The sequence below is a fragment of the Podarcis raffonei genome, chromosome 8 (genome assembly GCF_027172205.1).
Source record: "Podarcis raffonei isolate rPodRaf1 chromosome 8, rPodRaf1.pri, whole genome shotgun sequence".
Taxonomy (NCBI): Eukaryota; Metazoa; Chordata; class Lepidosauria; order Squamata; family Lacertidae; genus Podarcis; species Podarcis raffonei.
This window is the reverse complement of record NC_070609.1, coordinates 56580527-56724705: the sequence shown is the minus strand read 5'-3', so window position 1 is coordinate 56724705 and position 144179 is coordinate 56580527. Positions and strand designations below refer to the sequence as shown.

General features: G+C 42.0%; 1 protein-coding gene across 3 annotated transcripts; it reads left to right on the top strand.

The window, feature by feature from the left end:
- The first annotated feature begins 37695 nt into the window (after window positions 1–37695).
- Window positions 37696–136028, top strand: TOX3 (TOX high mobility group box family member 3). Of its 3 annotated transcripts, none has more exons than XM_053400153.1 (7): window positions 37698–38578; window positions 106206–106271; window positions 112965–113222; window positions 127766–128035; window positions 130088–130315; window positions 131506–131586; window positions 134195–136028. In XM_053400153.1, the coding sequence occupies exons 1-7, from the start codon at window positions 38477–38479 to the stop codon at window positions 134948–134950; spliced, it is 1761 nt and encodes a 586-aa protein (XP_053256128.1). In that variant the 5' UTR covers window positions 37698–38476; the 3' UTR covers window positions 134951–136028. The 3 variants fall into 3 exon arrangements, with proteins under 3 accessions (XP_053256129.1, XP_053256128.1, XP_053256130.1); XM_053400155.1 differs by lacking the exon at window positions 37698–38578 and adding an exon at window positions 106351–106388 and having other exon boundaries at window positions 106222–106271; XM_053400154.1 differs by lacking the exon at window positions 112965–113222 and having other exon boundaries at window positions 37696–38578.
- The last annotated feature ends 8151 nt before the right edge of the window (window positions 136029–144179 follow it).

Here is a 144179-nt window from a genome sequence, read left to right as displayed (position 1 = left end):
TTCATGTCCACTAGCATATTAATATGCCATCATGGAATCAAAACCCTTACCCTAAACACTTTTTTGCTTGCCAAATGTAAAATCATGTTCAGGAGGATAAGGCTCTTTACACCTTTAGCAAAAAGGAGTTAAGATCAGGGATGGGAAAGAAATTTGTTCAGTCCATATTCTATTGCAAACTGGCCTCATCTGTACTTCCCAAATCAGTGTGGAAACTCAAAACACAGTGACCCTTCAAAATCCACACTTTGCAATGTTGTTCTCCAACAGAAAATAATGTGTACCAAAAAAAAGAGTGTGTCCTAGAGGAGCATGTGCAGAAGTGAAAACATTGTACACAATTCAACTGCATCAAGGGAAATTGCCTGCAAGAAATGTTTGCAAATTGACGCAGAAATGCAAGAGATTGAACTAAAGGGTGGAAAAACGAGAAACCAAAAATGGACAGATTTGTCCAGTCCTAGCTGAGAATGAAAGATAAGAGATGAGATGCCCTGGTTTTTGCATGGTTGGTTGAGAATTAAAAGGGGCTTGAATGTATCTCATCTATTTAGCTATTCCAGTGTGAACATATTAGAGATTTGCATTCTTCTTCTTGTCCCCTTGCCAATTGAGGTATGGCTGGCAGGGACAAGTGAGAGGGCTTTCTAGTGGTGGCACCTAAGCCATGAACGGTCCTGCAGGAAAGCTTCACCAGGCTCCACTCTTCATTGACTTTTAAACAGGTTCTTGATGCTGTAATCCTCTTTCCACTTAACTCGGAAGCAAAGCCACTGAATTCAATGGGCCTTACTTCTGAGTAGATGTGCACAGGCTTGTGCTAGAGGACTATATTTTTGTTTTGCTTTTAGCTGACCATTTTGTATGTCTTTAGTTTGCCGCTATTGATACGTGTTTTTTATGATGACGTTTAATTTGACTGCATTAGTTTATTGTTAGGTTTGCTTTTAATTGTGTGGATTTTTATTTTATATTTATAATATTTCTTACCCACTCATCACCAAATGGGCCCAGAACAGATTATAAAGACAAACAAACAAAGCAGCTGTAATAATAAAAGGTAAGGAAAAGCATTCAAACCAGAACAGCATCCATTCAGCAAAAGTGGTGGGTCCCTCAAAGCAGAATAACGTCACTGTTGAAAACCAGGGGAAGGAGGTATGTACATCTTCAGCATATGGTGTGGCATGTTGGAGTCTGGGATATATGTTTTAGCAATGTGCAGAAAGAAAACAGTCTGGCAAGTGCTCACCAATGGTTCCTTGTTATTCTGAGGGTGGGGAATGTCCAGTGGGGTGCTGCGGGGTTTTGTCCTGGGTCTGATGTTGTTCAACATCTTTATGGATGACTTGGATGAAGAAATTGGGGAATGCACATCGACTTTGCTGATGACACCAAACAGTTGATAAATTTCTAAAATGAATAAATAAGATCTGACCCCGCCCCATAAGAAGAACCCCAAAGAATATCCCTGAGAGGGGCAAGCCCCCACAGCAGTAGTGGGTGGATGGGTGAGGCACCTCTGTCCTTCAGCTGGTTGCATCCCTGCTGCTTACTGGGAGGAAAAGGGGGAGGGGCAGAACAAGGGGGGTTGGTCCACTACAGATGCACCAGAAGGAGCACAGGATTTGCTCCGCCAGTATGCTCACACTGTACCACACTTCCCCCTTACCTCCTGGTAAGCAGCAGTGGTGCAGCACTGGTGGTCAGGTGGGCAGAACCAACCAACTACGTCATCTGCTGTCCTATCACCATGTTTTCCCCTCTGTTCCTCAGGTTCCTAACTCAAAGCCATAAGGAGCTGGGCACATAGATTCCTATTTATCCTTCACTCTTAACTACAACCAGCCAATAAATTTGGCTGGGCTTTGCTTTGGAGTCACAATGAAGTATAAAACCAGCTTCCACTGCGGGCTCGGAGAATCTGTCCATTAAAGATTAATTTCAATATTATTTGGGGGGGTGGAATTATACACAATCTCCATCACAGCTAGAAAATGAATTAGATCACCTTCGCTTGTGGCTTAGAGCCGTTCTCTTTGAAATACTGAAATCTAATTCAAGAATGCCATGCTCTGGTATCATAATGATTTATATTCACCTCGGTAAGCTCTCCTTTTCACAAGGAATTAAATTCCCAAGCCATCTTCTGGATTAAAACAATATCATGAGGACTAGGCCATCCTGATACCTTAATTGCTATTATAACCTCAAATAGCAACCTGTAATTATACAACTCTCTAGCTGACATTTTGGGAAGGAGATGCTTTGGCACGGTGGGTGTGTTGCAAGGGTGTGTGTCTGTGTTTTTGAAGACTATAGGAAGCCCAAACGATATTTTACCATGGATTAAAACCAAAACAGAGCGGACTGCCAGAGTGAAAACAAAAGAATTTATCTCCACTGATGTAGCTTGACATATGAACAAGACTGAAGTGTTGCCATGGCAATAAATGTGTTGGACTTATGCATGCATTTTCTGCTATAGGATTTTGATTAATGGCATTGCCTAAGTAGCCAGAGGAGGAAGAAACAGGACAGAATAGAGATGGCCTATAATGAATGCATTCACTCCACTTGGTACTATGTTAAGGTCCCATATACATGGCCTGGATTTTCCTGGTGAGGAAATGGCATAAGTGGTGTGGATTGTATTCACTAGCACAAGGTTGCAATCCAGTGCATGCTCACCGAAAGGGCTTAATAATGAATAACCTCTGAATAACCATTCAAAGGATTGCACAGTGCGAGGATGAGCATATATTTTGGAATACAGTGTAATCTTATTTTATCCAGGGGTTATTTCCAAGGGTTCTGCATATACACATAAACAGTGTATACCCCAACCATTAGAGCAACCTGTAGATAGTGGGTGAAGAGGAGAAACAGAACCCTCTATACTCCCAGAGCCTGTGCATCAAGTGAGTTAGGGATGCTTGTACAAGATATTGTGGGAACTTGGATGGCCCTGCAAGATCTTGCGAGAGCATCCCAGAACTGATATGCTTCCCAAGCAAAGAGGGTAGCTTAAAAACCTTTTTGTGTGTGTGTGTGTGTGCGCGCCAGGTAACCTTGAGTGGACTGGGTGCAAGAAGAGCTTGTAAATTCTCTGCCTTCCTTGGATTTAACTTGCTCAATTTCAACATGCCTGCCTTCAACTGCATATGGTTGAAACTGTGCAAGTTAAATGAACGTAAGATGTGATTGTATGGAACTGAGCTAGATGGACCAGGGACTGAGCCTGGCCTTGGACCTCCAGCTGCGTTGGGATGAGGATCTTCAGCTAGTGTTGTTCCTGCTTAGTTCAGCCTCAGTCAGACACCCACCTATTCCAAACTCTACTCATCCCTGCAGATCTTTGGCTTGGATTGCTCCCTCAGACAACCTTTCCATGTTGAACGGTCTACTGAGGAATTGTTGCTGTTGTTGTTGGTGGTGGTGGTGATAGTAGTAATATTAATCATAATTTATTTATACCCCACCTTTTTTCCTGACAAGCCTCAAGGTGGCTTACAGATAAAACCAAGAACTGCTAAAAACATAGAAAACTCCATTATTAAAATACAATTAAATATTAAAACTAGATACACATGTAACATCTATTTACAACGTACCAATAATTACAATAAAAAGGGAACCAACCCGTTAACTCAAAGCAGTCAATTCCCAAAAGCTTTTTGGAACAAGAAAGTCCTCATCTGCCTGCCAGTGGAAGGACAGCAAGGTGGGAGCCAGTCTAGTTTCTCTTGGGAGTGAGGGAGTTTCAAAGTCTGGGAGCAGCCACTGAGGAGGCCCTTCCTGTGTCCCCACCAAGTGTGCCTGTGAGGGTGGCAGGACTGGGTGAAGGGCCTTGCAAAGTTCTCAAAACCCAGGCAGGTTCATATGAGGGAATATGGTCTTTCAGATTGCTTGGATCTAAGCCATGTAGGGCTTAATAAGAATACCTTCCATTTGACCTCAGTACATTACAGAGTATTCTGGGGCAGCAATAGGAGACTAAGGATGCTTGAGAATTTTGTTTGGTTCACATTTTTAACTGAGCTGATTCACCCTGCCCAGACTAACATGTGGAGCAGATCAAATTATCCTTTTAATCTTCTCTGAATTTTGTAATATAGTTCTTCAATAATAGATGCATATTCTCCAAATGTTGGGATGCTCTTCTCCAGCCAAGTAGTGTGCATAACTAGGGCAAAATGTATGTATAAATGCATATATCAATGAAAACAGCATACAGAAATGCACTGTAGTAGGGAAAACATCTTTGCAGAAATGTGTATATTAGGCAGAATATTGCATACAAAAATATGTTTATTAGGACAAATTTGCACTACCATGCTGATGAATTTTTATGAAGACTCTTTGAGAAAAATTCATCAAGTGATGTGGAAATGTGAAGAGCTGAACTTGAGCAGGGGGAAATGAGACACTGAGAGAAACTGAACTTGACAGCGTGGGGTGGTAGCTAGAGCATGGCATCAGTCACCCTGTGGCTGCCCATTTCAGAGGAAGATGCATAGTAGTGGGCAAGTTTACCCACCACTACTAATTTTTAATGGGTAAAAATACTCCCTGGAACACACTCGAGAAACCGCTGGCCAGCAAAAACTAACAAGCTTAATGTACTGATTAAATGTTTTGCAGGTGCAACTCCTTTCCCAGCAACTAGAGAAGGCATAGGCAAACTTGGCCCTGCAGATGTTTTGGGACCACAACTCCCATCATCCCTAGCTAACAGGACCAGTGGTCAGGGATGATGGGAGTTGTAGTCCCCAAACATCTGGAGGGCCGAGTTTGCCTATGCCTGAACTAGAGGCTCCTTCGTCTTGTCTCCCTTTGCTCTGCCCTCTTCATTCTTCTTCATGTTCTTGGAGACCAAGCAGGAGGGGAGCTGGTCACAGCAGGAGGGGGAGATTCCCAGGCTTCTTCAACAGCCTGCCTCATCTCTGTCTCCTGCCCCCCCTTCTCTCCTGCCTCCGTTTCTTGAATGATCTCTGCCCCAGTCTCTTCCTGCTCACTAAACCATGCTACCTCTTCAGCTTCTGACACCTCCTCCTCCAGTCTGCTCCCTCTTCTCCCTCTCATCATTGCTCCCCCTGGCTCTGAGCCTTCTTCCCTTGGGAGGTTCCCCAGCTGGTGCCTCCCACCATTCCTCTCCATCTAGCCAGTCCATGACAGGCGGGGATTTGAACCCTGATCTCCTGGGTCTTAGTCCAACACTCTAACTGCTACACCCCACTGGCTCTTGGTTGGGTTATGGAATCAGCCCTCCTGCCTCCATAGGTTCCCTTTATGCTAGGCACACAAGCTGCTTTCTCTGAATGAGTAAGTTGCTGGTACACACCATTGTTGTTAGGGTGGATGAGCTGAATGTATTTCAGCCGATTAAGCACACGGAGAGAAGGTTGGACACTGCAGAATGTAGGGTCCATGAACAAGTGTGTGTGTGTGTGTGTGTGTGTGTGTGTGTGTTTCAGAGTGAAGAGCAAGAAATAATGTGGGTCTCTTTCAGGTAAAGTAGTAATCCATCTCTTTACTGTTGGTTTGAATTATATTTTTAAATGCACTGGATCAGGTGGGTCCATTTGAAAATACACACTAGTTTTATAAATGCATTACTTCTTTAAGGAAGCCCCTTTTGTTCCTGTCTCTCTAAACAAAATGGTTTGCCTTTTCCTTTTTTTCTCATTTTTTTTATAAAAAAACAAAACAAACCCCTGTTTCATCTTATATTGGAAAAATACAATGTGACATCTGGAGAATAAATTGTTCAGTCAGCCAGAAATACGCCTTGTAAAAATTGCTTAGGTTTCTGTAACAAGATTATTTACTGCAACTGTTCACCTATAATACAGCACACTTTTGAAATGGACCTTTTATGAAACACATCAAGCTCAGTGGAAATGTATTCAGTGCATTAATCTACAATGCAGCACACTTTACAACACTTGGAATGGATTTTGAAACTCAAAACCTTCTAATGAGACACAGGAATTACACACACACACACACACACACACACACACACACACACACACACACATTCATTGCAAATATGTTTCATGCTAATTCTGCTACATATTATTTGGAATAATGCAGTAGGATTTAAATAATAATAATGATACTTTCTTCTGATGACTATTGTACTCAACCAAGGTTTACTGTGAGTCTAGTCTAAGCACAACTTAGCTGAATACCACCAAACATTTGGTGAGTTATCATTCCCTTTGCCAAAGTAGAAAGCAATGATGATATGTATGCATATCATTTTTATTTTCCATTTTGATCAGGGATGGGGAACCTGTGGCCCTCCAGATGTTGCTGGACTGCAACTCCCATCATCCCTAACCATTAGCCATGCTGGCTGCACCAGATGGGAGTTGGAGTCCAACAGCATATGGAAGGCTGCATATGTTGCATCACTTACAACCTTCTGCATGTCAAGTGTGTACTCTACCAGTGAGCTGTGGCCCCACTCCTTGATAACTCAACTATTGGCAATCCTAGTGTGAAAACTTTAAGGATAAGATCTCCCACGTGGCTCAGGACCCCAATACCTCAAGGGCCACCACTCCTTGTATGAACCAACCCAGACTCTGAGTTCATCAACTGTGGTCCTTCTCCATGTGCCCTCTCTGAGGGAGGTCCAGAGGGTAGCAAAATGAGAACAGGCCTCTTTGGTGGTGGCTCCCTGCCTGTGAAATGCTCTCCTCAAGGTGGCATGCCTGGTGCCATCACTGAATGTTTTTATTCAGTCAGGCTTGCTTTTGGCCTTTAACTTGGAGAGCTTTTTTATATATATATTGTGGCCTCCTTTGGTGGGTGGGATGTGTTAGGCCACCTTTTAAATAAATGAATGTGGTTAACTTTTGTTTTTATTTCATATACAGTGGTACCTCGCAAGACGAATGCCTCGTAAGACGAAAAACTCGCAAGACGAAAGAGTTTTTCGTTTTTTGAGTTGCTTCGCAAGACAAATTTCCCTATGGGCTTGCTTCGCAAGACGAAAACGTCTTGCAAGTTTGTTTCCTTTTTCTTAAAACCGTTAATACCCAGGGTGCATTGCTTGAAGAGGTGCAGTTCCGTGCTTCACAAGACGAAAAATTCGCAAGACGAAAAAACTCGCAGAACGAATTAATTTCGTCTTGCGAGGTACCACTGTATTGCTGTTGCTTTGAGTGACCTTTTGTAGAAAAAGAAGCAGCAACTAATAAGCAATAATAATAATAATAATGCTGGAGAAAAAAACAGATAGCAAAGGATGTTTCAGCAGCAGCCACCAAACAGTACCTTTTTTTTTGCATCTTTTTTCCCTGGGTTATTTAAAAAGCTGCAGCTGACCTGCAGGTGCCAGTCCGTTTCGGATTTGCTGCCTATACCAGCTGGAAAATTTTAACAAGAGAAGGGCCTAGATACTACTGTATTCCAAAATGGTCCTAATAAACTTTAATAGATTCCAGCTAACAATTGGGTATATAAATTAGATGCGGTGCTGGTGCAAAAGTAATAACTCCTGGCACTAAATAATAGCAGAATCAGACTCTGTGCTGTGTTTCAAAAGCACTTTCATCAAGGTACCGAGATTCAAGCAGATATCACTATTGATTACCACTTACTCTTCCCTGAGTATTAAAGAAAGCAGCAAACTGCTCCAGCATGAAGCAAAAAAGAAAGGGGGGGGGACAAAAAAGAGAGAAAGGAACACAGCAATTTTCTCTCTCAGATCTTTAGCTGGGAATAGAGTCCTTTCTCGGTGTTTGTGTAGCTTGCTGCAACTCACACAAAAGCAAAGGAGTTGCAGAGCAATTGCAGGCGAGATCAGGGAAGCCAGAGTGCACAAGGGCTGGATATTTGGTTATGGCTGAACTCACTGGTAGATGTAGAAAATGGAATAAGGCAAGAATAGGGAACTTCAGTCCTAGGGGCCAAACAGGATCAGTCAGAGGCAAAATCAGGAGAGCTGTTTGGTCCAAGGCATCAAGGTTCCAGTGGGCCTTGATTTTAAACACTTGTTCATTTTGTTGGCATTTGATAAATTTCACAAGCATTATTCAAAATTTGCACTTCTCTGAATGTTGTGATAAAACTCTCAAGCCAAGTATCTGTATTTACATGAATGTTACTGGTGCAAGTCACATACAGAAACATGTTAAGGAAGTATGTTTTTAATTGCAAATGCTCTTAGAATGTATTTAGCTGGACCTACTTACAGGTGTCTTTATGTGTGACTTCTTTTAGACTTTTTTAGAATTGTTTTTAGAATTTTTTGATCTGTTTTAGAATGCTTTTGCTTTGCTTTTAAATTGTACATCTGTTTGCTCTCCTATGCGCCATGGGGAGGAAGCGGGGTTATCAATTCAATAAATGTCTGAATACATAAATGACTTTGCAAAAATGTGTATGTTAGGAAAAACTGTGTATAGAAATGTGGATATTAGGGGAAATTTGCACTACAATTGTCATGAATTTTCATGAAGACTTTTAAAAGAAAATTCAGGAACTGATGTGGAATTGCGGTGAACTGAACTTAAGACTGAGGTAAAAAAATGAGACTCTGGGAGAAACTAAAACAGACAAACTTGCACATGCGGGTGGAGGTAGCAGGCAGCAGCTATGGCATCAGTGATCAGATTTTCCCCAAGAGAAATTGTTTCAAATTCAACCCTAGCTCCTTGTAGGTGAGCTCGATATTGAAAGTGCAATGTGACATTGCTTCATTTAATGGGGTCTGCCAATATGGCTCAGTCACGTTGAAGGAAAGACATGCATCAAACTGCCAAATACAAATGGTTAACATCAGTTATAAAATATTTATCATGCCAGGAACTTGGCGTCTCATTCCATGGTATAGCAAGCAACCAATATCTGCCCTTTGTTGTTGTTGTTGAACATGGCATGTCTTTGCCAGTGTAACATTTCACAACATTTCCTAGCTGCCAGTGTCAATCCCTCTGAGGAGCATTGCAACTTTGGGACCTTTTTAAGTTTAGAGAAAAGGTGAGTAAGAGGAGACACGATAGAGGTGGGGTGGGGGATATGCATAGTGTAGAGAAAGTGGGCAGAGAAAAGTTTTTCTCCTTCTCCCATGACGTTGGAATTCAGGAACAATAAGGCAAGAGAAAGTACTTCTCTACAGGGTGCATAAAACATGGAATTTGCTCCCATAAGTAGAAGTGATGGGCATCAACCTGGATGGCTTTGATTAGACAAATTCAGTGACTACTAGCCATGATGGCTATGTTCTGCCTCCACAGTCAGAGGCACTACCTATATCCTGAATATCTGCTGCTGGGAATCACCAGTGATGCGAGTGCAGTTGTGTTTAGGTCCTGCTTAGCGCCTTCCCAAAGGCATCCTGTTGGCTAATGTGAGAATAAGATGCTGGACAAGATGGGTTCTTCTTATGTTCCATTGGAATTCTGCCAGCCTCATCCTATATATGAAGATACAACACCCCATAATCATTTCTCATTAAACAGATATTGAACATAACCAAGGCAGTAATTTGGTTTGTTTGCAAAAATAAATAAATCCTATACTTCCTACATATCTATAATGATTTTAAATTTGATCTTGAACCTACTTAGCATGCTAACAGTCTTATTTGTTAGATTCCCCCACTTTCTTTAATTTAATTTAATTTTTTTTAGGTTCTTCTCTTTTAAAAACCCAAGCTGCAGAAAGATTGACATTGTATCAGGCTGAATTTATTGACAGCATTTTGCTGACTTGGAGTGTTTCGTATACATTATTTTTATTTTAAATAAATAAAAGAATTAAACAGCAAAAGCAAAGCATTTTCATGCTCCTGACTGTGAAACATGCTAGTTGCTTCACCACTTCTTGTTGAGCTTGAGAGTTGTTGATTTTATTGTATTCTGTTATTGAAATTTGATTTTTTTAAATATTTTTTTTTGCCTGGGTAAGATCAGTAGTTTTTAAAATGCTGCTTCCCATTATTTTTCTCTCTCATAAATCACTTTGAGAATGGTGTGACTGATAGAAATTTAAATATAAATAAAACAACACACATCCTCAATGCTCACAGGCCATTAGGTTTTGGCTTCCTACCCATAAGCCATCTGTCAATATGGCGCCACGCCTGGTCATGAGATGGTCTTCCAGGGAGAACAATGGCACTCATCAGAAGACTTGCTTACAGGTATCTCCTCTGCTACAAGCTGTGGGAAATAAGTGGTTTTCCTCACTGGATTTGACATTTGCAGAAAAGTGGGGAATGAAGGGATCACACCACACAATGTGTATTCATTTCAATATCAAATACTGAACATTCACTCTAACTCAACAGAGGCTGGGAGTGGCCAGCTCACTGCAGAGAGTTTGGGACAGGCAAATCCATCCATTTCAGTATCTCTCAGTTTCTCACTTTTCCCAGTCCTTACAGTCAGTTTCCCACCTTTCCATATAAATTTGCATTTTTAATAAGTCTATTTATGATTTTCATTTTTAACAAATAAACATTTCAACAAAAAAATTAAAACAATTTTCACCTATCGAACTTCGACTTCCCTCTCCCTTTTTCAGCATTCTGTTAATTTCCCCCCTTTTTTCTTCTTCTGCATATCCCAGTTAACTATTTATTTTTCCCTCAACTGTTTCATATATATTTTAGAAACTGCAAGTTTTTACAATAATCCTGCTAATGTCTTAATTTGTTTACAATTTGTTTGTAAATATTCAATAAACAATTTCCTTTCCTTAATAAAAAGCTTGTTGTCTTGGTTTCTTATTCTTCCAGTAAGTTTGCATTTTTTAAAAGAAAAAAAAGTCATTGTGATCATTCATGAGCATTTTAGTGCAAATGGCTTCTAATATACACATTTCTATTCAATTTTACCGATCATATACAATTTTTGGAAAGTATTCTTTTCTTAATATAATGCATTTTGGTGTGTTGTTTTCAGCAATATGGGCAGTTAGATGCACATTTTACCCTAGTATATGCATTTTTGTCCATGTGACTTGGCATTACAAAATTCAGAGATGTAAGGATTTCAAAAGACAGCTGTATTTCATTTCACATACCCCTGACCCTCTGACCCTGACGCCCCCCCCCCAGTCAAAGGCTTTTCCATTCATTTCACTGCAGGCTCCAGAGGTGTCGTGGTCTGGTGTTGTGGGGGTGTGTCAAAAACTTGCTAATATTTATGCAGCAGGTTCCCTGTCTCCAGCCTGCTAAAGCCACCCAAAAGTGTGAAAGGGATTGGGGGCTTTCCAACCACTGCAAAGTCTTCTGACCCGTTGTGTTGATTGGAGCCAATCAGAATGAAAGGAGGTGAGTCGGCCACTGAGGATGGGCTCCTAGGGTCACTCTGGAGGAGGCACGTGGGAAAAATACCAAATTGTTCTGTATGCTCTAAAGCAGCCTTTCTCAACCTGTGGGTCCCCAGATGTTCTTGTGCTGGCCTGGGAATCCGATTCAGAGGCTGAACCGGAGGAATCCCGGCCTGCACAGGAGTCCCTGCCTCCAGGGCCAGCTGAGCTGGGGCAGGGCCTTGCATCTGAAGTGCCTGCACCTGTGCCGGATCCTCAGGAGCAGGCACCAGGTGAATCCACTCTGGCTCCGGAAGTGATTGAGGACACATTGCCTACAGGTGCGCCTCTCCCAGCCCTGTCAGGGGAAGGTGAGTCTCCCCCTGGGTCCAGTAACCCTCCAGCCTCTCCTGAGCTGCAGAGGCTCAGGGCAGAGAGGCGGAGGGAACTGGTTTCTCCCAGGAGGAGTGATTGCCTTAAGGCCAGAAGAGGTGGGTCACCTGGGGGCCAGGACCGCCCCTGGCCTCAGAGAAGATAAAGGCCAGTCAGCCCGGTCCCAGGTTGTGGGAGCAATGTCGCTGGAAACCTGCTACTGCCAGCACCCAGTCCTGTTCTTCCAGAGTTCCCGACCACGCCTGGCTTCTTGCTTCGGATCCCGCTTCGCCCTGTGTGGACTGTCTCTAGACCTGTGACCCAGGACCGGACTCTGACCACGCCTCACGGTAACCTCCCCCCGGGACCAGCACAGTTCTTGAGCTACAGCTCCCATCACCCTAGCTAGCAAGGCTCAGGGATGATGGGAGTTGTAGTCCAACAACATCTGGGGACCCACAGGTTGAGAACCGCTGCTCTAAAAGGAAGCTTTTAGGAATGCTGAAAAGACAAGGTGCTTCATTTTCAAGAGAGTGGTGTGCAAGTTCTGTTATGTATGGTGAAACCTCAAGGAAAAAGGAACTTAAACCACTCCCAAAGAATATTGGAGCACTCCACATCATTTGCCCATCTACATGCACAGGAAATAGTTGACTGAGCTGAAAGGCACTACATGGAGATGTACCCTGGTCATTTCAATGCCCCCTAATGATTATTATTGTATATTTACAAGATCGGGGGTGTGGCTGTCAGAGGGAGTGCCTGTGTCTATCATGAAAGGACTCTGAACTTCTGAATTTGCTACTACGCTACTGGAAGAGTCCAGCTTCCTGTGTGTGTAAGAGGGATATATGCAGAGCCTTCCCTTCAGCTGAAGTGAAGTGTCCTTGAATGGGAGGACAGAAGTCATATACACTAGATCTACACAACGGCTGGGGTCTTTCAAATGCCTCTTGGTCAGCTTTATTATTCATTTCACATTAAGAGGGCTTCTTTCTTCTAAGCAAGGGAATGAGCCCATTTCATACAGGCTCCATTTGGGACACGGGATCAACGCTGTGCAAACAAGTTTTATCTTATCAGAATCCATACAGGGGAACTAACTTGTACTACTGTAAATTTGTCACGGAGCATATTCCTTAAGTCATCTTGCATTAGAGTGTGGTTTTTTGTTTTAAAAAATCTGCTGCTGCCAGTCATGGCTGTAGATTATGAAAGGTTTTGGGGTTCGGGAAAAAGGCAGTGTTTTGAATTTTCAAGGCTGATATTGCTTGTCTGAGAGGAATATAAAACGCAGCAGTTCACTGGAAGTGTTAGGCATCGTATTATGAGGTGTAGAACTTGAAAGTCGGTTTTATCCCTGTCTTTCAGTCTCATTATGGGATAATGCCAAGCGAAAGCAGCAGGCAGGGGAAATAATCAGGCATTTACTTTAAAAGAAGTTATGCATTGTATTTCCTCCAAGGTACTCAAGATTCTCCACTCCATCCCCATTTAATGTGTACCACAACCCTGTAAGGTAGGTTAGTCAGCGGTTGAAAGGCAACAAACTTTAGGGATCAGCTGAGCCCTCAATCTTAACCACCCTTTCTTCATGGTGAGTTCCAGTAAAATCAGCTGGGCTTACTTCCAAGTAATTGTATTTCAGGACATGAGAATCTATGAATATGATTCATTCTGTTCTGCTAATTTTACAAATGATTGGAGTGAACAACTATGTTCCTTGTCTGAATATATCTTAGGCTATCATAGTGCAGAAGTGAATCATTTCCATGGCATAATATGTTTCAAGCACTATGATACCACTTTAAACAGTCATGGCTTCTGCCAAAGAATTCTGGGAGCTGCAGTTTGTTAAGAAAAACCCAGTGCTTTTTTCTGGGGGTACTCAAGGGTACACAGTACTGGTACCTTTCTCCCACTCCCAAATGTTAAAAATGTGGCACTTACTGAAACATCTTCATGGTGAGTACCAGGACCTACCTACCTTCCTTCCTTCCTTCCTTCCTTCCTTCCTTCCTTCCTTCCTTCCTTCCTTCCTCTTTCTTTCTCTTTCTTTCTTTCTTTCTTTCTTTCTTTCTTTCTTTCTTTCCTTCTTTCCTTCTTTCCTTCTTTCCTTCTTTCCCCCAGAATTCTTTGGGGGAAGTTACGACTATTTAAGGGACGTGGGTGGCACTGTGAGTTAAACCACAGAGCCTAGGACTTGCTGATCAGAAGGTCGGTGGTTTAAATCTCTGTGACGGGGTGAGCTCCTGTTGTTCTGTCCCAGCTCCTGCCAACCTAGCAGTTCGAAAGCACGACAAAAGTGCAAGTAGATAAATAGGTACCGCTCCAGCAGGAAGGTAAACGGTGTTTCCGTGCGCTGCTCTGGTTCACCAGAAGCAGCTTAGTCATGCTGGCCACATGACCCAGAAGCTGTACGCCGGCTCCCTCAGCCACTAAAGCGAGATGAGCACTGCAACCCCAGAGTCGGCCACGACTGGACCTAATGGTCAGGGGTCCCTATTTAAAGAACTACCAAAGTCCTTAAATGTGGCCCATGTCCTGCTTGTAGGTTTCCCACAAATATCTGTTTGGTCTCTGTGAGAACAGGATGCTGGACTAGATGGGCCATTGACCTGATCCAGCAAGCTTGCCTTAGGTTCTAATGTTTTCACAGATGCCTGGACAGAAATAGAAATCTTTGCAAGATGTGTAAAGCAACTGATGGCTGCTGCTTCACCTATGGCAGGTGGGAAATTATTACAGAGTACAGGGACCACAGGAGAAAATTTCAGGGGCCCTGCCCTATGACATTCTGTAGGATGTGGTGCCACTTCCATATTGTCAGTTGCACAGAAGAAACAGTAATAAAAAGACCAAAAATGTGTAAATGACTCCCCCCCCCCCAGTCCATGTTTAACCGGGAGCCAAACAGCCAAACAAATGAGCAGCTGGCTCTTCAGCATGTCAATCATCAAAGAGAGCGGCATGCCAATCAGGCACTGGAAAGAGCATCAACGCAAACGAGATTCTTGTTTTGTTGATCTGCCTTCTGTTACTTTAGTGCTGTGAAGGACTGCTCTGGTTATTTCCTAACCTCCCCCCTTACTTGGTATTGCTAATTAGGTGTCCGCATTCAGCAAGGATGCAGGAAGAAGACATCGCACAGCATGGCAGGCCCAGCTCAGAACAGTGAGCAAGCTGGAGCTGAGTGCTTCTGCAGGGGGCTATAGAGGCTTATTGCTCCATGGTAGAGCACACACTTTACAAACAAATGGTCCCAGGTTCAATCCTCAGCATCTCCAGAAGATTCAGCCCATTTGCGTTGGAAATATTGAGCTAGATGGATGTATCATCCGAATTAGGTACATAGGGAGCTGCCATATATTATGGGCACATTCAGACAGATGGGGAAAATACTGCGTTAGTTTTCCTGATTATAATGCCATCCCATTTTCTAATGCTCCTGTCACACAGCGGAATTTGTTGTGTTATACAACTGTGGCTTTTTGACTGATACACCGGCAAGCCGTGCTGAATTTCGCTCATACCAGTGGGCATGATGGGACACAACAACAAATGTATTTGGACAACGTGGCCCCTCCCCCACCCTTTCTGCACATGTGTGTTTCTGTCCCCCCACTGAACAGCACAAAAGAAGTGTATATGCTGGTATGCCACCCCACATTTTGTCACTTTCCTCCCATAATTTTCAGGGTTAATGGGGCTGCGAATGGATTCAATTTTCCTAGAAGCAAGTAACATGGAAATGAGTGCTAAACAGGCACTGTGTTCTGTTCCTTTTCCATAAGTAGCTTTTAGGTAGTGCGAAAGCTCAGATAGAATGCGGAAACTAACAGGTAGGGAAACATTGGAGCAATGAAATAAACTGTTGTGTGAGTGCTGCCTGTGTCAGACCATTGGTTCATGGAGCTCAATATTGCCAGCACTGACTGGCAGTGGTTCTCCAGGGTCTTTCTGCCCCCTATCTGGAGACAACAGGGATTGAGCCTAGGGTCTTTCATTTGAAAAGCAGTTGCTCTGCTGCTCAGCTCTGCCCCCACCCCCAGTATAAAATAGCTCCCTATCTTCTTCCATTGCCACCTGACTTGATATTGAAGAGGCTTCCTGGCTAGTGCTTGCTGATCGTTCACAGGCTACCCTCTGCCTTGCACCCCCTAAAGTCCAGCCAGTTTATACATGAAGTATAAAGGGATGGAGTTTCTGATTTCTGATGCTCTGCTTATCTAGAAGCTATGTGATCAGTTCTGAAAAAGCTAGACCAAATCTGCACTGAGGATCTCAGGGCAGAGGGAGGAATGTGGATGTGCCTGCAGTTAGATTGAGAGACAACCCCAATTTGCCTCCCCATTATAAATACATACCATGTCAAAAAGATTCTCTCCTCCCCGCCCCCAATGTTTTCTTTACTAGTTCTGCATCTTTGGAGCTAGTGCCAAATAATAAATCTGCTTGTTGTTTTGGTTTTGGGAATTTTCTTTAAATAAACATATTGGCTATGTATGTAAATCTGCTTATTGTTGCTTAAGAAATACTCCCCGGGTGTGAAACATCTGGGACTCACGATCAAGTGACAAACTAATTTGCAAATGCAGTACATTTCACCCCGACTTTTGTATAATTCTTGCATTTGCTTAATTCAGCGGTTATCTATATGGCAATTAGTTATGTATTTTGCTTTTTTGAGTTTCAAGGCATGCAAAATCCATGGCCTGTGTTCTGCTAAGGCCATCAGACTAACCCCCCTGGTCTCCTCTGGGGATTGATTTTGCAAATTAATGGTTAACACTTCAGATAAAGACTGGCATAGTTCTGGTTAATTTATCTGAACTGGTCGCCATGTAATGCAAGGGAAAGATTATATGACCTGTAACGGATAAGCACATAAAAAGAGATGTTAATGCTCTCTCATTTTTATGGACCTTCCCTCTCCAAGATCAGAGATTATTCCTGATCTGCTTCAACTCTTAAATATACAGTGAGTCATTTACATAGTCTCCTGCTTACTGTACAGACTATGGCATTAAGGATACGCGAATCTGTCAATTTCTTACTCTCGGCTTTTCAGTCTTTATTCCGTTTCTCCACATGTCCACATCAGTTCGCGATTTATTTGTTTTACAAAAAGGTACTGATGGACATTCATCAGAATTTTGGGGCAGATTTCTCCCAATATTCATACATTACTATGCGATTCTGCCTAACATACATATTTCTGCAGAGCAATTTCCTCTGACAGGATGCAACGCCCTTTTCACTACCATATGCGTTCTTATACACACTTCACCATGGTATGTGTGCATTTTTGTACACATTGCTTGGCTGGAGAACTACACCGTAAAATCTGGAGAAGTGCGGATTCCAAAGGAAGGCCGTGTTTTGGAAAATGTGAACTAGACGCAGGAAAGGCACTGCCACAGCATCCCTGGTAAGGGGCAATACAGCTTCTGCTTAAAAACCTCTAATGAAGAAAATTCCACCACCTTCTGGACTACTGTGTTCCACCATCAAAATCTTTCCCCTCTTGACTCTTATACCTTAAGCCACACATATTATGCCTTCTCTCGCTTCAGTGCACCATCCTTTCCTTTCCCCCAAAGTGGTTTAACAACCCATCTCTCTTCCAAGAGAACTTTGGGACTTGTAGGCCTGTGAGGGGAGTCTCATCAAAACTATCAGCTCTGTTAATGAACTACAGTTCCCAGAAGTCCTTGGGGAAAGCCATAGCTGCTTAAACTTGTATGGTACTTGTCAGAGGCTCAGGAGCAGAAGAGCAGGGGAGAGAGCAAATAGAGAGCGGAGGAGAGGAATCAGAGGGGAGCGTAGGGGAATATGACAGTGACCCGAGAGATTCCATGAGCTTCTCCAGCGAATCAGAAGATTCCCAGAAGGGGGCGCCTATGGTAAGGGCGAGGGGGGTCCCAGGGGGGACGCTCCATAAACAAGGGACCAGAGGGGACTCCCAAGGGAGCAGCGGAGGATCAGGACCAGTTCCCCCACCAGAGCACAGTGGGGGGGAAGAGTCACATGAGTCAGGACCAGCTTCTCCTCCAGCGGGGAGAGAAGATGAGTCAGGGGTAACCACGCCCCCATCGGGAAGTGGGGAAACGGAGGGAAGGCCAGGTCCAGCTAGCCTCCCCGAAAGAGGGAGCAGTGACACAAGTGTAACGGTCAGAAGGAAAGTGGGAGGCTGCGCGCGCGCGCCAAGTTCAAATGTGGAGGAGCGCGGGACAGCAGAAAACCCGGATTGGGAGCCAGGTCCTAAAGCCCGAAGGAGGGGGGGGAGAGTCAGGGGACTCAGCGTCAGAGGAATCTAGGAGGGCTGAGACTCCGACTAGCAGGAGGACCCAGAGAAAGAAGGAACAGAGGAAGAGGTGGAGTAAGGCTAGAATCTTAAGCTGGTGTCAGGGGGGAGGAGATTCAGATGGAACTTCTACGGTCTAAGGCATAGACGTAGCGTTGCGCGCTGCGCGTCTGGAAATGAAACTGAACTTCAATAAAGACTTTTTTACTTGAGGAAGAAGCAGCGTTGGTCTTGTGTGAGCTGGGACCTTGGGCGGCGCTGACAGTACTGTTTTAAATGTATAGTGCAGATGATGCCAAAGTTATATTAGAATAGCACAACAATTTACTTCAACATAAATAACTTCGTTGTTGTTGTTTAGTCGTGTCCGACTCTTCATGACTCCATGGACCAGAGCAGGCCAGGCACTCCTGTCTTCCACTGCCTCCCGCAGTTTGGTCAAACTCATGTTGGTAGCTTCGAGAACACTGTCCAACCATCTCATCCTCTGTCGTCCCCTTCTCCTTGTGCCCTCAATTTTTCCCAACATCAGGGTCTTTTCCAGGGAGTCTTTTCTTTTCATGAGGTAGCCAAAGTACTGGAGCCTCAGCTTCAGGATCTGTCCTTCCAGTGAGCACTCAGGGCTGATTTCCTTAAGAATGGAGAGGTTTGATCTTCTTGCAGTCCATGGGACTCTCAAGAGTCTTCTCCAGCACCATAATTCAAAAGCATCAATTCTTCGGCAATCAGCCTTCTTTATGGTCCAGCTCTCACTTCCTTACATCACTACTGGGAAAACCATAGCTTTAACTATACGGACCTTTGTTGGCAAGGTGATGTCTCTGCTTTTTAAGATGCTGTCTAGGTTTGTCATCGCTTTTCTCCCAAGTAGCAGGCGTCTTTTAATTTTAATTTTAATAACTTTAAACCCTTTCAAATAAAAATTAAAGAGTTTTCTGGATTTGCTGGACTCCCTAGAGCCTATGGGCCCTTATGGCTACCACTTATTAACCACAGAAATATAGGAATCTGCCTTATGCTATGAGTTCATCTAGCTCAGTTTGGTCAACACTGCCTGGCAGTGGCACCCAGGTTTTCAGACAGGAGACATTCCTAGCCCTACCAGGTCATGTCAAGGCTTGAACCTGGGACCTTCTTCATGCAAAGCAGCTGCCTTACCGCTGAGCTATGTCCCATCCCCTGTGAGCCATACAGACTCTCAGGTGTGTTATCTCCACCTCCAGACTCCCCGCATAAGGTGAACCTCACCATGCTCTGTGGATGGCTGCATGTGACAGATACATCACATATGTTACTGTACGATTGATCTGACCTTGTCCCTTTGCATTTGTGTTGTCACAGCTCCATGAGAAGGGATACAATGAAATGAATGACGACAGCAAAAGCATCTGGAAACGCTAAGTGCCACACAGCAATCAACGTATCACTTATGGCAATTATGCTGGGATGGTCTACGGCAAGGTCAGGTGATATAATTCGCAGATGCTGATGTCTCAGAGTGGTGATGGGAACGGCCGCCTCATCCCCTTAGGCTGCCATGGAGATATCTGTGCAGATGTCTGCCCTAGAAATGGCACACACTCATGCGAGGGGAAGTTGTCAAAGCCCAGGGGGGTACCAGCCATTTACAGAACAGAGAGAGGGCATATGTCCTGTGGTGGTGCCATCTCTTTGAGCAATGTTGTAAGTGACACCACAGAGAGAGTGGAATGTGAAGGCAGACAACTGTTCAATCAGCTGTTCTTGACAGCCTAAGCTAGCCCAGCCTTGCCATCTCAGCTGTGAAGACCAGGGCTGATTTAACCATTCTTTGTCTTGTTATGTGATTTTCAATTACAACAATGGGTATTATAAGCTTGTTCTTGCACTACTAAGGCAACCAACCCTGCTTCACACCCAACAGCAGTTCTCACACCATCAGACATCTGCTCCCAACACCACTCTCCATTGAACTGAACTAGCTAGCCTCTGTCTTGCTCCCAACATTTTAACTCCCAAAGCCAGTGTGGTGTAGTGGTTAAGAGCGGTAGATTTGTAATCTGGTGAACCGGGTTCGCGTCCCCGCTCCTCCACATGCAGCTGCTGGGTGACCTTGGGCCTCAGTCTCACAGTCTCTCAGCCTCACTCACCTCACAGAGTGTTTGTTGTGGGGGAGGAAGGGAAAGGAGATTGTTAGCTGCTTTGAGACTCCTTAGGGTAGTGATCAAGCCGGATATCAAATCCAAACTCTTCTTCTTCTTCTTTCAAATGCTCATCTAATCAGTACTCACTGCCAACATTCCAGGCTCCCCACCTCTTCATGTTACCTGAATTCTTCTAATATAAATACCTACACATTTACCTTTATTACACACACACACACACACACACACACACACACACACACCAGAGCCTCATTGGGTGACTTTGGGCCAGGGACTCTCTCTTACGTTTCTCTTCTTTACAGTGGGGTGGTTGTTGTGAAGATTTTTGTGAAGAAATGACATCATTCAGTACTTTGCTACAGCCAAAGGGGGGGGGCACACACAAATACAACTGAAGAAATAACTATAGCAAACAATTAGGTTTGAATGCCTTTTTAAATTTTAGACAATTTATTTGATTGCTATGTGCGTGTTTGTTAAAAGAACTTAATGGGGCAACACAACAACACTAGAAACAGCCCATTAGGGATTGATCCATCTTCACCACGTATTATTATTTTTAAAGATAAGTTTATCACAAGCAGCAATTGGACAGCTCCCTCTGAAGGCAGCAGTAGCAAATTCTGACTGCAGTTTAACTGTTGGGGGTAGCACTCCCCTCTGCATCACCACACAGAATCCTGGGGGTTGTAGTTCTCAGCATTTCCTGGTCTCTAGATAGATAGATAGATAGATAGATAGATAGATAGATAGATAGACAGACAGACAGACAGACAGACAGACAGACAGACAGAAAGTTTCTGCATCATGCTTGTATTGTTCCAGTTACACAGGACCTAATATCTGGTCACTATTACCTCTACCTAGATATTGCTATTGCTAGATCTTGCTTGTGGGTTAATCAGGCAGTTAGTTAAGTGGAACATATTGCATTTGTATATCAGGTTCTCTCTCTCTCTCTCAAACACACACACACACACACACAAAATTATGCACTTTTACAACACTTCCCCCTAATGTATATAAATTTATACATACTACTTGTCTAGAGAACTGCAATGCAACATTAGGATAAGGGCAAATTTCAGAGGCTGGCTGCATTTTGGTTTGTGTATTGTTTCAGAAAGTGTGAATTAGGGCAATTTAATCTATAATTGTGAACTGAATCAAATTTCTCCCCAATTCCTACTCTAGGCTCACTGTAAGGAGCTGTTTTAGATCCTGATCATTCTTCGTTCTCTAGCTCAACTGTTTAGTATGAACCAGGAGTTGAGCTAACTCAGATCCAAAACTCGCTAGTAACCAAAAATATCATATTCCTTATGGCAGGAACATGATCTCTGAAAGCTCACTGAAACGCTAACAGAAGGAAGACCTCCTACCATAGAATGAATATTTACCAACAATAATAATCACCACCAACTTTATGTCTGGTGGCTTGCCTCAGTTCTGATTAGCAGGTGGGCAGAGGGCACCATACTCCTGCCGTTTCTGGGGTCTGACCCAATTGGTTGGGCTTCGTTGGAATGATGTAGCGTTAGCCCTGCACAAAGAGTGAAATGCTGCAATAGCAGTAACTGAGCAGTAAGTGTGAAGGAAGAGAGGGAGAATGCAAAAGGCATACAAAAGAGGTGATTGACTGGGGGCCACTAAGAAAAAGGGCTGCAGTTACATTCCCTGATAACGCTGCTCTCAGCAACAGATTGTTAAACCAGAAAGAAACTTGCTTGGGAGCAAGAGTTTACTGCTAGGTGTGAAGCAGTGGCACACTTCTCCCCACATATGAGCAACCAACCTGCACTTTGGGAGAGAGAGAGAGAGAGAGATGGGATGGTAATAATAGTGATGGTGGTGGTCCTCTTTCAGAGAATCTGTTATTTCTTATTTTTTCTTTCTTTCTTTCCTTTAAACCATGAAATCACTTTTGCAAACACAGAATCACTTTGTTTCATATACATAGAATGTTATGTACTAACTATAAACCATTGGCTTTCTGGCATGCTCATAAATATTTTTTATTTTGTCAGGCATTTGACGTTGACTGGCTCTTTCCTTGGCTCTGGTTCATGATGTATTTTTTTATAATTATTTGATTTTCATTGCAATTAATGGTAACTTAATCTCTAAGCTGCTTTGAAGGTAAACAGGCAGAAAAGCAGCCTAGGAATTTTAAAATAAAAGGGGGTTGTGTCTGGCAAAGTCATATTAAGAGCAGACCCATTGAAAATAATGGGCTTCCATTAGTTGTTTCCACTGGTTTCAGTGGATCTATTTTAGGTATGATTTAGTCAGCTATGAATCCATAGGCTACTTTTCTGTCCACTGGCCTTCAGAGCAATGTAGAGATTTAGAAACTGTTCAGTACTAATACATGATACAAAGAAAAACTTGGAAGCAGAGAACAATGGAAAGGAAACAAAGGGCCAACTCTCACTAAGGAGAGCAAGCCCACTGGAATTAATGGCCATGATTAATGCAAGGACTAATGAGTATAATGTGTCTACTATTAGTATGACTTTAAGCACATTTAAAGCATGTGGCTTCCCCCAAAGAATCCTGGGAGCTGTAGTTCATTAAGGGTGCTGGAACTGTAGCTCTGTGAGGGGTCAACTACAGGCCCCAGTATTCTTTGGGAGATCTCCTGTATTTTAAATATATAGTGTGGATTTGACCTTATAGCACAATTCTTGCTTAGAAGTAAAGATGAGGGGGAGATTTGATTCACTACAGACTTAAAAGTGAACCTGCCAGATCCAACATTCTCTGAAACAATGCACAAACTGAAATGCAGCCATCCTTCAAAATCCACACTCCTCCAAATTTTGCAATGAGGTTCTCCAGCCAAGTAACATGGACAGAAATGCATATACTAGCGGGAAAATGCATATACATGGGGAAGCATGCATAGAAGCATATATATGTGCATTATATTAGGGGGAAGTGCTTGCAAAAATGTATTAGTCAAAATATGTTTATTTTGAGAAATTTGTTCTAATATGCTGACAAGTTTTCATGCGGATTAAAAAGAATGGCAGTGGTTGCAGAAATGTGGAGAAATGAATTTAAGATTAGGATAGGCATAGGCAAACTTGGCCCTCCAGGTGTTTTGGGACTACAGCTCCCATCATCCCTAGCTAACAGGACCAGTGGTCAGGGATGATGGGAGTTGTAGTCCCAAAACATCTGGAGGGCCGAGTTTGCCTATGCATGGATTAGGAGAATTAGAAATGAGCAGATTTCTTTCATCCCTACTCAGAAGTAAGTCTTATTGTTTTCAGTGGAGGTTTACTCTCAGGTAAGTGGGGTTAGCATTGCCGGGTTAGTTGTATACCACACAAAGTATTTTAGGATAGAATTTCATGCACAAACATTTCCCCCCTTTTTATAAGTTAACTTCAGATCCATTTTACTGTATTGCTGCCTTTGTTTTCATTTTAAATGAAAGGTAAATACGGGGGGCGGGAAGAGATGAAGCTTGAGAAATGCTCCCAACATATGCTTCCTTCTTACACAGAGGTCAATACCCAAGTTTAATTGCTGTAGTTGCCCAAATATGAGATGAGTTCCACTGTATATGCCAGTCTATTTAGATAGTACCTTAAACCATTTTCACATGTGTGGCTTAAATTGCCTTTGAGCCTATCTGGTGCTATTTATGTTCATACCTGATGACTGCTAATGCAGAAAAGAAAAAATGGAGATGAGATATCCGTAATACGACTGGGGGATTGTGGGCAGTGCAGGTTTAGTACAGCAATCATATTGTGAGAAGTATTGGGACTACTCTGCTTTGGTCAGACCTGAGCACTTAGTCTAGTTTTTGGCACTGTACCTGAAGCCCAGAATCTGTCCTTGTCCTTCTCACCTGGATGGTCGGCAGAAAGGCCAAGTTCAACGAGTTACTGTATGTGTAAAAAGCCCTTATCGGCTTGAGACCACTTTACCTGCAGGATTGCCTTACCCTTAATATGCCCACTCAGCCACTTCACCATTACATGTGCCACATGATGCTCATTTCATGCTTGTAAGAAACCAATCTTTTAGCAGTGCAGCATTTACACTTTGGAACTCCTTATGTCTTGACACCAGGTAGGGCCTTTCCCTGTACGTTTTTCAGAGCCTCCTAAAAATATCTTATTTAGGGAAGCCTGTCCTGACATGCAGAATTCCATATTTTAATCTCTTTTTGCTTCCTGTTGATTTTAATTATCTTTTGAATGCTTTTAAAATGCCTGTTGTTTTTACCTGTCTTTTCTTTGTAATGTTAATGTTTTACTTTTTTTGTAATCTGCTTAGAGGTTTTATTGCAATCAAGAAGCATGTAAATGTTGTGAAATAATGAATAAGGCCCCAAACTTATTTATTATTACATTTATATTCAACCATTTATCCAAATAAACCAAGGTGGTGTTTTACCCTCAAAACAACCCTGTAAGGTAGTTAGGCTAAGAGACAGTGACTGGTTTCATGGCTGAGCAGGGATTTGAACCCTGGTCTCCCAGGTCCTAATCCAGCACTTGAGCCACTATGCCACCCCAGCTCAACACTGCAACACTGGAAACCTCTATATCTGACCCATAGGACTTTCCCCACCCCACACTCCTCCCCAGCCATGCCCATTCTCCCCAGGCCATGACCCTAAGTGGCTCTGCTCTGCACTTCCCTTGAGTGTTTTTGCCCAGCTGGAAGGTGTTGTCAAACTCTGATCATGCCTTTTCCTAGCTGGATGAAGGAATAGAGAGGAGTTTGTGAGCATGTGCAGAAACTAACATACTTTAAAGGGACCCCTGACCATTAGGTCCAGTCATGACCGACTCTGGGGTTGCGGTGCTCATCTCGCTTTATTGACCGAGGTAGCCAGCGTACAGCTTCCGGGTCATGCGGCTAGCATGACTAAGCTGCTTCTGGCGAACCAGAGCAGTGCACTGAAACGCCGTTTACCTTCCCACCAGAGCAGTACCTATTTATCTACTTGCACTTTGATGTGCTTTCGAACTGCTAGGTTGGCAGGAGCAGGGACCGAGCAACGGGAGCTCACCCCGTCCCGGGGGTTCGAACCACCGACCTTCTGATCGGCAAGTCCTAGGCTCTGTGGTTTAACCCACAGCGCCACCCGCGTCCCTCAGCGTACTGTACAAAGGTAACATTTACATGTGTTGTTCCACCCACTTCTGCCTCTGGCCTTGCCCATCACCTCACCCATGTGGCTCCTGGAAGGTTGCTGCCTTTGCAGCAGGGCTCATTTTACGTTCTTAAGTGCAAAACTTGGTTCCATCTCTGGTCCATCTTTTTTCCTCTCTCTCTCCTGCAGCTGACTGCAGGGACTTTGGTTTAGCACACAACTGCCCTCCTCCTCTGCCCCCAACCTGGTCCGTCTCCCTGTCTCCCAAGTATGACCACCCACAGCCTGGTTCAAAAGTGAAACTGATTCACTAGATACCAACAGAAAACAGAAGCAAAACAAACAAAAAATTGTGCCTATTGACAAATGGAAGATGCTGTAGAAATGCCATTTTCTGTGCTTTGCCCTTCTCAAAAATTAAAACCTGCTTCTTTTATTTCCCACCTGCACCCTGGCTCTGAACAGAAATCAAGCAATTCCAAGGAACTTGCTCTGAGAATCTTAAACAGCCTACTTGAGAAAGATGGTGTTTTGTTGTCATCCCCCTTCAGTTTAGAAAGATTAGAAAGTGATAGCTGTGTCAAGTCCTCTTAAAAATAATATGCTTTCATCCTATGTCTTAATGTAACACTATCTTACATAGCAGATGTTTGGGGAATGCTTTCTCCACTTATGCAACGACTGAGGCATACCAATGCTGGGAATGCAGTTTACCTTTTGGAACTGACAAGTGTCAGGCAGAGACCAAGAAGAAGAAAAAGAAAACAATGAAAAAGTGGGGGGAGGACTCAGCGAGCAGGTCTGTAATCGACATCACAGAGATATGTTGGAAACAGGTTGAAAATGCACCTCCTAAAGGGAGAAGGGTGAGGAAGAGAGGGGAGAATAAGACAAGACACGAAAAGCAAATGTATATAAATAGTAAGCATGGAGTTGAACGATGATCTTTAGTGCAGGCAGATCCCAGGAGCGGTGGGAAAGCCTGCAATTTCTTATGGGATGCAGTGATAAAGAAATTACATACTTATTTGAGAGGAACATAAATAAAGATTAATAGGTTAATGAGTTATTTTCCTTTCATTACTACACCATTGTACTTTATTATAATTGCTTTGCACTCATTTAATTAAATTTGAACTGAGGCCAACACAAGATAATTTGTTTTCCCTGTACTAAACAATGAGTATGCAGATTGAAAGTACCGGAGCCATAATCAGCCCTCTGTTTCGCAACACTTTTCTACTCGGAGTAGACATTATAATTGATAATTTGATTGTTGCGGCACTCTGCACAATATATTTTAAAGCAACATTAACATAATGGAAATTATGTCGTGTGCCTAATCTGTGCTGTTCATTGTGCAACTGTATGAATGAATCCCCTGTTGGAATGAAGGAGGGCTGGAACCAACACAGGTGCACCTACCTGTATCAGGGTACAGGTACATTTGTTTAAAACGTTTTGATCCCACTGTTCCAATGCTTGACTGGCTTCCTGCAAAGATAATGTGGGACAATAAATAAATAACCTGTACGAAACCGGAAAAAGAACCTCACCACATTCAACACAGCAGGAGCAAGGTTTCATTAAAACTCAAACACCCATTGAACTAGGTTCTTTTTGCACCCTCTGTTGAAGGCTGGACAGAACAATTCAGACTACCATTGGGGAGGTTGCAGTAATGTAAAACCCTTGCTGCTAGAAGTGGCTCACCAGGTAAGGCAGAGCCACTACCCTACCTTCTCAGCAGGTGGGCCTCTGCTGCCGTGGAGGCTGGTCTTTAAGGGCAAATGGAGCACAGCCCCACCAGCCTCAGACCTCACTACTATGCAAAGCCTTGCTGAAAGAAAGCCGTCCGTTGGCACATAAATGTGGAGCAGGCACCAATGGAAGCTTGTTGGCAAATATGGGTTGCCACTGCCGTTTTGTTTTCATAGCAAACTGTGTTTAAGGCCCGTCAACTAATAGACAGGGTCCCAGTCCAAGAAAAAATAAAATAATATGTGATCCTTGCAGCTTTAGCTAGATGCTTTTTAGTGGAATGGTTTAAGCAGGGTTCAAATCTATGTCCAGGCATGAAGCTCAATAGATGACCTTGGCTGAGACACCAGCTCTCACTTCTCTTTCTGTGAAATGCACAGTTAAACTACGGAACTGGCTCCCACAGAAAGCAGTGATGGCCACCAACTTGGATGGCTGTAAAAGAGGATTGGAGAAATTCACAGAGGAGGAAGTTGTCAACAGCTACTAGCCCTGATGGCTGTTGTTCTGCCTCCACTGTCAGAGACAGTAATAATTTTGAATACTAGTTGCTGGAAGCCCCTGGCAGGGAACAGAGAGTTCCCTTGTGTTTGGGTCCTGCTAGTTTAGTTTCCCACAGGCATCAGGTTGGCTGTGAGATGAGGATGCTGGACTAGGTGGGCCTTTGAGCTGACCAGCAGGACTCTTCTTATGTTCTACCTCACAGAGTTGTTGTTGTAAGGATAACATGGGAAGGGTAAGAGCTATGTATGCAAACCACGAGTTCCTTGGAGGAAAATATGTGATGAGATGAAGAAAAGATGAGATGTAACAACAACAACAACAACAACAGGACAAATAAGGTTTTGAAATAGGGGGTTCTAGCACCGGGATCCATATATTTGATGTGCTGGACAACTAATCTATTGACCAAGCATTCATGCATTCATTCATTCATTCATCAATCAACAAATTATAACCTGCTTTCCCCCTCCACAAAGGAGTTGACCAAAGCAGCTTGCAAGTATAAAAACAAGCAGCGACCCCCACATTAAAACACACACTTAAAATGCAAATTTTCTGATGCCCTAGAGAAATATCTAATTTAGCATACTTATTTTGTTTTTGTTCAGTTAACAAACTTTGAAACAGCCAAGTTTGCCTAAATACTGTATTTGCAATTAACAACAATTAATAACAATTGTTTAATTGTTAAACAATTGTTAAACAACAACAATTAATTAACAATTAATTGTTACTAATTCATTTATGAAACGTGTGTGGGGGAGGGGATTCTGTGGAAAAATACAGCTCTGGAAAGTTGTCGAGCTGCTGAGTCCATCCTGGCTCCTCAGCCTGTGAACCTGCATTCCAGGTCTGGGTTAAGGTGTGGCGCACATGAATTGAAATGGTCCTGATGCTAGCTGGGAAAATGGGGGTGTTTCCTACCAGCAAGCAAATCTTGAGGCAGCTGTGAACACCATATTAGATTGTGTAGCTCAGTGGCAGAGCATGTCCCTTATAGCTCAGTGGCAAATCACCTGCCTTTCATGCAGAAGGTGTCAGGTTTGATTCCTAGTATCTCCAGGCAGAACTTGGAAAGAATCGTATCTGAAGCCCTGAATAACTGCTGTCAATAATGAGCCAGGTGGACCAATGACTTGACTCAGTGTAAGGCAACATACTACGTTCCTATGCTGGGGGAAATTCAGAGACCTCTGTTGGCTTCAGCACTCCCAATTGTATCTGCATCACACTGGTACTGACTTAGGTGCCTAAAAGACAATGTGTTCTGCACCAACCTTGCTGTTAGTATAAAATGGGGATGGCGGAATCCAGATATTCTTTTCTTTACCCAGGAGATGAATGTTTAGGACATTTTTGTTTTTGTTTTAAAAATAATATTTTATTAAGTTTAACAATAGAAAAATAGAACAATAAAAGCACAAAGGAGATATAAAACACAACAATACAAACTTTCACAATACATAAAATACAAACATTTAACAAGTGAAAAAAAAGAACAATCAACACACAAAAAATAAAATAAGAAAAACACACATCACTCTTTTCTAGTTATTCATCTTCAATTAACTTATTTTCCTGACTTCCTCACGCCTCCCTTTTTTATATCCCTTTTTAACAATTAGTTCAGCAAATTCATATCCTACTACTTTATCCTTATATATTTTACCTCCCAAATTTATAATTTCAAATTTTTATCTCTTATTGCTAGAACCCCTTCATTTTATTTCAATGTCATCAGCATTCATACATTTTACAATACTTCTGTAAATAAATTTTAAATTTCCTCCAATCTTCTTCCACCAACTCTTCTCCCTGGTCTCGGATTCTGCCAGTCATCTCAGCCATTTCCATGTAGTCGATTACTTGCATCTGCCATTCTTCCAAGGTGGGTAATTCTTATGTCTTCCAATACTTTGCAATAAGTATTCTTGCTGCTGCTCTAGCGTACATAAAGAAAGTTCTGTCCTTCTTTAACACCAATTGGCTGACTATGCCCAGAAGAAAGGCCTCTGGTTTCTTCACAAAAGTGTATCTAAGTACCTTTTTTATTTCATTATAAATCGTCTCCCAGAAAGCCTTAATCCTCGGGCACGTCCACCAAAGGTGAAAGAATGTACCTTCAATTTCTTTGCATTTCCAACATTTATTATCGGGCAAATGGTATATTTTTGCAAGCTTGACTGGGGTCATGTACCACCTATACATCATTTTCATAATATTCTCTCTTAAGGCATTACATGCCGTAAATTTAATCCCAGTGGTCCACAACTGCTCCCAGTCGGCAAACAAAATATTGTGACCAATGTCTTGTGCTCATTTAATCATAGCAGATTTTACTGTTTCTTCCTCAGTACTCCATTTCAACAGCAAATTATACATTCTTGATAATATCTTAGCATTGGGTTCTAACAATTCTGTTTCCAACTTTGATTTTTCCACCTGAAAACCAATTTTTTTATCTTGATTGTAAACCTCTCTTATTTGAAAATAATGTAACCAGTCTCGCACCTTCCCTTTGAGCTTCTCATAACTCTGCAATTTCAGCTTGTCACCTTCCTGTTCCAAAATTTCACAATACTTTGGCCATTTTGCCTCCATATTAAGTTTTTTCATAGCTTTCGCTTCCATAGGTGATAACCACCTTGGGGTTTTGTTCTCCAGAAAGTCTTTATATCTTGTCCAGACATTAAATAGTGCTTTCCTGACAATATGGTTTTTGAATGCTTTATGCGCTTTAACCTTGCCATACCACAAATATGCATGCCACCCAAATACATTATCATAACCTTCAAGATCTAAGATGTCAGTGTTCTCAAGAAGTAGCCATTCCTTCAACCAGCAAAAAGCTGCTGATTCATAATAAAGTTTAAAGTCCGGCAGGGCAAACCCCCCTCTGTCTTTAGCATCAGTAAGTATCTTAAATTTTATTCTGGGCTTTTTGCCCTGCCAGACAAATCTAGAAATATCTCTTTGCCACCTCTTGAAACAGTCCATCTTGTCAATGATTTGTAATGATTGAAACAAAAACAACATTCTCGGCAATACATTCATCTTAATGACAGCAATCCGACCCAGCAAGGAAAGCTTCAGATTCGACCAAATCTCTAAATCCTTCTTCACTTCTGACCAGCATTTCTCATAATTATCTTTAAATAAATTTGCATTCTTAGCAGTCATATTCACCCCCAAGTATTTTACCTTCTTTACTAATGTCAAATCTGTCTCTTTCTGAAACCTCTCTCTCTCCATTGGCGTCAAGTTTTTCTCCAAAACCTTAGTTTTTAACTTGTTTAACTTAAAGCCTGCCACATGACCAAACTCCTGGATTAATTCTAAAGCCCTTTTGGTACTAGGTACTGGCTCTTGTAATGTCAATACAAGATCATCTGCAAAGGCTTTAAGTTTATATTGTTTTGCTCCGACCTGAACACCATGAATCAGCTGGTCCCTTCTTGAATGTTTAGGACATTTTTGGTAGACTGCAGATGTCCTACTTAATATCTAGTATTAATAGCTTTTTAGCATTCAATATGGATTCTGATATGATAGCTGTACTTAACCCCCTCTGCAAAGAACAATCATATGGCTGCATTGGCAATAGCCTCTATTTAAGAATAGACAGGAGGCATATTTGAAACACTGTAGGCCTGTAATCTTGACTTCAGCAATGGAGAAGCTACAGTAAACATTAATCACAGAGAAAATTGAGCAACAGCAGGAAAGTCCTGCTTAGAGCTAAATCAAAGAAAAATAAAACAGGTCCTTCAAAGCTAAACAACCAGTGGTGGTTAAAGCAAAGAGATGAGGGGAGGCTGGGGATGGCTGAGGGTAAAACCATTAGTGTTGCTCTTAATGAGATAATAAACCAAACACTCCTGAGCACAGAAGCACCAAATAGGAAGGTTTCAGCACAACATGACTTTATTCTGTCAGTGCACACAAGACCGTCATGAGGTTTTGGTTACCTTATTATGGAGAAGATCTAGTACAAACAGGAAAGGTGCAATGAAAGGTCCAGCTAGCGGTGGCTGGGGCAAAAAGATCTTGCTTATTTATGAAGGTTACAGAAACCAGGTCTGTGTTCTTTAGAAAAGGGGAAATTAAGAGGGGGCGTCTCGGGGTTGGAGAGAACACTGAAGGGAATTGAGAAGATAAATGTTACAAGGCTGGTTGAGCTACTCTGCAATAAAGAGCAAAGGATCATGACCTAAAGGGGACCTGAGAAATATATAGAAGAGGAGGAAATATGGAGCAACGCCATGGAAGGTAACGCAATGGAGTCCGGAAAACTTAAGTGCTTCACTTGAGAAATGGAACATTCACACATTCTGAAAATAATGGGAAACAAAACATTCACATGCATAATTATGGATTAGACTGTTATCCTGCTTTTTAAAAAATAGATTAGATTGTTATCCTCCATATATTAAAATATACAGTATGACCCAATAAAATGCACATTCAGATACATACCAAGAAATGTACTAAGTCTAACTGCCATAAATTAATAAAGAGAACTGCATGTATGTACAGGGGTTACCTTCGTTTCCTAGGTCTCAAAATCACCTTCATCACAGCTCACTTGACTTTGCTTAGACATGCCTTTTTCATGCAAATTCTCCAATCTTGCTCGTCAAACATTTAATATTTTGAATATACTCCTCCAATATCCATCATAAAGAGGCAGAACTACTCAATAATGCTTTGCGGCTGGAGTATTGTGAGGTCGCCACAAAGGAATGGGTTGGTTTTCCCCCTCTTTCATTCAGGTCGTAAGGTCAAGCTTTGCTGGATTAATTTTGCAGAGCCCCTTTGTTATAAATAACAAACAAGGTCATTTATTTTCATTTCCTTGTTTCTAATTGCATAGATCTCCTTTGGAGTATGAACTCACTAAACAGGTGGCTGAAATGCTGGGAAGCAGGAGAGGGAAGACTTGAAACGGTTCCAGAAAAGAAGCCCCGTCCCACTCTAGTCAAGCAGCAGTGATGAGTTTGAGGTTTAACTCCTAAGCAGGCTATGCACCTGCTTACAAAGCAAGGAGTATTCACACTCAAGGCAAACACAGATCCATGTAAATGGGGAGCAGAAAGGACGAAGCTTCTCCCCCCACCCCCATTGTTGAATACTTTGCTGGTGTTTTGTAAAATTTAGCATTGTTACATCGTAAAGGGAGGGTAACGCATTAGTGAGGGCAACCAATATCTTCTTTGTTTGGAGTATTATTTTACAGCCAATTCCTAAATGAGCTTTCTCAGAAGCAGGACAATAATTTATCTCTGTAGCATTAAGTAAGAAAAAAGCTGCTTTCTTTTCTTTTTTAAAAAGGGAGAATTACGTACACTGGAATTCTAAAGCTGGAGCAAGACACCGTGGCAAGGGTGTAGAACTCACATCTAAGGATGGATGTACGTGTCAATTTCAGTTTTATTCAACTTATTCAATTCCTCATTTTCCCAATTTTAAATTCAATTTCTTCACATTTCTGCAGCAACTTTTAAAAGAAATCTTCATGAAATTTAGTGTGAATTTCTCCGGATATACACATTTTTATTCAATTTTTACTAATATGACATTTTTACAAGCAATTTTCCATGATAAAATGCACCATCTTTACTAATTTATGCATTTGTATGCAAACTATCCGCTAATATATGCTGGTTAGTACATCTTGATTGATGGGAGATCTTTACCACAAAATTCAGAGAAGTGCAGATTTAAAAGGATGTTGTATTTCAGTTTGCATATTGGTTCAAGAAGTACAAATTATGCTGTTTCTCATTAAAACTGAATTGTCCCCACTCTTCTCTGCAAATCGTAGCTATACAAAAGTGGCATCACCACACTTTGAATTTCCCCACTGCTGTGCCACTATACCGACTGTGGCGATGATGCCATGTCATGCTTTTTCTTTTTAACAAGATGTTACTTGGGCAAAAGAAGGATAAAATGCTGGGCTCCTGTTTTTGCATCAACTCTGCATCTGCCAAAACATTTAGTTCTAGCCACAGGATGCTAACTTCATTCCAGAACTAGGGGCGAATGGAACATTTGCTTGCTTTGATTTTGGGAGTGAAAGTAGTGCTTACCGGGGGTTGAAATGTTTACCAAACCCAGCTACTCCTTAAGTCAGTTCCCACTCTGGTGCTTTTTTTTTCATTTTTAGGATTATCAAAACAGATAGTCTTGGAATAATTATCCAGCCAATTGGGGAAATCATGCAGTCAATGTGATAATGGCATTATGCAATGTAGCTGATCAGCTACATTCCCATATCCCTACATAAGTTTTTATTGGGGTCAAGATTTAATTTTGGAGATGCTCAGTTTCTGCTGTTTCTGGTATTGTATTCTTGCATTGCTATTGTTAGGCCTTATTATGAATTATGTGAGGATTGCTTAATTTTATTGCATACTTACTGATATGTTTTCATTTACTGTTTACAATTACAGTACTCCCATTTTGTTATACTTTTGTAATTATGTAAATATTTTCATGTTGTAAGCTGCCTTGAACATTGTTTTAACCATGGAAAGGCAGCATAATGGCAGTAATGTCACAAAGAAAATTTAGAGTGAGGACTTTTCAGTTCAGCGCTGCCCTCCCTCTGAATAAGTGAATAAATTTGTTCTCTTTCGCAGCTCTTCCTTCTTGAAAAAAAAGGAGGGGATTTTTACCATCAAGTTTTACCATAAAAGTTTTCATAAAAACTGTTTGCATTTTCAGCTGAACCCTATCACACACTTTATTCTATACTTACACAAATGAATCAGAAGAGCCTGCTGAATCAGGCCAATGGTCCATCTAGTCCAGCATCCTGTTCTCACAGTGACTAACCAGAGTTTCCAGATACTGGTACCTCTTTTTACAAGGTACAATCAAATGCACATGAAATTCATTGCCTGCATTCACACTAAGGTTACCAGATGTCCCCGTTTCCCAGGGACAGTCCCTGGATTTCCAAATCAGTCCTCATACAAAATCCATTGAAGTTGAAAAGTGTTCCTGGATTCATTGAAAAAAAATCTGGTAACCTTAATTTACACATTAATAAATACATATTTATCTGACTGGCTAAGATAACAAGGGAAACATTTTATCTGGTCAGATGTTTAGACAAACAGGAGTGCTGTTGAGATCAGGTAATTTTTTGCAAGAATTTCCCAGGCCATACTGATTTATTTACTAACCTGATCAAAATGTTAAAGTGTGAAAAGAAAACTTCTGTGTGAAGAACTTTTACACTCCCTGCCAAAGAACAGAGAAACAAAAATCCACTGCAGAAATGACCCAGTATTGACTTTTATTGTCAGGAACACATATCTTCCTCATGTGCAATATTTCTATCATTTTTACTACGTATCAGTAATCTTATTGAAAGTCAAGTCTTCCTCATTCACATCAGTCACTCTTTCCCAGTCCCCAAACTCTCCTGTTGGGATTGGGAGCTACCATCCCCCACTCCATGGGGGTAGGAGTGTTAAGCCAAAGGATGAATGGACACTGCAGCATCAATACCACTGACGTGTGTAATACTATGAAAACTATCCAATGCTGCCTGGCCTCAGCACTGCTGACACTATGACAAATGTTTCTTCCCTTCAATTACAGGGCCAGTTTCGGGCTGCAGTTCTATGCACACTTAACCTGGAAGTTAACTACCACTGAACTCATATGATTGTACTTTAGTTATGGATAGTTGTGATTTAGGACATGTAAATTCCGCTTTCTGGAAAGAACACACAACAGAGTCTAGCAGAAGTATGCTGTTGTTTTTACTAGTGAGAATGGTATGTGTTCTACAAGGTTACTGAACATCATTTTTTTCAGTGGGCTTTATTTTTTTTAACTTCCTTTCCTCTCTGGAAATTCTGTTGTTATCTTCTAGGAAAACCAGAGCACTTGAAATGTTTGAAACATCAAATATTTGTCTGGTCTATGAGGAAGTGCTCTCATTACCGCCATTGTTCTATAGTTGGCCACTGAAAAAGAAATACTGTTATTAAGCTTCTGTGTGGTGTTAAACGTGTGTGGAAGGGCGGACCTGGATGTATGAAAATGGTCCTTTTAAAATGGAAATGCACTGATGTGCACTAGATATGGCTCTGCCAAACTTTTCTTCTTGAAATGAATGTAAGGCTGAGGAGGGATCTGATCAACTTACAAACAATTACACAAGCAAATGTGTGGTTTGGGACCATAGCGTGGCGGTCCCAGGTTCAATTCTTGGTGTCTCCAAGTCAGGCTGGGAAAGTTGGAAACCCTGAAGAGCTGCTGCCAGTCTGGGCAGTTACCAGTTTTCAGAAACCACAGGCGGGCAGAGTGCTGCGTGCTCATGTCTAGCTTTCCACAAGTATCTGTGATAGCAGGATACTGGACTAGGTGATCCTCTGGGCTGTTCCAGCAAGCTCATCTTATGTTCTTATGTAGACAATGATGAACAAGATGGACCAATGATCTGACTCTGTACAGTCCTATGTTCAATCCCTGGCATCTCCAGGTTGGGCTTGGAATAGCATAAACCCTGCTGTTCCAGGGTTGAGCTAGATGACCCAATGGCCTCTCTCAGTATAAAACATGATCCTGCATGGAAGATTCATGTTATTTTCTACTCTCAACTGTTTTCTTTATAAGCCACAGATGGGAGAACCTCAGACCCAGGGGCCAAATGTCTTGCCTTCAGTACTCTCCCTGGGGCATCCCTCTCAACGACCCTGGCTTTGAGAATTCATTGAGACTGCTTCTTGTTCTGCGCATGTTGATGCACACCCAGCACTTGTTGGCTGCAGCACCCATGGAGATTTCCATGTATGGATGAACATCACAGAGAGAAGAGTCAGATTAGGACCTGGGAGACCAGGGTTCAAATCCCCCACTGGGGCATGAAGTTCACTGAGTGGCCTTGGGTCAGTCACCATCTTCCAGCTTAACCCTACCTCTCAGGGTTGTTGTGGCGATTAAATTAGGAGGGGAGAAGGACCTTGTATACCACCTTGAACTCCTTGGAGAAAAAGGCAGGATATAAATGCAATAAATAAATTTTTAAAATGCACATTACTTATTTCATCACCCAGTGTATTCCTATACAACAGTGGGGAGTAGGATTGTGTGTATATCATCTGAATACATTTGTTATGATGTCTGAAAGAACCCCATATATCCAGCTGTCTATCACATTTTCTCCATGCTGAGTTTCTGAGGGCTGGGGAAGCACTCCAGGTGCACAGAGTACATGTATAAAACGAACCTGCGGAGGTTAGATGCTCAACAATCCTGCTCCCACCTACCACCTTCCTTTAACCTTAGAACGGACAAATTTGTTAAATCAACAGAAGACCGTGGGTGAAAACTCGACGGAGGAGCATTAGATTGGAGGCAACACTAAGTAAAAGCCCGCTTTAGGGTGCTCTACCCAGCTCAGACTGGTTCCCACGTTCAAGGGGTTACAAAGGCTTCCCTTCAGATGCCTGCCTGCGAGCCAGCCTACCCTTTCCCTCTCTACCAATAGAAAGTCTGCTGCAGACATACACGTGTATTACACTCTCTTCATTTCCCCTCCCCTGGCGGCCCGGCAAGCTCAGAGGAGCGAACCCCAACCGCACTGCCGAAAGTTCTGGCTGCGGTGCGTAATAGAATGGTCCCCATTCACACGTGCACTTCTCTCTCCCCCCCCCCGCGGCTCCCCTCCTCTGCGCACGTGCGCTTCGGTTTCCTCTCTCCCCCTCAACCTTCGAGGCGGCCGGCCGGCCAAGGAGCGCGCGCGGGAGGGCGGGGCGGGAGAGAAGCGAGCGGGCCCTGGCTCCTTTGGACGCGCGCGCGAGGTAACCCTCCTCGGCGGTGTGCAGCTGAAGGGAGCGAGAAAAAGAAAAGAAAAAAAAGAGGGGGGCAGTACTGCCAGAGAGCGAAGCGGCGGCGAAGAACCCGGCGACCCCACCACCAAGTCCCCCCTTCGGCCTCATTCAAGTTGGGCGGTGCCAAGAGCAGCCGCCACCGTCGCCCAGCTTTTGGAGCACTTTTGGGGCGTGTGTGTGCTTGGAGACAGCGAAGCTGCCTGCCGCGCGACCCTCCCTCTCCGCAGCTATTCGGGGCTCCTTTTCTTTGGCGCCTTCTTTCTCCCCTCACGAGTTCCTCTGCCCTTTCTCTCTGTCCACACACGCACACAAAACAGTCACTTCCAGAAGAGGGGAAGGGAAAAGAGACACAGAGAGAGAGAGAGAGAGAGTGAGGGAGAGACCCTTGCGCCGGCTGCCTCGGCGGCGGAGCGCGCGCCCGCCCGCGCGCCCGGTCGCCGTTCCCCCCTCTCCTGAGGCAGGCGGGAGGAGGGGGCCCGAGAGAGAGAGAGAAAGAGAGAGAGAAGCCGAGAGAGTGCGAGAGAGCCGCTGCTTCTGCTTCTTTCTCTCCTCAGAGCCGGGCGCGTGGCTTCTTTGTGTGGTGCAGCTGGTTCTGGAGGCAGAGAGAGAGAGAGAGAGAGAGAGAGAGAGAGAGAGAGGCAAAACCCGGGGGCTTGCCATTGGAGGGGGGTGGGGAAAGAGAGAGAGAGGACTGAGAGAAAGCTTTCGCCCCACTTCTCCAGAGGCTCCCCCTTCTTGCTCCCCCCTCACCTTCGCCTCACCTGTGCCTCTCCTTCCCCGCCTTCGGCTCACCTGCCGCTCTGCCCCTCCCCTCCCCCGTCTCTATCATCCCATCCCTTGTTTGTTTTTGTTCCCCCCCCTTCTCTTTCTCCCTCCTCTTCCCTCCCTCCTTGTCCTCCAGGAAGCTTCGCCTCTTTCCACTTCTCGCAGATTCCCAAACAACTTGAGCAACGTTCTTCCCTCCAAACCCGGGCACTTTTTTATTTTTTTTAATTTGGAAGGTGGATCTATTGAGAGCCTCTCAGAACTTCACCCCTTTTTGGACCACACGGACCTCCTCTCTTTAACTCTTCTTCCATCCAACACCCCCTTCCTTCCCCACCCCCTGCCCCAAACAATACCCCCCCATCCCTTCAACATGGATGTAAGATTTTATCCTGCTGCATCTGGAAGCTCCCTTCCTGGAGACCCTTCCAATCTGGACTTTGCCCAGTGTTTGGGTTACTACAACTACAACAAGGTGACTACTTCTTTAATTCCTCCCCACTTTTCTTGTTTTATACCTTTGTTTCTGGTGTGCCTCTCTAGTTTTCCTCATAGTATTGTGCCTGGTGGTGCTCTGTTTTGCGGTAGTATATTTTTTGTTTTTGTTTTAGGGGGTAGGTGGAACGAGGGGGAAAGGGCACTGCAACTACTGAAACTTTCTTTCCCTGATGTTAAATGGGGCAGCAATTTTTTAATCAAAACTTTCTCAAGTGTTCTCTCCAACGCTACCACCTCGCTGCTCCTTTCCATGGCCTGTACAAAAAGCCATCTCTGGCTCCTGTTGTTGCTGTTGTTGTTGTTGTTGTTACTACTCCCCCTCCCCAACTTTGGAGGGATAATCCCTTATCATTTTCTCACAATTCTTTTGAAATAAAGCACAGTTTCCCTTGTAAACACACACATACAAATGTAGGGCTTGCGGAATAGCTACTATTTCATTGGCCGTGGGGGAAATTGCTGATGAAGGGAAAGTGTGTGCATGGTGTATCCGGGCAAAAATGGACTTGTGCAGTTTGCAAAGATGCTGCTTTCTGCTTTACTTGGAATCCCTGGAACAATGGGCAGTTTTTGCTGAGGCTCTAAGAAGTACTTTGGGAATTGCAGCCAGTGAGCAGCTGCCACTATTGTCTGCCTTTCTTTCTTTCTTTCTTTCTTTCTTTCTTTCTTTCTTTCTTTCAGTTTGTTGTGTTGTATTTATTTTTTAAAAATCTTAATTTTTTTAAAAAGTCAGATCTATTTCTTTTCTTACAGTCCTTGGTATTTAGAGTAGGATAAAATGTAATGCTGATCAGAGATTGTGCATTGCTGCCCACTCCCCCCCCCAACTCATTTGGGTCCCACTTTTTTCACATTCCGCCACAGTTAAGACATTAACTAAGGCATTAGTTCTGACAAAGCATGCTTGTGTGGAGTTTTATTGAAATCTGTGGGATCCACATCCCAGAAAAAAATGTGTTTAGGATCTGGGTGCCAAAGGTCATTCCAAGTGGGAATTAGTTCAGTGGATGCATGATTCCTTGCCTGCTAACATTACAAAGCAAGCGAATTGTTTCATTTGACTTGTTTGTCTGCCGGAGAAGCTGTTGGTACTACTTAGCTCCATGGCTTATTTACATCTTTCTTGTGGCAGTTTATAGATGAGAAGGCAGATGTAGCAGCAGCAGTCAGCAGTCAGCAGAAGAGAAGGGCACTCCCTACCCTAAATGCATTTTACAAATAATAATAAAAAATGTTTCAACCACAGCTAGTCTGTTTTTGCCAACAACCGGGAAGGAACAGGGAAATGCAAACTTAAAGAGAGACATGGTGACTCATGCTATTCTGAAAGGGACTTCACTGTTTGCATTAGGCTGGGTCAATAGCTCACGGAGTTATTAGCACGGGGCCTTCATACATGTATATAAAGATCCCTTTCACGGCTAGCTGTCTCTCTCCTCCTCCACCACCACCACCATGCTGCCTTTGCCCAGCCTCTGGGGCCCCTTGTGAGATACTGCCTGTTGAGATACTGTGCAAATGGTTAACTGAATGAAGAATGTAATGATGATTACCTAGGTAATGCATGAGAAAAAGGAATTGGTTGGGGGTGGGAAAACGGAATTTTCAAAACAATATCTGTGGTTATCAAAAGTTTCTTACTAGGGGATTGCTTGAAAAAAGGATGTCACCAAAGCAAGCTCTTTTTTAAAGAAGGCTCTGTTTTCGAATGTGCTTGATCAGGCATGATGGTCATGTTTGATGGAAGCTGAACTGGTGTTTGCCTTGTCCCATGTAGCCAAAGCATACCAATTCCTTTTCACCAAGGTTATGTTAAGCTGCTCCTGGAGAATGCATGCCTGAGCGTGCTCTTGGGAGATACACCACTGAGAATATGAGCACGCTGCCGCCTTGATAGTATGAAAAAGGAAAAAAAAGAGAGAGAGGAGGGACTCAACACAAATTAGGGGCTAGAGCATCACCTTTGATTTTTAAGAGTTTTCAGTGCTCTGAATAACTCTGCACAGTCGCTTGTTAGGGCAGCCAAATGTATAAAGTCGCCATCATTTAGAGAATGGCTAAATGTTTGCTGCACTTTGTATTAATTCATGAACATTTTTGAGCTAAACTACATACCAGCCATATTTTTTTGTTTGGCTATTTATCCTTGGTGATAATGAAAAGACACTGTGTACATTCTTCTTCGTTTGCTATGTGCCTCTACAGAGTGTGCCTCTACAACATGTGAATGGCTCCAAAATTAGAAATTTGCAGAAGCAGACCAATTGTAGGTACCTTTTGAATAATGTTCTATTGTATCTTCAGCATTGTGAGGAAGGAAAGTGTGAAACTGCTGTTGGATACCATTTCTTACAACACCAATCTCCTCAAAACAAAACAAAACCAAAAAAAAAAAAAAAACTGGTAGGAAGCTATTAACTCTGTTGCACTTTTCCTGCCCCTGTTAAAAAAACACTTGTATTGCCAACTTGCAATTAAGGTGGAGGATGGATATGACTTGGGCTGTGATCCTAAACACACTTTGAAATAAAGATCATTGAAATCAATAAGCTTTGTAAGAAAATATGTTTAGGAACAGGATGTTAAGACGATAATTTTATTGCACTTTTAAAAAGTAAGTTTACTATGGGTTTACTCTAGGGTAAACAGTTTGAAGCCAGTGGTTGCAAATCTCATTCTGATTCATATAGTTTTAAACCACAGATGGTTGGGTGGTTGATGACTTGTTCAGATGAACCTTGCTTCTTTCTTTTGCTGAGCTCATCCAAGCTGCTCCTGGTTGCTTTGTCATCTAAAATGCCTTTGCATTAGTGTATTTTTACATACATAGCTATTAGCTGACATTCTTAAGATGTGTATCCACCATTTGTAACAATGTTGCAGCAATGTTAGTAGTTGCATTGCAAATAAAAATCAGTGTCTAAGGCAATAATACTGTGGACCATAAGAACCAACTCCTAGGGGCCAATGTCTCTTTGGCCCACCCAATAAAATATTTGAGGGGGCTGCCCCCCCAAACTTGATGGGCATTGCCATTCAAATGGTGTACGTGTGCCACATCATGTGATCAGTTATGCAGGACAGGGCTTACCTGCCCCCCTTCAATATTTTGTTCAAGTTGGCATTCCTGCTGTAGTCATTGCAAAGCTTAAGAACAGGCCAGCAGTATTGACTGGCAACATAGTAGGGAGGACATTCTTCTACATATAGTTGAATACAATGGGCAATAACACAAAATACACCATTTGTGTGTGTCTAGAATAGCTCATGGGTTAGAGCAGGCTTCCTCAACCTCGGCCCTCCAGATGTTTTGAGACTACAATTCCCATCATCCCTGAACACTGGTCCTGCTAGCTAGGGATCATGGGAGTTGTAGACCAAAAATATCTGGAGGGCCGCGGTTGAGGAAGCCTGGGTTAGAGTAACTTCAGGAAAATCTGAATTTAATAGGATTTGTTTAGAGTGAATGCTCTGAGGCTAGGCAATTGTGCAAGGCTTTATTGTACATGTTCATAGTTAAGAAGTTTATGCTATTTGGGTTGTATATGGACTACTAGGGATTGAGTGGCTTTGTCCTTGCCTCATCCTTGCTACATTTCTAGTGTACCATATTAAGACATTATAATGTGTAAGTTCAGTCCTGTTTGATGGTAGGGTGAAGTTGATGGGGTTGTTCCAGAGTTACTGGTTTCAGAAGTTTGCATTTGCAGGTCAAATCTCATTAGGATTGGTGCTTCATCTGGTTTATAGCCAAATAAATACTGTTGCACCAATCTAGTAGGACAGATTTTTCTCTTCTCCTTCCCATGGAAAAATATACAGCAGGGAGTGGGGGGGGGGGAGCACAGGAACCTGCCTTACACCAGAATTTTTGTTTGTTCAAACCAGTATATTCATTCTTACCTAGCAATGGCTCTTCTGGGTCTGAGGCAGATGTTTTTTTCCACATTACCAGCTACTTGATTCTTCTAACTCAGAAGTGTGAAACTTGTGGCCCTCTGGATATGGCTAGACTACTATTCCCATCACCCCTGACCATGCTGGCTGTGGCCAATGGGAACTGGAGTCAAATAACATCTGGACATCTGGTCACAATTTTCCCAACCACTTTTCTAACTAGAGATGCCAGGGGCTCAACTTCTGACTTTGGCTTGCAAAACATGTGCCCTACCACCGAGGTGCATGCATGCTACCTCTGAAGTATGTCCTCTTCCCTGGCACACACACTCTGTTGAGCTTTTGAGAATGTTTCCACCTGCAATATATTATTGTGCCACGTGTTGTTAAAACTTCTCTGTTAAAGCTTGCTTTGGAACAATCATATTGAAGGGTGGCATATGAATCTATAAAACACATGAATGATGGTGGGTAGGGGGAGAGAAGCAGGTGGCACTGGGTTCTAAGTATATCTCTCCCACACTACAACTGATGATCAGTTAAGGGATAGTAGCAGACAGGCTGACACCCCATTCATTTGATCAACAATGCTACCACGAGTATGTTGGTGTCCTTTTGGGGACATTATGCCTTTGCTACCCCCCTCTCACACACTCTCAAACAACTGGGTTGATCTGGAAAAAGACTGTATGTGGCATAAGCTAAATTGCTGCATGCTGTGGGTTGTGGCACACTGCTTTCATAAATAGACAATTTTGGGGGGAGGGAGAGGGAGAGCGATAATACAGATGATGTTTCACAAGACAAGGCACAGCAAATGAGTTTCTGCAGCTGCAGTTATCTAAAACATTCAATGCAAACACCACAGTTGGGTAAATAGATGGTACAGATAAAAGAAGGAGCAGATGGCCAATGGATGCTTGTATAGCTTGCAGTGCGAGGCTTGGCTATATCGCTACACTGTGGTGACCCTTTACCTGCTTACGCTCTGTAACCAGGAAGAACCATTTAATTTCCCCCACTTTCCTGCCTATGCAACCTGCCTAAACTTTCACCCTGTGTAAGATGGAGAGCAACAGTTGCTATCCGTGTGGCATTGTTTCCTAGGGGTTGGGCTGCAGTACAGCCTGTAGCCTTGTACATTCTGTATGGTTTTACTCTTCCTACAGTAACAGCTAGGATAGAACTGAAAGTGGGGCGTGATTTCCATGAATCCTTTTGGCTGGTGGGGTGAAGAGGGGAAACAATAAGACTAAAATGCAGCTTTTTTGCATTTCATCTGAAAAGCATCAACATCTTTGTAATGATAGACTCTTGAGACTATTAGGCTAATTTTTCCACAGAAGATCTATGCAGTGCATTTACCTTGAATAGTGTGCACTCAATTTCAATATAGACTAGACTAGTTTGTCATCTCTCAGAATTTTTAGTCCTGCCAAAAGGGAGGTAAAGGGAGATAATATGAGTGTGTTGAGGTCAAAGGTTGAACGTTACTGCATCTTTATGTGGGGCAACTTTGAAAAGTGTGTGATGAATCTATATCTTCACTGAACTTTCCAGGAGACTTTTGTTAAGTTCTTCCTAATAGACCCCTATTCTGCTCCCAGAGCTACAAAATACAGAGTGGTTTAACAATCTATCCCTTTGCCCAGAGAACTCTAGGAGTTGTAGCTCTGAGCTGGTATTTTTGCTTTGTTGAGTACTTATGTGGGTGTTGTTGATTTTTTGCTTTTCTTGATAAATAAGTCTGCTGTCAAAATAGCTAAGGAGGTAAGCACAAGCTCCCTGTATTCTAACATGAAGAGAGGTGGCAACAATTCTGGCTTAAGCTAATTTACCCCAGGGAAAATGTCACAAATACTTAACGATGCAAACAAGCCATGCGGGACCATGACATACTGCTGCGCACTTGGTAACTAGGTGTTGGTTACCACGCAGGAGGAGCATCAGCTGCTGGTGGTTGATTTTGTGAAATCGACAGGAAGCTACCTAAACACACTGAGAGGAATGCCAGTGCCTGTGACTGTAACTGTACGGACCTCTAAAGGTTTGTCTTTAATAGAGGAATTAGCAATCAGATCACACACACTGCCCTGGACAAACATCTTGTTTCAGATGTGTACAAATGGCAACTCGATAGGAGTCTAGTGGCTCCTGTGTAACAGGACATCATATTACAGTGTCAAGCTTTGTGGCTTTCACACCCATATCCTCAACTGGCCATGTTTAATGTGATAGTGTTTGGTTATGCTATATAGCCTAAGGCAGGCTTCCTCAAACTCTGCCTTCCATATGTTTTGAGACTACATTCCCCATCATCCCTGACCACTGGTTCTGCTAGCTAAGGATCATGGGAGTTGTAGGCCAAACACATCTGGAGGCCCTAGGTTAAGGAAGCCTGGCCTACGGTAGTGAAACCACCAAGAGTTTGAGCCAACACTATTGCAAAGTATTCAACTGAGTGCACAGTATAGCCAGCAAGTCATTCATATTTCCAAATGGTTTGGGGCTGATTCTTCTTGACTTGTTCTGACATGGTGCTGACTTGGTGCAGGAGCATAGGAAGTATTGTGATTTTAGATTTTTTAGTGCACGCAGCTTCCTATTTATTTAGACAATATGTTAGAGATTAGTTCATTCTGATGATGCTACAATTTCTGTTTTCTGCGGTGTGCTTTTTACTGTTTTAAGCTTGGACATTTTGTGAACTGCATCAAATATGTTTGCCCAGAGAAGTCTATATACCAACCAAATAACTGTCATTTCCTGTCTTGTTTTTAACGACTAACTAGATGTTCTACATAAAAAGGGACATTTTTCAGATTGCTTGTTCCAGAAGTTGGGACCTTTGATAAAAACCTATGCTTTGGTCTCCCTGAAGTTGAAACAAACTATCTGTCCCCAGGTGACATGCATTCATTTTGCTTCTGAATATGAGAATTTGTAAATTGAGACATTACTGCAAACACTGGCACCCAAAGTGGAATGAAGCAGTATGTCTCTAAGCCACTGCCCTCTTAAAAACCTTGCAAAGGGAAACCTTAAAACAAAGCAGTGACTCTTCTTCCCAAGTCAGATTGCCAGTCACCCCCACAAATCTCATACACATCAGTTAGAGTCCAGTGCCATGGGATGGTTATTTTAACTTGTGCTCATAACCGGTGGGGGAATTATAAAGCTGTATCTAATGTCTGCTGGCGCAAGGACTTTTGCACTAGCAGATGTTCAAGTTTTCATGTTGTGCAACATAATCCAATACAACAGTTGCTCTAGCAGAAACTCATTATTCAACAGATTGCACAATCTATTGTACAGCAAAAGTTACTAGCAACATTCAACTTGTGCAAAACATTTTGTCAGCCAAACAGGTAGGACACTATAGGACTTTAACTTAGTGCTACATTACACACAAGCCTAAGACTCTGTGTGCATGAAGATATTTCTCCCTAGATTTTTGCACTCCCTTTCCAAGTGCACCTCCAAAGGGAATGTTATCAAGACATTATGAAGCTGAGCTGTTATTAATCACCAGTGAACTCAGTTTGTTCTGCTAGTTGCAGCTAATTTATTAGCTGCTAGTTGCAGCTAATTTATTGAGATAGTATACACTGATTTGTCCAGTGCAACTCAGAATTCTTTCTTCCTGGCCAAGTGTCAGTGAGAGAGCCTTCTGCAGCTATTCGTCTATTCTGTTCTTCTAGTAAATAATTGACAAGCATCATGTCAACCATTAATAAAAACACACATTTCTACTATTCTGAGACCCTATACTGATTATCACTTCCATGGAAGGGGTTACCACCATTTTGAATATGGCTTTATTGAATTGTATTATTTTGATGAATTTGTTGCTGCTGTTTGCTTTATTTATATGCTATTGCATTTGATAGTATAATGATTGCAATAGTTGGTGGTGGTTGTTTTCTTTATTTAAAAAATGCTATTGTGATTAGTGTGAGCTACTTTGAGCTCAACATTTGTTGTTGGGAAAACAGAATACAAATATCAAATTAAATCAAAATATTTCATTATCAGTAGCACTTAACCTGTCCGTCTGTGTTGGATTTTATAACTGCTGGATTGGTTACATTTATTTATGGTTTTATTGAGTTGTCGTTTGTATATTTTAATTGTATCTATTTTACTGTGCAGAGCAGGGGTAGATGCCTCTGAAAGAACATAAAGCAAAGAAGAGAGTAGGGCATAATGTAGATACTTGGGGACCTTGTACCTCTGCATGAAAATGATCAAGGGTATAGTGGCAAAAGGCAGTGGTGTCATCGGAAGTTCATCATCATCCTTAAAAAGGAGCCTCTTAGCAGGACAACAAACTTAGATGAAATAACTGGTGACTAGCATACATTCCAAAAGAATAGAAGGAAGTGGATGGTGATGATGATGATTACTAATTTGATGTATTGCCTGCCTTTCATCCAAAGCCCCTAGGGTGGTTTAAAACAATTTAAAATACAACATTAAAAATGATTTAAAACAAATTGCAATCACAAGGATGAAGTAGGTCCTAAAAGTATATATCTCAAAAGGCTGGATTAAAGAGGTGTATCTTCAGCATTCAACAAAAACCATATATTGAAAGTAACCAATACACCCCTGTGGGGAGGGAATTTCTTAACTTTGGCGCTGCCACAGAGAGTGCGCCCTCCTGGGCCAGCCCCCAAGCTTCTGCAGGCAGTGAAACTACCAAGAGGGGCCTTTTTGTTGATCTCAGCCCCAAGAGGGTCTGAAGGAAAGAAGGTCTTTCAGATATTTTGGGTTGTATTCAACACTAGTCCTATTCAGAGTAAACCCATTGAAATTAATGAACCTAAGTTAGTGATCTTTGTTAACTTCAGTGAGTAAGACCAGTGTTGAATGTGACCTTTTGGGCTTGAATCATTTAGGGCCTCAAACTAACATGAGCACCTTGAACTGGGCCCAGAATTGAACAGGTAGCCAACAGTGTTCGAAACTCCCATTGTTCTAGGCACATTTTGCGACAGGGAATTTCATTAGTGCAAGCAGTTTTTGAGCTCTGGATGCAGTTCTGCACCTAAGATTTCAGATTAAAACTGCAGAGTAGAAGGAAAGGAGGACCTTTTTCTGCCTTCCCACGTGTGAAGGCTGGAGAAGAGACCCTCTTAAGAATATTAGGGGTGGGGGTGGGGGAAGGGCTAGACCATGTGAAAAATAAACATAATATTTTAGTTGCAGTTCATTCATTTTCAGCGTTGTATTCTTGTTATTAAAAAGCATGCCTAAACATTCTGTTGTTGCACCCATAACCTAGGTTTAAGGTGCCATTTAGCTCCTAGCTTTCATATCTCAGTTTCTAACACTGGTAGCCAATGCAGATGATGATTCAAAGTAAGACATGGAAGAAGAACTGGAGGAAAACATCATGAACAAACTATGCATATGAGTGAATCATTGCCTCACAATGGTTCAGAGACAACAAAGATGCTACATTGCTTGCTACACACACGCAGAAGCCATGAAATACTTTCTGAAGAGGGTTCAATATTTTGCTTAAAACATTTGTGTGCCACTTTAAGGTGGCTGCGATCAGCCTGACCAGGAGCCAGTGAGGTTGTACCTCAGCTGGTTTTGGTGGGAGCTACATTGGGATATCCGTAAGAGGCCCTACTGACAGGATAGCTATGGATGGTGGGATCTCTGCCATTTGCATCTTTCCTGGATCGATTACCAGCTGCAGTCACTTAGCCCTAATTGAGGACTGGGTCAAGAGGCTTTTTGTGCTTTCTGTAGAATGCTGAACACAAAAGTGGTCCATGGTTGTGTCATTGGACAACAAATGGTATTTCTTCTCTGATAGCATAGTGGAGCTTGCCCAGGAGAACTGTCATGGCCACCTCTGATTGCCATCTCTGGTCCTGTACAGAAAGGGGCAGCCTTGGACTAGGAAGCTCATTATGGAGTAGGATTTGTTAGAACGTGGAAATATTAAGACCTATGAGCAACATTGGTTAAAGTACTCAAGTATTACCTTCATGAGAATTGTGATGTTTAAATGTCACCATGTTGGTACAAATTGACTGAATGGTTTTAGATCATTTTTAGGACATGTGTTGGCAGGTGATGCCTGCTACTTATGGCATCTGATGTACTGGGATATTTCGCAATTCTGGTCACCAGGGCTAGAAAAGCAACTACGGATCTCTTTATCAAATTGCGACCTTGTCAAAACTGGTTGTCTGCATAACTGCAGGTGGCAAAGAAACACTTGCTGTTGAGCTGTAGGTAGTAGGCCACTATACCTTTTTCCCCTGCCATGGAAATGTTACAAAATATGGCTTTCTAGTGGCTAGTAATCTTCACCCCAGACATAATGTTGGAGTTTGTTTAGACCAGGGATGGGGAACCTGTGGCCTTCCAGATGTTGTTGGACTGCAAGCCTCATCATGCCTGGTCATTGGTCATGCTGGTTGGGGCTGATGTGAATTGGAGTCAAACAATACTACAGAGCCACATGATCCTCATTTCTGGATTAGATGTATGGTAGGGGCATGAAGTCATTCTGCATACTTTGCTAAGATGGTATTCCTGGCAGCATCTCTTTGGTGAGTGTACTGTATGGACTGGCTGATGGCGCAACTTGATTCTAATACTTGCATGCAGTTTAAACTCACCTTTAATTTGCAGAATGATGTAGCGAGCTTGTGCAAGGAACATTTTGCCCTCTAACTGTTAAGTACCATTGGGGGGGGGGGTTGATGGGGAATTACCACACGAAAAAGTTGCAAAAAGAAGAATAAATTGCACAACATTGAAATGTACCAGCTGTTCGACATTCTGCCTCTATCTTGAGCCCTTTTATGGTTTTGCTGATGGGAAACTAATTTTGGGCATTGGCTTTAGTTCAGTAGCTTTTTAAATAAACAACCCTTCTCCCCCTCTTAGTTATTGAGTCAATTACATGCCTTTTGCTGAAAATATTTAGCAGCCACCAAAGTTCTAAACAGTCTGTTAAACAGCCTCAGCTTGTATGCTGCTAGCATGTGCACTTTAAAAATATTAAGTAGTGTGTTTTTATCTTACTGCTGCACTAAACTCCCCCACCTTGTTCGGTGACTGTATGCTATGCCTTGGAAAGGGAAGTTTTCTGGCTGAATACACACCAAACATTTTAAACATAGTTTCCTCCAAAGAATCCTGGGAGATGTAGTTTGCTAAGGGTGTTAGGAATTGTAGCTACATCTCCCACAATTCCTTGGGGGAAGCCATGTGCTTTAACCAAGGAACGCGGGTGGCGCTGTTGGTTAAGCCACAGAGCCTAGGGCAGGGGGAGGCAACCTAAGGCCAGGGGGCCGGATGCGGCCCAATCGCCTTCTCAGTCTGGCCCGTGGACGGTCCGGAAATCAGTGTGTTTTTACATGAGTAGAATGTGTGCTTTTATTTAAAATACATCTCTGGATTATTTGTGGGGCCTGCCTGGTTTACATGAGTAGAATGTGTGCTTTTATTTAAAATGCATCTCTGGGTTATTTGTGGGGCATAGGAATTCATTCATTCATTCCCACCCCCCCAAATATAGTCCAGCCCACCACATGGTCTGAGGGATGGTGGACCAGCCCACGGCTGAAAAAGGTTGCTGACCTCTGGCTTGCTGAACAGAAGGTCGGCAGTTTGAATCGCCGTGACGGGATGAGCTCCCGTTTTTCGGTCCCTGCTCCTGCCAACCTAGCAGTTCAAAAGCATGAAGTGCAAGTAGATAAATAGATACCAATGTGGTGGGAAGGTAAATGGCATTTCTGTGTGCTGCTCTGGTTCGCCAGAAGCGACTTAGTCATGCTGGCCACATGACCCGGAAGCTGTATGCCCGCTCCCTCGGCCAGTAAAGCGAGATGAGTGCCGCAACCCTAGAGTCGTCTGCGACTGGACCTAATGGTTAGGGATCCCTTTACCTTTACTATGTGCTTTAACTGTATGGTGTGTACACCGTCTGTTTGGAGACAATGTTTGTGTTCTTCCATTTTCTGTTGAAAACATTCATCTGTTTAAAGAAAAAATAGTGCCCACATTTGACAGAAGCAGAGATGCCCCCCCCCCCGGTTTTTAGTTTTTCCAGGTTCTGCTCTTCCCACTCATTTACCAGCTCTCCCTTTTCTTTGTGTTGCTTTTGCTTTTTTTGGCTGGGGGGGCGCTTTCTAACGTTTGCTCCTTTTCTTCTTCTTCTTCCTTGAGAACTGCTCATCTTATTCTAGCACCTCCAGGCAGACACTTCTGCCTACAGCTTGTATGATTGTGTGCGTATCCTCTGCATTTGGCCAGAGGGGCTTTTAATTCTGACTTGTTGCCAGCACTGTGGTTGCAGCAGGATAGCTGATTTCATGTATTTGGTTATTTTGGTTGATCACCCACCAGAACTACCTGAAAGCAGCTTTGCATTATTATGGATGCCACATACAAACCTATTTAAATTGCTCTGGGTGGCAAGCACCATGGCCACAATCCTAATTCCACCTACTTGCAAGTAAGCCCCATTGAATTAAGTAGACATAGTTAGAATTGCAGTGCTAGTTACTTGCATGCTGATGTGGATGGTGTGGCTGGAATGATCTTAACACCAGTGGGAAACTTTCATTTTAGCTTTTTTAATATATAAAAAAATTAAAATTATATGCTGCCTTTTGGAGCATAGCCCACCAGGGGTCGTTCATGGTGTCATAAAAACACAGTCTAAAAATAATCAGAACTGACAGAGGCAGCAATGTTAACAGTTATTAAAAAGGCCAGTTGAGACAGAGACTAATATAGCAGCTAACAGAGCTATATTCTGTAAAATAGCTCTCTGTAACGTAGGAGGCTGCCTTAAAAAGAATCAGACTATTGGGCCATCTTCCTCATTATTGTCTACATTGCCTGGCAGCAGCTCTTCAGGATTTCAGATAGGGTACATTCTCAGCCCTACCTGGAAATGCCAGGTATCGAAACTGGGACCTTCTGCCTTCAAAGCAGATGCTCTTCTACTGAGCTATGGCCCTTCCTCAAAAGAACTTGTTTAATAAAAGGCAGTTCAAAAGAAGAGATTAAGAAAAACCGGTGAGGCCATGCATCCCCAAAGAGGAGGAGGAGTTCCAGAAAAGGTCCTACCTTTCATGCCCACCAGCCAAATTGACTTTACAGGTGGGGCTTACATGAGCAGGATGTCTGAGGCACATATCAATGGCTGGACAGGTCTATTTGGCATTGGTACTGAATCACCTCAGTTCTTGTGTGCATGGCTGGATGCAAACAGGATGTCATAGAGAAGAATTTAAAGTGGACTTCATATTGAAGTTGCCTAAGGAAGAATGATAGTGAATTTTGGAATGGGGAGAGCTCCAGAAATTGCCCGGTTGGAAACAATGAGCCATGGGGCAGGGTGTTAGCCCTCATTACTGAAGACTGTGGTTCACTGTCTCACTACTTAGTGAGTAGGACTAAAATGGATCTGTGACAATCTCATATAAAGGACTTGGTCAAGGTAACTGTAAATCAGGAACACTGATTACCATAATAAAAGCAACCCTGACAAAGGAGAATGTCTCTTAAAGCTTGCATTGCTGCAGTTAATCCTACATAAATTTTGATGGGTCATACATTAAATTGATAATGAGCTGTCCCCTATGAGCTCACAGTTATATCATATATTGAAGACAGAAAAAAAATAAAAGGCCATTGACTGTTCACTTGTGGTTGTCCACAGGATACTTGCCTACCTATATGAACTGCTTAGAGGTTATGGGTGATTAAACAGTATTTAAATCCTTGAATAAATACCTCTGAAATGAGATCATGAACATATAACATGTTTAGTTTGCCTGGAGCAATCGTGTAGGTTACCTCAGCAGCCAGGGAGAACTCTTCTATTTTATCAGATAGAAAGTGAATACTGAGGTTTTGTGGATCACAACAAATTGTCCTAGTTTCTAGGATAAAGATGGCTGATAGCCTTGGAAAAACAAGTGATTGAGTGCCACATTAACATCTTAAAAGCTATGCAAGTGCATTATTTGTTGTACTTGGCCTTTATGAACAGCAGTTTGGGGTGATGCAGCCCACAGAGATGTGGTTGAAATAGAGGCAATAATTCATCTGCTTTGATGTTCTTATAAGGTCCAACTGTGAGCCAGGATATTTTAATAACTGTCTGATTTCTTATCACTGCCTGATCAATGAGATCACCAGAGTCTTTGCTGGCGGTCCCCTATGGCTCAGATACATGGCTTGTAACTACGAGATGCTGTGCATTCAGTGTTGTGGGCCCCAGGCTGTACAAGTCTCTCCCAACTGAGATTAGAAAAGCACCTTTCTTGTTGAACTTCAGGTGCATGACAAAGACTTCATTATTTCAGCAGGCATGCTAAGGTAGTGTTTGGTTTTAAGATGAATTTGTATTGCGTTTTGTATGCTTTTTATGTTTTGTAATTTTATACATGCCACTTAGAAATGCCAATGATTAAGTGGTATATAAATACCTTAAATAAATTAAAAATGAAGGAAAGGGAAAGTTGACAAAAGTTATAGCTAGTGGGGAAGCTCCTTACCCTTGTATGTTCCAGCAACATTGTGTTGGTACCAATGTTAGAAACTGGGATAGAAAAGCTAGGAGCCAAATGGCTTCTGGGACCTGGGTTGTGGGTACCAAAACAGAATGCCTAGTTGCCTTAGGGTGGGGGGTCGGCAACACTTATTATTATTTTGTTAAGAATGAATTAATATGCACTTTACATAAGTGACACATTTTTTAGCATAAATTGTTAATACATGTTTAATTGGGTGTTTACAATAAAAATATTGGTACCATACTTCAGTTTTCAAAACACTCTACTCTTTATTGTTAAACTCCTTAACATATTGTCTATCCTTAACATATTGTCTATCCTTAACATATACTTTGAGGCTTCAAAGCACATACATTTCAGTAATCCTGGAGTGTCAGCCAGGCACAAAAAAATGGCACCCAGACTTTTTGAGGTGCTTGTAAATGGAGAATCTCTGGGTGCAAAATGCACCTGGCACCCTACTAATTTTAAACCCTGGTTGGGATGGAAGAAGGTGTCAGAAATGGAGGGATAGTTCGTCTAGTTCTAACAAGCTTGGGAGGCACTGAAGTGTTAAGCAAGACTAGGGGCTTCTCCAGACATCCTTTCCATTGTGCATTAGTGATGATCTGTGCTCATGCCACTATAGGGGCAGTCACACACAACTGCTTTCATTACTGTTTGCACCTGCAAAAGTTTTGATGCCCATACTGCTTCCTTTCCAATCAGTGCATAGCTCATAACTTCCTGCTGAAATCCCATTAACTTTTATGGCACAGATATTCTGGTTCATTTTTGCTGTAGTCCCTCCAGATAGCAATAATGTAGTAGCATCAGGGCAGCATCACGGGACAACCAATAAAGCAGAATAAATTCACAACTAATGCATTATTATTGTGTCAAGAATGTGTGGCAGAACTGCCTCCCCCCACCCATAAACAAAAATGTTCTGGAGTTGTCTTTCAGATGAGAGACTGTGGTTGGGTAAGAGTTGTCCAACACTGGATAATACAGTGAGCTGTTCGGTATCTGGGAGAGCTCCCAGGAGAGACTGGCAGTTCCGGCTCAAGGTCATGGTTGGGAGGAATTAGTTCACTCTGCCACAACACTGTGAGTGGTCCACAACACGGTTGTGTCTGCTTGAGATAATATTTGGGTAGCAGCAAAGAATTATCTGCAGCAGTGGAGATGGGCTTGGGTGCTGGAGATCCATGAGCGTTGTGCATACATTCTAGTTTATGAGTCCTCAGGAATCTTAGAGTGTAGTCACCTTGAGTCCTATTCAGAGTAAATCCATTGAAGTTCATTAACTTATTAGTCATCCCTGTTAACTTAAATGGGTCTAATTTAAGTAGGACTAGCATTGAATACTGCTACCACCCTTATTCAATGCCTTCCAATCTTTTCTGAAACTGAAACGAAAAAGGAAACAATATGCCAATGGTAGCAACTAAGAGTTTGTTTTTGGCTTCCTGGTTGTGAAGGTTCTGTAAGAAAAAACAATGAAATGAAAAGGGATGAAAATATATGCCCATGGCAGCAACTCAAGAGTTTATAGTAACCCTTGTGCTGCATAATGGTGTGATGGTACTTAAATTGTGCTGTGTACCATGTTTTTCTCCTCCCTTTTATCAAGTTAAGCAACTTCCTTTGCATTGAATAAATGCAGAGAAGCTGTTTTTAAGAAAGCAATTAATGTAGCAGAAACCAATGCACCCTGCTGTTGAAAATGATTTCCCTGCAATTTTCTTTAAGAAAAAAAGCACCAACAACAATATGAATAAAAAGAAATAGAAAGAGTTCACCAGTACAAACTAGTGTTGCTTTGCCATCTCCCTTTAAAAACAAAAACAAAGGATTTCAATTCATAGGGGAATTAAAAACAAAACAATGACTTGGCCTTCATAGGGAAATTCACATATCTCTAGAAGTCCTGTAAAACACGATTGATTGCCTCTGGGTGGCTACTGTGAGAACAGGATGCTAGATTAGATGGACCATTGGCCTGATCCAGCAGGCTATTCTTATGTTCAGTGAAGTAAACTTCACCATCCACTAGCAGTTCTTTGTGCTACTGTTGAGAAAGCTCTGACCTTGAAAAGCCCTTCATGGCTTGGGACTTGGTAGACCACCGTTTCCCATATCAACCTGCCCAGACCTATTATCAACCTATTATTCTGAGGGAGTTTCCCTCCTCTGTATGTTTGGTTGTATGTCCCTGCTGTACACAAGGCCAGAATTGAGAAAGGAAAAACAACAACACACCTCTCTGTTCCTTTCTTGCCATAATGTTTTTGTTAAGTTTGCTCAGTAAAGAGTTATTAGGACTTCTGGACCCTGTCAGCATTATTTAAGGTTCCCTATTCCTGGTGATGCTCATTAAATACACCCACCCACCTAGAAATGGTTTTGTGGAAGTTACCTCTTTCGCTCTTTCCTCTTTACCTGACGAATACCCTTAGCCCTTTTTTGAACAGAATTATTGTTGCTTGCCACACAGAAGCAAATTATTTAGTCAGCAGTAGGGAATTGGCAATTACTCATAAGGCTATGCTGCTTACTGCAGTTGTTAGGATTATGGCTAATTGTTATTAAAATCTAATGTTGCTGTCAGAATGATCTTGTGTGTATAATTGAGTCAGCTTCTGTTACTTTGATATCGTTGACAATCTGTTATGTGCTATTTGTATCTTTTGATGTTAAGGCCTACGGCTTAACCAATTAACAGAGTCATTCATTCAACATGGCAATTACGGGAAAGAATCACCTATTTGCAAAAAAGGATCAGGCTGCAGAGTAGGAAATATTGCCCGGGGCACACAGTTCAACCACGTTTTTCATTATCTTTTCAGTAACTGGAAGGATGCAAACTTCTAGGAAGGCTAAAAACTTTTTTAAAATAAATGAACCTTCAGAGCCCCAATCTTGCAAACACTTGCCTCGATGGAATTTACTTTTGAATAGGCGGTATAGGCTTACACGGTTTTTTAAAATGATATTTTATTCCATAATAAACTTGCTGGTATATTTGGAGAACCAGTGTGATGTAGTGGTTAGAGTGCTGAACTAGGACCTGGGAGACCAAGATTCAAATCCCTATTCAGACTTAAAGCTCACTGGCTAACCTTGGGCCAGTCACTTGCTCAGTCTCACCTACCTCACAGGGTTGTTGTGAGAACAAAATGGAGAGGATATGTATGCTACCTTGAGCTCCTTGGAGAAAAAGGTGAGATATAAATGACTCACACACACACACACACACACACACACAGAGAGAGAGAGAGAGAGAGAGAGAGAGAGAGAGAGAGAGACTTTTATAAGTAAAAACATTGGAAGTTGCTTTATACTGAGATGGCTGTAGCTCCATATAGGCCAGCCTTTTCTACTTTTGACAGTAATGGCGCTCTCATTTTCAACACCTGGTGTCCGATTCTTTTAACTGCAAGAGCTAGGGTTTCAACCAACTGCCTTCAGCATGCCAAGCATGCACACTCCTCCTGAGATCTGACTGTTATTGACCAAAGCTCCTTTCATTTGTTTGTCATATGTCAGAGGTGGCCAATATGTTGCTGTCCAGATACTTTTGGACTCCCAAATCCCATCAGTCCCAGCCACTATGCCCAATGGTGAAAGAGGATGATACTTGTAGCCCAGGAACATCTGGATGGCACCATGTTCACCACCGCTGCATAGGATGTGGTGTGATTGAAAAATTGGAACCTATAGGGAAATACACTTTAAAGATTCTCAGCTCTTGAGTCACAAAGATTGAGATTATGCATTACGCTATATCAGTACTCAGTAGTTCCCAGCTGTATGTGTGATGGCCTCAATAAAACAACAACAACTGAGTTTGGTGGGATGTCGGGAGACATGAAAATTCAATTCAGGGGTGCCTATGTATTTTTTTCTTACAGGTTATCTGGGCCCAGTACACTATATGTGGATTGAGCCCCCTACTCCACTTCCAAAAGAGGACACAAATTTGTGTAATATTTGCATAGACTTCATACAATATGCAGAGTTGTATCTTCACTTGTGGGGTGAGTGTAGGGTCCTGAAAAGAAACCAGAAGTGTCACGTAAGAAAGAGCTACTTATTTGTAAACCACTTCATATTTTTGATATATTACGTGGTTTACAAATCCTTTTAAATAAAGTCATAAGATGTCTGACAGACACAATATCAACAGAAGCAGCCTTTTCCATGATTTCCATACTAGGGAAAGCTTAACCTCTTGCATTTCTTTCTGCCATACAAACTTTAAAGGCACAACCGCTCTGCCTTTCCTTACTGCCAGCCCTAAAGCATGCAAAGGGCTGGAGCTTTATGAGTTTCTAAACCAGTTACGCTACTATATGTCTTTCATCTGTTGAGTGGTAATACTACACTCCTTACTCCTTGCAACACCAGGCAAGATGGTAGGAGGGTGTTGTGTCAAAATACAGTCAAGATTTACAGCAACTAAGGTTCATATGTCCACGCTTAGATGAATTCAAGATTAAACTGAACCTCACAATAACTACAGCAACTAGCCACTTTCCCACTTCCCCTCCCCCATGGTTGGGAAAATCAAGTGACTGGGCCTTTTGGCTAGTGGGTCTTTGTTTTCTGGAATGCCATCCACTTTTCACAGTGGCCGACCAGATGCCTGTGGGAAACCCAGAAGGAGGACCTGAGCACAAGAGCATTCTCTCTCTCTCCCCCCCCCCCACTTCTACAGTTTCCAGCGACTGGTGTTCAGAAGCATTGCTTCTGCCTCCAACCTTGCTGAACAGAGTACTCTGCAAATAATAGATGTTCACATGAGAGGAATTCTACTCGATTGTGGACTTAGTTCAGTAAATGAAACAAAGCATACCAGCTGTGAGGTTTGGATGAATTAGGCATACTGTACAATGAAAACAAATCTTGTTTTATCTCCCCCCCCCCACTTGTGTTCAGTATCAATAGCATACAGAAAAAGAACAACCCAAGTTCAAGGGACTTGCAATTCTGCTTATTTTGAAAACTAGATAGTTCATGACTAAGCTCTTTTTAAATTACTGCATTGTATAGTAATCACTATAAATAGCTTCATTTGAAATGGGTTAAAAATCCCCTTAATGGAGTTTATTCATGGGGCTATATATGTGCTAATGGTGTGTTTATTAATAAAGGTGGTCTCCAACTGACAAGATTTTTAAAGCTAATATTAATTTCATTAAGGTGTTAAGTATGCTGGACAATACAATACTCCTTTTCAGAAAGTTTTACATGGCTTAACAAAAAACTACAACCGTGCAACGTGAACAAGATTCTAGTTTCATAGATGGATTCTTCTGAGATCCTTTGTGGTTATGGTTTCTTACCACGACACGAGAATGACTATTTTTCTTTCGCACTGTTGCATGTAATTAGAAGCTTTCTCTTGCCTTGCAGCTGGAACCTCAAATCATGTTTTTCTGGCAAAGATTCTGTTCATTTAAATGGGGCTGTGATAGCAGAATGCTTTGAGGATTGAGATGGTTTTGCTTTTAAGAATGGTTGGACAAGATGAGTAATTAACAACTATGCACCAGTTGCAACTATGCCTGTGTCTAAAGCAATCAGTGTTTGTGGTACAGTGTGTACCTTTGCAAATACTCCTTAAAATAGCAATTTTGCTTGCTTATCGTGTACTGTGTGCATGCTAAATTTGGGAAATTAATGAATTCTCATGGCAACAAATGAAAAATGAAGTCGTAGGCAGATTCATCCCTACCCGCTTCATCTCACCCTGCACCCAGGACATTTAAGGTTTACCAGACATTAAATGCCTGTCCAGCCTAGGTCTGGTTTAAAGATAAAGAACCACGAGAAAGGACACCTGCAGGGGCCTTGAATTTGCTCATTAACAGCACCTGGAAAGCAGACTGAGTGTGCATCTGACCTTCCTCACTTTGGTGATATAGATTTCCATTTAAATTACAGTGACTTGGTTGTATCCAGTGCTGTATGAGTCTATCAAGGCTACTAGCTGTGATGGCTATGCTCTGCTTCCATGGTCCGAGGCAGTAATGCTTCTGCAAACCAATTGCTGGTAACCACAGGAGGGGAAAATGCTCTAGTGCTTGGGTCCTGTTTGTAGCTTTCTGGTTGGCCACTTTGAGACCAGGATAATGGACTAGATCCAGCACAGAGTCTTCTTATGTTTTTAAGGCAAACTCTTTTGCCTTATGTTTTCTTATGTTTGCATAGGCAAACTCTGCCCTCCAGATGTTTCAGGACTACAATTCCCATCATCCCTGAGCACTGGTCCTGTTCGCTAGGGATGATGGGAGTTGTAGTCCCAAAACATCCGGAGGGCCGAGTTTGCCGATGCCTGTTTTAAACCCTCAAATGTTGGGACTTCCCACTACTTTCCTCACCTCCCAAATTTACCTCTGACCCTCTGGTGCAGACTTTTAAGAATTCATGGATAGCCACAGGGGTAAGGAAAAAAAGAGGAAGTTCTGTTGTGTGAGTGGAACAGCAATGTTGAATACAACCCGTTATTTATATATTTGTATATAAATTAGCATATGCAAATGTTATGCAGATCTGTGCACTTTGTCCTCTATTCTTTTTGGTAATGCATTTCCCTTTTTGGGGAGACATGTAGGTGGCCACCCAATTTCTATTTGTTACTTTTTAAAATTCAGAAACTGTAGTTTCTATTGTAACTCTGAATGTTAGCAGGGTATCAGTATATCATGCCACCTTTATAGATCGAGAGTGGAGAACCCGTGGCCTTCCAGATGTTGTTGGACTACAACTCCCATTATCATGCAGGCTGGGACTGATGGGCATTGGAGTTAAGCATCATCTGGAAGGAACCAGGTTTTCCATCCCTGGTGTAGATTGTCCTTTAAAGAGTAACTTCAATGGAATATAGGTTTGTCCCTTGAAGTTTATTTGGAGCTGGCATTAAAAAGATAACAGGGAAGGTGGTATCTTGGTGTTTTGAGAAGGAGCTCCAGGCATAAAGAATGTAGCAAGGATGAAAGTACAGAATTGTTTTAGAGGGGCAGATCTGTCTTGTTCTTATACTAAATCAGACCACTGGTTCATCTATCTAACTTTACTATTGTCTGTAAAGACTCTCTAGTGTTTGAGAGAAGAGGTTCCCCCCAGACCTGTTTGGAGATGGCAGGGATTGAACATGGGACCTTCTACATGCAAAGCAGATTCTTTTCCACTGCACTATGTCCCACAGGGCTTCCATCAGTGGCCAGCCAGATGGATCAGCTGGGCATGAAGGAGCAGCACTCCACTACTTGTCCTCAGCAAACTGGCAGTCAGAGGTTCTCCGGATATTTTGCGTACCTTTGCAATGCTGTTTGGTGTCACTGGGTTAGGAATGGAATCTTCAAATGCTCCGTCATGCCAGAATTTCAGGAAAGTGTCAATTCTGTGACTTCACCACATCAAAGGCGGTTGTTTTGAATCAGATGTTGGTTTGGCATCTTCCCGAAACAGAAATACTTTAAAGAGAACTTGAAAAGTATAAATAAATAGTGTTGGGCTTTCTTAACTTTTGTGGTTTTCTTTGCACAATTTTCCCACACAAAGAGAATCCTTATCCAGGGAAATATATAGCCAGAATATGTGAAATGCAGAACAATTCTTTTGTTGCTATTCTTATAACATTGTTCAGCTGCGCAGCCAGTACATTAAGGTTTTGGGTTTTTTGGTTAACAAATTGACTACTTGCATCATGGTAGTGAGGCATGCAAGTTTAGAACCAAGTCAGAACTTTCTTTTATTTACTCAGAGAGCCAGAATAAAACTTGCAAAAGTTCATATGCAGCATATATAGTGTGCGTGAAACATAAACACACAAACACATGTACCTGCATTTGAAATACTGTGTACAGTTCTGGTTGCCTCACCTTAAAAAGAAAGTTGTAGAATTGGAACCAAAATGATCAAGGGAATGGAGTGAGTTCTATGTGAGGAATGTTTGCAGCATATGGGACTTCCTAGTTAAGAGAAAAGGCAAAGAAGAGGTGATATTACATGCATGGCATAGCGAAGGTGGACAAAGTAAAGTTTTTCTCTCTCTCATAACACTAGAACTCATGCCCCGTCCAACGAAGCTGAATGTTGGAAGATTCCGGAGAGATAAAAGGAAGTAGGCTTCATGCAGTGAATAGTTAAACTATGGAACTTGCTCCCACAGGAGGTAGTGAGGGCCAACAACTTGGATGGCTTTAAAAGAGGATTAAACCAATTCGGGTAGGATAAGAGGCAGTTATGCTTCTGAATGCATTTCTGGAAACTGCAGGAGGGGACAGGGAATTGCCAACTTCAGGCTTTTGAGTGCTGATGCTTCTGTAGCCAAAATGACATCGCCCTCATACAAGAAGAGGAGGTTTGGGAAAACTTGGGGGAACAAAATGTTTTTAAAAACCCTAAAGGGAGGACCCCCACCAATAGCCCCATGAGCATGCTTGGTGGCTGTGGAATGCTGACTAAATGGACCAGGAGAAACATTGAAAAGTGAGGATTGGGGAATGGAATGAAATGAAATGAAATGGAATGTCCTGAAAGATGGCACGGCTTCCTAGCTGGCTGGAATCCTAATCAGCAGCACTCCACACTGCAATATTGTACATTCCTATTATTAATTTTTAAAAAACTGAATTCATATCCCACCCATCCTCCCAAAGGAGACCATTACTAAATAACTTCACTGTCATTGATACCTTCCAATGGTGCGCTGATAAAACATAGCTGATGTGTTATGAGTTTTGCTGGTGTTTAACTCATGCTGTTTCTTCCCCATTGTTGAAACCCAGTGTGTGTTTAAATGACTGGCTCTGGGTGCCTGATGAAGCACTGCAGGCCCGGTATCCATTGTCAGTATGACTTTAGATGGATCGCTGATGGGGATGCTCGAAGAAAGGTTGCTCTTCATTTACTTGTGGAAATAGTGTTTGAGTTGAGGGACACCAAGTTTGGAATGTGGCCCTTGAGTGAAATTTTCTCTAGCAGTCTTCAAGTAGTGGCCACAAATGGATTTTCTGAATCCATATATTACAACTCTAGTTTGGTCATGAAAACAGACCATTTGGGTCTCTCACTGCAGCATTCAGAGGTTGGTATCCACACTGCTGTTATTGGAAAGTGTCCTCTTTCCCCAGCATGTACTGCAGATGATTTCACAAGATTAATATCTTGAATTCAATTTACACCCGCCCACTCACCAATGTCATTGTGAAGGATTCCTGGGATTGTACTTTCCAGACTGCATGTGGCAATTACCTGTTGCCAAGGACAATTGTTTTCCTTAAGGTAAATGTTAATCGTGTATTGCTTTGAAGTTTACCTGGTTGGAGTATAGTGGGACAGATTGTTACTTTTATTTGACTCATGGCTTTGGTAATATTATTTCTATAGACTTTGGCACTGAAAAGTCTTGTTTCAGAATAATAGTTCGGCTGGTCCTGCTCATGGAAGCTATTTACACAACAAATATCTTGAGTTGTTTGTGTAGTCATAAATAATTGCCACACTACTGGTTTTTATTCTTCATTGTTCTGCAGTCTCAGTCTATCATTTTTGAAGTCCTGAATGCGGTGCACCAGTATTTGTAGAGGGAAATTTAGGGGGATAGGAGTAGCAAAGTAGCAGAGCACCTGCTTTGTATGCAAAAAGATCTCAGGTTCAGTACCCAGCACCTGCAGCCAGGGCTGCAAAAGATTCTAGTCTGAATCCCTGGCATGCCACTGCCAGCCAGTCTAGACAGTACTATGCTAGATGGACAGAAGATCTCATTCAGTGTAAAGGCAGCTAGCTGTGTTCCTATGGCCACCATTAGGTCAAAAACAAGCTGGGGAGAATGGCTGGTTGGTGGGTACACCCATTCTGGAACAAGGGGCGGGACTCATAGAGAAGAAAGTGTTCACTAAGGAGACAGAATGCCTTCATGCTGATAAAAATCCTTTATAGTTTAGCAAGTGGCATGGAACTTTCAGTTTAGGAATGTACACATAAGTATCTTCCTAGGAAGATTCTTTTCATATATCTACCTAATATTGATGCCCAGTATTCCCGAATAAACTTGCCTAGTCGAAATATATGTATACAATCCTCATGATGTAACTTGCATCTCCAGCAGATGTTACCTTATTTTATTCTGTTTTATTAAATTTCAGGTGTTATTTATGCACCCCTTAATATGCAAAATTTCTAAGGGGTGTACATAAAGTAATAAAATAAATACAAAGAATAAGAACAAATAAAATTCACCATAGAAACAGAAGCTACCTTAAAATGACAGATAAAATAGGAATGTCTAAAGCATGTCACAACACACAGATTCACCCAAAGAATCATGGAAACTATAGTTTACCCATCACAGAGCTACAATCCCATGATTCTTTGTGGGAGGCCATGTGCTTTAAATGTGCAATAAATGTGCATTGCCAAGTACCTGGGGTTCAGCAGAGAGAGAGGACCTGCCTAATCACAGTCAGGATGGACATCCAGTGTTGGGTCCACCATACTGAATGCATTGCTTCTGGTAGTTACAAGCTGTACATCTGAAAACTTAACAGACACTCCCAAAAAGATCTCAGGCTGTCCATAATATCCTAGACTCAAGTTGTTATTACAAGAAAACTAAGCCTGTCCCAGTAACATATACGTACCCAGTAGATGCTCTTAAGCACCAGTGTTAAGTGCTGAAGGTAATCTCTCCCCATCAACCGTCTAGCCATTGCATTTTGCACCAGCTGGAGCTTCCGGGTTAGAAGACTAACTGCCCAGCATGATACAATATTTTGTCCCAATTAAGTGTGCCTGAGACTGATTCCTAAAGCCATCATTTGCAAATTATGCTAACCCATATATTTGCATTGAATTGCATGGATGTGCTGTTCATTCCCATGTATCCTGACTCAGAGGTCTCACCATACACTCCTATATTAGGAGTAGGACTGAGTCTTAATAGAAGCTGGCATGAGTAACAACAGCTCAGTCCCAAGACTTGCTACACTGACACATGATGTGCACGGTAGTTATACTGGTAGAAAATGTAAGGCTATATGAACATTGTAACCATTAGAGCAAATCTTAAGGATCAGCATCCCATAGTTGTTGCTTCTTGTAAGGTGATGGAACATTGCTGACTCTAAAGGTGCAATAAAGTTACTATAAGTAGTAATTATGTCTGTAAAAAAAGCCTCTCCTTTTTAATGTAGCGGTTAATGCATGTGTTCTTAATGTGAATTATTTTCAGTCTGAAACAAATTATTTAAATGGTATCAAGCCAGTGTGATCTGAGAGTGTCTACAGAGAAGGGAGTCCTGCTAAATTCCGTGGGACTTGCTGTTTAGTAAATGTGCTTTGATGTATATGTGTTGGGTGGGAGTTTCGCCTTATTTTAGAGAGCATTTATTTGGGATTGGGTGTGGTGATTTTCCAAGCCTGTCTACCTTAATAATTAATGTCATCAACCATTGTGTTTCATAACCCAGAGAGGGATTGAAAACAGACACATCTTGAACAATTTATTCTACTCTAGATAATGGAGGAGAAAATTCTGTTTTGTGGAGCAGACCTTTGTGTCTGGTGGATTAGGCTTTTTTTTGGGGGGGGGAAGGCAAATATGACATACTTGTGATGGTGCTTGATATAGCTGTTTCTCATTGTCTACTTGCCACATCTTCCACACCTCAGTCATGCAATGTGTTGGACTGGGCAAGCAAACTGGACTTAAGTTAGTCATCTTTATCAATTTTAATCTAGTATAGGTATGATGTGGGCTGCATACACATTTTACCTTTAACGGAATTTCAAAGCACATCCTTTTCCCTCAAAGAATTATAGGTAGTGTAGTTTGTTAAGGGTTGCTGGGAACTGTAAAGATATAGTGTGTATGCAACCTTAAATGTGTTGAAATCTCATATTCATAAATACACACACCACACACACACACACGAGAGCGTGAATGGTGTATGTCCAGCAGTATTTCACTGGTATTTCCCTTGGAATGCTTGAAGTTCATCTGTACAAGCAATTGTGGGGTAGAGTGTAATTGCTTTTATCCTCTGTGCAGACCTGAATAGAGTTGCTTTTTGTAAGTCAGGATCTTCAATACAAGGGGAAACATGATCAACAGCAAGTGCGCTAATCTCCACTGAAATGTCAGTGCAGAAAATACTTCACTGATGAAGTTAATATAGAGTCAGTTATCCCTGCTTGAAAATCTAGATGCAAACTTGGTGGTAGTGGGATAAAGTTCATCACACTGTAACTCAGAACTCTCTGAACTGTCTTTCAGATAAGGCCACCAGGTGCAAAAGAGGACAAGAAAATTATGCAGGTGTAACAGACCACTCTATTTTTAGCCATTCCCAAGAAAATATCAGTGAATTACTGCTAAGTGTTAACAACAAATAACTGCTAGTACATTGTGAACTCTCCAGGAGGAAACCTGTGGCTAGGTGCCCTTGTGAACACACTTTAAGAATGCTTGGGGAATTCCAATTTTTGGCACAGAGTTGGGGAGAAAAAGAGGCTTCTTATTTTTCTCTGCTGTGTTCATATCTGGCCATGACTTTTATGTATATTCAGATGCCTTGTAGCAATCATATTTTAATTTTTAAAGTTAGTATTGGCAGGTTTCATGACCCAGGATGATGCAATGTAGTAAGTGGAAGTTTGTTTAAGGTGTGTTTGTGTGTGTTTGTGTCTGTGTGTGTGTGCGCGCGTGTAACTGAATGTCATTTTTCTGCCGACATAGTTTTTGCATATATGCCTGAGTGAAAACTGCAAAGAGATGCAGTAAGTCATGGCCCATCTAGTCTAGCATTCTGTTCTTACAGTGGCTGACCAGATGCCTGTGGGAAGCACAACAGCAGGGCATGAGTGCAACAACAATTTCCCCACCTGTGATTCCCAGCAACTGGTATTCAGAGGCATATTGCCCCAGACAGTGGAGGTAAAAGCCATCATAGTTAGTCGCCATTGATCCGTAGCATTGTTTTCCAAGAATTTATCTAATCCTCTTTTAAAGCTGTCCAATCTGTGGCCCTCTGTTCCTCCTGTGGGAGTTCCATAGTCTAATTACTACCTTTCTTTTATGTGTCTTGAATCTTCCACCGTTCAGCTTCACTGAATGTCCATGAGTTTTTGTGTTATGCGAGAGAGTGCTACATTCCAATGAGAGCGATGATAACACAGCCTAATACCAGTAGTAGTGACAGTGTGGCAGTGTGGCACCTTCTCCTTACCATGCCATCCACCACTGAGTAATATTAAGGCGTGTTGAATTTTTGTAGATCTTTATTCCCCTCCCTCTCCCCTGGTCCTGATGTAGATCTTCACTCACCCTTTTTCTTCCTTGGCAGGGTGTGTGGGGATCACACCCTCAAGTGCCAAAATGTATTGGGCTGGCTCTGCCCCCAAGGCTTGCGAATGGAACAGATTGAGTGTTCCATATTGAGGGTGTGTGTGGAGGAGGTCAATTTGATGTGTATTTTTAGTTTTGTTAAACAATTTTTGTTGTAAAATGGGAAAGCGATAAATAAGCTTGTAAAATAAAAAAGGAGTGTCATAACCCTCTTCTCTGAAGTTAAAAGCTATTAGCTCCTCCTTTCTGCCAAAGAGTCCTTAACTATTTCTTTTTTAAATGGGACAGAGATATGCCACTCACAAAACCCCTGTTGGAATATGTGAGTTATTACATTTCAGCTCATATATGGTTTATTTCTCCAGATGCTGCAGTTCAAAATAATGCACTTTTAATACTACATGTGGAATTCTGCAGATTCATAATAGCATATGACATCTTAATATCCTTTGCGGCTTCCTACTGGTCACATCCAACTGTGATAAACAGTTGCATATGTTATATGACTGGCATATTCTAAGCTTAGGGATAATGGGGAGAAAACACAGGAGTTTAAATTTGCAAAACCCACAGAGAAATCTTGAATGTTAATTTTGAGGATGAAGAAAAAAACCTACACACTAAATTTAAAATTTATGTCTCAGTTAATAGTCCTTTATTTCTCTAGGAGGAAGAGAAAAAAATCAGACATCTATGCTTTAAATGAATTTAATGAACTGCAAAGACTGACATTTTCACTATAAAAGTCACACTTCATTTCATGAAGTAGTTAAATATTGATGGTATATTAAAATACAGCCTTGAATATAAATGGCAGTCTGGTTTACAAAATAGGGATCTAAGGACTTCCCCCTCATTCCCCCCTATATTGAAAATTTCATGAAGTGAAAAAATAATAATATAGCTGAGTGTTCTCTTAATAAACACAAAGTAGTGTGTTGAAATAACTTTAGAGTTGCCAGACAAACTCAGAAAATCAAGCAAATTAAGTCTTGCAATGAATTTTAAAGTCAGGTTGTTAATACAATCGATCGATTGATTGATAGCTAGATTTCATGATGATGACTAGTGGGCAATATTTACCTTTGGTTTTGGAACAGGTACTTTTAGATTATACAGGGCAAAAGTGTGTGGCTCAGTCAGTAGAGCATCAGATTCATAATCTCTGGTTCATGGGTTCAAACCCCATGTTGGGCAAAACATTCCTGCATTGCAGGGGATTGGACTAGACGACATTTGTAGTCCTTTCCAACTCTACCGTTCTATGATTCTATGAGAATCTTCATGACTAAAGTGATGGGAAAGACTGTTGTCATGACTGTGTGCATCTGTTATGATACAGAAAGTGGCTCACCTGTACATTACTTTCAATTTTAAGACTCTTATGAGGCATTAAAAGAGTTATCTTTTCCTTGTAGCTTCTGTGCTTATTGATAAGGCTTTCAAGGCTCCTAGCCACAATGGCCGTGCTTTACTTCCCCTGTCAGAGGCACTATACAGGGCCAGAAGACATTTTGGCACCCGAGGGACACCACAAAATGACACCCTCCTCTTCCCTGGCCAGGGAAAAGGGGCTGAGTGAAGATCATCAGGAACAAGGAGAAAGTCAGAGTAGTTCCGTTGATATGACTGTCCATGGCTAGCAGCAGCCAATTAGTTTCAGTGAGTCTGCTCTTAGTGCCAGAGTAACAGATACATTTCAAAGCTCTTTGCTTCTTATTTCATTTGAATATGACACATGTATGTATTTGAGAAATAGAACTAGCAGTTGTGTGACCCAGAAGGCACTTGTACTACATGACTCTACCTTAGCATTGATTAGAGGGGTCATGAATCCTACTTTACAGAAAACAGTCTTCTATTAGAATGTGACTTACGCCCCAGTAAGTGTTTTTAGAAGTGCAGTTTGGAGCCTGACAGAAGTAACTAGATGTTGTGTATTGATACTTATTGTTATGTGATGGGGATGCTGTGGTTCAGAGTTAGCATTTTGGGTTCCTGTAGTTTGCATGTTACTGTTGTTGTTTAGTCGTGTCTGACTCTTCGTGACCCCATGGACCAGAGCATCCGAGGCACTCTTGTCTTCTTGCAAGTTACAGTGGCTCATAAATGAATTTGTGTTCAGATGTGTTTTGCAACAGTAAGTGATAGTTCTTTGCAAGGGCTACTTTAGCTTGGCCTGTTTTCTTGCTACCCAGATAAAAGACACACCTAAAGAATCATTGCCATGTTTCTATTTTAATGCATCGGTATGGTTAATAATGTTTATCAAATGTTAATTCCAAAGTTCATGATTGCTGGAAGTGGGGGTACAACTCAGCTTGCAGAAAAGGGGTTTGCATCAGTTAAGGGAGGGTCATCCACATTCCCAGACTATCCCTGTACCTTTAATCTATCAGCATACTTCTCTGTTTCCTTGTTGTTTAGACTGGTACTTTTTAGGTTGCATCCTGCTTATAATTTTCTCCTCCTCCTCCCACTGATTAGTGGTCATCTTTAACTATCCTCTGAGGTAACAAAGGAGCAAGCATGACAGCCTTGTTCTTCTCTAGATTAGTTAGTTAGACTAGAACTAGAAACTTTTCAACCCATGTTACGTATTTCCTACAATACAACTACGATACATTTTCCTACAACTTAAGTATTTTCTTGCCTACAAGTATCTCTGTATTTGTGATTGCAACAGTTTACCCTCTAAGCTAAATTCACTAGCCAAACACTGCTCACTCTGCCTACTAAAGGGTTTCAATAGGTAATTAATTGGCCATTGATAACCCAATAATTACCATGCAACTAGTCTTTCTCCCTTTATTTAATTCTGGCCTGGTGTTCTAGTTTTGCACATCCACAGTTCAGTGCTATACATGTCTACTCTGAAGTAAGCTCCATTGAATTCAGCGAGATTTATTTCCAAGTAAGTGTATATTCAGTTGCACTACCTATCTCTGAATGGGCACTTAATAACTATGCAAAATAACTATTTCTCCCATGTGTATTTGTGCTTTGTGATATATTCTGATCCTTATTAAATTTAAAAAGAATCAAATTTATGCAGTTCTGGTAGAGATCTGTGAAAAATGCTCTGAGTGGGCAGCTTGTAAGAGTGCAGTACACTGTAAAAAAGAGAGAAAGCCTTTTTGTAGTAATTATTAAGAATCAAGTAAATATGTGAGAGGTTAAGTATAAAAGGAGAAAAGATACTGTTCACCTGCAGTTACTTAAGGTGGAACAAGAATACTGCATCACTTAATAAATGTCATCTTTTTACAACTGCAAAGGTGATAATGTACTAGAGTATACAATTTTAAACTAAGACTTTGGCTTTTTAAATTCTAAAATACACAGTGTAGTACAAATATAGTGTTTGTGAACATGAATCAAACCTAACTGCTTTTTCAGGGCACACTGCAGGCTGGCTTTGAATGGTAGGTAAATGGATTTCCTGGCTTGTGGCCTCAGTCTGGTACAACAGGTGGGCAATTTTAAGCATGCTTTCCCCACAGCACAGCTCAGACCTCATCCCTGTCCAGTAAATGGTTGCAGAACCCAGTTCCAGTCCTGTTCTGCTTGCTAATTAAAAGCACTGCAGTTTCTTTCATCCCTTTACAATGTTTTGTCAGTGCAAAGCTGTAATGGCAGTTGCTACCCCAATGTAAGTAGAGGGAGCTGGCTCTAGTAATGGAGGAAGATAATTTTCTAGACAATCATATACTGGCTTAATGAATGAATGTTGTGCATACGCACAATGCTCCTTCTTGCGTCCTTTTTTGGCGCCCCACAATTAACCATGGAAGCAGTGCTATTTTTCTAGAAAAAGAGGTGCTGGAAATCACCACAAACTCCTCCCTCGTTCTCTTATAATGGCAATGGCATCCACCTGAGAGGTGCCAGAACTAAGTTCCAGTGAGGTCCAGCTGAAAAAGCCCTGCCTGGAAGTCATCTGTTAACCATAGTTTCCTGTTACGTCTGAACTTGTGAGCTATGGTAACCAAGTTTGGAATGAGACAGCATCTTAAACCTAACTCAAACTATGTTTTTTAGATCCTGACTTTTTCTAAACTTGGAAATAACATTTCCGTTTGTTCAGATTCAATTTATTTATTGTCATTTAATAAATTTCTATCCTGCTGTTGCCCCCTGGGCATCAAACGGCAAAGCAGCAAAACAGTACAATGAAGAGTAACATCAAAGCATTTTAAAACCGTCACATATCCTCACAGCTAATAATCTCAAGGTTTCCAGGAGCAGTATGTTTCAACCATCAAATGCCTGGGTTTTTAGATTCCTCCTCTCTCCTTGCTAACCATGAGCTGTATCCAAGGAGCAAGAATAAAAAATACCAAGGAGGAATAAAGTGCCTGTGATCTCCTCTCCCAGAATCCATGTGGTCCCAGAAAAACCGAAGTTTGGCTTCCTGTGTCATGGACCCCTTTGCAAGAGGAGGAGGAGGAAGAGGAAGGAGAAGGAGCAGATATCAGGGGGCAGCAAGGCTGGGAACCAGGGATGGAGGAGGTCTTTCCCTCCTCCATCCCACACACCCACTTTTAAATGTTAGTGGGATGGATGTGTCATCTTTTGGGACAACTTTGGATGCAAGGCATCCCAGAATCTTCTCTCTAAGTGCAGGCTAAGGGAGTAGAAGCTGACATAAAGCAAATCAGTGTAAAGTTAAACCAGATCCAAACCCCATTCAGCAGCAGGCCTGCTGCTCCTCCTCTGCCTAAGCCCTACAGAAGAAGAGCAAGCCAAAAATAGTGTTTTATGCTGGGTTGCCAGGCTGCATGACCAACTGAATGGGCCTGGGATCCAGTCTGTTTTCCCAAGCCACATCCCTTTGGGGAACTTAAACTGGCCTTGACTCAACCAACTTTGGTTGTCACACCTGATCCTCAAGCTATGCTGATGTGTCTACAGCTGAGCCAAGGACTTTATGCTGGCTGAGCAAGAAAACACCTGGCAGAGCCAGAGATCTGCTGCCTCCTAAACTGCTTATCCTGGCAGATTTTGCCATAGGATCTCCACCCCCACCCGATCTTTGGATTTTGTAGAGCTGTCTCTCCATGGCTCTCCAATTTTCCATTGGAAATATTTGGTAGTGCATGGGGTGTGGTTGTTGAAAGTGACTTATGGTGGTTTTAAGAACTTTTTCTTTTCTTTTTTAGCATTTTGTGGTGTTCAATTGGTTCTGGTAGGCTACCATGCGACTGTGGAGGCTCGTCTGCTATCAACTAGCCCATAACTATCTGCCTGTCTTACTGTTTGCGCAAAGCCCGGGGGGAAGCCCTGGCTGTTACCTTCCTCCTCCTTAGTCTCAGTGATGTCCTTGTGGAACTCACCAGGGATGAAGGTGTGGGGGGACGGACTAAAATTAATTGTCTCTGCCTGCCATTTGCTCTCTGGCTCCATCTATTGTTGGTCTTCCTGCCTTCTGCCCTGCTGTCTCAACAGAGATCAACTACCATTGCCAAACAAATGTTTTTAGGTTTTTTTATTTTTAATGTTGTGTCCTCTGAGAAGTCTCAGAAACACCAAACCTAGTACAGTCATACCTGATGTTGCGTCCACTTCAGGTTACGTCTTTTCAAGTTGTGTCCCATGGCAACCTGGAAGTACCAGAATGGTTACTTCCAGGTTTCGCCGCTCATGCATGCGCAGAAGCACTAAACTGTGCCGCACGTGTGCGCAGATGCGGTGCTTCTGGATGTGAATGCTTCGAGTTGCGGACATGCCTCTGGGATGGATTATGTTCGCAACTCGAGGTTCCACTGTATAGGGCAAGGCAGGGAGAGTATGGCCCTCACTGCTTTTTGTTCCAAAAATAAAGGCATGGTTTGCCAGCTGGCTTTTGCTATGTATTGCGGGAAACTTTTTTAAAAAAATAAATAAATGGTGCATCACAGAGTTCATATTTTTCCACTAAATGCCCAGCAGCATTTATATGTAAGCATGGTGATAGGAATGTTCTTTGTTGGGGAAGTGGGATAAAACAAAACCCTTTAAAAAAATTCTGAAACTATGTGGCTGTTTGCTCATCATATTTCACCTCTCATCTTTAATTTTTTTTGCCAGAGTTTCTTTTGCTCTAAGTAAACCAAGATAACCGGGGGGGGGCGCTTATATGAGATCCCTTGCTGTATTTCTACCTGCCACATCAAAATATTGAACCTTATCTTCTGGTTTGTAGTACATGCTTATTTTTTTGTAAAAAAAATATTATATTTTGTTTTCTTCCATAACATGCAACTAGACCAAAACTGTGTCCCCTGACTAATAATGTGCCTTTAGGGTCTGAAGCAGACACATTTTTCCAGTTTAGGCTTAGGGGAGAAATTTGCTTTGGGTTGCACATAATTGGGTGAACCTACTTGATTCACAGTTTCTGAAATAGCATAGGGTACAATACTTGTAACAAAAGACAAAGCAGATCGGACAAGCCCAAAGTCTTCCCACTCCATACAACAGCAACAATGATAATACCAGTAACTGTACTCTTCTTGATTTCTCTTGATGCTCTTTTAGAGCTGGTTGGTTAATTAGCTAGTAAAACTTTTTAATTTGAAGATAACATATGAGCGACAAGGTATTAATTGCACCAAAGATAACATGCTAATTAAAAGGTTTCTGCACAGTTGTCTAAGGTTAACTGTTTCTTGAAATTATTGAAATGGAGGGCTAATTATATTATGCTCTGCAAATGGGCTATTTTTAATTTTTTTTTATTTTTTGCAGTGAAATGCCAAGATGTGCCTTTTTCTTTTAAATAATTTCTTGTATTTGTGTGTGGGGGGGGGGATGGGGAGTGGATTTCTTTATGCACATTGTTCCATTTTGTCATGAAGCTATGTAGATAAGGAATGAGCAGAAATTACAAACCAATGATGACATTAACGCCCCTGTTCTACATTCACATACCACATATACCTGCATATATTTTAGCAGGGTTCGGGGAGATAGAATGTTAGCCTCTTTCATTAATATTTATATAGTTCAAGCAGTGTACACGATGATTTAGAAAGCAACGTCAGCAAAAGATAGGTCTCTGCCCTGAGGAGTTTATAGTACAGATATAGATGGGTGCTGGAGGGAGGAGCGTGGGAAACAATGGGAGAATATGAGCAAATGTTGTTACATCAATTTCAAGCTTAGTTTTTGCTGTGAATGCAGAATCAATAGCAAAGGAAAGGCAAAAATAAAAATAAAAAATACACGCAAGCTTTAAAGTATTTTTTGAGACAACAGCCAGTCTAGCATTAGAAAGAAAATACTAAAAGTTTTATTTTTTTATTCCTCAATGTTATTCTGATTATGTATTTTGTAACATCTATTTTCATCTTAGAATATTTAATCGAGGGTCAAGTATTCTTTTTTGTAAATTTTGAAAATGTAATAAAGTTGGTAAAAAAGAGAGGAAATACTAAAAGTTTTAATGCCCAGATTTATGGAACATAGGAACACAGAGAGCTGCCTTACACTGAGTCAGACACCATCTAGCTCCAAGGCTTCAAAGCCTGGTTCTCTCCCATCCTTATCTGGAGATGCTGGGAATTGAACTTGGGGCCTTCTGCATGCAAAGCAGATGTTGTACCACTGAGCTGCAGCCCATCCTGATGCACTGTCAGGCTGGTCTTATTCCTGGGTGGATAGGGGCAACCACTCCAGCCACATAAGAGAAACCAGAGAATATTGTGTGGGTACATTCCCCAGGTCCTTCTATATATTTCTCTCTACATTGGCTATTATTGGAACCCTGCTTGACCATCTTTTCTGTGTCCAAAGCATTAGGCCAAACATGACCCTACAGCAGAAGATTGTGACCTCAACTGTTAATATCACCAACACATGTTAATACTGATATAGTAAAAAGAAGGATCTTTGGACTGAAAAAAAAATTTCCCATGCCTGCTGCAGAAGGTGATGATTCTGCTCCTTATGGATTAGAATATTAAAATAGAAATGCTAACTAGATGGTGCCGGGCTAAGACATTTTTTTTATTACCCAGACATTTACTATTTAAGCTGGCCTCTATTGTGGTGATCATTTTTTAGCAGGGTGAGCTAGGATTTGTCCCTATTGGCTGAACATTAATGAAATTTGCATTGCACGTTCTTTATTTTTATCTGCCATTTAATTGTTTTTATCTGGTTGCATTTTTATCCTGTTGTGTCACTATTTTATAATGCATTGTAGGGAGCAATCCAAACTTAAGATCTGCCATAATGAGGGGGTCTGAAGTAGGTGGATCTTGAACTGAGCTTGGGTCATGCTAGCTGAAGTCCCCCCTACTGGTTCAGCCAGAGATAAACTGATGTAAGCCCTCCATCCCAGCTCAGCCAAAGCTGGTTCAGTCAAGGCCAGGGTAAGTCCCCCAAAGGGGTGTTGTGGGGACAGGGCAAGGAGAGACTTACCCCTATTCCAAACTCCTTTCAGCTGGGACATTACCTAGCAACTAAGCAGAAGTTACACTGGCAGAAAGGGTGGTCTTTTTAAAAGGCTTGTTTTACTCAGCTGGGGAGCCCCACTACTGAAAGGAGTTTGCAATTGGTACCGAGTATGTTATGCCGGCATAGTTGACCCAGGCAATACAAAAGCATATGATGAATGAGATGAAAAATAGCAAAAATGCTTGCAATGTTCTGAATACCCATGAGCCTCATATGAATAGCCTTCAGAAACAAATATTTCTGGGACTTCTGCAACATCTATTAACTTTTCTGTTACTTCCAAAGAATAGGAACATTGTTTGTTTGGAGAGATGGGTACTAACAGTGACCTTTTTATCCAGAGCTTTCACATGTGAAACACTACCACAGTACTGTATACCAAACATGCCTGAATTGGGTGTGCTGAGTATATAAAACTCCTACTATCCATTCTGATAGCTGATAACAATCAGGCTGTTATGTTTTCCACTGCATAATGTGGACTGCAGGTCCTTGCAGGTAACCCTATTCTAATTGTGGCTTCTTCCAACATAAATCCATTAACCTGCTGTGATAACCTTGCCTCGGAGTTCTGAGATAAACAATACTACATTAAAAGTGATAGAGTCTCCACGAAGAAGCAGTTTTTGGAAGGGCACTGTAAATAAAGTTACGGAAGGGAAATGGGAGTCACAAGGGCTGCATGTGTAAACTTAGGAAGATAGCCACTTCATACTAGTAAGACCACTGCTGCATCTGGCTTGGTATTGTCTATGATAATTGGCAGTGGCTTTGATTTGCAGTATTTCTTTAAAAGTAGGAGTGATGGAATCACGTGAATTTTGAAAGCAAATGTATTCCAAATATATTGTGTTGCCAGTAAAGGTGAATGTAGGCATGAGACAACAAATGGTCTGAGACTGAAGATAACTATCAGATGATTAGTTTCTCCCTTTGTACCATCACAACCATCATGATTAATTGAGGATGGTTTCTTCTTGGTACCCATTCTTATTCTAATTTGAGCAACAAGAGTAGATTGAGTGACATTGTGAGGAGATGCAGTTCCTCTGAGGTTCAAAAAGAGAGAGAGCCTTAGTACTTTCCAGAAGGCCTGTTCAGCATTTCAACTGTACACAGTACACAGACATGGAAGAACATAATCAATAGTATCTTCAAAATCCATGAATAGCAAAGTACTTCTGTTATTTTCTTCTATGGGTTCTTGTTCCCTATGGGAAAAAAATGTCCATGCATAGAAAAGGTTTAACTCTGGAATAGAATTTATGGGGGTTACTCTAGGGCAGGCATGGCCAAACTTGGCCCTCCAGCTGTTTTGTGGCTACAATTCCCATCATCCCTGACCACTGGTCCTGTTAGCTAGGGATGATGGAAGTTGGAGTCCCAAAACAGCTGGAGGGCCAAGTCTGGCCATGGCTGCTCTAGTGGGTAGCTGGGGAAGAAGTACAATGTGTATATAGTGCATAAATACATGCAAATGGACTTGATGGACTGGATCGATCATGAGGATATGTTTTAGGATGGAAAATTGGGAGAGGAAGTGAAAGCTCCCACTGGAGATCTGGGAGGGTCCATCATTTTCTGTAGGTGGTCAGGATAAAGAGATACTTTTGAGTGAAGATTCTGTTTGTGTGCTTTGAATTTTAGATACCCTGTTGCCGTGTTTCTCTTCTTTTTATGCTCTTGCTGATAAGATAATCTTTATACAGTAGCACCTTGGCTTACGTTACCCTTGGGTAATGTAAACTTTGGGCTGTGAAAGCGGCAAACCCGGAAGTGTTTTGCTGTGTGCGCATGCACAGAAGCGTTCTACTGCATCTCGCGCATGTGTAGAAGCAGTCCCTCTGGTTGCGGAAACCTTGGGAACCGATCGGAGCTCCGGAACAGATCCCGTCTGCAACTGGAGGTACCACTGTATTACTATGTTGTAGTTATATTTATATAATTGGTTTGATACTTCTGTTGTACAGATGTTAAGTTGTGACATCTATGTTGTATGTTGTAAACTGCCCTGTGGGCTTCTGGCAAAGGGCGGTATATAAATTTAGTAACTAACTAAACGAAATAAATACTAGGGTGTTTTTATTATTATTAACTTAGTATTGCCAACTCTTGATTCTAGAACTGTCTACCTAAGAAGACTCACCTGGTTCCTTCTATGCTTACCTTCGACCACCAGGTGAAGAATTTGCTTTTTTCTGAAAGTATATGATTGGTCCACCAGAGAGTGAAATTATATTTGATGCGTTTTTTAGTTTTTAATAACTATGCTCTGAGTGGTGCACATAAACAATGATAAAACAAGTGAAGTGAATAAAATAAAGCAAAATTAATAATTGAAACAGAAAATTTTCCTAAAACGCTGCTGAAAGAGAAAGTTCCTTGCCAAGTTTCAACAGGAAGAAAACTTGTCTAATTTCAGCCAGGAGGGAGTTCCGTAGGATTTGGGCCCAGAATACTTAAATGTACAGTTTCTAGTAGATACAAGCCATGCATCTGAGCCTTGAGGCCTTCCTTATACCAAGTCAGACCATTGGTCTATCTAGCTCAGTATTGTCTACACTGACCAGCAGTGGCTGCCCTGGGCTTCAGGCAGAAAGAAGTCCCTCTCAGCCCTACTTGGAGATGTTAGGGATTGAACCTGGGACCTTCTGCAAGCGAAGCTGTGCTGCTGAGCTGTGGCTCGTTCCCAGCTGAGATGAACAGATACTTCCCCCAAAACTCTTAAGTTATCAGGCAGGAATATAAGGGTCAGCCACATTTATTGATGACAATGTGTGTGTGTGTGTGTGTGTGTGTGTGTGAGTGTGTGTATGTGTTTATCAAAACTGTTGCAAGCCACCTTGAGCATTTTTCTTGCAATGTTGGCTGGGGCTAATGGGAATTAGAGTCCAACAATATTTAGAATTAGTGGAGGTATAGCGATTGTGGACTCTGGTGGTATGCAACTTTGTACTTTGCTTTTTATGCAGCTAGTCCAAAAACAAAAAGGGGAAGAGCTTTAGCTGTTGACACTACTGGAAGTGAAAATTGAAATTTATTCTTCTCTCTGTGTACTGCTCTCCCTGCTAGTAGGTCAAGTAATATATGAATCAACCCAAGATCAACTGTTTCTTTTTCAAAGTGCTGTGTTTCAATAATGGTGATAGAATTGGATTCTGGGAGAGAAACGTACCTAAATTTTTACTCAATGCACTATCAAGGTTATATGTTTTGAAAGATAAATGTGGTTTTAATGTTTGTATATATGTCCAGTGAGGTTAAATCTAATTAAAGACAGGATTTTCTCTACTTGGCATACATTCATGAATATCCAAAGTTCTTAGGCAGGAAGTGGCTTCAATTGATTTTTAAAGTTTTAATATTGTTAAGCCTTAATTGCATGTTGCTTGGACATTTTTGATTTGTCAGCCAACATATGTTATAAGTAAACAATTCTTTGGTCACAAGGTATTCTTTTTCAGTGACTCCCCCCAACCCCATGTTTCCCACAGGCAATCATTAAGTTGTGATAGTTGGGGGTTTTTGGTCCATCACTGGTAGAGTGGAAAGAGTGATTGGGGAGAGTAGTTTGCCAACTGAGGTAGAGATATTGGAGTGGTTGGGTGAATGGTGCCTTTGTGTTTACTGGTGGAGGTAACAGAATCATAGAATTGTAGGGTTGGTAGGGATTCTTGAGGGTCATCTAGTCCAACCCCCTGCAATGCAGGAATCTCAACTAAAGCACCCATGACAGATGGTCACAGATGGTCACCCAACCTCTGCTTTAAAAACTCCAATGAAGAAGAGTGTAGGCGTAGACCGGATTGTGTAGTGGTGGAAGAGTACATGCTTTGTAAGATGGTTTCTACATGTGATGTGTATTGTTTATTTGTGAGCATTGTATATTTGTATATTGTGAGTCAGGATGTGCCTTCGCAAGAGAGTGAGTGAACAGGGAAGGGATCTCTGAATATTAAGTAGCTTTCAAAATGTACTACTGCTTTTTTCCCATTTCTTCTTTAAGGGAAATTTTATTCTTTACAATTCTATCATCTATCTATCTATCATCATTATCATCTTTCTATCTATCTGTAAACTGTTTAGGAAATAGTATTAAGTGGTATATAAATATATTAAATAAAATTCTTGGGGGTACATATGAATTCTCTTTTGTAGTGCTCAGGCTCCGCTCCCCCTTCTCCTCAAATGTAATAGCTATTTTATATAGTGAATTGGTATTCATTTTAGTTAATACAGAATAATCAAATTGCCCACCATTATTACTGGGGCATTGAAAAAGGGAAATAATGGGGATGTAACATAAATCTCCTAATGTAATGAAACTCTCATTGTATTCGATTAAGAATGCTAAACCTGCTGGTTCCAGCTCACTAGAAACAGTGATTGAATAAGGAAAATAGAAGGCATTTTCATTTTGCCATGTACATACTAATTTGAATGCGTAGTTGCCTTTTTCAGGGCCAAGAACAGGAGGGATGGCTCAGGAAGAGGACTGTAATCTGTTCTATCCCTGAACATTAGTTTTGATCAGAGTAAGACCCACTATTAAGGAGATTGTGAACGGCCACCCACAAGTGGCAGATTTGGGGTACCCCTAAAGGGCAGCCATGGGCCACTTATTTATGGCATGATCAAAAGTAAGTCTCAGTTAGTTAAATTGAGATAAGATAGCCAAAGGCCATAACTACTCACTACTTTTAAGGCACTGCTATACAACTTTAAACAGTCACTGCTTCCTCCCAAGGAATCCAGGGAACTATAGTTCCTTCCTGAAGGGTGCTGACAGCCCTTATTCCCCTCAGGGAACTACAGTTCTCAAAGTGGTTTAACAGTCAATCTCTCTTCCCAGGGAACTCTGGGAATTGTAGGTCTGTGAGGAAAACAGGGACCTCCTAACAACTTTCAGCAGTCTTAACAAAGTACGGTTCCAGTATGCTTTGTGTGGGTGGGGGGTGGGGGGTGGGGAAAGCCATCACTGTTTAAAGCGGGATAATAGTGCTTTAAATGCATGTTGCAGACCTGGCCTTGATTTAAAAAATAAAATAAAATACTGGGTTGTAGCCAGCATAAGTCATACTTAGAGAAGACTCATTGAAAATAATGCACATTACTAACTTAGGGCTATTCATTTCAGCGGTCTACTTAAAGCACAGGTTAGCTGCAGACAACACATATATAGAAAATAGGTTCAATAACCTGACGCAGCTGTAGCAAAGAAATGTACTTCTGGTTTCTTTTCTTTTTCTTTGCCTTCTTCTGTTGTCTCTTTTGTGTCAAATGTTAGATTCTAAGTGCCCTGGGGGCAGGGACCTGATCTATTATACTGTCTAAAGCATTGTGCTACATAAATAATAATAAAAACAAAATAACAAAAATAAAATAAAATATTGCCACCGTGTGTGTGTGTGTGTGTGTGTGTGTGTGTGTGTTGGGGCATTTGGGTTTTCTGCTACAGACCCCCAATGTCTCTGGTTTATATGCTTTATCTATCAATAGATGCTTTGTGTGTGTATGTTTGTAAATTATGAGGAAAAATGTGAGTAGATAATAATTCTTCTGCAGAATTAGTCTTTATTTCATGATTTATATCCTTTTTGGCTTCATGAGCCCCCGAGCTAGCTTACAATATAAATCTAAAACACATGCAATGAAGTCACAATAATGGGTGCTATCCAACTAAGCTATACTCTGCATAGATCCATTGAAACTAATTACCATGTTAGGTATGTCCATTGATTTCAGTGGATCTACTCTTAAATTGCAAAAGAACCGAAAGAGCACAGCAGAGCAACATTAAGTTATCTGCAATATGTAAGCACCCCGCCCCTCAAAAAAAGAAACCAAGGTTTTTAAAGTCCTTTAAAAAGATTCCTCAACTTTACAAAATAAATAAAGGAAAATCTTCATGTTTGACAGGGATGTTCAGAAGCCAGTGAAGTGACTGCCTAATGAAGATGAATGAAGAAAATTGCCCGTATAAGAGTCATATGTTGGGCGAACAGCCCAGGTTGGCGAAATTGTGTGATGGAACCCCCAGGCGCCATTTATCAGTGTCATATTTGGGCTAAAAGTGAACAGCATTGTTCTCTTTCTTCCTAGATGGATAGGTCAACTTTAATATATATGGCTCTTGTAGAACATTTGCTTGATGTATTTCCATTAGCTAGGCAATAATAGAAAAGCACTGGAGAGAAACTTGAAACAGCTTCCTCCTCCTCCTTTTTTTTTGGGGGGGGGTTTGAAATACAACATATACTAATGCCCAGTATTGCTAAGCTTGTCACCGACTCCCCTCCACCCCCATGTTTCATGACATGATCATATATATATATTAGGTTCCTATGAAAATAATGGACAGCATGAAGGAAATATAACATATATTACTGCTAGTGTGTAAATTTTTATCTCTGAATACTTTCAATGAACCTCTCCCATATATCATGTTTCTGTGCAGAAAGGGCAGTGAGAGAACATTCATTTAATAATCTGCCAGGGAAGCAAGTCAAAACTCAGAGATTAGGAGGAGAATAAGAAAGAGCCTGCTCATTTAAAATGCACACAATTTGGGATTTGCCCATTCAAGCATAAATAATTTTTTTTCTTTTATCCCCCCCCCGTATCCCAATTATGCAAATTAAGCATGTTCATCTTATTTGGTGGAAAGAAACCAAACTAATCATGAATGAGTTGATTTTCTTCATTTCCCCCCCTCAAAGATAAGGGCATTCCATTCTTGCATCTTTTCAAAATGGCGGTTTCTGGCTCAATGTATGCAGGTTAGCAATTTGCTAGCCAATTCTCTCCCCCACCCTAGAGATTTTGGAGAAAAATTCAACAATGGATATAAATGTTATATTATACAGCTAAGGCAACCTTCTCCCTCTCTTTCCCTCTGTTTTAAGCAGGTGTTTTTAAAGTGCAATGCAAACATTGTAGCCATATGTTTCTATAATTTAAATTAATTCGGTACAGTCCTACTGTTAATCTTTTGTGACTTGTTGATTGGCATTTTGCAGACATATTTCTGGAAGGCAACCAATACCATTTTCTGCAGGCTTTCTGGCAGTAGCAGAGAGCAGCGTTTCCACAAATTGGAGTCTTGTACAGCACTGGGAAGCAAGCCAAGATTTAAATTAGACAATAACCTCTGCTCTGTGTATAGCTTGTATTCCTCAACAGTAGGGAGAGTGATTTGTTTAATACAGTCAGTCCTGTAGCATATAATAGACTGATAGATGAGTCATTCCTTGGCAATGCATGTTTCTTAAATTTGTATAGATTGAAGAACTGGATGGTAATGTACTTACTTACAGTTGTGCAAACAGTAACTATTAGCAGAGGCTGCAAAAGGTTTGAGGGGAAAAACTTGCATTGGATTTGGTATTAAAGGTTTTACTGAAAATGTCTTTCCCCCTCGAACTTATTTGGGTGTAGGAAAAGGTCCACCCCGCCCCTGGCCATAAACATATTTTTGTTGTTGCATGCAGGACTAAAGAGAGAGTGATAGCTGTGTTAGACATCATAGTTGGTTGTTTCTCATACTTTGTGTCTATAAATATTGAGTTTGGCACATCATGTTTCTCTATAATTAAATTTAGTATCCATCTGTGTTTGTGGCTACATAATTGGGACTCTGGTCTTTTTTTGGTTGTGCTGCCTTTGCCTTGTTCATTGTTTCCTTTTTTTCTCCTTTGCATGTTAAAAATGTGTCACTGACAATTGATATCCATGGAAGCAAGGAGATCTTTTATTTTCAAACAACGAGGGGCTTTTCTTGAAAGGAGAGGGAACCTCCTCATGCCACTGCAGTTCATGTTTATTTAAAAGCTTAAAATCATTAGACCAAATCTCACTTTTTGTCCCACAGAAAATTGATTTTGCTCACAAAAATGTCGGGGTCTGAAAGAGAATATTCAGAAATATGCAAATCTAGCTGAGATAGAAATCTGTTTGAGCAGCTGCACAAAAGCAATCCGTTTTTCTTTCATTCTTTCTTTTCTTTCCGTCTCTCTCTCTTAACCCCAAGAGCTTATTTAGCCATGGTGTGAACATTTCTGAACAAAATTGTCACCTGCCTCTATTAAAACATTTTTTCCCTTTTTTCTTTTTTTGGTCAGGGATAGTGGTGCAGATCTTTCAGAGTTGAACAGCTTACAATGCTTTCCATTTCTGACGGCTTTCACATTTACAAAATAAAGCACACACTGTGTAAATATTGAACGATACAAAGACATCTTTCATAACAGTTTATAGTGCACTGCACCCTCCTCTGGAATGATGCCAAACAGTAGTTAAGATAAACGATATGCCAATCAAAAATTATTATTGCAAGTATAACCTGTTATACTGCTGTATCTTATCTTAAAGTGTCAACTTGATATAAGCCAGATGCTGTTCTTAAAAACTTAGAACTCGTACATATATAATTCTGCTTGTTAGAAGCTAATCCTGCCACTGACAGGATCACTTGAAGTACTCCATTTTAAGATCTGTCTGGCAGGATACACACACACACACAATATATATATATATAAATACATACATGCTGGTTGGCAAGGATGTTACTGATTGTGTGATATACTGCCACAGGCTCTTGAAACATTCTCAGTCTGGAAGCCATAAGGTTTATCACTGACACTATCAGCAGCATTCCTTGCTATGAACTTATAGCAAAGATTTACCTTACTGAATACTTCCTACACTATGGGAAATTGTCTTGTCTTCAGGACCCATTTACCCCGGTAACAATGGGGTGTATCCAATGCCAGTCCTACTCAGAGTAGACTCATTGAAATTAATGAACTTAGGTTGGCAATGTCCATTAGTTTCAAGGTGTGTACTCTGAGCAGAATTAACATTGGATACGACCTAATGGGTGGAAGTCAACTAGGTTTTACTCAGTGTTGATCCTCTGAAATTAATGCACATTGACTGAGATAGGTCTACTAATTTCAGTGGTTCTGCTCTGAGTAAAACTTTGTTGAATACCATTCAGTGTGCCAGGTGCCTCTCTGTTTCCCTTGCTTCAGCTCTCCATATCTCCTAATCCACCTTCCACTAGTTACTACTGTTTCACCAGCTCTGCTTTCATTTGGTCTGACCAGACTCTGAAGCCAAAATAGAAAATAGTTTGGACATCATTCTCCCTAAAGTCTTATCAGTCCAAAGACCCAATTTTAGCTCCAAATTGCAACAAGACACCAACCCTTTATATACGATATATAGCTGTACCTCGTCTTCTTTTCTAACCTGCTGTATTCTTCTACTAAAAACAAACTCTAAACAACAAAAGAAGAGTGTTGCTGCTGCTGGTGAGCCCTTCTAACCTAACTCCTTCTTGTAACTGGTAATCTGGATGCATTTCAATCTGGATTTAGGCCTGGTTTGGGAATGGAATGGCCTTGGCTGTCCTAGTAGATCTTCTCTGGGGCCTAGTCAGGAAAGGGTATCCCTTTTAGTTCTTCTGGAATTTTTTGCACATTTTGGACCCCCTGGCTGCTGGTGGTGGTCGGGAGCATTGCTTTGCATGGCTCTGATACTTCCTTGTAGGTAGGTCTCAGCAGTGGCGTAGCGTGGGGGGTGCCAGGGGTGCCGGCCGCACCGGGCGCAACATCTGGGGGGGCGCGAGTCCAGAGGGAAGGGACAAGTTCCTTCCTCCGCCAGGCTCCCCGCCGCCACCGCCAGCCTTGCGCCCTAGCGCGCGCGCACCCCCCGCCGCCGCTGCACTCCACTCACTGCTCGCAGGAGGAGCAGCTGCTTCTGCCGACTGGAAGGGAGGAGAGCTCCGAGGGGCCTCGACGCGCCCTGCCCTCTCCAAAACCCTCCGAGAGGGCGGGCGGGCGAGGGTCTCCCGGCGGAAGGGGGCCCCGCTGGCTCCGGCTCTGAGCGCAAGTCTCAGCGGGGGGGGGCGAGGACGGAGCTCGGCTGGAAGCCCCCGGACCCGGCGGTGGGAGGAGGAGAGGCGCTCGCCAAGCCCGGATCTGGAGCGCCTCGGAGCGCGGGCTCCACCTACAGCCCAAGGAGAGGAGGGGGCTTCGGCTGCCTCGGCCCGCGGGGGCTCAGCAAATAATAAATTTAATAAATTCCTGCTGAGCCTTTGGGGGGGGTCCTTGGCTCCTTCGCTCGCCCCCAGCCCCAGTGGCGTAGCGTGGGGGGTGCAGGGGGGGCCGGCCGCACCGGCCGCAACATCTGGGGGGGGGGCGCTCGCACTCCAGTGCTAAAATCCACGGGTTAGGGGGCGCAAATTACTTGCCTTGCCCCGGGTGCTGACAACCCACGCTACGCCACTGGGTCTCAGAAGGAGGAGCTGAGGAAATTGGATTGAACCTCTTGGCCTTTGAGGTTCTGCAGGGTTTGGTTTTGACCCCTGTGCTATTTAACACATAGATGAAACTACTCCACATAGATGAAACTACATCAAAGGATGGGGAGTGACTTTCTATACTTGATTATTCCCATAAGGGAGCGGGAGGCGCTGTGGTCTAAACCACTGAGCCTCTTGGGCTTGCTGATTGGAAGGTCGGCGGTTCGAATTCACATGACAGTGTGAGCTCCCATTGCTCTGTCCCAGCTTCTGCCAAGCTAGCTGTTCAAAAGCAAACCATTGCAAGTAGATAAATAGGTACGCTGTGGTGCAAAGGTAAACAGTGTTTCCGTGTGCTCTGGCTTCCGTCATAGTATTCTGTTGTGCCAGAAGCGGTTTATTCATTCTGGCCACATGACCCGGAAAGCTTTCTGTGGACAAACGCCAACTCCCTTGGCCAGAAGCGAGATGAATGTCACACCTCATAGTTGCCTTTGACTGGACCTAACCACCCAGGGGTCCTTTACCTTACCTTTACCTATCTTATTCCCATATTGGTACAGTTAGAGGCAAGGCACCACTCTGAAGATATGTATGAATGGGCTTTTGCTAGTTTCAAGATTCCTGAACTGCTACTGTTGATGCAACTGAAGGGAAGTTGGTTTGGACGCTGTATTGAAGAAGCACTAGATGCATAATAGACCCTTCCCCCACCCCAGGTCACATAGAAACATAAGAGACTGCCTTATACGTAGTCTATTGGTCCACCTAGGTTCAGTATTGTTTACTCTGCCTGGTAATGGCTCCCTAGGGTTTCAGGCAAGAGATTTTATAAGCCCTGCTTGGAGATTCCTGTGACTGAACCTGGGTCCTTCTGCATGCAAGGCAGATGTTCTACCACTGAGCTTTGGTTACTTCTCCTGAGCCTTGGTTATTTATATCTAGGATTTTAAGGAATATTAAATTAGCCTTCAGACAATACAGTACTGATTTACTAGTGGGTCAGCTCCTCTCAGAGCTTTGGAATTCTCCAGGCTCCCAAATGTTGCTGTAAAATACCAGTGCTGAGAACTTGACAGAAATAAGTCTGTTAACAGAATCTGAATTACTGTGTTTGTTGTTACAAGCTGGGCTTGGAAGGAAAATGCTCACAGTGGGACACTAAGGATAAGGGGAACGGTGTAGAAAAATGGCTCTTAATGTTATTGATATGACTTGGATTTCCAAGGCACATGGCTATAGACAGCTCACCTTCACCCAAACCTGGCATTAGTAGGGAGGAGAGATGTATAGGGTAAAATGAGATTCTTGGTGAGACAGTAGTTAATAAACACTGAAAGTAATCTTCTAGAACAAACATAAAAGTTGGAATACAGGATCATGTAACTTGTCCTTCTAGTTTTCCTGCTGGGTTTCAGGCATCCTGTTAGTTGTCCATGATGGTCAATTCATGATGCCATTTTACAACCCAGCACCCCATATGCAATATTTAGTTTTGGGGAAATTAGTTTTTTTCTGATTTGGTGGGTGAAAATTACACAATGACTGAAATTCTCTGGGCTGTCCCTCAATATAATCCCTCTGGGCCATCCTTCCACTGAATTTTCTGCTGCCACCACAGGTTTAGCAAATCTTGATACCTCCCCAAAGCTTCATATCCTAGGAGTTGTTGCATATTTCACCCCTGCAGAAAACCTTGTTATGTTGGTGACCATCACCACATACTTTGCTAGCAAATTCCATAAGTTATATATGCACTATTTATTTCCTGTTTTTCCTCATTCCACCAACCCTTCCTTTAAAAACAGTTGGTTTTATTTTGATTATTTGTATACTGCTTAATTACCAAAATCTCTAATACAAAGGAGACACCCATAGAAGAGACCTTTTCATCTAATTGGGAAAGCTTGTCAGAGCAAAAATGCCTTCGAATGTTTCCAGAAAGTGTGGATATTGGGCACCTGTTGCATCTTGACAGGGATACTGCTCCACAGAACTGGGGCAGCAACACTAAAAGCCCTGCTCAGTTATGGTGGAGTTGGCTTCAGATATATTTGGGACTTGAAGGAGAAGCTCTCCTGCAGACTGCAGTGACCTACCTAGTTACCGTATTTTTCGCTCTATTGGACGCAGTTTTTCCCCTCCAAAAATTGAGGGGAAATGTATGTGCATCCTATGGAGTGAATGCAGGCTTGTGCCAGAGCTGCGCGCAACCCCTCCTGCAGGGAGAGGCTGCACGGGGCTATGGCTTCTTTAGCTCCATGCAGCCTCTCCCGGCAGGGAGAGGTTGTGCGCAGCCTGTACGCTGCTCTTTGGGGCTGGGGGGGGGAATTTTTTTTTATTGATTTCCTCTTCTAAAAACTAGGTGCGCCCTATGGAGCGAAAAATACGGTATATAATGGATCACCTGGTCCTGAGCTGTGCAGCACCTTCTATGTTAGTACTGATATTGTGACATTGGCCCAGTAGCAGATTGAAAGCCAGTGCAAGTCCCCCAAGCAAAGTGTTATATACTGGCAGCCATTTGCCCACACAAGCAGCATAGCCACCCCATTCTGCACCAGCTGCAGAATCTGGAACAGCCTCCAGCATAGCTCCACATAGAGTGCATTGTAACCCTGCACAGAGTGCAAATCCAATCTTGAATTTGCCAGTGCATGAACAAATGCCAAAACCATCATGGCACTTTTAATTTTTATATGTCATTGAGCAAGTTAAATCACTGGGAGGAACAGTCTTCCACCCCCTCCCTGGATGGCTGGAGATCCACTGAGTGCCACAGAAGCCATCTTATCTCTTGCCCTGAGTGTGGGGTATGCCAGGCATGGTGTGTTCTCACATCTTAAAGGCTCTGCCATCACCTCCTCCTGTTGTTTCTGTTTCTGCTTCTCCTTCTCATCTTCCTCCTTGAAGATCATCTACTCCCAAAGAGTATCCTCATTTTATCTTCCTGGTCACCTTCAGGAAATGCAGTTCACTGTGAAATGTTCATTATATGGCTAGCAGTTACAGTCTTAAAGGCCTCTGCAGATTTTATCCTCTCCTAGAAGAGAGGTATAGAAGAACTAAGACACTTGTAAGTACATTCATCTGCTGTGTTTAGCCTAAAAATGTCTCGACTAATCTTTCATTATGAATAAAATACCTACATCTGCTTCAAACTTCCTATATTAATTTTTTTTACATTTATAACTCAGTATAATTTGAAACTGTGCAGTTGAGCCAAATAACGTTTCAGATTAGAATTCACATTTTTTGCTTAAGTGAGTGAAATTTGATATAAGAGTCTAAGAAAAGCTACTTATAGTCCAATTGCAGTATAATCATATATTCCTTGAAATTCAAGTGTGAAAATATTACAGTAATCTCAGATACTGTGGTAGAAAACCATTCCTTGGGATTCTTAGAATAAAATGCTGTCATTATGTTTAGAAACGAGATTCAGTCCCTTCGTATCCGTCTTGTCTATTTTATATGTGTGTGTGTGTGTGCGCATGCATGTAATATTTTAAAAGCTATTACGGACCTGAAGTTCATACATTTATTAGAGGAGCACTTTGAAGGTAATGGGAGAATGTGTAAATGTTCACATTAAAAGGACATTGCCCTGATTTTTTTTTTAAATACACTACATTCTTAAATTGAAAAGAAGCTTTAAAACATATTGTTCAGAGAGGATTGGCAATGCCAGAGTGAGCATCTGCTGTCCCCAGGCAGACTGGACCCACCACTAACCACTTCATACATATCTATACTGTTGAGGGTGCCACTTCCAGAAGGGTTGTTCTTATGCTGGCCTGGATAGCGTATGGTACCTTTTCTATACACAAATCAGTATGGGAATCAGTCCATGTGAATAAAAAGGAGTGGGGAGGTATAAGATTTGACATTCCTTGTGCATCTCAGACAGCTATCTTCAAACACTGCAGCCCCTTTTTTAAAAAGCAAACAACTGACTGCCCCATTACACCTTTTCGAGAATCAATTAACTTCCCCCAGAGCACCCCATCTGTAAGGGTGCTCCAGGGTATTGTGGGAAATTCAAATGCCAGCGCTTATCAGAGCAACATGGCTGTTGCCCATTATCTGTACCACCAGGTAAACCCAACAGACTTCACAACAGGACCCCTATGTATGGTGAGATTCACCAGAGGGTGTTGTGTCAAGAGCCCCCTCAGGTTTTAGGCATGTAAGCAATGTTATGGCAGTACCTAATGCTGAAGAAATTAAAGCCTTCACACTACGATCAGAGTGAAACTTTGTTTAAGACTTTGTTTATTAAGACAAAGCAACTGTGTTGGAGAACATCCCCATCAACCAGAATATATTCTGAATTGATCAATAGGGTTCACATTCTGCTTGCATATGGCGCTAAAAGCTTTTTTATGGGGATCAGAAAGTTGTCACAACCCAGTTTATAAGAAACTTGCTTAACAGGAAAATCAGCATTGCCGATCAAAACCTTCAACATTCCATGCTTCTTTCATTCTTTCACTTTCTCCCCCACCTTCATGCCAACTTTCTTTTTACACTCTGAGAGATGTAGCCTCATCAATATAAGATCCGAACAGGGTACAGCCTACTATAGGCCCAAGTCAGTGTATACACCAGACCCACATATTCTGCTTCCACACTAAGTACTATGGGTTGTGTCCAACTAAGTTTCATTCAGAGTAGACCTATTGAAATTAAGGGACCTAAGTTGGTTATTAATTTCAGTGGGCCTACTCTGAGTCGGGCTGGCATTGGCTACAACCCTATATGTTTCAACTTCTTTTATGATCACATCTGTGAGAAATACTGTGAAATTATTGATTCCATTCATAAATACAATGGTACATACACTTATTTATTTCAGGGCTAGGGAACCTGGGCCCTTCAAATGTTGCTGGACTCCAGCTCCCATCAATGCTAAGTGAGGATGGTGGGAATTGGAGTCCCACAAGATATGGATGGTCACAGGTTTATCCCCCTGCTGAGGGGATTTGATCTTTAAAGGCTGCTCACCCCTGGTTTAGGCCTCTGGAGTTTAAGACTAGCCGCAAGCTTCTGTAAAATGCTGGAAGTGACTATCCCCATTTCCTTAGAATGTAGGACACCATATTTGGTAAAGACAATGATTCATGGCCAAAAGTATTTGTAAATATACCCATCTCTCCCATATCTTGAAAGTCTCAGCAAAGCTCATTAGCCATCCATATCTGTGGCATATATTCATTGCTGATTGGTATTCATTGGGACTGGTTGGGTGGAAAGGAAGGGAGCCAGCGCTAATTACAGGTGGAGCCAACAAATTCTAGTTATGCCTCCATCTTCCTGCTACCTTTTGCAATAGCGACAGTGAGACAAAGAAGAAGGAAGGTGACAGCCAGTGCCACCACATGGAAAGCTGATGTGGACTAACTGAGGGAGGACTGGGGTTGGTGGGACCATGCCCCATTTGCTCTAATGAATGACTTTCCATTATATATGCAGGTAACAAAATTTACACACATTTAACTTGTGCACATTCAGCTTTACACACTTGCCAACTTAAAGGAGGGCAAAACAGGAGTGGACGTCTGGGAAATCTGTTTTTTTCAATCCCACCTGCCATTGAACCCCATGAGTTTTGATATGTGATTTTGGTTTTACACACTATTCCTGGAACATGACTCTAGCACCATTTTGTGGTTCACCTCATGTGCCAAAATGTCTTGGGTTGGCCCTGGCTCCAGGTAGCATGGCAGCAGCAGGACCACGTGAAAGAGTGAAGTGCCTGCAGTTTTTTGCTGTGATTGTCCACACGCTTGCTCATTCATGCTTAGCCATGGTTTGGCTTAGCATCACATGGGAACTGGGCCACTGTATTGTGAAGACTAGTGAAAGCTGTACAATGCACAAAATATATTTTATCTAAACCTACTGCAATGACTAAGATGCTCAACTGAAGCAAACTTTCCATTTGATTTGCTTGCCTTTTTTGTTATTGCAGGCATGAAAATGTTAGTGTATGTTGTAGTTGTTTGGGATAATCTTATTGAAGCAGCATTCAGCTTCTCATCTTTTAATTACAGACAGTTTATTGTCTAGGCTGTCCCACTTTCCATGTGGCTTCCCACCAGCAAACTAGACTTAACCATCTCCATTAATTTAATTTGGCATTTCATTCAATCAGAATGAACATGGTGAGCTAACAAACAAAAATAAAAAACCCTAATACTCATCCTTAATTCATGCCCTTATCAGACATCCAGCAACGTAATGAAACCCACTCGAATGCTGGAAAAGATGTTATCTAGTGGAGTTATTAAGATACAGTAGTTAAACCTGTAAAGTAATTTAGTTCTGGTCTTTAATTACATCTTTTGGGATCATTATGTTTCCTTTACCCATAAGGATAGCTCAACCTCTTATGACTTGAGTTTAACAAAATGGAGACAGAAACATATTATGAGCATATTATAATGCTTTCGAAGAAGGTATTTTTTGGAGTAATATTAAATATACCATTTTTATTTTGTTTTTTAAAAAAGGACCGAATTCTAGTTTTCCCCACCTCAATAATTCTATGGATACAATTGATCCTAACTGCAGATACATCAGGAAGATACATATTTATACAAATAACCAGTCCGTATTCATAGCTCTACAATCTAAGAACTGTTAAGCGGGGGGGGGGGGTAAAAAGAAATGGGTGAATACTGATTGCTTGCTGCTTAAAAGAAATTATATGAAATGTCTATATTAGGGCCCAATTTTTGAAAAATTATTTTCAGTGTATACATCCCACCCTTCACCCAAACATTGCTAGATGGGTCACAACGTAATAACAATATATGATCCTACATAAATAACTTAATAAGAAGATAAAGATAATAAAAACTTGCTACAGTATTAGGATTGCATGTGGGTGTTGTTTTTTTTTAAAAAGTTAACTTGCTATCATGTAACACTCCATTAGCATCTTTGTCAATTTAATCACCCTCAATCACTTGCAAAGTGCTTAATCATTCTTACAGCCTTATTGAAACCAGTATGGCAGAGCCACCAGCCTTAATCCTCGAAATACCTATTTGGATATTTATAATCAGATGCAATGTAAATAGTTATGGCTGGTGCTGTCCCCCCTCCCCCCCTTTTTGTTATGTTGCATCTCTCAGTTGTGATATTGCAGCTAATGCTGCCTGGGCCAGACAGATTAACAAAATAACCCCTTGCCGCCTATTGTCCTTTTCAAAGGAAGTTATACACTAATAAGCCAGTTGTGGGTTTGACACCTAACGGCACAAAAAGTAGGAAATATTTGCATCATATACAGCGCTGAACGGCATTCCCATACTCCAGTGCACAGCTCCATGTGACCTCTGACACACATCCAGAATTTTTTCACTTATTCACTTAAGCGGGAGCTAGCAGCTTTACATTTATGAAAGCAGGTTTTGTGGAGCTTTCTCTTTTGCTGGAGTGGGTGAGTAAGGAAGGCTATGAATGTAGGGAATCCTTGTGTACATTAGGCTTCTTACAGCTGAAAGAAGCTGCAGGTTTGGAGCACTACTGTGCATCAGTCATTGAGAAATCAGTGGCTATTACCATTGAGGATGGCTTGCATTGCTGATAGAAGGCAGCTGTGCTTGGGTGAAAGCTATTATAATGTGATAATCAGTAGAAACCGGTCTTCATGGTGAAAGATGAGAGAAAAACCACACACACATACACATATATATAAATGGATGATTGTAAATGTGGAGGCAAGAGCTCCCACTTATGTCAGCTCTCCAAATCTCCCTTGAAAATGCCAACCAGGCTCCCTGAAAGTGTAAACCCCTGGCTCTGAGAAGGGTAGGGCAACAGGATATGTTGATTAAGCTTGTGAGTGCATTCCAAATATTAGGAACCTATTGAGGAATGTTGTTGATCAGGTGTGAGAAACTTCAGGCCCATGGGCCAATTGCAGCCCTCCAGGCCTCTCCATTTGGCCTTTGGAATTCTCCCTAGACCACGCTCCCTCTCTCCAGGCCACACCCCTGGCTGGCCTTGCTTCACATGTTACGTGTTTTTGTCTGGCTGCAATTTGTCCTTGAACTCCAGTACAGTAAATACATCACTGGTTTGCACGGTGGATAGAGAGGGGTGTTTTGAGTGTGTGTGGAAACTAGCCTATCACGCAAAGGTCAAGGAACAAGATTGCATTTTGTTGCTCCTCCCACTTTTGCCTCAGGCCCCACCCAGCACTGAAATTTGCCCAGAGGAAAATGTGGCTCTTTGGCTAAAAGGGTCCCCCACCCTAGTTGTAGATGTTGCTTACAAACCTAGCTGTGAAAATATGGAAGAGTTATTTGATGGTTAATGGCTGGGTTCAAGACTCCTATCTCCTCTGCTGAATAGAATAGGGTGGCTGGAGCAACCCAGTCAGATGGGTGGGGTATAAGAATTAAATTATTATTATTTAATAATAATAATAATAGAAGAAGAAGAAAGGCTCATTAGGATCTGAATCTTGGAAGTGGTTGGATGGGGAGTTGAAATCCTATGATTCAACTGGTACTAAAGAACTTTACAGCTTTGTGATGGACTGAAATTAGAGTTTGCTTTGTGGCTCATGGTCCCCATTGCTCATGGTGGGGTAGACAGACCTATAACCATCCTATTTATTTTCAAGCAGAAAAAAAATCTGAGTCTGGCCTAATCATCACACTTTTGTTAATAAAATTTCTATACCGCCCTTCATCTGAGTATCACATATTTATATTTCACAAAATAAAACACAAATATACATAACATAGCAACAAACAAAAACAATACCCTCTCCACAGGCCATCAATTGTTTAACTAGCAAAAGGCCTAATTCTTAACTTCCTTCTTCCCTGTTTCTTCTTCCTTCCAAGCCACTTCACTTCCATTTTTCTCACAGCAAAGGTGCTGACTGTGACACTTACATCACCTTCCCTCCAGAACTGGACCATAGCCTTTTAAATAATTTACTGATTTTGACTGCTTTTAATTCTTGCAGTAGATTATCGCTGAGTGATTATTAGCTTTCATCTGTTCAAAGCAATGCCCTGATGAACAATTGGGAATTTGTTTAGCCCATGTTTGCTTATTTATTTTATTCATTGCATTTATATTGCACCTTTATTCTCCAAGGAGCTCAAGGTGGTGTACATAGTTTTCCCTCTCCTTATTTAATCCCCACAACCACCCTGTGAGGTAGGTTAGGCTGAGAGTTACCTAGTGAGATGCATGGGCCAAGTGGCAATTTGAAGTCTCCCAGGTCTAGCAATCTAACCACAATACTGCACTGGCTCTATGTTAAAGACTGTGATTCTGGTCAGTGGCATGCAATTCTTGGTCTTCTGCCCCATCTGCTCCCAATTATTTCTTCAGTGATCTGGCTAAATGATGGTCGAAACTCGTGGGTGGGGTGTGGGGTAGGGAAATACAATTGTAATCCATTGAGTTCTTCCCCTGTGTGCAGTCCACTAAAATGAAAAGGGAGTTGTACAAACAAAAGCAGCAAATAGTGGGTTGCAGTGAAAGAACCATTTTGTGCTAAGCTTTTTGATCTGTCTCTCGCAAATCAAATATTTTACTAGGAGTAAAACCTGGGAACCTTTTGTTCTACTTAGCATGATTTATAGCTGTTCCCAGATGATCACCAAGAGTTCTTTAAATTAAAAGCCATTAAATGTAAACCTTGTATAGATAAAAAAAGATGTGCAAGAAGCAGTTTGTAATTCCTTCTGCAGGTGAGGACCACTCGAGCTACCTGCTCGACTTCAGGTGCCAGGAGACCCACATTTTGGCAGGGCAGCAGAGCTTTTCAGTGTTAACATTGTTACTGATTCCCTCCCTTCATTTCTCCAGGGCCAATACTAATTAATGGATACAATTCACAGCTGATTAGCCGTAGACTCTACAGTAATTACATTCATGTGCTAACAGTTCAGAGAATGATTTCTTACCCAGTCCTTATTTCACTCTGGTTTTTTTTATTATTTATTGTCTAGATTTGGGGTGGGAAACATGCAGTTTGAGAGCTGCATAGGCCCTTGGTCTGATTCCATGTGGCCCTCTGCATCACCTACCTCTCTAGACGTTGGCGGCATGCTCTTTTTATTCAGACTGCAAGTTTCCTTTGGGACAATGTTATTCTCCACTAAGACAGGTGTGGAGAACCTGTTGCCTTCCACTATAGTCCCATCATCCCTGACCATTGGCCATGATGGCCGAGGCTGATGGGAATTGGAGTCCAATGGCACCTGGCTCTCCAGTTGCCCTAAATCACGTGGTTAGGCTCTTCTGTGCTATTTCATAGCTCTGCAGTGCACTTGGATGGTTTTTTAGTTAACATTTATTTATTTCATAATATTTATACACTGCTTGATTGTACAAAAAATAAATCACTAGGTGATTTTACAAAGAGAATAAAACAATACAATTATCAGTTAAAACAGTTAAAAACAATGATACGAAACCTTCAAAAAAATCAGCAAAACTAAAACCAGATCAAAACAAGCACCAACATTCTACATACCTGGGTAGGCCTATCTAAGGAAAAATGTTTTTACCAGGCAGCAAAAAAAAGTACAGTAAAGGGGCCTGCATGATATCCTTAGGCAGGGAGTTCCAAAGTGTAGATGCTGCCACATTAATTTATTGGGTTCTTACGAATGTGGAATAAGTAATATGTGGCATCTGTTGTAAGAGTGCCAGTTCTCAAGGTTAAAGTGGTTGAGTGGGCATATATGGAATAGGGCAATCTTGCAGATAAAGTGGTTTTGTCGGTAAGGGCTTTATATACTAATAGTAACACTTCGAACTTGGCCTGGTAGCAAGTCAGCCACCAGTGCAGATCTGTGAGTGAAGGTGTTATATGCTGACAATATCTCATTCCTGCCAGTAATTTGCTGCAGCATTCTGCACTAACTGTGACTTTCATGTCAAGCGCAAGGGAAGGTCCATACAGAGCGCAATGCAGTAATCCAGTCTTGAATGGATAATAGTTCTTGGGAAGCTGAACTCTGTTGCCAGTACTACATTCTGCACTTTACTGCATTTCTCTGGGATTTTAGCTTATATACAGGTTGTGCTGATGCTTTTTTCGATTCATCTATCTTTTCTTTCATTCATTTGTGTGTGTGTGTGTGTGTGTTTATATAAAAAAGCAGTGTTTGAGAGAACAGCTCTTTTAAGAACCATTAGTGTTTTCCATGTAAATCCTACTTTGTTCTCGGTTCAGTGACACGCAAAAGTCTATCGTGTCACTTTTTGCAGCACCTGAATGAGTAATGAGTAATAAGACTGTGTGCAAAAAGTCACCATGAAATCTTGATTTGGGGGATAGAATAAATTACTGTGAATGTGTGGAGTAGGTGCTTTGAAACACGAAAAGCATCAATGACATTTTAATACCGTGTTTATATACCGTATTTTTCGCTCTATAGGACGCACTTTTTCCCCTCCAAAAATGAAGGGGAAATGTGTGTGCGTCCTATGGAGCGAATGCAGGCTCCCTGGCTTCAGCGATAGCAAGGCAAAGCCTCCGAAGCCTGCGCTCTGGAGGCTTTGCGTTGCTTCCGCTGAAGCCAGGAGAGTCTGCTCTTTGAGGCTGGCGGTGGGGAAAGCAGCGCTTCCCCCATCGCCAGCCCCAGAGGATGGGGGGCAGCAGGAAGGCGCGCAACGCCTTCCCGCTACTCTCCAACCCGGCTTCGAGGCTGGCGGTGGGGAAAAAAGCGCTTCCCCCATCGCCAGCCCCAGAGGATGGGGGGCAGCAGGAAGGCGTGCGACGCCTTCCCGCTACTCTCCAACCCGGGTTTGAGGCTGGCGGTGGGGAAAGCAGCGCTTCCCCCATCGCCAGCCCCAGAGATTGGGGGGCAGCGGGAAGGCAGCGATGCCTTCCCGCTACTCTCCAACCCGGGTTGGAGGCTGGCGGTGGGGAAAGCAGCGCTTCCCCCATCGCCAGCCCCAGAGATTGGGGGGCAGCGGGAAGGCAGCGATGCCTTCCCGCTACTCTCCAACCCGGGTTGGAGGCTGGCGGTGGGGAAAGCAGCGCTTCCCCCATCGCCAGCCCCAGAGATTGGGGGGCAGCGGGAAGGCAGCGATGCCTTCCCGCTACTCTCCAACCCGGCTTCGAGGCTGGCGGTGGGGAAAAAAGCGCTTCCCCCATCGCCAGCCCCAGAGGATGGGGGGCAGCAGGAAGGCGTGCGACGCCTTCCCGCTACTCTCCAACCCGGGTTTGAGGCTGGCGGTGGGGAAAGCAGCGCTTCCCCCATCGCCAGCCCCAGAGATTGGGGGGCAGCGGGAAGGCAGCGATGCCTTCCCGCTACTCTCCAACCCGGGTTGGAGGCTGGCGGTGGGGAAAGCAGCGCTTCCCCCATCGCCAGCCCCAGAGATTGGGGGGCAGCGGGAAGGCAGCGATGCCTTCCCGCTACTCTCCAACCCGGGTTTGAGGCTGGCGGTGGGGAAAGCAGCGCTTCCCCCATCGCCAGCCCCAGAGATTGGGGGGCAGCGGGAAGGCAGCGATGCCTTCCCGCTACTCTCCAACCCGGGTTTGAGGCTGGCGGTGGGGAAAGCAGCGCTTCCCCCATCGCCAGCCCCAGAGATTGGGGGGCAGCGGGAAGGCAGCGATGCCTTCCCGCTACTCTCCAACCCGGGTTTGAGGCTGGCGGTGGGGAAAGCAGCGCTTCCCCCATCGCCAGCCCCAGAGATTGGGGGGCAGCGGGAAGGCAGCGATGCCTTCCCGCTACTCTCCAACCCGGGTTGGAGGCTGGCGGTGGGGAAAGCAGCGCTTCCCCCATCGCCAGCCCCAGAGGATGGGGGGCAGCAGGAAGGCGCGCAACGCCTTCCCGCTACTCTCCAACCCGGCTTCGAGGCTGGCGGTGGGGAAAAAAGCGCTTCCCCCATCGCCAGCCCCAGGGATTGGGGGGCAGCGGGAAGGCGTGCGACGCCTTCCCGCTACTCTCCAACCCTCCTGTGGGCTTTGGGGGGAGATGGGGGAATTCCCCCACCTCCCGCAAAAGCAGGCAAAAGCCAGGCGCTCTTTAAAGGGGCTCCGTGGCTTCTGCTGGCTTTTCTAGGAGGTGGGGGAATTCCCCCACCTCCTAGAAAAGCCCGCAGGAGCCGCGCACCCTTTAAAGAGCGAGCGGCTCTTGGGGGCTTTTCCCCAAGGAGGGAGAAGGGACTGACTGGCCGAGTCAGTCCCTTCTCCCTCCTGCGGGCTTTTGGGGGAGATGGGGGAATTCCCCCACCTCCCGCAAAAGCAGGCAAAAGCCGTGCGCTCTTTAAAGGGGCTGCACGGCTTTGCTGGCTTTTCTAGGAATTCCCCCACCTCCTAGAAAAGCCCGCAGGAGCCGCACAGCCTTTAAAGAGCGAGCGGTTCTTGGGGGCTTTTCCCCAAGGAGGGAGAAGGGACTGACGGGCCGTTTCAGTCCCTTCTCCCTCCTGGTCGAAAAGCCCGCAGGAGTCACGCGGGGCTCCTGTGGGCTTTTGCGGGAGGTGGGGGAATTCTGCCACCTCCCGCAAAAGCAGGGAGAAGGTCTTGGAGTAGCGCACAGGCTGCGTGCAGCCTGTCCACTGCTCCCAGAGCTGGGGGGGGGAATCATATTTTTTCCTTGATTTCCCCCCCCTGAAAACTACGTGCGTCCTATGGTCCGGTGCGTCCAATCGTGCGAAAAATACGGTATATATATATATATATATATATATATATATATATATATATATATATATTTGTTAAATATAAATCTTTGTAGATGTAACCTGAGACACAATGGACCTTTGCAGCAAATGCTGGTTTTAGTCTTCCCTGGTTAGTTCATTTATTTAGTCAAACTTATAGACCACGTTCAATATATATATTTTTTTCATAATAAGGAGTTAGAGACTGTAAAATGAAGGTGATATTAACACTTTTCAAGGATACTGTATGGACAGGCAAAAACACAAGGAGGCATGGAGCAAGACTGGGGAAAGGTATGGCTTCAGGAGAGGGACTGTGGCCTAGAGAAAGGGAGTGTCCCGAGGGCCAGACAAAGAGGCCTAGAGGGCCGCATTTGACCCGTGGGTTTGAGATTCCCCACCCCTGCTCTAAACATACAAGAAAACAATGAAGATATACAGATATATCAGCAGATAAAACCACAGAGAGGAAATCAAATAAAACATTACTACTAAAAATCATTAGCATGATGATGATCCATCAGGGAAGGTTATGATTTCTTTTGGATAGGCACTATTATTGTGGTAGAGAGGCAGTGCAATATCTTCCCTTAACCCAACAGTGTGAACTGGGTCTTCCATGTGAGCATCAGATCCCAGAGGCAGAGTCTGCATGATCCTACGGGAAGCACCGAATCAGTGGAGCATAAATGGGAGGTAATGTATAAAAATTCCTTCCAGTAGCACCTTAGAGACCAACTAAGTTCGTTATCAGTATGAGCTTTTCTTCAGATAAGTGTGCATGCACAAGAAAGCTCATACCGATAACAAACTTAGTTGGTCTCTAAGATGCTACTGGAAGGATTTTTTAAATTTTGTTTTGACTATGGCAGACCAACACGGCTACCCACCTGTAACTGGGAGGTGATGTGACAGAGCATATGTGTGCTTTGCAGAAGGTCCCAAATCCAATCCCCAGCATCTCCAGAAAAGGTTAGAAAAGACTCCTCCTCTGAGACCCTGGAGAGCTGCTACCAACCTGAGTTGACAATACTAGCCTAGATAGATAGTCTATCTAGCCGCTGCTAAAGGTTTGGCCCAGAACTTAGTTCTTCTTTTGTTTTTCTTTCTTTGTGCCTGTAGAATGAGAGTGCTTCTTACAAAAATAATTAAATAGGCTGTATCTCAGTAGTAAAGCACATACTTTGTGTACAGGAAGATCTCAGGTTTAATTTGCAACAACTCAGTTAAAAGGATATCATTTAGCAGTATTGGAAAAGGCCTCTGCCCAAGACCGTAGGAAGTTGATCAGAGCAGATTATTCTGTAGATTAGGTGTGGACACCCTTTGGCCCTCTAGATGTTGCTGAACTACAGTATACATCTCATTGGCCATCTTTGCTGGGGAGTTGTAGTTCAGCAACATCTGTAGAGCCAAAAGTTCCCTACCCTGGTCTTACTATGGTAGGCTTAATTTCCTGTAGAAAGAGGCCACATATAGCCAAAAAAAATCCCACTGGGATAATTAATTAAAAATCACCAGTAGTAGTTGTTTGTAGAACTGATAGGAGTCATCACTGTGTATCTAATAAGAGTAATTAAATACAGTGGTACCTTGGGTTAAGTACTTAATTTGTTCCGGAGGTCCGTTCTTAACCTGAAACTGTTCTTAACCTGAAGCACCACTTTAGCTAATGGGGCCTCCTGCTGCTGCCGCGCCGCCGGAGCACGATTTCTGTTCTCATCCTGAAGCAAAGTTCTTAACCTGAAGCACTATTTCTGGGTTAGCAGAGTCTGTAACCTGAAGCGTATGTAACCTGAAGCGTATGTAACCCAAGGTACCACTGTACACTGTTTGAATGCCATTGGTTAACTCTCAGATGGGAAACCTCAGGTACAGACCTCTCTGGCCTTCAGGAATTTTTGTAGGCTATGTTTATTTATCAAATGGCCCCAGAACAGGTCACCAAAAACATACTTAAAGCTAGTGCAGTTTACATTAAAAACATAAATTAAAACCACAGAATATTATGTATTCCCAGTTCATAATCTTGTACAGTGGTACCTCGGGTTACAAACGTTTCAGGTTAAGAACTTTACCTCAGGATGAGAACAGAAATTGAGCGGCACGGCGGCAGCGGGAGGCCCCATTAGCTAAAGTGGTACCTCACATTAAGAACAGTTTCAGGTTAAGAATGGACTTCCGGAATGAATTAAGTTCTTAACCAGAGGTACCACTGTATTTTGGACTACTTGTGAATTATGCACTTGCAATAAATTTGAGTTCCTGCAAACATAGAATCACTGTAGCGTTCATTTACTTCAGAGAGGTCTCTCTGTTAAAAAAACAGTTAAAAAAACTGTTGCAATTTACTCCAACCAGAGTTTAGGAGAACTGATATTTTCAGTGTTTTGCTACTTTGGCATCGTGGTGGAAGGTGTTTTGGGTGAGTTCATACAATTATCACTCCCAGTATAATGTGAGCATGTACTAATGGTTATATTGGAGGAAAATCGGTTCTGGATGAGACCAGCAGGGAGAGGATGCCAAGGTCTGACTAGTTGTATTTTTGTATATAGTTTGGTAGCAGCATGCTGCTCAGTAAAGTTTGTTTCTTCTAATCCAGTCTCTGGATCATTTGTAATCTTGCAAATACTACACCTACTGCAAGACTGATGTCATTTTGCAGTGGATATACAAGGGAATTTGAGATCAGCCTATCCAGTTTTAAAGACTTTGCAAGTGTTGGGTTTGGGCTTTCCCATGACAGAAAAGTCTTCATGGGGAAAGCACTTTGTGATACCAAAAAGGATTATGATTCTGCCTTGTGCAACACAGAGAAGTATGTGCTGCGTTGCAGCTTTTTCCTGACTGTACTTAACATGTATCTTAAAAAAAAAACAACCACAAAAAAACACACCTGAAACATATGTCAGGAGATTTCCAGTGCTCCTGGGTAGACACTATCTAAGATCTCAAGAGCAATTCACGTAACAATTGATCTTCTGGTGGCTGTTTGAAATTGCTGCATACAGGCATGCAAACTACAGGCACTCAAGAGGCCCCAAACCTAATGCCCCCTGGCATACATAACACTGTACAGTGGTCAAATTTGCATTTGTTTCTCCACCCATCACTTGGAAGGTGGCACAGAAGGAAATGTGGCCCTGGATCTGAAAAGGGTACCCTGCTGCAGCGTGCACTATCCTTCAGTATATGGTGGTGGATGTAGGGCAGTGATAATGAGCTAACATGCACAGCACTTTCCAATAACGTAGTCCTGTGAATCATCTTCACTGTTCACAACTTAGAAGAGTCTGTGAAGGAGTAAGCAGCTGCTTGCAAATTCCTTTGGGAGATTTTGTTGTTGTTGCAAAAAGGAAAAAAAAAGTGTTTGAAAAACATCTTAACATGGTTGCCCTCTGGCTAAATTTGTTAAACAAGATTAACCAAAGCAAAGCATATGTTTGAGTCACACAACCAAAAGAGGAAGGACTCCTGATGTAGTCTTTTGATGAAAGCTTGCCCTGGGTTCCATCCCCAGCATCTCCAGGCAGGGCCGTGGAAGACTGTCTGAATCTCTGAATTGCTGACACCCGCCTTTGTAAACCACACTTAGCAAGACAGACCACCGATCTCAGTTGGTATAAAGGAGCAGTTCTTCATCTAGTGATAACAATCAACAAGTTATTTTAATGATTCCTAAAATATTAATATTAAACTCCCATTTTTTAAGCCTCTGTCAACAATTAATTCCAAGTAAAGCTTATCTGTCTTCTTGGGAAATTGGAACGACAGTTTATTTGGCTTTGCTTGAAACTTCCTGGCTTATTGTTCTAGCTGGCGAGAGAATCACCTGCTAGTGGGTTCTATTCCTGAAAATCAAAGCTTGTGAAATGCCAATAATGGCTTTCGGAACAAATATAAAGATACATCCATATATGTCCAAGATTTTTATACCTTGCAATTTGGCTCCTAACTGGTAACTTGAGCTTTTCTGTGCAATGCATATCTCAAATGAGGCAGAGTGTGTTTCTCCTCTCCTATCATTCAGTCCTATGAGCCATGGAAGGAAGACTTTTCATGATTTGCAGTGATTACATTTGTCAGGATGGAGAGGGCAGGAGTAGAAGAAGAGGCACTTCTAGAGTATAGAGGCAACTGCCTGTAGCTACCTCTAAGAGAGATATGGCCCTCCACAAAAAGGAAAGTGATAATCCAGGGCACTTGATCCCTAGTTTTCAAAGGATCAGTCTGCATTTTTGTCAATTTGTCACTGGTTACAGAATCAAGGAATAGCTTGCATGTCCAAACTATAATTATAATTAATTACCCACCCTTCACCCTAAGGTCCCTGGGCAGGTTAAAACAGTAAAGCACAATATTAAAAAACTGTTTAAAATAGCTGGCAAGCACACAAAAAATGTGGATCCTAAAAATAATTCACATCCAGTGTCAAAATCAAGGGTAAAAATGTGCATCTTCAGCATTCGCTAGAAGCTGTGTAATGAAGGTGACAGGCACACATCTGTGAGGAGGGAGTACCACAACTTAGGGACCGCCTCAGAGAATGCCTTCTCATAGGCCACCACTCCTCGAACCTCTGATGGTGGAGGAACTATCAAGGGGCTCCCCTCTGCTGATCTTAGCACCCAAGAGACTTGGAGGCAGAATTTGTGTATCGTTCCAAATACTGCCTTTCAGTGAATTCATATCTGTTGAATAATCACATGGTGCAGTACATGAATGTGTCACATGGTTTCAAGTGATACAGAAGTTTTTCTAAGGAGTTTTGTCTGATAGTTAAGTACATTTTTATCCTGCTGTTCACTGAAGGAACTCAGGGTAATATATATGGTTTTCTCTCCAACTATGTTATCCTCACACCCATATGAGGTAGGTCAGGTGTGTGTCCAGGATTACCCAGTGAGCTTCATGGCTTAGCAGATATTTGAGCCTAGGTCTCCCAAACCCTACTCTGATACTCTAACCACTTTACCACACTGTCTTCCATAAGTAAGTGAGTGGCATGGCTGACTGGAGATTGCATGTTAGTATGTTGCTGTTTCTTAGCTGGTAAGTCTTCCAAAAGATGGAAGTGGTCATCGTTAGGCTTGGGGGAGGCCCGTGCTTAGGCACTTTGACCACTATGCCAAACTGGTTCATCCCAGCTAATGAATGACATAACAAACATCTCTTCTACCATCTCTATCAACAGGCAAACAGTGTCTTGAAAGAGTTAGCCAGAAAAGGTAGTATGTAGGTCTGTCAGTTGCAGTTACCTCCTTACTCCTATAACTGCCTGCCAAGCCCTAAAATCAGCTTCAGAGGTCCTTTCTGCCATTTTGTGGGATTTGGCATATTAGAACAAGAGACAGGGTCTTTTCAGTAGTGGCACTGTGGTTCTGGAATGCCTTTCCAAGTGAGTTTCATGTAGCTTAAGACAGAAATTGAAACCCCATTTGTTTCAGAAAGGTTGCTGCCTATTTTTCCAAGCTGTTTTATTATACATGGAGTGGAATTGTTTCTTTTAACTTGCATTATTGTTGTATTGTATGTATGGACTTTCTGTATTATGGGATATAGGTATTTAGCTCTGTTTTTGTACCCTACTCTGAATGTGACTGCAGAAGTATGGAATGAAAATATCTCAGCCATCATTATTATTATTGGGCTGCACAATGGACTAGATTAACTTTGGCAAGGAAGTTCTTATGTACTGCCAATGAAAGGTTGACAAAAAATTCAAATTTCATTTCAAAAGAAAGACAGGCCACAGTATTTGTGGCCTGGCCATATGAATAGCTTTCACAATAATTTGCTTAGGCTCTGCCCAAGGACACGGGGCTGTAGCTCAGGGGAAGAGTTATGCTGGAAGCCCCGAGTTTTCAGTCTGCCTCTTCTTCCAATAGGGTTGAGCATATCCACTCACTTGGGCTTGGTGGGGGGCAGTGTCTGCTGAACGGCATGGCCACAACTGGATCCAGGAATAATTGCCTTTGTTCTTCATGGCCAGGCATGGGCATGAGGGCTGTGATCTGTCCATCCCTGGTGTATTTAGGAGGGCAACATGGAGCAGCCCACCCTCTTGGCTATTCAATTTACCTCCCACCCACCCATACTGTTGGGACTCACTTAGTGGGGGAGTGGGCAAGTTGGGGTAAGGACCTTGCTGTGGTTAATTAGGCACCATATTTGGGGTCAGAGAGAAATTTTCTCCTGCAAGCAGATTGGCTGGCTTGCAGGTTTTCACCTACCTCTTAGCAATTGTCACAACTTTAGTGGATAACGCATTGGGCTGGATGTTTAGTCATGTGGGTATCCCATTAATGGGGTGTAGGAATGGGTGACTCTGTCCAGGAGTCCACATGGGGACCAATGGGCCAAAACACTTCTCCCAATGGCAGGCCTGTGGGGGGTTGTGGCACCTGATCCATGTGGGGTGCGATTCCCCACACAGGGTTGACCCACTGGGTTCCTATTAGCCAGCATGCAGGCTGCCTGATGCTGGATACATGTCCAATGCCTAATCTTACCTGTAATCAATAAAATTGTAGCCTGATTCAGTCCAATAACAATCTCCTGTGCAGATTTCCTCAGTCTTCCCTGCACTGGCCGCAAACACCATGCCTCTGTGGTGGCAAATATTCCTATCTGAAACTCTGTTGAGCCAGTGTCAACCAATTATGTATTGACCCAACAATCTGCTCTGGATTGATGCAATTTCCTATGTCTCAGTGTTCCCTCTCCGTAGGGTAACCATAAGCCCTATTTCACAGAAGACAGTTCTCTATTTGGAGGTGTTCTCTATTTGAAGAGATGCCTATTCAAAGTCTGGTTTAAAGATAACCACCACGAAGGGAGAGGAGGAGGGGGCCCTGAAGTGGCCCATCAACAGTTAGCCCCTGGGCAGATTGACATTATAGTGGGATGCACTGTATTTCTCTTTAAGTTGTACAAATTATTTTAAAATTGGCATATATAGTCATAGTCATTATCAGCATAGGCAAAATGTATCGATATCTGCATAATTTCCTTTCCTCTCTTTTGGTGATGCATAACTCCCCAGCAACTCCTGTGGAGGTCCAATGAACACTATGTTTGTGTGCCAATAATTCTAAGAACCAGTTTTCTACACCCAGCTCCAGTTCACCTAAGTGGCACATGGTACTGCTTGGAAATATAAGAAGTGCCAAGAGTATGGCAAAGTAATTTTAAAAATCACCCAGCTTACAATTTCAGTTGTCCATGTAACATTTATGCTTTGGAGTGAATGGGGGTTGTCTGATATTGTTAGGGTATTGCAGATTAAGTCCTAATGTCCTTTGTGTTTAAAGTCTTCTATGCATTCAGAACTTGACTGTTTTCGTTGTGGCATATGTTGTTAAAATGTAGGCGTCTCTTTTTCTTTTTTCAGTTCGGCAACAACAATAACTACATGAACATGGCCGAAGCCAACAATGCATTTCTCACTGCAAACGAGGTAGGCGTTGAATTTCTCTCTCTTCCCCGTTTCCCACCTCATGCTCAAACCCTGACATTTGCTTTGATAATTTTTACAGACTTTTCAGTGGATGACGGGCAAAGTGCTGATTTTTGGGTATGTGTTTTATGGAGCACAAAATACAGACTTTAATGAGAGAGAAAATAACCTGACAGCTCTCCATTACCAGTCAATTTACTTGTCTGTTAGACTGTTACTTACATAGCATGTCAATAGAAGCAAATCTGCTATACACACACACACACACACACACACGGGAAAAACAACACTTCCCTCCCCCTAAAAATGTAACCAGAAGGAAACAAATGAAAGGCACAGTAGGTGTACATCTTTAAAGCAAACAGAGTAGCAGTCATTAGAAGCTAATGCGCTAATTATGGTCATGGATACAAACATTTTATTTTTAATTTGGGTTCTTAACACTATTACGAAAACAAAAGGAAAGCAGCACAGTTGGTGGCATCATTTGTTTCCTGGGGAAATGAGGAAGAGTCTTTCAGTGGAAAGTGTTCAACAGCAGGCTTAAGAAGAAACCATAGATCTGAATTGATGGGGCCTGACTAGGTCATAGAGGTGATGAATTTGGCCTCTAGCCTGGGAGGGCGAGAGGTGGGAGCAGGGTAGTAAGCAGAAAGGATGCCAACCACTTTGTTCTTGTAGTTCTTCTTACTGTCTCTGTCCCTCTCTCTTCCACCCACCCCCATGACAGCCAGTTAAAGGATGTCAGGGCAGTGGTAGTGACATCAGTTCCAGACTGTACTGTTTTTGACCAAAGCAAATGCCTTTGCAATCAGGACAAAAGCATATGTAGCCATTACCCCATGGATGTGCCTGCCCCTCCTTCTCCTTTTCTTATTTACAGAAATATAGAGATTGCACATGGTAGAGAATGAAGGTGACAGCGAGTAGTAGGCAGCATCTGAATTCTGCTTGAGGTCAACACCGTGGGCAAAAAAAGGCTTGAGATTAATAAAATGTGGAGTGGGTTGACCATTTTGAGTCCAAAACAGCATTCTGCCCAGTGAATGTGCCCCCTCCCCATGGGGAGTGAGGGTATAAGGAGGAAAAATTATTGGTGGGGGCAATGCCACAGTAACTGTGGTTATATTCCAAATAGTATTTTTATGAGCAGCTTTTTAAAACAATGGCTGCCTTCTGCCTCTTTCTCTGTCTCTCTTTCTCCTTCCAACAAGACTGCTTAGATAAGGGAAGATTGCTTGGCACCAGCTCCAGTGTTAGTTGTGATAATGAACACAAACCCCCATCTGTAATGACAACATGATGTTTCATTCTGTAGAATTTCATTCCTCCATTTGAATCAAACATTGATGAAAGCTCTACTGCCAGCAGCTGTTCAAAGACAATTTAATTCCAGCTGTGATAATTCACCGTGTCAGACATTGGCTGTTATATGTTGATACAACAGCTCTCCAGATTTGCATTTTTATCAAAAGGAACAAATGTTTTGAACATTTCAGTGCAGATGGCATTTAACCACACACACAGTTTTTGTTGAGGGTTGGTGGAGTTATCCCCCCCAAGCCCTAGCTCTCCTAAAGAAATCTAAGAGAGAAATGTATGAAAAGTTAATAGCTCTTAAAATTGTGATTGGTAACATGACCCCTTAAAAACATTATACTGTTCTGGACATAATGGTACCTTTCTCCACCATCAAATTACATGCCATTCAGGCACTTCTTACAATGTGAATAGTCCCTGTGATTTGGAATAAGACTACTTCACTATGAGGTTTCCCCCCATTTAGATTGCATTCATTTTACCCACTTATCCATACATTACTTTCAGCAATCATGGCATGAGATACAGTTTGATGTTTTGAATTCTTCTTTTTTTAAAAAACCTAAATAAATCCTCACTAGCATACAAGATACTGCTCCCCACCCCATGTGCTTGTAAGAAGATATTACTAACGTGATAAATATTTTTTTTGAGAAAATGCTGTAATATTGTATAGTTTGGTTGTACATGTCTGGAAGCATTATGGATTTATTTCTCTCTCTTTTTTAACATGGAATGTTCCCTTCTCGAAATTAATCCAGCTGCCTCCTCCATGTCATGCTTAAAGCTTATACTATTGGTTTAATTACACTGAAGGAGTGGAATAAGATTGAGTGTTAATATTTGCACTGCAGCATGAGGATAACTCTGCAATTACTGCCCTATAAGCAAATTCAATTACACAGCTTTTACTTTTAAGTGAACATCAGTATTTTGAGTGTGGACATCTCAAATCTGAAAATCCGTGCTGGTGCTGCTTCTTTTAATATAATGCCATGCATGCAGCAGTCATTGTGGAATTAGCATTACAAGACCATCTAAGATGAGAAATTGACACGTCACCTTTTTGTTGCAACTTGCTTCTGTGTCGTGATGGCAGTGACCCACGCTTCCCCCCACCATTAATTCCTGAAGCACCTTAAATATTTATTGAAATAATATTTCAAGTGTTAATTACTGCAGTAATGAAAACAGCCAAATGCCACATATCAGGAATGAGTGTTTATCCATATTGTTAATGTGATATGTTAGATTTCATTAAGCAGTAATGGGGTAGCAAATGACTCGCAAATTACCATTGCATCTGTTACTAGACCACATTAGTGCCAAACGTAACGGCAAATGTAGCCATAGGGTTATGTTCATTAGCCATCCGCCTTCCATGGCCAATCCATCCTTTTGTGTTGGTGAACTTCACACCTCCCCTCTATGAAGATGCCCCCTCTTCCTACGAAGCATCAGTAAATGCATCCCTAATGTAAGAGAAAGCTTTCGCAACCAGAATTAAGTTGCAATCTCTGAACATGTGTGTGCTCACTTTGCTCACTGTGCACTGAGGAAAGACTGCTTAAGTCTCTTAAGACTCTGTCAGTATTACTCCTGCAGACTGTAGCTGTCTGTTACCTCATCATTTCTGGTGTGAGACCAATAATGACAGCTGACAGGTTTTATATGCAAGCGAAGGTTCCACCCCCCTCTCTTTGTGTGTGTGTTTCAGTTTCCATTTTCTCTCAAGCGGTTATTAATTTATATCATCATTAACAGTTTGAAGGATGACAATTTCCAGCACTTAATGAGATCTTTCACTGAACATATCATTTTTAAATTAACCGGCATTAAGTCATTCTTTCAGACAATGTAAATAATGCATTAAAGGAAGGGTCCCTCCCCCTTCTCCTGCACCCCAAGCCTCCACTTTTGCAGTAAAAATTTAAGCCAGTGTAGGCAGACAAATCTCAAAGTAGTATTCCACGATTGCAGGGTTGGGAGAGAAATCTGATTTGTTTCGCTTTTAAAGGCAGAACTACCTAATTCGGAAGCGATATGCAAACCGAAACACAGCCATCCTTCAAAATGTGGATTTCTCTGAATTTTGCAATGCCCAAGTAATGCACATATAGTAGTAGTAGTAGTAGTAGTAGTAGTAATAATAATAATAATAATAATAATAATAATAATAATAATAATAATAATTAATATGCCACCCATCTGACTGGGTTGCCCCAGCCATTCTGGGTAGCTTCCAACAAAGTATTAAAACAAACCCCTCAAACATTAAAAACCTCACTGTATAGGGCTGAGAATATGAAAATAACACACAAAAATGCATTATATTAGGGGAAATTGCTTTGCAAAAAATCTGTTTGTTGGAAGAAATGTGCACTTAAAATGCTGATGGATGTTCATGATAACTTTTTTTTTTAATGCAAACTGGATATGGAAATGTGGAGAACTGGATGTAAGATTGGAAAAATGAGAAATGGAGAAAACCTTAAATTGACAGATCCACCCACCCTGGTGTGCTTGAAGGCAACACATCGTCTGCCATACAAATTACTTTTTAGAAGTTTGGAGCCTTCTGCTTATTTCCCCGGTAGCTTGTTAGTGTTTATGGGATGGGACAGTGGGCAGAAGCAGTGGAAGCTGGCAAGGCGGTTTGTAGGCATAGGAAGACAGGATTATACCAACTGCATGAGGGAATCAGGCCATTAGCTCATATTATTAAGTACTGCTAGAGTTTCAGACAGGGAGGGACCTTTCCAAGCCCTACCAGAAGATTCCAGGGATTGAACCTGGGACCTTCTATTTGCAAAGCTATTACTCTTCCCCTAAGCCACAAGTGGCCACTATGACTGTGGGGACAGAATTCCCAGCTTTACCTTTCCGCAGTAGTGAAGTGGGCAGTGCCACAGGCCACTCTGTGAAATCACATGGTTCCACTTGACAGTTGTATTGGTGTGATCACAGGCTGCTGATGCCAGTAGAAGCAACTATCCACTCAGCTGTGGCATCCTCCTCAGCTGCTGCCTCCCAGCACTGGAATAGTAGGAATTCCTCTTCCCTCTCTGTTGCCATACAGCAGCTGCACCCTGCAGACTGCTTCAGTAGCCATGGCATGTTCTGAAAACTCACAGAACATGTGGAGATGATCAAGTGGTCTTTATATTGAGGTTATTGTTCTATAGGTTAATAATGTCTTAAAAATATCATGAGAAGAACCCTTATAGATGAGAGCCATATACTCTGGTGTTCTGCATCCCCCAGTGGCCAACCAGATAGTACAAGCATGAAGGTGATAACTTTCTCCTGCTGTTGATCCCAAGCAGCTGGTAATTGCTTATGAAAATGTGACCAGGTTAGCAATTCCCAGACTATTGTGCCACCAAAGGGGCTAAAACAAGAGTGGGGAAACCGTGGGTTGTTGTTGGACTCCATTTCCCATCAGACCCAGACAACATGGCCAATGGTTAGAGGTGCTGGGAGTTCTACTCCAGCAACATTTGGAGGTGCACAGTTTTGCCACCTCTTAAAAAACTAAGCCACCATTTTGGATATTTCTATCACTGAGTGGCTCTTAGAGCAATAGAGGCACATGTACCTGGTTCCCTGGTCTCTCTGCAGTGATTTCACCCCAAGTGAGGAAGTAAGAGCTTCCCAGCATACATAAGCTCACTACAGATTGTCCCCCACAAACATTGGGATGATGGCAGTGAAATTCCAAGGTTATCCAGGTTCAAGTTACATATAAACACAAGGTGGTTGATGGTCCCGTGAGCACCCAAGCCAGTATCTGACATGGTGCCAAGAATCTTTTACATTTTATTTTAAGTAAAATGAAAACCCTTAAGCCAAAATGTATTTAAAAGTACCCCCTCCACACACACACACACACACACACACACACACACAAACTTTTAGAATTTCAGACAGACACACAAGTGAATTTAATTTTCAGCCTCTGAAACAAGCACACATCCAGAATCATTACAGTTTCTCAGAGAGTGCAGGTCTGTTCACGAACCCCAACTAACTGGGCAAAGGGAATATAAGAAGCTGGAAGGTGGAGATAACAGTTGCAAGGAGGATGCATTAGGGAGGAAGTCAGGAATATGATGGAAATACAAGGGATGTTCAAAAGATCCACACATGCACAATGAATGTGTGATGGAGGAACAAAATGGCACCCACTAGCTACACCGCCTCCATGCTTACGCACACCATGTGACTGCACATTTGGCCTTAGGGTGAATGGGTCTGCACGCATGCATAGGACTACTACAGCTGCACACAGGCAGCCTGATTGGCCAGGGGTCTCATTAAAGTGGAAGAGCCCTACACAGGTACATGCCACCAGGGGCATAGCTGTGTATTGGTGTAGAGGGAGGCATGCCTAGTGGGCATGATCCTGCTACCCTTCTCCATTAAAGGGGTGGAGGTTTTATAAGCACCCATGAACAGACACACTTTTGAATGTAGACATGTCCCCACTTTTAATCCAGAAACCCAGAATAATTTATTCATTGTTTCGCAGGGAACGATAGCAAAAAGTGTTCATTTCTGTGCCAGATATAAGCAGCATTTCAGCATCAAATGACCTTGATTTTTTTTTCTAAAGGGGTTAAAAGTATGTGTAGATACCTTGAAGAAAATTAGAAATAAAAGTTTCGTAAAGTTTCTCAGAAGAAACCTACCTTTCCCCACCACAATCCTTGCTCTGAATCAAACCAAAATCGCTCCATTTATAAGCCATTTCCCCCAAAAAGTCCATGTCTCTCACAACCACCTTCATATCAAAGGCTCTATCATACTCCTATTCCTCTTATGGAGGGAGCTTAAAAGCAGGATTCTAATATTTCACATTTATGGGTTGTAAAAGAATTTTGAAGTATTCACTACCAGATTAATGTTGTGTGTGTACTACCAAAGTTGCCAGCATTTTATTTGACGCATCAGAATAATGGTTAGGCTGTTTGTGCTGTTTTACTAACATATCAATAAACTGGCAATTTGTTATACAGCCAAAAAAAAAAAGCAACCCAAAACCACAACCCAATGTAGCTGATGCTCACACCAACAACAAAGACAGATGTTGCTAATTAAGGGTGCATTAAAAAACAGTTAATACTGATACACCATTAAAGCCATATGATAATGAGACTTAAATCTTTAATCTGAAGGATCCATAAAAGCTGGGCATATGTGAATATTGCTACACTTGTGATTTACAAAATAAAGTAAAATAAAATGGTTTGCTCGTGAGCTAAATCTTACAGGGTGTAAACAACTCCCTTTTATTACACACGCTGCAGTCATTTATTTAGCAGTGTTTCGTTGCAGTGAAGTTGCTGTTCTTTCTTCTTTTTCTTCGTTTAGCAAACATTCCACACTCCAAGTCTTGGAGATGAAGAGTTTGAGATCCCACCAATTACTCCACCACCTGAACTGGATCCCACCAACTTAGGAATGGCAGATATACTGTTGCCATTTCAAGGTCTAAGTGATCAGTTGGCTGCACAAGGGAATGAGTTCACGCCACAGTTTCCACCGCAGAGCTTGGATCTTCCTTCCATTACAATATCTCGAAATCTTGTGGAACAAGATGGTATCATCCAAAGCAATGGGTTACATATGGTACGGATTTTTCCTTTCCTTTCCATTTGACTGCATAACTTCTCTTACTGCTGCATAGAATTGCAGTGTTGTGTACTGAGCCAAACATTTATGCTCCCCTACCACCCCCTCCAATAACTTATCTGGCAAGCACATGAAAATAACATCCAGCTGCTAAAAGACGGTACTCCTTGCACTCAATACAGCATCCTTATTTGTTGTCTTTTGTTGTAGTGACGCACAGTCGATATCACTAGTGTCTTGTGGCAGGATATTTTCATAAATTTTCAATGGGCGCCATAATGTGCATTCACTTATTTCAGGGATGGTGAGATCCTTTGGCCCTTCAGATCTTGTTGGACTCCAGCCCTCACCTGTCCCAGCCAGCAGGGCCAATGGTCAGGGATAATGGGGGTGGAAGTTCAACAACATCTGGAGGGTCACAAGTTCCCCATCCCTGACTCATTTCATTGCTTCCGGTGGTAGAGAGAAAGGAGAAAGTTTCAGACTGCAGATTCAGGGTCATGAGCTGGTGGCAGAGCATGAATCTGGAGCAAGGAAAACAGTGAGCCCAAATTCAGATGACACATGAAGCCAAACAATCGTTTAGTCCTGAGTAGCGCAGCAGCAGGAGGAATTGGGGAGGGGATTGATAGCCACAGTCTCCTCTCTGGGAGCCCGCACATTCATAGTAAGCCACGGTTTAGCTTTACAGTGGTACCTCAGGTTAAGAACTTAATTCCGGAGGTCCGTTCTTAACCTGAAACTGTTCTTAACCTGAAGCATCACTTTAGCTAATGGGGCCTCCCGCTGCTGCCGCACCATTGGAGCACAATTTCTGTTCTCATCCAGAAGCAAAGTTCTTAACCCAAGGTACTATTTCTGGATTAGCAGAGTCTGTAACCTGAAGCGTCTGTAGCCTGAGGTACCACTGTACTTAGTGTAATGTGCAAACCAGGACAGTGTTTTAGCAATGCAGCTGAATTTGCGTTCAACCCATTTGCAAGGCACAGTAATGTGTATATTTGGTTGTATGACGTAATCTTCATTTGCAGAGATTACACCTGCTTCACAGTTTAATAGGTGTAATAGCATTACTGTAAGGTACACCCTAATAGTTAATTTCTTATCCTCGTAGCTTTTTCTATGGAGCAGAAGGCTTTGTAGTGTAAACACTCAGTGCTAAATACTTACTGTTTCCGCAGTATCAGCTGTAAGCAAGTAGAAACAAACAAACAAACAAACAAATATATATATAATGCAAAGAGATAGGTGAAGCTTAAGGGCTGTGTTAGTTTTACTTAGTAATTAATGGGCTTGTTACTTATGACCATTAATTTCAATGGGTCTACTCTGAGTAGGACTAGCATTGAATGTAGTCCTGGATATTTCAAGGCAGCAAAAGCTTGAGGTGTTGTGGTAGGTGGGTGTTGACTTGAAAAGCTCATCTAAATTCTCCCCCATTTCATTCTGTTCCCTCTTTCAGTCTGAACATCTAATCTAAATTCCATAGATGTGGTGGTAAATGTCTCTCATCATTTATTGAAAATGTGCACTTTATTAAACTGATAAATATTTATTAATAATAGAATCCATCTTTAGATTGTATATTTCGTGAATTACCTTTCTTTAGAGCCATAACTTTTTTTTTATTACCGCAATAAAAAAAACGTAAAAGAGGCATTTTAACTATGAAATTTCATTTCATGGTCAATTGGGCTTACTGTATCTAAAAGAACTAAATATGGAGCCATAAAATAATTATGATATTCATCTACACTCTTGAACAATGCCTGCATGAAGCAGCATTCAGCTTGTCAAATCTTACTGCATTGTTGAGAAGTTGCTAATCGGTAATGATAGACAAGACCTAGATGTCTATATAGGCAAGTAATACTTTTTCCAAACTGAAACCATTAGAATAACATAGCCCTCCCCCCCCCCTTTTTTAAGATACCAAATGAAATCCCAGCCACTTTTGGAAACATTACTGTGTTAGACAGCTTCACTGCAAATGATAGCTATTTTAATTGGATTTATAGATTGACCCTGTTGAAATGTCCAGTAGAATTTCACCTTGAAGAAAATGTCATGAAATTTTCAAGCACAAACAGAAGAAATGAAATGTACTTGGGCAGAGCTATGATTAATACAGTGTGTCTCTGGCTTTGTTCTGAGCAGTACCTGACATGTTCACCTATAAACTTGAATGCAAAATCGCCAGAGGCACGGGTAGAAATAGGTTATGTCAAGGTTCTCCGATGTTTCCCTCAGGGTGCGGAGTTGGCCAGCTACATAACAGTACTTTTGCAGGCTTCTCTTAGATTTGCTGCAGGAAGACTGCTGGAATAATAAATAATACTTTCCATTCCATTTCTGACTTAGGATTGCTATATCCAGCAATCCATTTTAAGTGCAAGCAAGCTGTTTTATTACCAAAGTATATGTAGCCCAGCGGTTATTAAAAATGAATGTATTGATGGATTAACAATTCTTCCTACCAGTAAAAAAAAAAAAGGACCTCCTGATGTATTGTCCTGCATTTCCTACCCAGCCTGTTATTGCTTTTGTTTATAGAAAAAGTGACAATTTGTCATGTTGCTGATTAGCTTCATTATTATTGACAGGATACAAAGGGACATTTATCTTAGTTTAAATGTATGCTATTACGTTGGGATTTCCCCCACTCTCCCCCGCCCCAAAATGAGGAAGCACAACAGAAAACGAAAGATAAAAGAAATGCACTGTGATTAGCATTTGCATTTTAATAATATGCTAATACAAAAAAATCAAGCTTCATAAATGAATTACTGGCAGGGAATGAACGAGTTCTAGCTTGAGTTCAGAAAAACACCTGGGACTTAACAAGATGTGGGAAAATATATAGACCTACACATAAATAGATGGAAATCAATTGCTATATGCTATCAAAAGTCATTACAGACTAAAGCTCAGTTGACTGTTTAGATGATCACCTGAGAAATTATTTTAATCTACAAAGGGTGGCAATTCCATAGCGCTGTTGCCTGTGCTCTATAGGGTTCCTTTTTATTCTTTTCTCTCCCCCCCTCTCCCCTTTAAACATCTCTCTATAATCTACCCAGCCTGCTGAGTAGCACTGACATCAGTAGTACATCAATTTCAGAAAGTGGATTATTTTTACTAGACAGCTATTGTGACATATTGGGTCAGTCATAAATGAAAGATATTCATGCAAGCATGCAATACTTGTAATGAAGTCTCACTCTGACCTTCTGTATGATTGATTCTGTAATTTAGTTTTCTCAGGCACTGCCTGAAATGAAATGAAATCATGTTGAACAAGTTTTGAATACCCACAGTGCATCAGGAGAAGAAAAATCTGTAGCCCTAGAGGCTTGAGAGAGAGCAGCTGAACGATTTATCTCCATGCTATTATAGCCTTTGCCAGCATTCAACATTTTCTCCTTTTTTTTCTTCCTTATTTGGCTTAAGTACTTAATTCTGCAGGTAGCTGTAAATGGGAAAATAAAATGCTGTTCAGATTTAAAATGACAGGACAGGAGTATGTGCAAGGGACTGATAAAATATCTTGAATAGAACTGACCTTTCATGTTGCTGAAAGTTACTGGGGGATTCATCCTAATAATTACCATATAGATTATTTTTTATTTCTTTCCTGCAATGAAACATTTCAGAGAGCAGTGGTGCTGATTGAATGAAAATTGAACTTGTTAACATTCTTTTCAGCTTAGCCTGTTGTACATAACAGAAGGTTAGCTTTGATGAATTTCGAAATTCCCTTTCTGATATCTAAGAAACAGACGGTAAAATAATTGTCTCTTTTCAGCCTGCATTTATTTTTCACTGCCTTAAAAAAATACCTCTGGTTAACTCTACAAAAATAGAGTTAACTGTAAGTGCATCATTTTTTGGTATATCTCTGTGTAAAGAAGTTCCTATATGAAAATGTGATAATCATTATTCTGCCACAAAAATGTATAGCAGAACTTCGCTTTGTGTTCAAAATGTTTAGATTAGATTTGATTCCACCCACACCTTTTTTTTAATCTTGAACACATGACTGTAATTGTGCACTGGAAATTTTTAGTTCCTGCTCCCACTACTTTGAACAACTCTCTCTTACATCCTATCACAAAGAACCTGCTAGGAAACTGCTGTCATCTATTGATGTTCTCCTTTATCAGAGGTGAGATGGATGGTGACCCAGTAGAGGACTTTTTCACCTGTGGCACAATGTTGGCCTTCTATCACCCACAAAAGCTTACCTAGTGCCTACATTGCTCTCTGTTGTTGTTGTTGTTGTTGTAGTTGTCGTCTGCCCTTCAGTGAAAGTTCCCAGTAAATGTTTTGTTTTTGTTCTAAATTCTCCCAGACCCTGCAGGTATCTTAAACAAATTTGGGAACTCTGCAGCCTCCTTCCTTAATGGTACAGTTTACTAATTTTTATTGTTTTAACATGTAAACCTCCCTAGAATCAATGCTGAATGCATAAAGATGCTTAAATAAATTTCTTAATGATGGGTTGCATCTAATGCATTTCCACTGAAATTAATGCGCACGACTAATAAGACCATTCATTCCAATGGGTTTGTTCTGTTCTTGGCCATGTGCATTGAACAACTGAAGGAAACAAATCTGATGCTCCCTGGAGCTCATTGTGTTTTGATTTTGTGGATCCTGGTTATCACAATGCCATGGGACAAAAATTGCTCACATAAATAGTATATAAGATTAAAGGATTGCTAGCATCAGTCACTCACAATGCAGTCCATGCCTAGTCATCAGCCCCACCGAGTTCAACAAGGCTTATTCCCATGCAAATGTGGATAGGATTTCAACAACTGAAATCTTATATACATGCAATGATGTGGCTTTTTCAGGAAAGAATAATAACATTTGGAACATTTTCTGAAAAACGTTCTCATGCAAATTAGGCTAATTAGCAAATGGAAGTTTGCACTGGGAAATTTTCAGTTTGCACTGGGAAATTTTTGATGCTCTAGAGACCCATTTAATTTTGTATGTTTATTTTATTTGTATTCAGCTAACAAACCTAAAACTTTGAAACTGCAAAACTTGTCAAATATTACATTTGCAATTGGCATCCATTCATTGTTACTAATGAACTCATGAAATGGAATCTGTTACATGATGAAATAACGTATTGGAATATTTATACCCCATATCACTGTACACGCTTACCTTGGAGTAAGTCCCATTAAATCCAGTAGGAGTTACCGCAGAGTAGGAATGCATAGGATTACACTGCTGTAAACAACCTTTAGTATTTCACACAGATATAATTATATGAAGGAAAGATTTTTAATTTTATTTAAAAGGCAATTTAAATATAGACATTTATAATCCAGATTCTTGATTTAGCCTTTCAGTAAAGCAAGGAATTGAAAATTACCAATATGTTATGTCAAATCTGGCAGATAGGCATGGTTTCAGGTTATTTTCCTTCATAAAATGTGCATCTTATTCATTCTAATTTTATTTACAAGGAAACTCCCACAATTTATTTTTTAATATCCACTTTACGATCTTGATATGAATAGGGGAAAAGAGAGGGACTGTGATTACAACAGAGTTACAGCAGTATTGTTTACTATATTACAAATAAAACAGTTATTTCATGGTTCATTAATGTGTTTAGTGTCTGGAACTCTTTATTAAAAGAAGCCTTTCTTGTTGTTAAGAACATGTTTATTGTCATCATTAAGAGGGGGAAACCCAACTAATTACTGAATTCAATCATTTGTTCATTTATAAGGATGGCGGTTTCTCACCTGAGGAGGCACTTAACAGCTCAGTGTGCCATTTTATCATCAGACACCAATCAGTTTAGTTTTGTTGTTTAGAGAAAGAAGTGCCATGATAGATGTTTAAAAACTAATGCACGGCATGGAGAAAGTGAGTAGAGATAAGTTCTCCCTTTCTCATGAACATACAATGAAGCTGTATGATGGAAGGTCTAGGACAGATAAAATAAGAGTACTTTCTCACATGGCACATGCTTAAAACTATGGAAATCACTTCCAAAGGAGGCAGTGGTGATGGTCTCCAACCTAGATGCCTTTAAAAGAGGATCAGACAAATCCATGGAGGAGAAGGCTATCAACATCTTCTGGCCATGAAGGCTGTGTTCAACTTCCTTTGTTGGAGGTAGTACATCTCTGAATACCAGTTGCTGGGAATCACAGGTGAACAGAGAGATTCTGATTAAAATCCTCACTTAGCTATGAAGTTCAATAGGTTATGGAGAATGGTTATGAGAAGGAAATGGGTGAGAGCTCTGCACATCGTCCTGAGGTACTTCAGGGAACGTCATAATAAAAATGTAATAACATAAATAATGCATTTTTTAAAAAAAAGTTAGTATCATTGTTTTATAACAAGAGCTTTTTAAACATTGCACATATAAAACCTATTGATGATTAATTTTGGTCTCCTAACAAAATACTCAATTCTTACCTGGTGCCACTGTCAACCGTGGCACTTTTCTTTCCCACCCTTACCCACAGCCAACAAACAAAAATGAGATGTGGTTTTTAGTCACTGGATTAGAATGGTCTGAGGGAAAGCTTCAGAAAATGTCATGTGCACAGTTTTTCTGAGCACAATGAACCACATACTTTTGTGGAACTTATCCCTATCAAGCTGTTTGTCCAGGAATACTTTTATTGGACATACAGTGGTACCTCGGGATACATATGCTTCAGGTTACATATGCTTCAGGTTACACATTCCGCTAACCCAGAAATAGTGCTTCACGTTAAGAACTTTGCTTCAGGATAAGAACAGAAATCGGGCTTTGGCGGCACGGCGGCAGCAGGAGGCCCCATTAGGTAAAGTGGTGCTTCAGGTTAAGAACAGTTTCAGGTTAAGAACGGACCTCCGGAATGAATTAAGTACTTAACCCGAGGTACCACTGTATAACATGCCACAAAAGGAATATACAGTGGTACCTCTGGTTGCGGATGGGATCCGTTCCAGAGGTCTGGTCGGATCCTGAGGTTTTGGCAACCTGAGGACCGCTTCTGCGCATGCGCGTGCAGTGGTAGACCACTTCTGCGCATGCGCACACGGCAAAACCCGGTAAAATGCTTCTGCATCCCGAAGTTTACGTAACCAGAGAGTTACATAACCGGAAGTACTACTGTACATCTCTGACACCTTTTTTGACAGATGAATTCAACAATACATCATAAAACCATATATCTATAGTAGGAACACCTAAATATTTTCTCTCTCTTTTGCATACCGTGTATTTGGTAACCATCAGTCTTTGGTAACCATCAGAGCAAAATGGATATTTGGCATATCTCTAGACTGAAGACAAGGGTGGTGTCCTACCAGAGTTAACTCTGGATGCCATCACACTGATAGGATAATGAGACTCCTACTTACCTCCCTTGACTGCACCGGTGGATACAAAAGAAGCGTATCTGCCAAGATGCTTTCACTTGGCCTTGCTGCAGGGATTTGCTGGACAGTGTGCATACTGTCCTTGCTAAATTGCTCTGGTTCTTAAAAAAAAAAAAAAGCAGCCTGTTATTTATTTGATTTGATTTATGGCACTTCTGTGCTGCCCCATAATGTAAAAGTTCTCTGAGCAGTTTGCAAGAAGTAAATAAACCCGACTGAAATAAAAACTGAAGCACAAACCTATTGAAAAATGGGAGACCTATATAAAGGTGGCAAAACAGAACTTTCTGTACACCCCTCACCCCCATTAAAAACAGATTTAAAGATCAGATGCCCCATGTTAAAAGGCTAGTGAATAACAAAGTCTTCACCTGGCACCAAAAAGACCACAAAAATGGCACCAGGCAAACCTCCCTGTGCTTCTAAGTTAGTTGTCACTGGCAGCAGGATACTGCTCTTTTTGCAGAATGGCAAGTGGAAGTTTAACTTGGTACAAGGTTAGCAAAAAATGAAAGCTGTGGAATAAGCATTGGGAAATCAGGAAGCCATTCCAACAGTTCCTGTTCCTTGAGGTTACTCTCATTTCTGTCACCTGTGTATTATGCAGTAATTCGAATCTTCAGTATTGTAGAACATGAAAAAATAGGGGGGGAGCATTGACCCATAGTTTTGCGCACACAGTGAACCCATTCCCAAAATATCATTCTGACATTTGGAGAGGTGAGAACCTTGTAGGCAATTTTATTCAGGGCCAAGTATTGGTTTGCCCCACTCAGAGGTGCACTTGAAAGGGTCAAGGGAAAGCAATTGCTGGTTTCCTTCTGCAGAACTACATGAGAGTTGAAACGTTCTCAGAACACTGAGATGCATACATTGTGCCCAGAGAGGCATTTCTTTCTGGGCTTTCGATTCGTGTGTGTCTTTATGGCAATGTTTTTTCCTTTTATTTGGGGATTGTTGTTGCTTTTGGTGATAGTCCAATTGAACAGAGCAGTGTTCTATTATGAGATTTTGCCAGAACATAGAATTCTTGCTTTTTATCAAGTATGTGACAATACGGAGTAGCCATCTTTTTTTAGTGGAAACAGTCAAGGCACAAACCAAATTTTAGAAGGCAAATATAAAATATACTACTGGGGGAACTTGGTTCTGTCAATTGTATCTGTTTTACTTCTGCATGTTTCGTGGCCAAAATAAAATTAGAAAATGGTATGAAAGGAATTTAAATCTAGGTAAATAATGGGCTGAGCTAAACTTGGTGATTTACTCCATTTGAAAGATCAATTACCAAGTTTTAATTAAGGTGCTTTTTATTGATTTATGCTTAATTCTTAATGTTTCATTTCTTGCCACGTTTGTTGTATTATATAGGTCTCTCTTGTTTTATTATTCTATACTGTGATTTACCTATCATGTTAAGCAATACTTCTAAATTGATTGATTTGATTTTGCCAGCTATTTAGAGTACAAAAACCACATAAATCTGCTAATCCAGGCCCCCAAAACAGTTTGTTTAAAGACAACCCACACAGGTTCAAAAAGTCAGGATTCAAAGAAACTGCATTTTATTCTGGTCCCAAATAATTTCTGCAGCCATGTTTTTTTAGTCTAAACATAGGGGATTGTCCTGCCTTTAGACTTCCCATTTGGGCATGTGATTGGGCACTGTCAAAACAGAATGCCAGACTAGATGGGCCATTGGCCTGATTGAGCAGGATTTTCTTATGTTCTTAGGGTTCCATGTATATCAATGCTTGCAGGATTGTAAGGAGACAAAGTTTAAAGTGGGTTTCTAAAGCAAAATTGTAGATACATTTTAGCTAGCATCAAACTGTTTGTGCACTAGAGCCTGGCACAAAGTGAACTGATGTTTCTTTTTTAAAAAATCTGGGTGCAGTGTCAGTATGTGTGGTTGTGTGGCAGAGACACACTCTGCATGCATACATCTCTACTTAAAAGGATATCAGGTGGTTCACCTGGGGAAAAAATATCTGCTTGAAATCCTGGAGATCTGCTACTGGGGAAAGACATTGCTACACACAGTACTGTACAGATGAATTAATCATCATGATTCATTATAAGACAGTTTCATATATTCAGGATCCTGGGCAGTCTGCCACCCTGTCCTTTTCCACCTCTCCAGTTTCAAAATCAGTCAATGGCTTCAGGAGCCTTTTCAGTGTCAACATGGAGAATTGTTTCATGATAGCCCTGAATCATAATTCTCCAATTACTTATGGCAACAGGGTCCCAGAAGCCTCCATACTTCCATAACTGTAAGTTTTAGGCAGTTAACAACCAATCTTCCAGTGGCTTCAGGCTTTTTCAGGAGCCTAAATCTCGGCACATTAAACAAGACAAATAAATGATTTGTAAATATTTTATATTACTTTTCTTGGCATCGTGTTAGATATTTACATCAGGTTGCTTGTATCCAAATGTGCAGGGCTAGATCTGCTGTAAAATCACAACTTGCTATGTTGCCACCTAAAGACTGGCGCAGTGTAGTTGCCTAAGGCATGAGATCCAAGCCCAAGCCTATGAATAGGTAAAAAATAGGGGAGTGTGAGGAAAGACTTGGGCTTTTTAGTTTAGCAAAGGATAGTGATTTACTTGCCAGGTGCCCCGGAAAAAATGGGACATTCCATTTTTTCCCATGACATTGTGGCAGCTATTTTGGCTGCTGTGCTCTCTCCCCGGAAAAAAAAATGCTTTTAGGGGGACCATGATCTCATGTAGTGCCCAAAAACAGGCCCCACCCCCCCACTTTTGGGGGAGCGAGAGCACAGTGCAGGTCACATAACTTGCATGGTAGCACATTCCAGTTTTTGATTAGAAAAAGTTGGATGGTATGAAGCAAGTGAGGTGAGGAGACATGTTAGAGGTGTATGGAATTGTGCATGGTGAAGAACTGTAGCTCAGTGGTAGCACATCTGCTGAATGTTTGAAGATTCAGCTCCTGAGTTAGAAGGGACCCAAGTTGGTCTGGCTTGGTATAAAGCTGTATCCTGTGATCCTGTACATTTTCTTCTCTTGGTTTGCAAGAGGATGAGAAGGCACCTTTACGGAAACTTCTAGTTCCTCCCTCAGTGTGGCCTCATGCCAATTTTGCCCCCCAGGATTGTTGAGAGGACTTTCCCCCCCCTTTTCTTAAGGTGGTGAACTCAAGTGTAAAATCACTGAATGCTTTGGGGAGCAAATGGAACAAATTTAATAAATACTTAAATACAACTTTAACATATGATAGGTTCAGATAAAATTAATGAAGTGCCATAATGCAATACCCCACTTGACCTAAACAAAATGACTTTTGAGTATCTGAAAAGAGAGGTAGAAACAGTGATCTAAAACTATCACTTAACTTATTTGTTGCTGTCAGGATGTGCACTGCAAATGAGCTAAAAAGAAAAAAGGGATATGGCACTGTAATTAAATTGATTTATTTTTCTAGACCTTATTCAAGAAATGAATAGATTTATTGAAAAACAGTCTTTGTTCATTAATTTTTGGAATAACAATGTGTAAGTTAAAGCCTTATCTGTATATGTGAGGGTGGGCTAGCATTATGCTAATTATGTTAATTATGTTCAGCTTTTATATCAAATATTATATCAAAATACTGATTTACTATACTGTATTATGTGTCCTCATATTTCCACCTCTGTAAAAATCTCCTTTTTGCAGCCCTCTGTAACTTTTCTCTCTTGTAATTATGTATTAGGCTACTGGGGTTTTGTTTGCATGTTGCCATGGGGAAATGCATTGCTGCAGATGTACAAGCACCTACTGAAGTTTGGTGTAATGCAGTGATGGGAAACCTACAACCTTCCATTTTTTTCTTGGATTCCAAGCCCCATTAGTCTCAGCCAGCAGAGCCAGTGGTTAAGGATGATGGGATTTAGAGTCTAACAACATCTGGAGGGCCACAAGTCCCCCACCTCTAATGTAATGAATTCAGGACGTTCTTAAGCTTCCCACTGCAAGAAAAAAGTAGAGAAGGGAAGTATGAAGAGGAGGTAAAAGCAGTACCATGCATTTCATCTTAGATGAAATGGTTAAGAATTCATAGACTTGCCTATGAAATTGGTTTCTGGGCCTGTTTAAGTCAGCAGAACTTAGCTTCAATAAAAGCCTCAAACTGAACCAAAATGACAAGATTTAGAGTAAAGCATTTGTTAAACCATGTCTTTATATTATGATTTATTTGAATAAGGACTAAGGGAAACCTCTTTTTGTGGCAGAGAAAAGAGCAGCTTTTTATAGGTGAGAAACCACCAGGAAATAGCTCTCTGTATGCCTTGACACCCTACCTCCCCCGAGCAAATTATTATTCTCTTCAAGTCTTTTTATTTTCTAACATTAAAAAACTCTTCCTTAAGGCAGTAAGACACTGTCTGCAGAATTGGCAGTGGCATTGCAGGATCTGGGTGGGGTGATTTAATTTGTGGAAAGTGATACCCTTAAAAAGATTCTGAATGACTTCCAGATACCCCTGCCAATATAATCTGCTATTACAGTAGATGAATCTCAAGGGGTGTCCAGAGCATTGTCTGGTCCTGTTGTGTTGGATGAGTTTCAGTTCTTAAGGCTCAAGGATGTGGACAAGGTGCTTGGATCAGTCGGAGTGACTGGACCCTTTCTCCTCTTGACTGGCAAAAACTGACAGGGAGGGGACAGCTGGCTGGGCCAGGGAGGTGATTAATGCCTCCTTGTGAGAAGGGGTGGTCCGTGCCTGCTTGAAGGAGGCAGGGGTAAAACTACTCCTCAAGAAACCCTCCCTGGATTCAGAAAACTTGAGACCAGCCAGTCTCCCCTTCTTGGGAAAGGTTCTTGAGCGGATGGTCACAGACCAGATCCAGATGCATTTGATTTTCTAGATCCAGTTCAATCAGGGTTTAGGTCCAGTTTTGGCACTGGGGCAAGATGGTTTGAGCATATAACACCAATCTTGGCCCAACTGCACCGACTTCCAATTAGTTTCTGAGCCAAAGTCAGAGTGCTGGTTTTGACCTATTGAACCCTAAATAGCTGGGGAGTGCAATACCTCAAGGACCACCTCTCCCCATATGAACTAATCCAAACCCTACAATAATCATCGGAGGGTGGAAGCATGAGAATGGGCCTTTTCTGCAGTGGCTCCCTATTTGTGGAATGCTTTCCCAGGGAGGCTCACCTGGCTCCTTCATTGTGCATCTTTAGGTGCCAGTCAAAAACATTTATCTTTAACCAGGTGTTCAGCTGATTAACAGTCTGTGGCTTTTTAAATGTGCTTGTGGGAGTTATTGGCTTGCCTTTGTTTCATTACGTATTTTGTATTCTCATTTTGTATTTTTCTGTTGTGAACCATCTTGGGGTCATCGGATGAAGGGCAGTATACACAAATTAACAATAACAACAACAATAATAATTCTAGGTGTGAGTTCCGTTATTATAAGCAGCAGTAAGAATTCACAGGAAAAGTTACCCAGAAGGAATTAGACAACTTCAACTCCTGTCTGGTTCAGATACATTTGTATTACAAGCTTTCTTTGTTTATTTAGTTCGTGAATTTAACACTGGGAAACTAGAAGCAAAACATTCTGGGAACATAAATAGAGCTCAAGGCAAGCAATGATTACTGTAATCATGTATCAGAATTATTGCATTAAAACATTGGGACACAGGAAGTTCAAGTGGCTTGTTTTGATGTACAAAGTCATATACAGCTTTGTAGGCTGAGACCCTACCTGCCTGTCTCACCAGAGTGGTGCATATTCTAGTTATCTCCCGCTTGGACTACTACAATGCGCTCTACGTGGGGCTACCTTTGAAGGTGACCCGGAAACTGCAATTAATCCAGAATGCGGCAGCTAGACTGGTGACTAGGAGTGGCTGCCGGGACCACACAACACTGGTCCTGAAAGACCTACATTGGCTCCCAGTACGTTTCCGAGCCCAATTCAAAGTGTTGGTGCTGACCTTTAAAGCCCTAAATGGCCTCGGCCCAGTATACCTGAAGGAGCGTCTCCACCCCCATCATTCTGCCCAGACACTGAGGTCTATCACCTAGGACCTTCTGGTGGTTTCCTCACTGCGAGAAGCAAAGCTACAGGGAACCAGGCAGAGGGCCTTCCTGGTAGTGGCACCCACCCGGTGGAACGCCCTCCCATCAGATGTCAAAGAGATAAACAACTACCTGACATTTAGAAGACATCTGAAGGCAGCCCTGTTTAGGGAAGTTTTTACTGTGTGACATTTTAATGTATTTTTAAACTTTGTTGTGAGCCACCCAGAGTAGCTGGGGAAACCCAGCCAGATGGGCGGGATACAAATAATAAATTATTATTATTATTATTACTATTATTATTATTATTATTAGACAGGATACCTGAAAGATTGCCTCAACTCTTATATACCCAATTGATCGCTGCGCTCTGCAGGTGCGGGCCTCCTGAAAATACCATCTTATCAGGAAATCTGTCTGCATAATGTAGGAATCGGCTCTTTATCGTTGTGGCACCTTCCTTTTGGAATTCCCTCCTCTTGAATATTAGACAGGCAGCATCTTTATAGCACCTATTAAATACCTTCCTCTTCAGCAAGGCTTTTGCTTTCTGATCTTCCCTGGTCTGCATCTGTATTGAAATTGTTTTTGAGAGGTTTTTATTATTTCCCCACTTATAGTTTGCTACTCTGGGCTCGTTTGGGAGGAAGGATGGGATAGAAATTTTATAAATCCATAAATTTGGGAGGTGATTGTGAAGAGCAGGAGCGGCTCCAGGGGGCTCATGCTGGTGGGCCCTCTGCTGGGCTGTGGGCTCCTGGCAGATGCCTTAGCATGCCAATGCTTACTGCCAATCCTGATTATTATTTTGAATTTATATAGCACCATGAGTGTGAATGGCGTTTTACAGAGTGCGGTAGAACAGATCCCTTTCCTAAGGGGCATGCAATCTAGAATTGGAGATATGAGAAACAGTAGGTGATGGAGAGGGAAGCGGGTGGAGCAGTAAACAGGAAAACAACTCCTAGTGATTACGTTGCACATCCTTAGGCTGAGTTATAGGTTGAGTTGGAGTAGGGCACAGGAATTGACTTGATATTTCTAGCAGCTTAATATCATATTTCCCCACCTTTTTCTTTCTTTCTAGGATCATAGTCATACAGATGTGCCTCAGTATCGCCAGGACCACTCTTTGATTATGAGATCCATTGTCCATATGACAGATGCTGCTCGTTCGGGAATTATGTCACCTAACCAGCTGACCACTATTAACCAATCCCAGCTCAGTGCTCAACTGGGGCTGAACTTGAGTGGGACCAATGTGCCACACACTTCTCCATCCCCTCCTGCGAGCAAATCGGCAACCCCTTCTCCATCCAGTTCTATAAATGAGGAAGATGCGGAGGACTCAAACAGGGTAAGTTCTATCATGTGTAGTAAAAAGATGCTCTCTCTCCCACCACCAAACTTTTGTTTTTGTTTTTAAGAGGAGTTCAGGAAGGGCAAAAAGGAGTGAGTGGGATTCAGCTAAGTTTTATTCAGAGTAGAATCATTTCATACGATACGATAATCTTTATTGTCATTGTCCCACACAGAACAAAGAAATTGAAAAAATCTACATCAGACATTTAAAAACCAACAAGCCTGCTATCCCAGCTATCCCAGCCTGGTTAACCCCCTAAAAACTCTGATACCCCATAATTAAATACAATAATTCAGTGAGTCTGCTCTGAATAAAACTTAGTTGAGTATCACCCAGTAGTTTTATTTAGTTGCTTACCATAATGATGCCATGCTGCTATTCTGTGGCGTTTGGTGTGTGTTAATGTGGTGTAATGGTTCGAGTGTGGGACTTCACTGTAGGAACTGGGAGAGCAGGGTTCAAATCCCCACTCAGCCATGAAGCTCACTGGGTGAGCTTGGGCCAGCCACTGCCTCTCAGCCTCACCAGCCTCACAGGGTTCTTGTGCGGATTAAATGAGGTGGGGAGAAAACCAAGTATATGGCACCTGGAGCTCCTTGAAGAAAAAAGTGAGAAATAAATAAAAGAAAAAGTTGCTGGTATAAGGTTCTTTATAGCAACTTCCTCGTTTTCTAGATGCAGCAATTCTGACTGACATACCTGCTTGCAAATTAATTTTCATTTTACAAAACCAAAAACCTAAGCATTCTTCAATAAAAAAATCAATAAAAAATACCTTCACCTCTTTGGGAAAGCCTTGAGTGTGCTCTCAAATTCCTTTTCATATCAGATTAAATAGGTTTGCAAAGGATAGACAGCCAACTGAGAAATATCTCTGAACAACAACAGCCTATTTTGGGATATAAACAAAGAGCAGATGCCCGATGGCTGGAATATCTATGTCTAACATAGCACAGTTTTGCATTTATTTGTTTTGTTACTTTGCAGTTATTAGCCTTGAGCCTGAGGGATAGAGAGCAGGTTATAGAAAGCTAAATAAAGAGATTGGTTGTGCAGGTTATGTATGCAGAATTTTTGATGAAGACCATGGGAGTTGAGCATGTGGAAGGCCTGAAATTAATCGCATGGATCCATCAAATGCCATTTCCACCAGAACTCTGCCTACAGGCTATGCAGGGCAGCTGCAGAGGGACTCATTGGAGCTCAGTCGTGATTGAATAATGACTCTATTAATTGTTCTGTGACCCGGAAAAAGGAACAAAAGCCATAGTAAGCAGCCTTAACAAAAAGGCTGAAAGAAGAATGGCGAGTGGTTTCCTCCTCCTTTCATACTGAGTATCTTATTTCTGTAACTCATCTGATAGGCTGTTGGCTTCCATATGGAACTATGCAAACCTCTAATGCTGGCTTCTCTTGCTTGTGGGACAACACAGGGCGAAGGAGCTAGTGGAGGAAATAGGCTCATTTGGCAGGGCCAGTAGGTGGGCTATGAACAAATGTGAAGCTCATTTGATAGGCTTCAACAAACAAACAAACACCTCTGTTAAAAATGGAAATCAGTGACCTATGCTTCTTTTTTGAGAGCATTCTAAGTGAGTGGCTCCAGGGCTACAAGCTTGGTATATGGTTTAAGTGGGAGCTGGTGTTGCACTGTGTCACGTTTGTCAGAAACAAGCTTTAGATAATGGCCTCAAATACTTTGTTTAATGCTGCCCATAGACAAGACTGTTTCTGCATTTCCAGTTGTGCATGAGCTCTTTTGTGCACCTGATATGGTGAATGTGATGCTTCTGATGGATACTTTAAAAAATAAACTAGAAATGTAAGTTTCTCACCCTCATGATCAGAAATATATCCTATGTCTTATGATTTTGAATTGTTTTTAATGCCTACTACAAAGGTCTTCTTTTTATTTCCCCTATGTTGTGGTCTTTTGGCATACTTCTTTTCAAGTAGAGCATAAATAGCTTTGTGTATGCATAGCTGATTTTTATAATTAATATCCCATGCTGGACACTGATTTTGGTTTTGTTGCTCTTTATCAAGGCTGCAGGAGAAAAGAGAGCTGCCCCAGATTCTGGCAAGAAGCCCAAGACTCCAAAGAAGAAGAAAAAGAAAGACCCCAATGAGCCACAGAAGCCAGTGTCAGCATATGCCCTGTTCTTCAGGGATACACAAGCAGCAATTAAAGGGCAGAACCCCAATGCTACCTTTGGAGAGGTTTCAAAAATTGTAGCGTCTATGTGGGATAGCCTAGGAGAAGAGCAGAAGCAGGTAACCAAGGGACCCTTTGGAGTTTTGGGGGAGAAAGGGGTGATGCACTGAAAGATGCCAAAGTCCTAATTAAACACTAGTGGGCTGATCCTTTTGACTACATTAATTAGAAATGCAGCAGCACGGGTTGGAGCACAGTTATGCTTCCTATCAACCCAGCTAAGGATCTGGCTTCATATCAGCCCCTTGTCATTCTCTGATTGCAGTGGTAGTAGTAAGGTTGCAATATTTTAATTGACTTGATTGATCAATTAATCAATGAAAAACACTTTTGACCGGCTAAACAGTTCCCAATTTATTGGACGGTGGAACATTGCACTGCAAAATATTGCTTTGAATGTAAGTACTTACTAAAAATGCAAGGACCATCTTAAGAGGCATTCACTGCTCCCTAATGCACGAAAGAGCATTTAGTAATGGGTTTACCCCTTTAATGACAAGGCTCAGAGGCAGAGCACTAACCTTGCATGTGGATGGTCCCAGGTTAAATCCTGGCTGTCTCCAGTTAGGACTTCTGTCTAAAACCCTGGAGACCTTCTGCAAGTCAGTGAAGACATTACTGAACTTAGATGGACCAGTGGTCTGGTTTAAGGCAACTTCATACGTCCATGTTCTTAAAATCTCAGTGAGGGCTGAACAGAACTCAAGAGAGAACATTTCACAGGCAAGTTCAGAACATCAATGAAAACGAGGTGAACTTGCTTGTGAAATGTTCTCTCTTGAGAGGCTACTGCTTTTATATAGCAAGTAAATTTTGTAATTGTGATGACATCACTGGGAGCAAACAAAACCCATTGAGTGCAAGGCCTGTTCCCTTACTCTGTGTTGGCTTAATTTATGTTCTGTGACATCATCACATAGTCATTTCTAATTGGCTATGAAACTGCTTCCAGTAAGCGATATAATAAATGGAGTCAAAGATTTTTTTTTAATCATCTCAGCTCCAACTCCTTCCCATTTTAATGCTGAAAATGTACACAGTAGCAGTTTGGCTCGTTGTTTTAAAGGAGAGGAGGGATGGGAGTCACACACTTTTGTGAACCTTTTTGTTGCAGAGTTGCAGAGTTGGCATTGTCCCTTTTGACTTTCTTCATTTTACAAGACCATAACATCCCTCTTCGGGCAAGAGCTACTTTATGGTGTGAAATTTAAACACTGAAGGTGGTGTTAATTGCAATGTCTTTTAACAGGTATATAAAAGGAAAACAGAAGCTGCCAAGAAAGAATACCTTAAGGCACTTGCTGCCTACAGAGCAAGTTTGGTTTCCAAGGTGAGCTTGAGTCTGACTTCAGTTATGCATCCAGTAGTGCAATGCCTTCAGTGTGGATTCTTTTCACCTTATAAATAAATAAGCAGAGAGTTTTTTTTTTAACCAGCCTTATCTTTGGGGAAGGACAGTAATCAGGAGGCACTTGCTTTGCATGCAGACGGACTAAGACTAAGTACCTGGTATATCCATCTTTTATTCCTGTGTTGTAGAGGTTTGGATTAGATGACTCTTTAGGCCCTTCCAACTCTACAATTGCATTATTCCACTTACAAAAATCAGGTTGCTTTGCTCTCTGTGCAACCAGGACATCTTGCAGATTCATTCATTCATAATTTTATTTGTATGCCACTTTTCCACAAAAGAATCATGTCCAAAGTGACTTACATCAAAGAAGACAGGAATAGGTCTCAAAATCAATCATTGCAAATCACAGCTTCATAACAGAACAACAACAACATAATAACAAATATAACAACATACCAGAAAACAGCAAAATTTCAGTACTATAAATATAACTGGGCACTATCCATTTGGAAAAAGAAGAGAAATGGTCTTTGAGTAAAGCACTGCAAAACCATAGAGCATGTTACAAGGCGGTGTAATATCACGGTACTGTACATGCTGCATTATTTATTGAATAAAGCTCTCGTGAAAGCTCTTATAATAAACAGCAGTATGAGACTGTTGGCAATTTATTCTTTTGCAGAAGCGATTTGGTATCTGCAGAAATCAGAACCCGATGGAGAGCGAGTCTGTGAGGTGTAGTAGGTTGTCTTGGGCTTTGCTTGTGGGTTTCGTGTCCCTGATCAGCTAAGCTATCTTCAGATATTTGAGGGCTCCTCCACTCAACCAATTAATACTTGCAAGGAAATTGAATCTTGGAAACAGGCTCCTCCTTGATGCCTTAAAAACATCCAGTCCTCCCTCTCCAAATGTCCCGAAAAGGCTCTAGTAGTGGTTATATGGATAAAGGATGTGTGTGATAAAGGTGTATTAAATGATTCATTATTATTACTGTTCTGCATTTACTTTGTTAGTCTCTTTATCTTGCCCATGGCAACCCAGAGCAACTTGCAAGCAGGGAAGCAAACAAAAACCTACATAGATACATTAAAATGGGTGTGTGTGTACATTTAAGACACCACACCCACTTCTAAAAGGCCACAGATAGTTAAAGGCCAAAGGCCTGGTTATAGAGGGGAAGTTTTCTCTGAGGTCCTAAAGATATCTAAAGATGGCGCCAGGCAGCCAACCCTGGAGAGAGCATTCCACAAACGGGGAGCCACTGCAGAAAAGGTGCATTCTTGTGTTACCACCTCCTCTTGTGGAGGAGGTATACAAAGAAGGGTCTCTGATCATAAACACAGGGTCTGGGTCAGTTCATATGGATGCATGAAGGTGGATAGAAGTCTTATCTCCTTCCCTCATAAAAATGGAACCTGGAAGAAGAAGAAGAAGAGTTTGGATTTGATATCCCGCCTTTCACTCCCCTTCAGGAGTCTCAAAGCGGCTAACAATCTCCTTTCCCTTCCTCCCCCACAACAAACACTCTGTGAGGTGAGTGGGGCTGAGAGACTTCAAAGAAGTGTGACTGGCCCAAGGTCACCCAGCAGCTGCATGTGGAGGAGCGGGGACGCGAACCCGGTTCCCCAGATTACGTGACTACCGCTCTTAACCACTACACCACACTGGGTTGGAGATTCAGAACAGAAAAAAAATAATGATCTTCTTCACACAGTGCATAATTAAATTATGCAGTTCCCTAATATGTAGTGATGACCACCAGCTTGGAGGGCTTTAAAAGGTGGATTATACAAATTTTTGGGTGATAAGGCTATATATGCCTACTAGTCACGATGGCTATGTAATACCTCCAGCATCAGCATGCCTCCAAATGCTATTTTCTGAAAAACATGGGGGGGGGGGACGACGACAGTGCTATCACACTCGTGTCCTGCTTCCTGTTGGCTACTGGTTGGCCATTGTAAGAACAGAACCCAGCACTAGATGTACCTTTGGCCTAATGTTCTTCTGATGTTCCTAAAATGGGGAGTTGCCTGACCAGTTATTGATATGACTTAAAGGATGTTGCCTTATGAGTATAAGGTAGTTTGGTGAGTTGCCTTGATGAAAAAATTAACAAATAATCTGTGACTGGCTAAAGGAACAAAATGCTTTCCCCCCCACAAACTGGAACTGTTTAAGAAAGCAAAGCTGAAGTAAAAAGATACCTTCCCACAGTATAGAAAACTTTTTGGCTGCAATGAACACAGTGGACTTGAATCTTGTTACTTCCTGATGGGTTTTACTGATGGATTTATTTATTTATTTTTGTTTGCCTTTTGTTTTAGTTTAGGCAACCCTTGTGTCCTCCCTGAGGTGGGAAGGGGATTGTTCTTTGTTATTAAAATTGTGTTAAAGTGGTTTTTTAAAAATTATTAATAAAGAGAAAGGAAGAAAAAGGGGAAGACGCCAAGGATGCTGTTACAAGCTCCTTGGGTGCGAGAGAAATGCAAATGTGACAAATATAAATATAAACGTATAAATATAAAAACATAAGAGGCGGCCCCTGTATTAACTGTCATGAACTTCTCTTTCTTAAATGCAGGCTGCTGCTGAGTCAGCTGAAGCCCAAACGATCCGTTCTGTTCAGCAAACGCTGGCGTCTACAAACCTGTCCTCGTCCCTCCTTCTGAACGCCCCTCTCTCCCAGCACACGGCCGTGGCCACTTCTCCACAGACTCTCCAGCAGTCGCTCCCCAGGGCAATCGCCCCCAAGCCTCTAGCAATGCGGCTGCCCATGAATCAGATAGTTGCCTCAGTCACCATTGCGCCCAACATGCCCACAAACATTTCCACCTCGCTGATAAGCTCAATGGGAAGCAGCATGGTGGGCACGTCGGCATCGGCGCCCTCCCAGGTCAGCCCTTCCTTGCAGAGCCAACAGCACCAGCTGCAGCAGCTGCAGCAGATGCAACAGCAGCAGATGCAGCAGCAGCAGCTCCACCAGCAGCACATGCATCAGCAGATCCAGCAGCAGATGCAGCAGCAGCATTTCCAGCACCACATGCAGCAGCACCTGCAGCAGCAGCAGCACCTGCAGCAGCAGCTGAGCCAGCAGCAAATTCAGCATCAGCTGCAGCACCAGCTCCAGCAGATGCAGCAGCAGCAGATGCAGCACCTGCAGCAGCAGCAGCAGCAGCACCAGTCGCAGCCTTCACCTCAGCAACATTCCCCAGTGGCCTCACAGATCACCTCTCCGATCCCCAGCATCGGGAGCCCCCCGCCAGCCCCCCAACAACACCAGTCCCAAATACAAACCCAGACACAGACTCAGCTATTATCGCAGGCCAGTATTTTCTGAAGACACATGTTGCAAAGCTGCTTTGCATTGTGAGTTAAGCAAAGGGGGACTGTTTACGGCTGGAAACTGTACATTGCTGATGGTAGTTATGCAGGGATGCATAACAGATGAGTGAGCCTCTAAGCTGTCTATTAGATAGGCAATAAAGAACTACAATGTAGCTGTGTATATTCATTTAGCTGACTATAAATATTTGTTTCCCCCCTCTCTCTTTCCGATCTTTTTAAAGAAAATGCTGTGCTCTCTTGTTTTCTTTATTTATTTTGAGCTTTACCCATAATATGTGAACTACATAGTCTTGGATATGCCTGGGCAGTGAAACGAAAACATTTTGGCCTTTTTCACAGTTCCAGATTAAAACTGATTAGTGAATGCACTTCAAACCAGTTTGGGTTTTTTGGGGGTTTTTTGTTCATGAAGTCCTAAAAAGCACAGTTGTAACTACCTGTAAAATGTTGATTGGATTCCATGCAATCACACTCGTATGACATGAGTAGTTGACGGTGTTTTTCTCTGTCATATATATAAAAATATAAATATATATATAAAGATTAATGTAAAAATCATAGACTTTTGCCAAAGCTCCTTTTTCTCTTTTTAATATGTCTCCAGAAGGGGGAGGGGGGGAAACCTGCAAGTGAAAGTTCTTAAATATCAGAGCCCATCTTTACCATCAAAGCTATAATTTCTCTAAACACTTACAGTGCTTTGTTACAAAATATATTCTTACCCTGTTCTGTTCATTCCAAGTTGTTGTTGTTTTTTTTAAAAAAAGATGTGAATATTCTATCCTGTGTTTGGGTGACAACTTTCAGATTTAATACACTGTATTTTTTAAAAAAGGAAATGCACTTAAATGCACTGTTATTACAAAAAAAATAGGTAAGAAGGAAAAATGTGAGTTTTTAAAAAATATATGCTGTAATACCAGTAGACTATTTAAAAGAATTGCTACATCTGAATAATCAGTGTAAATATTTCCTTTAAAAAATTGTAAGTTTTTCATATCATGTGTTGTAAAGTTTTCATAAATGAGGCTTTAATGTAAACACTGGTAACATGAATGATTTAACTGCAATATTGCTTACTGTGTTTTTATGCTGTTTTTATACTTTTTTATGAGTTATAATAGCAGCAATTGAGTTGTTTGTATTTTGCTTATCTAAAACAAATGCTTTTATCTTGCTATAGAATAAACACATTTCAGTAAAAAAGAAGAAAAAAATCCAACCACATACCCCCAGTGTTTTGCAAAACTGAAATCAGCTAATCCTTAACCCTTTGAACAAAATACCAGCTTGCCTGTGCTACACCTCCTCCTCATACCATAAAATTAAGCAGGGCTGTACATGCCCACCTCAAATCTGGTTTGGTGCCTGATTCAACTTAGTATGACCTGATCTAGCTCTAAGTTTAATTGGTATTTTAAATCATAATGTTTGTGGTAACAAAGGGGTTAAAAGTAGGCCAGGTGAGAGTTTCTGTCTACATCTCCCACCCACCCCCCTCACCTTAGCACCCCCCCCATGTTAAATTAGGGTTTAAAACCCTAATTAAACGTGATTGCCAACCACCACTACTCTCGAGATTGCTCAGGGTACAACTGATCGAACCCAGAGCAATTGGCCCAATTCAAGTTGGGATTTGTCCAGACCTAGATCACAGCCCTAACATTTACACTGGCATCCAAGCCTGCTCTCACTAATACAGTGTCATCCAAACCCAAGATCCACTGGGATGAGTGAGTTTAGAATAGGTGGATTGCTGAATGAGCCTGGGCCATGAAGCCCCTCATTGCAGCCCAGCTGGAGATTAACCGGGGTAAGTCTCTTAGCCAGGGTTCTACCAAAACCAGCAGAACCAAGAGTAGGGTAATCTTGCAAAGGGGCATCCTGGGGGGTGTAGCAGGGGCAGACTTGCATCTGTTCAAAATCCCTGTCGACTCAGCAGAACTTGACACTGGCAAAAAGGATGGTGAAAGTTCAAACTTTACTTCAAACACTTGTTTTCCCTCAGCCAGGTTTGGGTTGTCTCAGCCAGCAGCTGCCCTGCTCCTGAATGGAGTTTGGCACATGCCAGTTTATGCTAAGTGGGTGTAAGTTCTGCCAGTGTCCTAGCTAGAATTGCTCTGTTAGTATACCTCCACCATGGCAGGTTCAGTTTAACCAGGCAAGTTTAAGATACAAGCAAACTTGATATCATATGGAGGCCACAGTCTTTCTCTGAGCTCAAATGAACCACTCCTGCAGCAGTGCAGGCTTTACCTGGAATCTGGAAAGATCTGGATGAAGCCAGAAGCACTTGCATATGCCGAAAGTTGGATGTGCTAGAGTCTATTTAACATGGTCTGCATCAGCCTTTCTCAAGTTGGTTGTCCCGTGGATGTTACTGGGTTCTAATATTATTGGCATCAGCCAGCACATGACCAATGGTCAGGGTCAATGGAAGGTGTAATCCAAAAACACTGGGGAGCGATGGTCTGTATTAAGCCCTTTTGCCATCACCAGCAAAAGGGAAGTCCCAGCTCCTGTCACTTCAATGGAGGGTCCTTACAGCTAGGAAAGGAAAAGGGCAATAGACTGCATTTGGGGTACAGGAGGATGACTGAGTGAGCAGCAACCACAAATCATGAACGGGCAATGCAGAAGTTTTCCAGAGTGGGAGAGTATCAAGACGGGGACTGCAGACTTCGCTGGGTGGCTATTCTTCTTGCCTCATCTCAAAACGGGTATTGTAGAGTTGGGAAAGGTTGAGAAGAGGGCAACCAAACTGATCTAGGGGATGGAGCAACTTGCCTCAAAAGGTTGCAGCATTTGGAACTTCTAAGAAAAAAAGGCAAGTAAGAGGCGACATGATAGAAGTTTCAATCATCAATCATGACATGGCGAAGGTTGTTCTCTCATAACACTAGAATTTGTGGACATCCAATGAACCTGCATGTTGGAAGATTTGGGACGGAAGAGAAGGCTATCAATATTATGGTTGCAGCCTTAATATTGGAGGTGGTAATGCTTCTGAATACCAGTTGCTGGAAACCACAGAAGGAGAGCATGCTCGTGTGCTTGAATCCTGCTTACTGGTTTCCCATAGGCATCTGGTTGGCCACTGTGAGCTCAGGATAATGCCCTAGCTGGGCCATTGGCCTGACTCAGCAGGCTCTTCCTATGATCTTATACCTGCCTGTGTCAGAGCTTCTTTGGCACCTGATAAATTATCTATTCAGGATGCTGCTGTGTTTAGAATTTGTTTTGGAGGTGCGGGGAAGGAGATGTGGTTTTAATATTTTGTCATGGCCACTAGCACATTGAACACGTCATATATTAGAAATGACTGTCAAGGCCTATTACAGTCAGAAAAAAAGAGCTTAAAGAAAATATGTTGGTCTCTCTGGGAAGTTTTGCACTGGAGATGCTTCTCCAATGAAGGAATCTCCAGCTGATCTGCCCTTTAGGGTTAACCTTGCAAGTGAAATGGAATTTTACTGAAGCACTCTTGACAGCATCTGCTGAAAGATGCTAGAAACTTGTGGCAAATTCCCAATGCTTCCTGTCTGTCTCTTGATTTTGCATAGGGCTCAAGCTTGCACCCTTCGTCCCCATATCATCCTAAGATGAAGCAATAAGTGGAGGTCCAGGGTGGCAGCAACCTTGCCCTCTTTTTCTTGCTCCAATGTAAAATTTCTCGCCTGCTTCTAACCCCTGTAGTTATATATATGTGGCTTCTGCCTATCTTCCCATTCAGCTGCACTTCACATTGCAAAATGGCTTCTCAAGCCTCTGAGAAAAGAGGTTTCCCATGAAGGAGGTGGGGGTAAGCTGGGAGGGTATTGATCTCGGCTACCCTTAAATGTTAAGGCAATGGGGGACATTTAAAGTGCTAGCCTCTCCTAGCCTCCGAAGCTGCACATGAATTGGAGTACTTGCCTTAGGCATGGTGGCTAAAGCCAGGAAGAGATATTAAGCGCTTTATAAATGCTTTTGAATAGATAAATGCACAAATAAGCTGGGATGGTGCCTCATAGCAGCTCACGCTAACAGGTTATCCCCACTGGATTGCTTCATATACTTTCATACATGGGGAAATTGGTCTGGTCTAATTTTGACTGCTTTGCAGGGATGCAACATTCAGTTAGTTAATTAATTCCTTTAAAAACAAGAACGAAAAACTCTCCTATGCATGCCTACTTGGAAATAAGTCCCATTATGTTATCTGGAGTTTTGGATTACCAGCTTGGACACCTCCTCCTCCTCCTCCTCCTCCTCCTCCTCCTCCTCCTCCTCCTCCTCCTCCTCCTCCTCTTCTTCTTCTTCTTCTTCTTCTTCTTCTTCTTCACTAAAAGCATAAGCATGTAAGAAGATCTCCACTGGATGCATTCAAACATTCCTAGAGTCATAGAACTGCAGAGTTGGAAGGGGCCTAAATGGTGACCAACCCTTCCCCCTGCATTTATCTAGTCCAGAACTGTAGTGTCCAATCAAAAGCCTCAGTGATGTCCATAAACAGGCATGGAGCTAGTAACCATCTCCCATTGTTCCACAGCAGGCATGCTGGTACTCAGTGACATATATCCATCATGACTGCCATTTTAATTCTTCAATAAACCATTCAATTAATTTCAGTAACAATTTTGAGTTTGTAGCCTTTCTTAATGTCTCAGCGTGGGGTACGGGGTAATTTTGAGGCCAGATTTGCACCTGATGGGACTCAATAATATTTTGCTGTCAGTAGGGGAAATGCAGAGTGGCTGTGGATTTGGGGAGTACCTGCAAACAAACAAGGGGAAAGGGCATTGTTCAGAGGTAGATCACATGCAAAAGGACCCAGGTGCAAGCCCCAGCTTCTCCTGGTAGGTCTGAGAAAGATTCTCCATCTCAAACTTTGACTTTCTACTAGTCAATGTAGGCAATAATGAGCTAGATCGACTAATGTTTACAGAAGTGTGCATAAAAATGAAGGCAGTGAAAATAACATACAAAAATGCATTATATTAGAAAAAGTTGCTTGCAAAAATGTGTACGTTAGTCAAAACTGCATATAAAAATGTGTTCAGAGAATTTGGCGCCAAAATGATGAACTTAAATGGGCATTTTTGCACTAAAAGGGTGGACTTTCATAAGGATTTTAAAAGAAACCATCTGCAATTGTTGCAACATGTGGAGAACTGAATGTAAGACTGGGAAAATGAGAAATGGAGAGACCTGAAATGAGCAGATTACTCCCAGGTAAGTGTGCATAGGATTGCATCCTACCAGACTTTTCTTCCTTTTAAAAGCACCGAAACCATTAGCTATCTTGCAACAGCACATCCCATAAATTATGTGCAATGTGAAGAACTAATTCCATTGTCTGTCATGAATCAGGTTTCAATCCTAATATCCTGGCAGTTGGCAGTGGTGTGTCAGATGACTACTCCCCACCCCCCCAGACCATGCTCATCAACCAGTATATTTGCAGTTTATCCACCTGACAACCTTGTGAGGTAGATTGGGCTGAGAGATGGTGACAAACCCAAGGTCAGTAAACAAGTTCCATGGCTGTGCAGGTATAAGAACCTGGATTGACCCTATGGTCAATATCACCCTGGCTCTATGTTCCATTGAGTTCAAGACAGCTTCCTCCCAAAATGTAGTGTTTGGTGAGATGGGGCAAAGCCACATAGCTGCCCTCTCAATGCCACCATCACTATCGCTGGGGTGGGACAGAAAGTTAGTAATTTCAGGGCTGTGTGGAACCACCGGTAGGAGCACTAGATTAACTTTACTGGAAAATCCATGCAGTCCTGATCTTGCTAGCACATTGCCCCAACCCAGCTTCATCTAGGGAATCTATAGCATTGGCGGCGTTGGAAAAGTGGTTCCAGAGCTCTACGCCACCAGTACAGCTGCTACCGATCCCAATTTAGTTTGCATGAGGTTGCAGCCTTAATATGATTCTGATGCTGTTATTATTTAAACACAAGAAGGAACCCTATTGGTATGAGGTCAAAGCCCACCTAGTCCAGCATCCTGTTCTCACAGTGGCCAACCATGTGCCTGTGGGAAGCACAACAGCACTCTCCCCACTTGCAATTCAGAGGCATGACAGGGAAGGCCAGAGGCAGGCCTAGGGGTTGAAAAAAGCATCCCCCGCCAGAGGTGCAGGCCGGGGCTGGTGGCACAATATCACCTCTCAGACTATGGAGTGCATGACATATATCCATGCGGCAACACAACACCACTGTTGCCGCAAGATCAAACGCGGGAGAAGCTTCCTTCTCGCACCACGGCACAAAGGTATGCCATGAAGTGATTTTGGGGGGAGTGGGTTCCAATACATTTCCTTGTCAAGGGCGCACGGGACCCTAGGTACGCCTCTGGTGGAGGCAATGAATAGCCATGGCTGCTAGTTGCCATTAACAGTCTTATGCCCCGTGAATTTGTCTTGTAGCGGCATGATAATCACCAGAAACCCTCGGGCAGCATCTGAGTGAAACATTGCTCTCCCCTCTTGCGATTCCCAACAACTGTTCTTCCGAGGTTTACTGCCTCCAACAATGGATGTAGAACATAGTCATCCTGCCTCGTAACCACTGGTGGTGTTGGTTGTTAGCACCAGCATGCTCACTTATTTTCACTTGTTGTACTTATTTTAACAAATCATGGAGGGAGAACAGATATTTCCCACTCTACTGCTTCAGGGTCTGTGCCTTTGCTGCCAACGCGCCAGCATGCATTATGCATTCATGTTCCAAAGGATCTCGAGGATTCTGTTGTATTCACATTTCTCCCTCCCTCCCCCCACTCCCTCCCCCTGCACTAGGAGAGCAGTTTGACCACTATCCCCAGTTGTCTTGCATGATTAATTACAGCATCTGTCCTGTCAGAAGCTATAATGAAGAGGTCTTGATAAAAATTGCAAATTACCACTGGCAACAATCTTAAAACTGCTTATGATAAAATGAAAATTAAAAACAGCAAGCGAGGAGCCTGAGTCGAATCCTAATCTGAAAAAGAATGAGGCTGAGCAGAGGTGGTGTCCATGGCTACTGTTCATGAGACACACAAACTGGGGGGGTTGGGGGGGAGAGAAATACAAATCCACCCGGTTTTCCATTCAAAGCTGCAATCCACGGAGAGAGAGGAAAGTCCATTCCTGTTCCCCTTTTTGCTCCCATGGAACTTGAAGGAGTGTTTGGTAGATGGTAGGGACAGGTGGACGAGTCCATTTTGGCTCCTCTTGGTTTCTCATTTGCCACCAATTTTAAATTTAATTCCGCACATTTCCACATCCATTTGTGATTATTTTTTTTAAGTTCCCACACAAATTTATCAGCATTTTAGTGTGAATTTTTCCTAATATACACATTTTTGTATGAGATTTGGCACGACATACACGTTTGCAGAACAACTTCTCCAAATATAACACATTTTGTATACCAATTTCACTAATATATACACACATTTCGCCTAAGTTTATTTCCTTTTTTTTTACACAGTACTTGGCTGGAGAACTGTGTTACAAAATTCAGAGAACTGCAGATTTCAAAGAATGGCTGTGTTTCAATTTACATATTGTTTTGGGAAAGTACGAATTAGGTAAGTTTGTGTTTCAATGCAGACTGAGTTGAATTTGTAAAGATAGGGCATCACCACTGAATAGGTCCTAATTTCAGTCATCACCCACTTGACCTCTGATGGGGGTGTGAACCAAAGTTACTTTTCTGACTCAGGAAGGCCCCATATAGAAGGAAGTGGTCATTGAGGTATACTGATCCTATGTTATATAAGGATTCCAAGATCAAATAGTATTTCACAAAAGCCAAGGTTTGTAATAGCAGCCCTATTCAGGTGTTGGGTCTACTCATAATCAGAGGACATTGAAAAAAAGGAGTAGGGTCATGCACCAAAGTCTCCCTGTCCTCTCTACTCCCAAAGCACAAAGCTTTGAAGTGAGTTTTTTTTTTTAAAAAAGAGCATTCAGTAAAGGGTAAAAGGTAAAGGACCCCTGGATGGTTAAGTCCAGTCAAAAGCAACTATGGGGTTGTGGCGCTCATCTCACTTTCAGGTAGGATGCTCTTAGAATCCTCCCCATAATCTAGAACCTGGAGCAATATATACCGTATTTTTCCATGTATAAGACTATATCTTTTCCTAAACTTTTGAAGTTTAAAAGAAGGGGTCGTCTTATGCACAGATAGTGCACAGTGCATTTTCTTAATTTTGAGTCCTCAAAAATAGGGAGCGTCTTATATACGGGGGCGTCTTATACACGGAAAAATATGGTAATTACAAGGAAGATTCTAAGCACAGGTGAACATGCTTAGAATCCCTCTTCCAACCTTCATGCTGCAGGTTTAAATGTCAGAAGAAGAATGATAGGGATGGAGATCTGGTCGGCAGGTGATACCCTGAGCTGTTCCTCAGTGCACACAGCATGTAGCTAAACCCAACACCTGAACAGTGCTCATTTTACCATGCTGTCTAATAAATTTGGAGGAGGATAATACTTAATTGCAACAAGAAAAACAATCAAGTGAAGCACGCCAAGAGCCATTGAAATGAATGAGGGTGGTGCAGAAGCACTTGTGTTCTGAAGCTCCCATTTATTTTAATGGAGCCTGCATGGGAGAACTTCCCATGAGATTGTGTCCAATTTAGTTTTTAACCCATGTGTCAGTTTCAACTAACTTAATGTAGCAATCAGTGCCCTTCTTGGAGCTTCTGAAATCTCTTAACCAACCTCTTCAACAAAGAAAAGCTAAACCGCAAGTGACAGGAATTGTGTATATGGCCTGTAATTGTGTTCTTGAAGAGCCAGGATGCATCTTTGGGAAAATGTCACAAGTGATAAGGGTTAATGCCAACAGAAGTCTGTTTTCTACAGTTTGGAGGAAGAAGCAGGTGCAAGTCTACTCATTAAAGGATTTAATAAATCCCGGGTTTTATCACACGTGGTGAAGGGCTGAAGATCTGTTGATCAGTTCTGAGACAGGGGAAATAGTAATCACCAAAGCAGCTGAACATAGGCTGTGATCCTAAACACAGTTAAGCGCATTGAACATGGTGGGAGTCACATCTGAGTAAACATACATAGGATTGCCCTTTTAATGTAGTAAACATTGAAGTGGATGTGTACGTTTAAAATCAAGCCTTTTCCCTCTCTGGCCTCTTTCATGGCAAACATTTAAAGCACAGTGATAGCACTTTAAACAGCCATGGCTTCCCTTGAGGAATTCTGGGAGCTGTGGTTT

Excerpts from the sequence above, each read along its gene's own strand:
- TOX3 (XM_053400153.1), top strand. The coding sequence starts at position 38,477 with ATGGATGTAAGATTTTATCCTGCTGCATCTGGAAGCTCCCTTCCTGGA. Across the intron at positions 113,223-127,765 it reads AAAGCAATGGGTTACATATG|GATCATAGTCATACAGATGT; the intron begins GTACGGATTTTT and ends CTTTCTTTCTAG. Across the intron at positions 130,316-131,505 it reads TAGGAGAAGAGCAGAAGCAG|GTATATAAAAGGAAAACAGA; the intron begins GTAACCAAGGGA and ends GTCTTTTAACAG.